Genomic DNA, 144,179 nt, shown 5'->3' with positions numbered 1-144,179 from the left:
AGAGAGAAGATACAAAATTCGAGTGCAACTTTGTTGTTCGATATTTAAGTATGTAACTATAAAATAATGACAAGTTCCACCGCAGTTCTCAATAATTGCGTTCCCGTGCGCCCAGAATACAATGTACTCGTACAATAAAAGAAAAGAAAAAGTTGTACATAAGATTTTATGGCAGCCAATACGCACAAAAAGCATGCAGTTTATAACTGGGAACGTTTTAATTAAATACGTCTGATGTGGAACACAAATGAGCGTTGGAAAAGAAATACTTGTTGCGAAAAGTAGCACATCGAACCAATGTCTGCTACAAAAATCGTGAAAAATTTTATATATTATACATATATAATCTGCTTCTGCTCTAAATTAATGAATTTTTCGCGTAATGATGAGGGAAGGAGCACTTTAATTTCACCATAGGAGTGACATAATTATCCAGGATATTAAAAAAAAACAGGAAGAAAGAAACAAACAACACTGAGAGGAGAGGTCTGAAAATGCAGAGGCGATGAAGTGAGCGCTGCTGCGAAAATCCAAGCCTCGAGTCTTGAGGAGTGAGCAAAGTGTCCAGTGAGCGGCTCAAGACTCATGCTTTTCTGGCGGCGGTGGGACGTGAGAAGCTAAGAGTCTCCTCTCAAGACGGCTTATTCGGAATTTTTGGCCACCAGATGGATTTATGAATATGTTCTTGCAGGGTGCCTGCTTCGAGCGTCGGTATTGGTGGATTTGCATATTTAGGACGTTTTCGTCGAGAGTTATGGTAATTCGATGCTTTAAAAGATCACGGTGGGCTTGTTGGAACCGTATGCGTGGCCGCCGTAGAGGCGCTCGAGCTTCTGTCACGCGAGAAGGCGGTGCAAGAGCAGCTACTTTCCCCCCTCATTATTATGCACCGGAGATTGCGCCACGATATTAGCCGCTACTCCTTACAAAGGTGAAAATTTCCTTCACAAAATCAGCGTGAATACCTAATGGAAATTCACCAAATTACAATTTTTTGCTTCCCATGTTAATCGGGTCTAAGATATTGATCTAAAGACGTCAATTAGGGACAATTGTTTCTCTTTAAATCCACTGATTTTCTGAACATGGGATTTTCTACAATCGATTAAATGTGTGGGTTTATATAGAAAAGGGTTATCATGCAAACGTATTTAGAAAGTTCAGAAGATCATTTCCAGGTCATGTCATTTGTTCAGTTGTAGGTATGATAAGTGAGTATATGAGTAAGAGTATGATGAATGAGAGAATATGATAAGTGAGATTTCAGCATATGTTCGAATTCTAATTATAGATTTGATTGGACGAATGTTTGGGCTATCGTAATATTATCATGAGAGCAGTCGGCTTTTTCGTTTAATACGTCGGCAGCCATTTCGAAAATCCCGCAACAGTAAGAAATTTTGCAATAACTATTATTGCAAAGCATCAAACTACAAAAAGCAAGTTTAACGGCTGAATGGCTGAAATACGTTACATGTAAACCCCTGCCACAGGAAGGAGTTTCAATGTTTCGTTACAGGATTCAGAACACTGGTCCAGTTCTCTAGACGCAAAGCGCCCATCGACGCCTGGAGTCGATGTACAAGTCGAACAAGGAAGAGCCAGAGTCGCCTTCCTCGAGTGAACACGTTCCATGTGTGTCGCTTCACAATTCTAAATAGAAGCAAACCTTGCTTAAGAGCATTGAAGAATCTCATCGTGCAAAACCAACAACTTCTCTGATAAAATAGAAACTCTAAAATTGTTGACGCGAAAAGAAAGGCAAGCAAATATAATACTGGGAAACTCGCAACCACATATACAATACAACAGAGGTTTTCATTGAAAATTTACACCGACGAAATGAAGACGCTGCTTCTATTTATTGGAATCTTATCATTGATTTTTGTTTGGAATTGATAACATTGATCCACAATAGACTTGTATAAAAAGCTTCATTACAAATAGTGCTCTAAAATCATCATTAGCATTTAGACACAAATTTGTATTTTTCTTTCAAAATTATTATAAGAGTTCGAAAGACAAAGAGTTCTAAAGCCACAACACAGTATAAAGTGTGACTCGTCACAGCGCACGAAGTAAACAATAAAATCTTTTAGCGAAATGAATTATGGTTTTGCGTTTCAGCAGTGATAAAATACACAAGTACAACGACTCGACAATGTCTCGCACTTTATTAAGGACATTAGAAAATGTTCACAGTAGATGAGACGATTGCTAAATTCGGAACAAACCCTAAGTTTTGTGTGTACACTTCAAAAGACCGTTACGATAACGTATAGATCATGCAAAGTTCAACTCGCAAGACAAGAGCGCAACCAAATTGATCACCAAATTTTACTAAGCCATTCGGCTGGCAGCACAACCACGCACGTAGGTTCTGTTGTCTCCAATTACATAGGCTGCGGAACATGCGCGCCAATTTGCGACTGACGACTGGCATGTTGCTCTGCGAGACGCTTTCCGTTCATTTCGGTACATACGTAAGAGGGGGATGTCTGTGTTGGGCAAGTGGTGCGTGATAATCACAGTTTTGTTCTGCTCCTCTGCAACAGATGGAAGCTTCCATTGAAAACGCCAATAAGGCAATAAAAGCCACTGAGGACGCAGCACAAGCGCCGGTCTCTGAATTGAAATGCGCAGGGTGCCTTGCGAGCTAATGAACTGGAAAGATGCGTTTCCAGGGCCCTTAACACGTTGAAGGGCATACAACACGAATTATTTGCAGCGTTTTTCAGTTCTTCGCACTTAGTCTTATTGGAATAGGCACGCAGTCCCTTGAATTTAAATTCATTAATCAATTATTGGAGTAATAAATTTGCAATAACTCCCACCGATGACTAATGTTATGGTAAAACTTAAGATGACTAATGTTACGGTAAAACTCAAAACATTACAAACGAAAAATTCTACTTGTGAGCTTTAATAGAAATTAACGTCTGAAGTTTTAGATTTTCCAGTCTTTCGATGGCAACAAAAACTCTAATTCTTATACCCATATATTTAGAAAAAAATTCTCAAGTTCTGGCTTGTTTGAATTTATTTTCTCAATGAATATATTAATTTTTTTACAATGCGCCATTTTATCCAAAAAATTATACTTGGATGATTCGAACTATCAATAAAACAGGCAGTGGGGAGAGTCTGGTTTGTCTGTGTATAATAATTTACTGGGACGAATTAAATCTAGTGTAGTGAGAGGCTGTAAAGCAGTTATGGGTCCACCGTAGGGTGCAGGCAACGAAAACGCAGCTCGTTTTCTTTGTCTCTCACGAGAAATAAAAAATTTTTAAGACGGATAACTCATACAACAATTTATATTACTTCTTATCACTTTATATTACTCATAATACAATTTTTTTCGTTATTCTTTGACCCCTTATTTTGAAAAAGATTACGTTAGTCAATTGAAGATATACGTTTCGCGATTATCTCTAAGAATTTCAAAAATCATTCCGGAGAAATTATTGTCCATTTATGGTTGAATTACACTATGATGGGTTTAAGTAAAAAAAAAATCTTTTATCTGAATTCGAAGTTTCATCTCCAACATGGTAGAGGGTCTCAATTATTGAAAATTCCTCAAGTAAATAATTTAATAATAGTTCATGCCACTGATACGAAACTCATATGCAAAGCTATCGATGGAAAATAGACATGAAAAAATCGAACGGTGAATGATTGAGCGTTATGAATATAGAATATAATGAAAAGGCCATGGGCCTATTTCTTCAATGCCGACACTTCTATTCTATAATGTAAAATATCATCCAAAAGGTTTAAACCTTCATAATAAAGTGTATAAGTGTTGGTCGTGCTATTTTGCAGCCCAATCTTCGGAAACCACACGGCGATCATCGATGGGGCTATAGTTAGCACTACCATCAATCCAGCTTGATAAATTTGTTTCAAAAGACACGCAACGCTGACGCTTGACTCGTTAATGAAAAACTTGTTTCGATACTGTACATAGAACCATGATGACGAATATTTCTAAAAATTAATATTTAGAAGAATTATGAAGTCGTTTGCAGAGGCAGCATCTAAATCACTCAAGAGCCACGAGAGCAGAAGTCGAGGTGGAAGACATACCCGGCGCGTGCATGTTCCTGGAAGCTTGAGTAACCGGTTTGAGTTGTGCGGCGGGACTGCTCCTTGGCTTGCCGAAAAAAACATAGGCCTGCGTGCCGCTTGGTTGTCTGTAGTCGCTGCTGAGGCAGACTCGGATGTAGGACAAGTTTTAGGAGAGCCAAGCATGATGCCGTCAAGGTGATGAACATTGCACAGATTTGCGAGCATATGGGAATCGAAACACGCACTCTAGGTGATAGGGTACTCATGTTCCAAAGATCGTCTTGTATTTTAAGCTAGTTTGAGACAATTACTTATGCCAAAATTACTTTATTTCTCCCAAGAAATGCGAGCACATACTACCTTTTTGAAAGTTTGACTAGCATTGGCTCTTGCTGGTACTAGCGGACATGAATTGCAGGAAAAGAGGAAAGTTTGGAAAATATTCGTACATTTAGAGAACAAATGTCTTTCATTTCAAATTAAATCGCGCGGAGAGATAAACAAATGAAAATTATGGCACAATAACAATTAATTGAGAAATATATATGAAAGAATAAAATTTCCACAATGGAACCATTCTTGAGGAACATCCAATATAAATTTTCAATCATCAATAAATATCAAAATTTTTTATATTTCACTTGATTTTTTTTTATATTTCACTTGATCCAACCAAGTTTTTTTTTACATTTCAAGAAAAGCACTTATTTTCAATTCCGTTTGAGCTACAAGCCATATCTCACGGTCGCCATAATAGTGGCGTGACGTCAACTTCTTTTGTTCAGATTCTTTGGCATTCGAGGTCGTGTTTACAACAGGTTGAAGACGGTCAAAATAATAGGCTGTAAAAGCTGTAGTCCGCGGGACTGTATATAATGACACGCCCTGACTAAGTGGCTGCGCGTGAACTATAGGCCGCGCGCTGCTCATAATAAATCCAAGGAAATTATACTTCCTCATAACAAGGCCGTCCTGAATGAAGCTGAATGACCGTGGGAGCGACTTTAACGAGCGTCTGTGCACAGACATGCTTCAGGGGGACACGTTTTTCACGGACAATTTGACCAACTTATTTCCATGCCCAGTGATCCCAGGGAATAAATTACTCGTTGCAGGCGAAGCTCATTTAACACTGATGCGCACCTGTCACTGAATGACATATCTCGGTCTTGTCCCGATTCCAGCATCTTAATTTGTCCGGCATCTGGTCGACGTTGTCACCGAGCCGAGCACTCAAGACTCAATTAAGGATTTAGATTGCACGTCCTGCGTAGCAAGGCGTGTATAAGAAGTGGTCAACTGCGCCGGGTAAATCCTATCGCTCCTGCGAATCTACTTTCCTTCGTCTTGCAACTGACGCAACTGCGCGTTGTTAGTAATTTGTGCCTCCTCCTGCGGCTCATCCTGAAGTAAGAGCAATTTCGTTAGTTTTTATGCGTACCGCACGGGCCTGTATTGTATTGTCTCGTTTGAGGGGCTTTTTGCCGCGGCTCTCAGGTGACGTAATCGACTTGCCTCCCACCCAAGTCTGAAGATCTGTCCCAGCAACGTTAGCCTGCATCAATGTATCGTTTGTGTTACCAGTTTCGCATTAGGTAATCTGTATTTAATATGTGCGCATTCGCATGTGTAAAAAATTTGTGTTTCAATAATGTAGAAATACAAGTAGAATCTATGTGCTACGTATCTAGGGAGCCTGAAAGTTTATATCAACTTGTACGTTTCTAAAGTCTCGTGAAATATTAAGATGAACTTATGATACTAACTGGAATGAACTTTAATTTCAATTGTTTCTTTTCAAGGTTGACCTGGCAACGACAAAAAATCTATGGGATCGAATATGTGTCGAAAATATACAATTAAAACCATGAGTAAAATATTTGATGTGTTCTACATGGCCCTGAAATAGGCCCTGAAAATGCAACAATGATGCAGAAATGAGCAGAGCAGCCATGAAGCGGCCACATCACGAGCATGTGGCGGCCGCGCCATCGTCGTCCAGCTGCCGCGGCTCACTTTTTGCCGGAGTCTTGCCTGGCCGGGCACTTCTAAAGCCGATATTGATTCTAGAAACCAGATTTTTAGGATTGTCTTATCTCTAGGAAGTACGTATACAGCGAGTTAGAAAGTTAATCGAGTTATATGCGATTTTTTTTAACTTTCAAATATCTAAAAAATGGTAGCTAATGTTAACGAAGCCTCTTTGATGTAAATGAAAAACTACTCAATAAAATGTTTTCAACAATAAGGAGCACAAATTATTTTTTGAAGATGAAGTAGTGGATATTGGATACCATTTTTGAAATACTTGTTCCACCATATAGTACATTCCAATTCAATGACCATCAGAAAATTTTTAAAATGCATACTCAATACAATTTTCGAGTCAAAATACTCAACAGCATAACTACATGAACACTAGTATTTATTAATCTCTATCAAACCAATTGTCTAAAAAATGCACAACATAAGATTGGATTCTACTTGGTTTTGATATGACGAAAGTCGAAAAATATTAATCGGGGAACGGACAGTAAAAAATCCGGTGAGTCGTGCTCAAGTACAAATAATTTCCTTTATCCAGCAAGAATATGTGAAATTGTTGAAAAATTACATGCAGCCTTATAAATAAATGAATAAATTCCTAAAACTCATCCATGTTTTAATCTTTCACATATAACGGTACTAAAAGCGCATTTGCATAAGCTCGTTGAACGGCTCTTGGAAGTTCAAGATAAGACAACATAAAAGAGCTCACCTCAGATCTAAAACAAGTGCCAGCGTCGGGATGAAGAACAACGCCCTAAATCATGACTATTGAGGTCTTAATGTACCATTTTGATTGTCTCAAACTTTTTATGCAAAACTGTGTTTGAGGAATAAGCACGCAAGCTGGTAAAAAACAGCGAAATTTACGAGGCAGAGGCAAGAAAACGACCCGAGCAGCTTGCACCGGTCCAGTTTACTGCTGCTTCCTCAGGCTGTGTTGGTCAGTATTCTTTCCCTGACTCCTAAGGACTTGTCTCTTATGGGCCGATCTCTCAGATATCACCTCAGAATTTATGCGCCCAAATTGCACGGTTATACCGTCGATGTGTCAGCGATGATTAGTATAGCAATGGGCTGTGCCTTTACCAGCTCATGCTAAGCTTTGTTTCTTCTTTTGTTGAACTGGTTTCTAATGTTGGAGTAGTTGACGTTATGGTTTGCCGACTGCAAGACATTCACCGAGTGTGCATGTTGATCGAGACCGTGTTAGGAGCTGCCTTTCTGGTTTTATGACGGCAGTCAATTATATGCATGGTGTATAATTTCTACGTTCATCGGGTTATGCCTCTGCCGCTCTCTATAATTTTCATCCTCAAATTTGCCTACTCATGCTTATTGTTGTTTTTCGTAATACTTATGTTGTTGCTTACTCGCTTATGAAAAGCGGCGAATTCCTGACCAGTTTAATACTCCATTGAACTAAAACAATAATTTGTTGAAATATACTGTCAGAATTAATTTTGAATTAAGGCAGTCATTGAATTAGATTTACTCCCATGAAACTCGATTACAGAAGTAAAAACTACCATGAGTAATGTGAAGTTCAAGTTTAGAATCTTTTTATACAACCGATCGTGCCATGCGAGACGGCTCATCAAAATCATAGCGAAAAATGCGTGCTTCCCAGGTTTCAAAGGCGCAAGCATTAAGGCTTATCAACCTTCCTGCTCACGAGGACATTACAGGAATTAGTAATCAAGCCCCTGTGTAAGATCTATCACCGGGGTATAATTCTACAAGGCAAGTCGTCATTAGAGCCAGAAAAGGACACTGTGAGCATCCATCAAGATCTTCCTGGACCCGATGTCGGCCGGATAGAAACTCCGACCTAGCGCATCAAAAAAGTCTTGTGTCCTGGCGCGGAGGATGAGATTCACCTATTGACTGATTGCTCTATTGCGAGTGCACCTCCAGAGATGTATTAATTAAACGGTATAAGGAAGTCGTATTAATCTCTGTACTGAAGATTGACTGGAGTGGAACGATCTTACGGGCCATCTAGTCATAAAAAGACGAGTTAGCGCCCTCAAAGTTCCAATTTGGCATTCATGGGTCGAGCTATTTATTACTTCTTGTCTTAGGCTGCAGGAAAAAAATATAAGAGTAAGAAAAGTTGGAGATGAGCAATCTTCTATGCCATATTTTACAGGATGAAACTGCCTTGAAGAAAATCAACAAATAGGATCTCAATTCAACGTTAGAAATATTACTTGCGAGCTTGAGCATAAATGCACAACTTAAACTAATAACGGAAACTGACAGCTACAGACGTCTTGGTGATGATTTAACAAAGCTAAGATTGTACTTAATACTAGATTAAGGTTCTCTGTGTGGTATGGTCGTCAATTGCTATAAGCTTTGAGAAGGCACTTGTTCGTGAGCAGCGCCCATGGTTTTACGCCAAGTTTGGTCACTCGGCCGCAGTGTAGAGCGGTGGAGCGTGTATACATGAACCTGCGCGGTTTTGCTAGGAAATGTATGACGAGTGAAATACACGAGGCTTGATCTGTCTGGCATTCTTTCTTAGAACATTCACAATTTTCCACCCTTAAGCTACGAACTTTGAAAAGTAAAAAGACGTCCTATCAACTCAAGACTATAGCACTTAAAAGTTATCTTCTCACCTGCTACGGATCAATTCAAGAGTAAAATATTTCATTCGGACACTAAAAATCTTGGAAGTGATTGAGGAGGAAGAAGACGTTGGTAATACGATAAGGTGGATGGCATGCAGAGACCCTGAACTGGTCGTTAGACGAGTAGATGGGGCATTAATAGAGGCTGGAGCGCCACAGGTGGTTGTCGAGCGCCTACGCTCTTCTTCAAACAAAAGACGGGGCTCTCGGTCCCCTTACATGCGAACACTCCATGGATTTATGAGAGGCCATGATGTATTAATGAAGCGTTTAATGAAGAGGACCCGCCCAGTGACTTAGCGTTCTCTGGGTGACGGCAAGATTGCAGTCATGAAATATGCGGGATTATTTTCTAGCCGTCACATGCGGACGTTGCCCGGCACGATCTTCGTCTGCAGGCTGTAGTCTTTGTGTAAAATTGAAATTTTCTGCTTATGCAACTATATTGGAGGAGCGGCATAGCCATACCTACCTTAGAGTCTTCTAGTCAATCCTCATGAGCCGTGCTTACATCAGGATTAGGAGCTGCAACTCTTATGCATCATCTGAATTATCTAGATGGTTTCTGAAGCTAAGTAATAGTTAGCGGAATATAATTAATTTTAGAAATTAATCGTACTATTTAAAGACAAAAGGCTTTATGCCACTAAGGAGACATTTATCGTTCTCAAGCTCAAGATTTTCTGGTTGGCCAGAGCATCGAACCCACTGATTTATTCTTTTATACCCAAAAGAATACTCCCACTGAATACTGCCCATAACATTTTTAAGTATCTTAGTCTTTTCTGCTCACAATTACATTTTAACTCATTTCGCTATTCATTGGTCGAAGAATGTTATTTAGACGAAAATAATTTAGGAATCATATAACTTCTTTATAAACATTATTTAGGTCATATGCTGTTGGCAAAACCCACTTCTTTTCGATACGGAACTCCACTAGAATTTCGAAGATTATGTTCATAAACACATTACGAAACTTACGAAACTTCACACAATTCATCCATCGGAGGAAATCAAATCGATTAAATATCGGGTAAGTAAAATTTGAAGTAAACATGTGAAGTAATTACATTTTTTCTTTAATTCATCCCTTGCAGTTCAAGCAATAGAAAGATCACAAAGCAAATTCGAAGCTCTAATTCTTATTCCGTCTATTTTAACTGACTCAACAACAAACTAAACGCCGACTTAAAAAACGATTTATTTTCTCCTATCAGCAAATAGAAGGAAAAGAACAGCCCGCAATGCATTCGTATCCCTTCTCATTAGACAACGAGTTTTACGCTCCCAAATGATTGCTCGTCGGTTTGATAACATCTCATCGCTTCATTCTTTTCAGTACAGGAATAATTAGCAAACACTTTGAGTCGTCCCTGTGGGATGATCCAAAGTTTCTTCTATTCATTCTGGACCAGAAAGACCGAAGTAAAAAAAAGCCTCGTGTATCTGCGTCGTAAAATGAGTATCAAGAAGCAGACAGCGGTTACGAACGAGGAATACGATTGACGAATTTTCTAGCCAAAAAAAAAATGAGGCAACATTTTATTCGTATCCAGCATAATGACTCTGGAAGGAGTATAATTGAGAGTGATCGATCGATTAACCTCCATCACATCATCAAAGAACATTTTTACGCTTAAATTGCACTTATGTGTAAGCTTGGGAAGCTGGTATCGGAATGATTTCAACCAGCTACGAGCCTGCGTAGGTGTGCCTCGAGTGATTCAATTGTGTGCCTCTTAGATTCAATTCATCTAGTAACTGCACAATGAAAGAAGGCGCTCTATTACAAAGTTATTTCACATTTATGAAATTTCAGATATTGTTCTGGTTAAAGTGAAGTTTTTTCTTGCAAGAAATGGTTAAATTTTACCAAGAACGCATTTTTGACATTTTATATTGCGCTCAAATCATGAAAGAATAAAAAAGCTTGAATGGCCAGCAATTGCTATGCAAAAACCTAATCAACTTCTGAGTCGCGTAAGTTCCTTTTTTTCAATTTACACAAAACAAACAATTTAGTTGATAATATCATTGAATCCAGCCCAATGTGAACGCGGTCCAGCTGGCGGTAGAGCAGGCAAGTGGTCGCTCGGGGAGGCCATTCAATTGCAGGCAGGAAATTATAAGCAGTGGTCCATTAATTGATCTCGCAGCGTGGCATGATAGAAGGAGATCTGCGAGATCTTTTAAGAAAATTGCACGTCTAAGAGTTAATGGGGACCGTAAAGGCGACACCGCTGCCAGCTAACGAAGATCTATTGCCGCTAACGCGCTTCACCCCAAACCTTATCGCCCAGGATAAAACCTAAGCTTATTTCTTAGCAAAGAAAACCGCGTGCCATTTGCATAGAAAATTTCTAGCCAATTCTATACGCTATTCTTCCCGTGTAATTTCGTATGAGATTTGCGCTCACATGATGACTGGAAAATTGAGCATTACTAGTTGTCTTTCAGGAAAATAGCAAAAATAAGAGGTTTAATATTAATGTACAGAAAAACAGAAGTCTAAATTTAAATGATCTAAATCATAATAATACGCTGATGTGTCGTTTCTTCGCCTCTCGTTAAGAACTCTCATAAAGGTGTGTCCGACAAAAAAAAATGAAAAAATTAACATGTTAATTTTCAATAACCAAATTAATCATTATCTTATGCTTTGGAATATTATTGAAATAATTTCCGTGTTTTCGGTAGTAGCAGCAATCCGTCGACTGAATCAAAAGATCGAGAATAACTCGAGTCTGATTTCTTTTACGTGACCCGAAAGTCTTTTGAAGGAGAAAATTTTCTTCCATTCACACCCTGGGATCTGCTGAGAGCAAAGTTGGACCAGTCCGGCTGAGTTTTTGATTGCAAACTTGCGTCAGTTGGTCCAAAACTGGACGCGCGGATAGCGTTCTTCGCAAGTCAACCGCCAAAAGAAACTTCATCTCGAGATGATCTCATTGTCGAGGAGCTAAGACAAGAGGATGGCCACAACATAAGGTCAGGAGTTATGTATAAAATATGGCCTTCACTGTAGACAAATATTACAGGCATAATATGTAGCAGAACGAAGTCATTTTTAATCCGTTTAGTCTCGAGAGAACTTCACTTAGGTATATATTGGATACACTGGATTCTTTGGAAGTGTTGTCTTTGAAAAGTAATTTTTAAACGTATCTCAATACAATGAATCTACTCCGCTATATACGTCTTTACATCAACAGTCCAGTCCAAACTCGAATCGAGTTTGCATTGTATTTATTAACTATTTTTGAAAATGTAAAATAGACGAATACTGGAAATTTGCTGCGTAGTAATATACAGTGACTTGGAATTTGCATTAGAGTAGATCTGGAGCATTTCGCTGCTCTGTTTCAGGCTGAGATTTTCTCGAGCTTATAATGTAGTAACTCAGTTACTACTGCATAGTTTACTGGGAAACTGAACATTTGGCTCTATGATTTGTAGTATTTAATTGCCTTCATGATAAGTGACGGGTTAAACTATGACTTATGCATGAAAGCAGGTCCAGACAAACCATTCTCTCAGCTTGCGGAAAATGTGCCTCCTTCAAGACTATTTTCGATCAACGATAAATAGTACTTTCGCTTTCGTTTTTAAATAACTACACATTTATTGCATGACCGTTGACAATAATTGTACTGTCTGAATTGAAAGTGGAAAGGCAGAACAATTAACCAATTTTACGTATGGCAAAACTTTATTTATTATGAAAATCATGAATTTTATTCCTGGTTCACTCAATCTTATTACATTTCTATAGATATTGCTAGAGGCATGAGAGTGGCCGAATATAAAAGAACTGTCTGCTTAGGAATGCAGCATTTCGAAAAACTATGAAGGGGAATCCGGTGCTGCTTTGAAAGCAACTTGAATAATTGAGAATCAGACACACGTACAGGCCGCGCTACGGTATAGGAGCGATTTAGACTCGTTTCAAAGACGATGCCAAACAATTCGACAGAATATTTGTATATTCAACCTGTCATTGCAGGGGGGATTTTCACGAGGGGGAATCGTTGACGATGGTGAATTGAATCTCCCTCTAAGATGAGGGAATACGGAGCATTAACGATCCGGCTTTTAACTGTTTCGTTGTTTTCCAAAAAAGTATAAATCGTTTGAGAAGCAAGTTATACCTAATTAATATATGTCAACTGGACTGTCGTAAGCAGACAGGTCAAAGGTTCAGCAAAAAAGACTCCTCAGTAATCGAAGGAGAAGCATGAACTTAAATAGTTGCACACAAGTGCAGCATTTAAAGATGTAATCATGAACTTTGCTGCAAGACTTTATTCAGAGAACATTCAGTGCTACAGAGTTCTTCTAAGTCATCACAGTCAGTGATCGTGTCACAGCTTGTAGATGAAGTCAGGCGGCCAGGAGATTCGCCGTTGATGCTGCAGGCATGGATCTCTCGCATATGAGATGGGGTCGAAGTGCACTAAAGTATCGACATTATTCTGATGATGAACATTAGCATGGCACGGTACAGGGACGTCCTGGTTTTATTGGAAGCCGACATCGACACGGGCCTTTATAATGGCCTCGTTGGCATGTACGTTCGATGCATGGTGACCTCTCCGGCCTCTCATTGATCTCGATTGCGCACATGTAGAAAAAAATGAAGTCTTTTCACTGTAACCTAAGTGCTCACAACCTCAAAAGTGTGTCCATTCATGATTAACTTAAAATTTGCGAGAGATATTGAGTTTTGAATAGTAGGAAACGAATATTTCAGGAACTTGTGAAGAAAATTAATTTAGATAAATATTGACCAATATGAATGGATATTCAGGAAGGAAACGCATCTAATCCTTAGTAAATTTGCGAAGCACGAATTCGTTTTACTGCATTAAATGACCATTTTTTAAAACTCGGTGAAATTTTCAAAATTTACTTTAGTTTATTATAGTTTCGAGATAACAGCATCAACGAGATAACAGCATCATTTACTAAGAACAAATCAGTACATTAGCTAGCACTAGTGCGCTCCTTTTTACATACAGTGGAGCCAAACATACTCGTACTTCGGGGATTCATTGCGGTTGTAGAGGGTCACAAGCGATCAAGAAAATGATGGTTACTTTTGCGAAGCCATTGCATGCCATGATATTTGCATAAACAAGTATTGGCAGATGCTGGTCGTGAAGCAGATGAGTACTGGCATCGCATTTCATTTTAGTAAACGTCGTCTCTAAAGTTCAGGCGCTTACCGCTGCTTTTGCTACCACAAGCAGCATATTTTGTCGACAGGTTCGATTTCTGTCAATGCTGGACGTTTCAGGAGAATTTCTACGCTCCGACTCAGAATTTCCTGAGTTCTGTCATGTAAGCGTATAGTCAAAGAGGAGTGCATATAAAGTACGATTTTAGAGTGAAACAAATGTTGTATAAAATAAAATTTAATTTTTAAATAAGACTTAGAACATTGCATTTACACAGGATATTCACTTAACAGCATATACCATCATTGGGCTAGAATGTTTTCAACCGAGTGGCATAAAAAATAGTCATAATTAAGGTGTTCAATTTTATGATTGAAATCATCCAGGCTGTTGTAATTCATACACCTTAAATTCAATTACATAACGCCAAACATATGGATTTTGAATGAAATAAAGCTGGGGATTAACTCGAACGATGTTATCTGGTCGAAAAACGGCTTTGTAGTTACCATTTCAGATTTATGTCAAGTCAGGAACGTTGTATTCTGGTTGCAGTTTCGGTACATATTCATGTTAACTTGTTCCGGTGATGTTTTCAAATAATTGTCCGTGATTCCGGTTTCAACGTTGCAAGTTGAAATTTAAATACCGGTAGAGTTGAAACTCAGTCTTTTTAAGTGAAAATTCGTAGCTATACATGAGCATAGAGACGCTGCAGCTGCAGATATAATGCCACTAAGCGTGTCCAGTTGGGGATTTGGTTTCTGCTAAGCTGCTTACAGGTTCAGCGGATGTGCAGGATCACATTCAAGAGCGACTAAAACGTCCACGAACGAGGGTTTGTCGTATGGCGGCCGCTCAGCAAGTTAGTCGGATATTGAATTTAAATTTGATCGGTCTGCCATTGCTTCAAATTTCCAGTACAGAGTTATCAGCGAGTTGATAACAGAGTAAATGGCTTAATAATATAAAATACTATGCAGACATGATTTTAATTGTGTTATCTATACTTAATCATGAGACAAATTTGTAACTTATCCGTGATTTACATTCATACACCAATTAGTAAATTTACAAAAAGATGGTAAATTGACCAGTATGCACGAGGCTTGAATACTATATATATGATATGAATAGTCATGCCAACGAACAAAGTCTAACTTTTTTCTCCGACCATAATTTGCATTCAATAGTCGCTGAAATAAGTTGATCTCTGTTGTCAGATGTGCAAGTTGGCATTACATAGATTGTCAATTGGCCTTTAAGTCGGCTCGTCTTCCCGTCTTATCTGCAGCGGCCACCGCCGACTGCCCTGCCGCCTCAAGGATTATGAAAAATAGTGCGCAATCCCTCCGGCTCTCCTTATCATGAGCGCCATTGGAAAGAAACGCGGAATATTTCCCCTCATTGCACAGGGAACGATAAGCGGAGTAAGCGGAGGGCTGGTGACTTGTGGCAGAGCCTTGTGCTCAGGTTTTGATATCGAAACGTCGTTAAATTATATCTAGTATCAATCAATGATATAGAATGGTTTGTTAATGATCCGTATAAAACCGTTATAAAGATATAAGGGATGAAGCTATGGGATAGTCCGATTTCCGTGCAGAGTTCTAAATGAATATCGATGTAGCATTAAACTTTGTTTCCCCATGCATCACCGGCGAGAGGACGACGCTCCTGCCACACTGTCTCATGGGACACAATAGATTCCGAGGAAGCCAATAATACGCACGAGTTTCTATTATTAAATGCTACATCCAAATAAGTACAAATAAAATACAATGAGAAATTTATACGTGGTCATTCGGAGGTAAATAGTCTCGATGCAACTTACTATACCGTACGAGGCTTGTAAAACTTTGATTTACAGCATAAGCCGCAATGCTTTCATAACGCACGGCTTGAGACTCAGCCTTCCAAATGTTAAATTTAACAAATTCACTGTGTAAATACAGACGGGACAGCTGGAAGAGACGTCTCTGAGTACAGAAGACGACTGAGCACACTCATCTGCTCCTCATCTTTTTCAAGTCCAAACAGTTGAAGAGCAAAGCAAAGTCAGATCTAAGCGGAAAGTTCGCGACTACTTTTCGTATGATAATATTCCCTATTAAGGGATTGCTATTTGTGCGGCCACCAACCAATACAAACGCAAGTCATGGACTGGTCAAGTCAACAGCGGGGACGGTAGCACGAATACGAGTGACAATGACGACTTTCAAAGCGCTGGCTCCATGTCATTTGTGGTAAACAAATCTCCATCAAAACCGTGTATACTTTTGCCTCTTCTCAACAGGCAAGCTTTAGTAAAATGTTTCATAACATACAAATGGTCCAGATGATTTTTTCATTGAAATTCTTCGGAGAAACACAAGTGTTCGTATGTTATGAATGTATGTAATATCCTCTAAACCGATGAGGTTTTTATGTAATGTCCAATTAATTTATTAAGTCGTTTATGTAAATATTACCTCGAAGGCAAATTAATATAATTGAAATTTTTTCTTGAACTTGTCCGATACGAAATTTATACCATGATTAAAAATCTCTCAAAAATTTAGTTTTTAAATCAGAATATATTTGTCTCTAGGAATGAAGGACGCTAATATATAAATAATTAGTACGAGGTAATGGCACTAGCATTACTAGAAATTCATTTCTGATCATTAATTTTGCTCTGAAATTCGTACGATTATGTATAATTCCAAACAAACAATCTCAACACTTACGCATTATTTTTTAATCACGAGTGTAAAAAATATAAAGCAATTATACTTTTGTCGTAGAAATATCAACATCCGTCAAGAGTTTGTCGAAGATTTTTCAGCCATACACTTACCAACCATTCCAGGTTATGAATGATCAGCAATAAAAGGCAATACATAAAAGAGCAATGCATTCAAAACCCGTTGTCCTATTTGAATTCACGACCAATCTTGAAATTACTGAATCCCAGAGCAGTTGACTTTGAGAGTCAATTTCCAGTTGCGCATTCGACCTCAGTTTATTTTGTTGAAGAGGTGACATGGGCTGACTACACACAGACGCTCGTCACAGGATCACAGGAGAACGACAGTGATCGAAGACTGCGTCTGAAGACCGTAAAATTCTGCCTCAAACAGTAGCACTGACGGCAATGCGATCATTTTGTGACGAGTCTCGGGGAAAAAAGACCGCAACAACAGGGTTGTCTGATGGAAGCGTTTGGAAGCTTCACGCTCGAAATGCGTTTAATTAATCATCCCTTTGTTCGCCGGGAGTAGGAACAATAATTGGTCTCGCACTTTGCTGTAGATGTTTCATCTCGGCGTGGAATTCTTGTCGAGTGATGCTTGGCCTGCTTTATGGGAGTAATTTGAGCAAGAAAGAATCACAAATCTTTTCTGCAGATGCAGTTCCTGTATTTCCCCGAATAATGTGTTTATTGAAGTATGATTCAGAGCTACATGATTGTCAAGTTCGACTTCAACCTGAGTTTAATCTTCAAAATTCAATCCTTTTCCTTCGATAAAATCCAATCCTTTTCCATTTGAGGTTTCACGATCTGAATCTTACAATTAATTTTATTCCACCATGCCTTCCATTACAACCCATCCTCATGACTATAGATATATTCTCTGCATAACTATCGCGATCCACTTGGATGCAAGCGCAGACGGTATTAATTGGGAAAACAAAACTATCCTGTAATCAAAACTATAGAGCACTGTTGACACTGTTTTCAAGCAACTTCTCGTTGAATCTGCGCCTATGCTTCATGCAAAGGAAAGATATCGAAGGGTTGATCCAATTTTGTTTAAGGACGACGTGGAGGCGGTGGTTCAGAGCCAGGGTTCGCAAACTAAGTTGTGCTTACTCATGGCGGTGTGTGTGCCGAGTCTTGTGCTGATGTTGTCCTAAGCCTCCGTACCAATGAGGCAAATACCTGCACCAAAGACCAAGTCTGACCACCTACCGTAGATCGAGGTGATTACATGACTCTGCCTGAGTGCTGCTTGTAGATCTACCTGTTCCTAATAACCGATGAGAAAATAAAAATTGATAGCATAATTGATTATTTTTGTTTTCATTCGGATTTTCTATATTATTAAATTTAATGACTTTCATTGTTGTTGACCATCTGAATGACTTGGAACAGTGAAAGCTGTTCTAAGTTTTTTACACGAATGACGCGCGGAAAATTTTAACATGACAATTAAAAAAATCAAAATCATTGAGAGAATTTTTTTTTGTCATAGCGAGCGCATTTTTGTCGAGATCTTTTGCTCTTTTGCAAACTTATCTTAAAATGTCATACATTAAGATACTGGCCAAATCTATTTAAATTCAGAAATCTAGATATCCATGACATAGAATCAGCTTCCTCGCGCATCTGCTGAGCCATAAATCAAGAAACCGACGCCACGCTGGTCGTCGCCGTGATGCGCTAGTTAATAAGCCGACCAGGGACGTCTCAGGTATTATTGGGTGTCGTGCGGCGGCAGCATTAGTGACACAATCGTTGCCCAATGCGATAAGCGCATCGTAATTTGCACCATTAGTGCCCAACGTTCAACCATTAATTGCCAGCACCAAGACTTCGGATTACATCTGTCCTTATATGTCTTTTGGTGGCCGAGTAAACACATCATTAGGGCTTTCGCGTAAATGCAAGGCTTTCGCGGGCTAACCTATACTATCCCAGATATCGGTTTCGATATTCGCCTCGCACTTGAATATGGTGGAGTTTCAGTCTTGATACATTGTGACGTTTCTTATCTCACACCCTGCAATTCTCAGTTATTTGGCAGCAGGAAAAATACATACAATAATGAATTAGACTTGCAGGTCACGTCAATCAAGTCATTCAAAATTTTTCTATAATAGGGCAGCGAAAATTGTTTCAAGTATGAAGGGTGTTGAATGAATAAATACATTCTTCGCCTACTGACAAGAATTCTAGTTAATATGCCTTTGGATAAGGATAGCATTGACGACCGGTGATGGATCCGCTAATGAGTGTTAGTGATAGGTAATAGGCACAAACATTTTTATTATTCCTCAGAAAAAATCTCACTGTCTATTTTTGCAGGTTTGTCAATGATTAGGACCACAGCATGAACGGCAATTGGATAAGTTTCCCCAAGATGGCTTAATCTTTCCAGTTTCAGCAATTGGTTAAGCTGCGAAATATTTATATAATCAAAATACTTCCCATTCTTATTTATTGCCGTTTTAAATAAAAAAATCCCTTTGAAAACAATTATCAATTTATATTATTTGGAGTGTATTTTTTTCCATTAGTGAATAACTCGAGGTCTCAAATCTCTATGATAAGAGCTAGCGAAGCAATTTGTAAGTTTACCGATGATGGGCGTAAGGGTGAAGTATAGGCGCCGTGCAGCTCATAGCCATGCTCGCCTCTCACGCCGCTGAGAGTTGAGCCATTAGCCAACAGCCGCAAATGACTTCAGTATACAAACCGCCATCGAGCGTTTCCAGGCCCGCTCAGTTTGTTTGATCGACTCAAGCTGACGTTTGCAGACCACGGCTTCGAGGTGCAAAATCTTTTAACATCTCAGTATAAAAAAGCTGTAATCTATGACACGAAATTAAAGAGCTTGCACACCGCAGAATGTGTACGTAAATCAAGAGGTTTCCAAACCGTATACTGGGGAAGTGAATCGGTTTACATTAGAAGTTTATATACTTAAGATACTGGGAATACATTAGCTTTCGAAAATATTTTCAAGTGGACAACACTGTTCCAATTAAGGAAACCGGTAAAAACCAAAGAATTAAATACGTTGAATTAAGTTATTGTTAATTAGTTAGTTATTATTAATAGTTGTAACTTTCCGGGATACATAATCATACATGCACAACATTGCATACTCTGTATTGATTAGATAAAACGATTCCTACAGACGTGATATTGACTCTAGTTACATACAATAAATAGCGAGCTTGTGAAATACAGTTTCCATTTGCCATTAAACATACACCGGTGCTGGGTTTGCTATGTGGGCAGAGAGCATCGCTGCATTACTCGTCCTGGCCACCGACTGCGGAGATGTCGTCGGGTGAGCCTCGCCTGGCGCTGGGAGAAGCAATTGGTCTGGCAGCGGGGGAGAAGGCAGCGCCACTGCGGCTACATCATCACCCCACGGGGCTCCTCAAGTCCGAGTCTCCTGCCCTGACCTCCACCAACTTAAACCGAAATATCCATCTTTGAACAAAATAAGTCGATATTTTAAGGCTTAATTTTACGTCGCTCAATAAACAACGCAAATGATTTGCGTGTCTTGATATGCATAAAGTCATCCACGAACTCTGTACAGTGTATGCAGGTGTAGGCACTATTCCTATCTAAATAGCAGCAAGAAATAATGGAGATCAAAGTACTACTTCCTTGCGCAGTGATTATCAGCCGCTGATGACCGGACTTGTCATCGAGTCGGAGTTAGATTTTTCAGTTGACAATTCCAAAATCCAACAAACATTAATAGAGCGGGAAAAGAGATAGAGAAGCTGATAAAAATAGTTAGTCCACTTTTTATTTTAGCAAATTAGATAAATATTTGACGAGGGAAAATGCAAAGCAAGAAGCTTATACTATCTCCATATTAGATAACTATTACACGAGGGAAAATGCAAAGTAAGAAGCTTAGACTATCTCCATCAAAAGTAGCTATTCAAGACAGCTGAAACTGTAATATTTAGAGTTCACTTTCATTACTTATTAAGAGTATATTCAAATTAGTATTGCTGGTAATATCAAACTAAACATCAATGTAAGGAGAAAAGTAATGATACGCTGGAATCTTCTGCAGCACGCGTGCAGCTAGAATCATTCCTCGTTTTCTAGAAACAGCTGCTAGAAGGTTAGTTCGACGTTACATGTGTTCGATAAGATGAGATCAACCCTTGATAACACCATTACTTTGTATAACGTAAATAATATTAAAATTAATGTATTCTAATTAAAGATTGATTTGATCACAGCCATATTTCACGTTTGCACTGAACATAGACAATTTAGGTTCAAATTTTGCAACCCTCAACTCATTGTTTTTGAATTCCATACCATATACTCCCACGTACCTAATATAGAATTTCCGGTCCAGGTAATATCCCGATTCGAAAAGTAATGTAAATTCGCTTTTGATCGGCTTCTTTATTTTTATAAGTGCCAGGCTACAAACACACAACTTTACCGACTTGATGAAAGGCTCAGAAAGAACTCAGTGCGATCTTATGAGTGTGCCATATAGGTGAACATTTACTTAATATTGAGCCATAGCAAAATCATTCTCTGAACAACCAACAAAACGTATGGGTTCGTCGAGGCCTCTGAAGAGTGTTTCATTCCTCAGCATATAGGGCACTGCCGATGCGTTCATCAGTCAAGCCACGAAACTATATGTTGATGGCAACTTTTAAATCGCCATGTTAACAGTATTGTAGAGTTAATGACACCTGGAATTATTATTTCTCCTTAAATATTATTAGAATGTTACCTATAAATGCTATTATCACATAGCGGGATGGAAGCGACATAGGGAGTTCCTCGGACAATATAGCAATAATATTAAATTGTAAAATGAGGGCATCTATTGGCAAAATTGGTCAGGGTTGTATTATAACACAAGTGATATTTGTTATTTTATGTCCTTCAATCTGTGAATAAGGAGTGGTAAGTATACCAACTATGACTGCGTCAGCTGTTGCTTCAAAAGTGCACCTTCAGCAGCGTCTTCAGTAGCCTTGCTAACGTCAGCAAAATAATCAGCATTGGCCAAAGCTTCGCTTGTCCCAGCGTCAGCAGCTAGAATGTCAGCACCAGGCTCATGTCAGCTACCCACGCTTCCTTTTCTTGTGCTGTGACTCGCTCACAGCAGCCAGACGTCCATTTGACGTCTTAAAAATGTGTTCGCTCGGAACACCAGCTGACGGGTCGGGGTGTTGACTAAATGCCGCCATGTTCTTTCATTAGAAGGTTTGTTTTCATTGCTGGAAGATACGAGTTTGCAGTGTCGGGGCTGTGGCAGCTCGATGTGTGGTCCTTGCGCGTTACGGATCGTAGACAGACTCCACATAATGCAAACCAATGAACACTAATGTATTCATGAGCGTCTTCACTCTTTAAGCTATTATTTCTCTGTTTAGGGCAAGTTTGTTCCATATCATCCTTAGTAACATAAGTAAGTAAACAGAAAATATTAAAAGTAACAATGATTCTATTTTAAAACATTGGCATATCCTTCCCGTTATCAAGAGTATTAGGAACATTAAAAATTTTGCTACTCATTATAGCTTGTGAATCAAAAGGGGTTACGTCTAATAAATTAATGTATAACAAATAATTAAAAATACGACAATATCAATATAAAAATTTATCTATAAGTTGTTAATACAATGCATTCTCCGGTCTTCAAACGAGCTTGTACAATAGAATCTCATGAACATTCCGCTAAATTGAATAGACTACATAATCTCGAACACCAACCGGCTCACTTAATTGGCTCATTTTCTCTACATGGATGAGTCTGGCGAGAACTTTTGACATATAAAGCTTTCGGCTGAACTCAGACTGACATCTACATGGCAGAGTAGAGACTAAAAAGCGTCAAGTCAGTTTTTGAGATTGGAGAAGCCTGCGAGCGGTGTGGATGTTTATCTAGCAGGAGAGAAGAGGGTGCCAGGCAACAGACACCTGGTCCTGGGATCACGTAGCTGTTTGTTTACTTCGAGGCGAGGTTGGCCGACGTCACGCAGCGCCTGCAAGCTTTGACTCGCTCGCATCAAGGATCTGAAGCCGCAGCTTCTATGCGTCCGTAGTTTTTATTTTGCGTTTTTATTTCGCAGTTTTTATTTTTCGCGTTTTTATTTCGTAAAATGAATTGGAAAATGTAGGATTTATTATTTCATTTGCATAGTTTTTTTTTGATTTCATCACCACAGCAAATGAATGATGTGGATGTGTAATTATCATTCATTCTCGAGTGGCCTGTTGTTGAAGATTGAGCATGCACTGCCCTCGCTAACTGACATGCATTAGGAAACGACCATTTGATTATGATACTGATAATATGTTGGAAAATGCCTCACGACTGCAGGTGCGACAAGGTAAATTGTCTCGATGAAATAAAAAACTGTATGAAAATAAGTAGTCAAATTATTTCTGGCCCTGTAAAATTGAGCGGGAGCAAAATATCGCGGTGTGATTTCTTGCGGGAGTACTGATGAATTATTCACAAAAGTTTAAAATCGTGCGAGAGTACTGATGAATTATTCAAAAAAGTTAAAATTTAGAGCCAGATTACTGTAGTATGATTAAAAACGATTAAAAATCGTGCGGTAAAATTTGATACTTGATACATCGCGGTTCAAACCAGAGTGGAAATGTACAGAAGAATAATTTAAAGATAATTTAGAACCGTGGGAAAATTTTCAGGTTTGATCCGATGATAATTTTCATTTTATCTTACCACCATAGAGACAAAAAAATCAGCGTTATTTCTTTGAGCCTGGATGTACTATCACGACAGATGATAAACCGACAACAATGACAGGATTTAAGGCATTGATACATGATTTATCCATCGATACTTCAACTGCAGATACTGCTGAGCATTTGTACAGTATTTTAACGAACAATTGCAATACACCCGACTTATAGGCTACGGATATCTGAGACTTATGTTTGGCTACGTCAACATGCTGGTACTTTCTTAACAATGCCTGGGAAGGTTTATGAGTCGAGACAAGCCAAAGAAAGTTTGCAATCGAGCTGGTCTTGTAGCAACAGTTGGACACAGTGGGGGCTCGCCGTTGGTTCAGGCTGCAATATCTTAGTATTCTCTACGCGCGAGAGCACTGCATGCTGCATTAATATCAGGCAATATCATCTTGATGCTTAGATCAAAACCTGAAAAATATGCCTTGTGCATAAATAATAATTGAGCTTGCAGTGCTTGCACGCTTGCAAAATATGTTCTCATGAATAACATTTTATCACTCTTAATCGCTTTGCTGAATTTCCCGTCCACCATATCGGTACGAGAAAATTTTCCGATCCTGTTAGATAAGCAATCAGCATAAATAATTTTGACACAGTCTCCAAATTGAATTTCGTACTCGGCATAACGGCAGTGAAAAGCTGCATGTTATTATTGCATTTAAAATGTTCAACGTAGTAGAGTAATATAAAGTGTGTACGTTATAGATTTCACTTTCTAACCGTGTGGAGTTGTATCGAGAAAATTCGATTCAAGAGATGAGTATAAAATGAATTTGGATACAAGAATAATTTTCCCGGAAATTGTATTCTCTCACTTAGCTAATTTCACAACGAAAAAAGTAGGTTTAGTTAACATTGTTAAAAGGTAACAACTGTGTAATGCGGTAGACGATTGCAATGATGCTATCCATGTTTTTTATTTCAAAATATAGGTACCGGATATAACTGTAACGACTTATAATAATGTCTTTTTACATCAACAAAATAGTTAACATGGCTAGTTTCAGTGAAAGAAAATACCCTTACATGAAATTATTTTCCTGTATATAAATGAATATACAGATATAATTTCCTACATTGAAGTGCATGTATATAGTTACCCACATGAGCCTATATTGGTTTCAATTTTCCCGATTTAACAGCAGCGGATGAAAATATTTAAATGCTTAGCAATCCTGCTGGAATGCAAACACTCGGGAGGGAAACGCTTGGTTTTCGACTGGCAGCATTCACAATCAGCCGCCCTTCTAAATTGCCGGTATTGCATCTGATAAGCACTTACGTTAATTAGTATGGCTCGCACGTAATTAAAATTTTAGAAAAAACACGCGCGGGCAAGCAAATTACACGTATTAATTATTTATTTGCGCCCCCGCACAATAAGCAGCGCCAACAAAACAACTAATAAACTGATAATTTTTAGGTCAAAAATTCTGATAACTTAGCTTTGACGTGTGATGTTTGCAACCTGATCTCACATTTACACGACAAGCGATCTGCCCCGAAACAATGTTATGTTATGGCAGTAGAATAAAGTAAAACATGAGTTCTGCTATGGTTGTGAACGAAAATAATTTGTCAGTCAAGGTGATTAAGATGAAAGATACATGAATTACGCATACAATTATATTAAGTCGTAGCGGAAGCTTTAACTCCCCGAACTACATGCATGCAGCACGATTCCCTCAGTTCGTTGAAGGGTGACGACTTGTGCTGTAATTCCGTTTGAAACTCTGAAATACAAAAATAATATGCTAATAATTCGTTTACAGAGAGAAACACAAGCCACTTATAATATAGTTTCAAGAAGCCTACTTCTCTAAATCTGACAACATCAAATAAAACACTCGATCGTGCGGGAGAAACGTAGCCGTTTGAGGAGAAAATTCCCCGTAGACTTCTTTTATTATTCGGCTCTCGTATTGTGCAGTCACTGATGTGCTTTGTAAAGGAACATTAACGAGGATATGAGGTCCTGAGTACCACAGAATACACATTTACATTTACACAGCATTTAACCAATGCACAACGAATTCAGTTATGGATGCCTGAAGTAGAATCGTATTGGTTAGGATAACCCTTCTCGTCGATAATGATTAATTTGATTCTGAAACCAACTTAGACTAATAAATCTGGACCTATACATTCAAAAAAAGTTCAGAGATCCTAAGTTCATCAGCCAATCATTGACGGCCTTTCAATCAAAATCCACCAATCATAGACAAGAAAATAGAGCGTAAATACTTACGTTCACTAAGCGAATTTTGAAAGTATGGCCCCTGGCGTATGACGAATTATTCATGTAAAAATTCTCTCAATAATACTCAAGCAGACTAACAAGGAATTGAGTCCACATCTTCAAGAACGTTTATCCCAAGCATTCATGATTAAAATAAAATGAAATTGAAGCAAGTGTGTTGTTATATTAATGATTATGATGAAAAAACACTGTATGCAATAATTCCTATAGGAAGTTATGTACAAGATGAGCTTTGAGCAGTGAAGAACTTTATCGCGATTATGTATTTAGTTTGTATACTTAATTTGAAGTTAACAGGTATGTTCAAACGTTCACAAAGCTATTCAGTTATATTTACCTGTCAAGGCTTACAACTTTAAGAGGAGCAAATACATACGAAGAATGACTTACAAATTGACAGATAAATGGAATAATTGATGGCATGTGTGAAGTCTTTGACCAATTGAACATTGAGGTGAGCACCGTACCCTTCTTATCACAGCTCACATCTGACCGATCGGACAGCAAGAAAAGCAGGCAAGAAATTTAGGACGTTGGTCAATCCTGGGGCCTGAACAAGGGTGGGCTACGCCCTCGTCCTCTAAAGGAGTCGTAGGTCTTTATTTCCTCGTGGATTTCCAGGGCAAGCGTGAATGTTTGAGTGAAATTTGATCCGCCTGCTGTTCTCGTTCATCCCCGAGCAAAACAAAGGCGCGGCAGCCCTCGCTCTCAGACACCTTGCTGGTCCTAACACGACCCACCGCAGCCGACGCTCTTACCTTTGTTAGGCAGCTCACCTGCTAGTACAAGCTTCCCTAGTGCAATACTCGACAAATTTCGCGCGTGTGGAATATGCACACAATTCGATAACATAACTTATCAGCTGATTTGTTTGCTTATCCGAATTTTTTTTTTTCCATTTTTTTTTTTCATTAAGTTATTTTGGTTTGGCGTTTTTTTACCAGGGGTTTTTTTTTCAACTTTTATTTTGCAGTTTAGATGGAACATAATGAGCAGTGATTATTGCCTTATCGTACGATTATTACCTGTAGGTCTCAAGTTATAAGGTGTTTATTTTCCTCATCGGCAAGAATACATTAATTTAACTGGCAACGGAATTTATGGAAAACCTTTTATCAGTGAAGTGACCAAGAGAATTATTGATAAAATAAAATGTCGGCAGCTTTATTATATAGGGCAAACCTGAATAATAAAATTCATGTCAAAATAACTCCAAAAACAGGAACGGTCTGTTCAGAAATGCATTCAGTTTGTATGTCTGAGCGAATTTCAGACAAAGAACGTCTGGAGGAACCTCATGAATTTTAGTCGAAAACGCTACGTGGAAATATTGCTCTCTTCATCTCCAGAGATGGTCTTTAAAAAAATTTGCACGTCGTAAAATGAATAGCAAGAAGCGAATGGGTCAGGACGTAAGGAATTTTGGTTAGGTTCTTAGGATGCAAATACAATCGATCCGTCACTGCCAAAGCCACAATTTTCTCATGAGACGAGACTGAGGAGCTGCAGACTAGCCTCCGTTTCGTCAGAGCCCAGACCCGAGCACCTTCCTGAGCTCCCCTAAAGGGCAGGCTCATTACCATTCTAATGGTCACCGACTGCTTAGTTGAGGCTTTTCGCCGATATTCGAGCGTAAATCATACCTGAGCGTCTCTATATGGTCTTCATGGCCAGCCGACTACCGTGTAAAAATACACCTGGAGTAACTACCGTACCTACGAAGATACACCTGGAGTATAGCTCGGGAGCAACTACTGTACGAAGATACACATGGAGTATGGCTCAGGAGCAACTACCGTACGAAGATACACATGGAGTCTCGGCAGCAACTACAGTACGATAATATAATAATTGCCAAACTGATGGTATATTCATTTTCTAATCAATGTTTTCATTTTTTCAATTAACGAATTAACATGCATGATCGTTTTGCTACAGAACATTAGTTTGCTACAAAGAATTTTGTAAATACATACAAAAATACACGCATTGTGCTACAAAACCTTAGCATATATTTATGCAAATCATTTATGTAAATCTCCAACACATACTTGTGACCATGAAAAAATGAAGAGCAAAATTATTCATGCCTCACTAGAGAAATATCGACACTCTTCGTTAAAATCTTACCTTGATACTTCGTTAAATATCAAACTCGTTTATGATGTGACTCATGAAAATGTAGCGGCGAGATGAGCTTGGTAATCCTGCAACTCGGTGCTATTCAATCATAGATAACCATATCAGGAAGCCGTCCGGACACTCCAAGAGAAAGATGAGACACAATGATTGACGTGGGATTGACGTGAGGCAAATTACGATTGCTTCAATCGAGCGATGTCGTCTCGTTCATAACATATCGCAGTGATTGCAAGCTTTCCGTGCATGCCTGTGAGAGTAATGACTTAGTTTGTGCTGGCAAAGAAGTGATTTTTATGCTGTAATGCACTTCACGTTATGTTTTATGGTTATTACTGGCAGATATACTTAATTTCATTTATTGCGATTGTTGGCAGATTCATATTACTTTTTTAATACAACAAAAAGAGAATATGAAGATCATTCACATCGTCTATATAGCTTTAAATGCTCAAAATAAACCGATAATAATAAATTATGTTGCAGCCAAAAAAGGCTAACGACATATTCAACGCCACACCAATCCACTTGCAATGATTAATTAACGAGATCATATTAGATCAGTACTAATTGACTATTGCTAAAAGTTTAGGGAAATAAAGAATACGAGTCCCAAAATGTTAGCAACTGTCCCATAAATTGCAGGTATAGCATGTGAGCAACGAACATGCGACATTCAAATTCTTATTGATATGAAAAGCTATGTTCATATTATGAGATTGTAGTGAAAATAATTAAGAAATAATTTAATATTACTGACAATTTTTAATGTCATTTTTGTTAGCTCAAAAGACCTCATAGATATCATAAAAGACAAGCTCTTAGTGCCCGAGCATAAATATCGTATTTGCTGCCTTAGCGGCACCCGTGGCTTGAATATATGAACGGCAGCGCGGCGCACTCTTCATGTCTTATCAGATTTAGCTTACTTCCAAGTGCTCGGTTTGGCTCTCTAATTGTTTGATCGCGACGAGACGGCATTAATTGTTCCATTGTGTAGCAAAGGCAACGCCTGAACTGCGGCACTGTGATCTCAGTACAATAGCTTTCCTAAACTCACAATATTGTTCAAGGAAATAAATGTTCTTGGGTGTCATTTCGAGATGACAATTGAGGCGGGGATTTGGTCCTTTACAGAGCTTTGTCACAAGCAGTGTTGTAAGGTGAAATGGTGTTCTCATGGGAAGAGTCAATGTCAGGCTTTGTTATATTGTCATAGCTGTGTTCACTTCAACGATCAAGGAGTTCGTAAATTTGCTTCTGGTGACTTGCCGGTGAAGAAGCGTTGCTTGTCACATCCCTTCTTCAATGGACGGATTTCAGACTTTAAGAAAAACGCTTGACTTACTGGCACTTGCAACTCCTCTCTGAGAATTTTTTAAAACTAGTAGGTTACAAACTGGTTTTCTTGAGGTGTCTTCATTCGTACGAGTTGAGCTTATAGTTTTGTTCAAACTAAAGTTGCAAGCAAATCCGGCAAAATTTATCTCGTTTGCTTCTTGTAATGTATTTTATAATGCAAATATAACATTGGCAGGTAGAAAAAATATATGGAGATGCCACCATGCCAACAATAAAAATCACTTTGATCATAAGCCATATATGTTTTATTTTCATCGATCGAATTAAAGTGATGAACATTAACTTCAACTAACCACTTACGCTACTCTGGTTGATATTGTTTCGTCCACATTAAATAATTTATGGTCCGTTGGGATTGTTGTTGAGAAAGAATTTTACAACAAAACAAAATTACAAAATATAAGTCGTGCCCGGAGGCCGATTGCCTTAATTGTATGTACACAGTTGTCTAGAATGCTCTCTTAACACAACTATAGAAGAGAAAAGATTTCAGGATTAAATTGTTTCATGAAATTGTTGCAGCAATTTCATGAAACAATTTATAAGAATTATAAAAGACGGTTGAAGGTGCTCGTTTATTCATGAGAAATTAGTCCACAATATCGTACGTAAAATGAAATATTGGTTACACACCAAAAATCATACATGGATGCATTTCCAAGCATACATGTGTATAAAAATGGGCACATATCAATTGAATACACAATAACCCAGGATCTCCAAAGTGGCATCATCGTTCTCAGCAAAGAAGACGACCGGACTCAGGATGGTCTCTATTTCGTCAGGCTCCCATCGTTGTAGAAATACCGAGGTATCTTCCCTCCTCTGGTCACACCAGCAGCCTTATTATAACACAAATTCTGACAATCGGAGCAAATCTTCTCGTATGACACGGCGCATGGTTTTCATAAAGCCATTCAAATGAGAATAAAAAATGACAGAAAAAGCAGGCAGCGCCTCGCTCATCAGTCCTCGTATCAGTAGAAAGCAACAGCTCTGTTGTCAGCTGGCAACGGTCGAGGTTCTGCTGTTCAGGCAGTCAAGATCGCCGATAACCTACCGCAGCCTCTCTCTTCGTTTCAATACTTGGCTTTCTATGTAAAGCTCACACATTCCTTTCAGTGAAGTAATTCCTTTTTAAACGTAAACCATTAGGTTAGATGCAGCAGTCCCACGGAAAGCTTCGTAACTACAACGAAATCTGAACTCTACCAAGAATTGATGTTCACAGTGCAGAAAACTTTTTTCTTGCCATTTAATTTCTTCTCTTCTTTTATTATACTCCATATTATAATTAGTTCTGAATAATTTTGTTTTAAATCATGATACTATTGGACCTAAGGCCGCGGTTAATTTTATATTGATGCTCTATTTATTCCGAAAACACATTTGTCAAAAGTGCAGAAAGAAAGTACAACAACAATTAATTATCTTGCTCATCATGATATTAGAAGCGATTAAATATTGTTTGCGAGCTTACGTTCACTTCATATAATGCCATTACAGTAGCTTTTCTCATGAATGATTCTATTTTTCCAACAAAAATACATCTTAAAATTTTACGGGCAATCATTTTAGGTATTTTTAATAAAAATTAACGTGCAATGTGGTTCTTTTTTTTGGGCGTTAAAATAATTGATTTGCCAATCAGTTTGACATATAGTTGGAAAAACATGTTTTTAAAGCTAAAAAATTGTCTAAAGAACTGAAAGACTATCTAAAACGAACTGCTACCATATATTCCATGTCTAAATATCGAGACCACTCGAAACGATGCATAAATATCATGCAACAATTTAAGAATCACTCATGATTCGTAAAGCACGATCTTGATATGCTAATCGGGCATCGTGATGTACTGACAGAGTACCGCAATAAGACGTTGCGCTGACTCGTAGATTACAAAATTATAAGCCCCCGACTAAAAGAAAATGATGTTTATTGCTTAAGAGACAAAATTTTTCATATTGCATCTTAACGTCGAGATGAAGATCAGTTGTACGAATTACGGAGACGTCTAGCTTAATTTAATTCAGTCGAGATGCTATCAGTGACACAGCGAGCGGTTACACATCTCTAAGAATTGCCCTGCAAACGACCATCTTAAAAAGCTTGTTTTGCCGAGCAAAGTTGGCTTGCAGTAGCACTCGCGACCACCTGCTACAGTTTACTTATATACAACGCATCAACGCTGCAACTATACGTTCTTATTGCGTTCTTTATAGTGTCCAGGTGATACATGGCGATTATTGTGAAATTTGTGTTAGCAAATTCTTCCAAAATACAAATACTTTCGTCTCAAGAAACTTGCACTTATTTTTATATTAAGTAGACTGCTGTTAACGCTAGACTGCTTCAAGTCCAGCCGGCCTGTCAAGAGATGCACAACTTCAAGGCGATCATGAGTGGACTGCACGGCGCTCACCGAACAATGCTTGTTTCGCAGTCGCGGATCAAAGTCTCCCTTTGATTCGTATTGTAATGGTGATTACTTGATTGACGGCTCGAGTCAAACCATGATTGTGCTTGCTTGGGTACAACTTATTCCGCATTGCTTCGAAGCACACAATTTCAAAGGCAAGATCAGTATTCTCTGCCCGGATTTCCTCTTCAAATTTTGCCAATGAAAGTTGGAAAACCTGACCGTATATCTCAACGATCGGGCAGGCATCACGACCCTCCTGCTGTGATCGAACCTTCGCGCTGCCGAAGCAATAACATTCCTCGGTAATTACGGTAAATAGCCATCACATTTTTGTCAGATCTAGAAAAAGTCGGTAAAAGTTCGTCTTAAGTTACCTCAAATGCGTCATTCCTTAGACTGAGGCGCTGCCTTCTAATCTTAGACTTGAGCTCTCAATCTTGTTAGGACTCTCGTTGGCGGGCACAACTCCGTATTTCTTAGTGACGAGCGTCTGCCGTCCCTTCAGGATCTTGTGTATAATTTGGAAACTCGCGGCTTCTCTGGCCGTGAAACACTGCAATTATCGTCCGCGATAATTAGGCCTAAAGAACGGATTAGCAGCAAGGGTGAATCGGACTAACGAGCCTTATTGTGAGGATTGGGCGAGCGCCCCGGAGTGCTAGCATTGGGCGGCGGGTGGCGGGCCTGGGGGCGGAAAACTTAGAAGGGGAGGGGAAATTTTCCCTTCACTGACGCTATTGCGCAGGATAATATCAGAGCAGTTTCATTAATCCTTGCATGTCAGGGAATGAGTCATACAGGTCTGTATAGCTTTAGTCTTCCTCAAATCAATTGATGAATAAGTACATAATTTCAATAATTGAACTTAGAAGCAACTGAAGGATTTGATCAGGTCGTGCGATAGAAAGGCAAGTTGGTTAGTATTACTTTAATGGGTCAAATTTTATAATTATGCATTTTTTCTTGAATATAATGAAGCAGAATTGGTTTGATTAAATAAACTGTCCAAAGCAGTAACGTAAATAACATAGAGGCTAGAATTGAAACGGACGAAACGGAGGCTAGAATTGAAACTTAAAGCTGTATTGCATTACCCAGCGCACGAGTCTTGCAAGCCTCGCTTAAATTAAATTAATTGTTCATTACGCTGGTTCATCGAAGAGGGTAAATATTTGCTCAACAATTCTTCAATATCAACTGCATGGCTTTAATAAAAAAATTTAAAATAAAATTCCACGTCAACGGAAAAACAAATCAGGAAAATGCAGCTGACAAAATCAATTAATCACCAGATAAACATTCGTAGGATAGATAAATAAGAGCAGAATTACGGCGTAGCGAAGAAAATGAAGAAAACGGTACAGACCCGTAAAAAAATCATCAGAGCCCGAGGATGACTCGAACCGATGAGGTTACGGAGGAGTTGAAGGAGTATCGCTGGTGGGGTTGTGGGGAGAAAATGACCCTACGCCTGTAAGGTTGACTTTATGCGGGCGTCATGCGTGTTTTTGTGGCCGTTTTACAGTTTAATGGAGCAAAAGTTACTGGTGAAATCTAGCGATGTTTATCTCAGCTTCTCCTGATACACGACCGACGCTCCCATGAATCTTGAGGGAGGAATCCCACAGCTTTTTCGTTCGATAAAACAGAAGAATTTTCAGGCGAAGGCTGGCTAGATTGATGATGGAAAACGTCTATGATTGTAGGTCTGAATATGATTTTGGATTATGATTTGAGAAGAAAATCGAGATTTACTTCCGTCCGAAACCAAAATCCAAATTTTCATGTCTTTCCATCTTTTCAAAGGTTCAGGTGTGATCAGGCCAGCCGTTACTGTAACGTTTGAAGCGCAATGCAAGCTTGAGTCGGAATTTCCCTTGAAAGAACAAACAGCTTTTGCCTTTCACAGGTCATTTCTTAAGTTGTTATCTACGATGAAGCGGCTCTCGGCAGGCTATATCATGTCGGCGCTGACAGTGACGTATGTCTCCTCTAACTTGCCAGCCCAACTTTCTCACTGGCAAATATGAAGCATCTTTTCTCATCAACTTAGCCACTTTATTTCATGACTTCATGGATTCTCTTTTCTTATTGAATTTAGAGTAAGACGGGAGCATAAATGGTGCAAACAGCGCGCAATTACACGAGTGATTCAACTAATGTGGGGAGTTTTTAATGCAGTTGTTTTAATGCAGTTTTGTTAGTTTTTTTGACAGCGATGCCACTGTCTGTATGAAATTGAAAATGGTTAGTGGATCATTTCCAATTATTTTCTTGGCAATTTCATCGTGACTAGAATATTCTATTTAGAAATATAAGAGTCTTACAATTAAGCATAATTCAATTAACCAGCACGGTTATTTGAATTAGGTCAGAATTTATCCGTCGGAAGATGGATTCCGAAGTATCAAAATCTTTTTAGGGCATTGAGCAATTACCAAAAAAAAAAAAACAATCATAAATCGTGTAAAACACGACAAGAACCCTGAAAACAACGTTTGTAGAACACATACCAAACAAAGAAGGCACGATGACGATAACAAAATTGCAAGAGGAATGGTTCGATTTAAACTCGAACACGATGCAGACAATGTGAATACCACGCAAAAGGTCGAACAGCACCTGTAGCAAACAACTTACACACGGCGACGATTCGGAGAAAACATAGGGAGCCTGAGGCAGATGGTTGATGCGAGGTAAGCGCGAGGAGTGCAAAATGCAGAAGAACAAATCGTTTGACACAAGAAGTCAGCCTTGCACCATATCAAAGTTGTACTCGCATTATTACATTAAAATTAGTTTTAGTTTCGGCAGTTAATGCCCTCAATTTCTGTTAATTATCTGCGAGAAAATATACTAGAAGCTTTCATTTGCGATGTCATTAAAACGTTGAGGATCGCGCGCTTCGATCGTAACTCGTGTGTTGGACGCTGTTCGCTGCACCGCTGGGCAATGAGGCGGGGCAGAAGCCTGGATTACGTCTTGAGGTTCCTCTACATACGAGGTATTGATGGGCGAGACGCTGATGGCTGCTGATGGAACTCGTATGCCGCAAGAGCATTCATTCAATAGTATAATACTGGTATGTTAGCTAATATTCTAGTGTTTTTTCGCAGTGTACTTTAAATTATAAAAATAATGTCACGGCATGGAAAAATTATCAGTAGTATAGCGTTGAAAAGATTCTGCAACGCAGAGTACAATAATTCATCAAAATTCTATAAATAGTTTCAGAGATTTTTTATTCTTCAAAAGAAAAATTTCACGAAAAATCCGGAAATTCATATTCATAACTCAAATTGAATAAATCTGTATTAGGAAGTATTTAAAACCTTTACAAAATACAAAAAGGAAATGGATAAGCAAGAAAGCATTACCAATACAAGCACAAGTTTCTAGAACAAAAACAGTGAAGTTTCCGCTGTAGATGTTAATCACCATTTCCGGTTTCGGAAGCAGTAAACTTTTTATTACAATGCGAACCCAACCCGCTTGTTCCGTCGTCTCTATATCCGGCGGGGGAAAAAATGCCCAACTTGAGTAAAATAGGCCCGGCGAAAAATCAAGCCTGATCAGAATATCTATTGCTAAGGAATAGTATACATGGTTCGTTCTTCTCAATTCCCGTAGAGAAGTAATAGATTGTTAACGTAGTGCAGCAAGAAAACTTTGGTCCCTTTGCTCGCGAGCTCGGAGCACTTGGCAAATCTTTGAAGTTGGTTTGTTTTGTCGGCGCGAGAGTAACGCTCGAGCTCACATCCGCTCTGGCACGGCTAATGAAACCAGTCAAAGGCGTGTTTGTTTGGCCTCTCCTGGTAATTCGGAAGTGAAGCGTGGCTGGCACAACCAGAGCCTATGGGGACGAGCGCTCGACACCGGCAAATTTGGGACGCTTTCAAGACCAGACCTCTTGAGACGGATGCAATAATAACTTCTACTGATCCCACAATTTGCACAACTGGACAATTTTCGGGAGGCAGTAACAATTAGAATTTACTTATTGAATTGATTTTTAATTATGCAGAACTTAGAAGGTGTAACTAATTATCGTGCCAACTAAATCCCGATCAACACTTCAGCATATTCTTAGATATAATGTATTTCACGCCAGCATTTCCACAATATACGGACAAGTATGAATATGGCTCTCTCAAGGCATTACCAATTAAATTCTTTCAGATTAGTTTGCAAACTTCTCAAGAATTCGATTACGATAATAGTACTTCACTAACCTTGTCTAGCACCCGCTTTCTCGCACTCGCAGTAGCATTACCCAGCACTTCTAAATAAGGTGTCGCTAAACTTTCAAGAGTTTCCTTTAAAGTCTCATCGCTTAGGATCCTCTCCAAGCGCATTCTGCCATTCAAACAAAATCTGGGGATGAGCGCAGCGGAGTTATAGAATTTCTCCGTGGTTTAGTCGTAAAGCTGTCAGCTTAGGGGTGTAATGTCATCCGAAGAGAGCACAGCGCCGGTAGCTTGTAATGCCTTGACCGATTGGAAGCAAAGAACGCTCAAGGAGGCCTATAAAAGGAACGTGACGCCAGATCGCTCCTCAGGCTAACTTGCCATCCCACTGAGGGCTTTTGTGACACGTTGCTCGTAAATCTGACGCGCCGTAAGGCTTCTCAAGCAGGGTGGTACGTACACCGTCTTCAAAGAATTGCTATAGCAGTAACGTGAGAGAATGGCTTTCGACTCACAGCACCATGGCTAGATGATGACCTTGTAAGTATATCGAATGTAAAATTGGTGTAGTTCGGCAGAAATAAACCGAATGTAAAATATGGATGTTTCTATATATGATGGATTCCATCAAAATTTGTGATGGAACAATTTCCATGCGAACGAATATTTTTCCACAGAATTCAAGTTGCTACTATTTCCTCGCTGCCTTTCATACAAGCTCCCAAAGCGGCCGTAAGAACCTTTTGTACGGAAGCGCATTACTCACGCATTACTGCGGGGTGCCTAATACACTATTCACCATCATCTAGGATGCGCTAGACGAACAGCCCATCTTCTTCTTTTGCCAAGCACATTTCTGGAGATTTTACCGGCTGCGAGCGGATTCCGTGTAGAACCTGGAGCATGGAAGAGAGCGAAGTAGACTTTCTTGTCCAGTTCCGTACTCCAAAGCTGACATTTGAAAAGCTTTTCCATAGAGTTGCCTGCTGTAGGTATATATTTTTGGAGCAAAGATTCGTCCGAGTAGCCGATTTTTTTTCAAGCTCGGAGCCAATTTTGTCAATTTATAGCTTATAAAGGCTGACAACTTTGCTAGAGCTGGTGCGTAATTCTGTAGAAAGAAGTTACAGACCTTGCATGTGATCTAACTTTCAACCGTAAACATAAACAAATAAAAATATTTCGTTTAATTCATTTAATACCCATTTAATTGTAATCATTTTTTCTTAGAAAAACCACACAGTACGTGAAAAAATTGTCCGGTAGCCCGGGGTCTCGCGAAGTAAGACTGATGATCGAAGGAAGGGAAACTTTGAGAAGTCGTTGGCTCGTAATCTTGTGGCGTCGAAGTCAGGACCAGAGTGTAGTTGGAGCAAGAAACCTAACAAATGATTGTGAATAAAGCTAAAGAGCTGCAGCGGTGGTGGTGGTGGCGTCCGTAAAGGTTGGCGGTAATCATTTCGTGAGGTCCCCTAGACATCATCCGTCATCGGCACCTCACGCGAGGGAAGCTCGTGCGACTCGATCGTCGACACGAACCCAGGCGGGGATTTGAGACCAGCCATGGCGGGGCGTGGGGTTTGATCCAGTATCCCACGGACTCGTACTTCATAGTGTTCATAATAAATTCCTAGCACTTAACTGCAGATTTGTGCACTAATATTCTTTTTGGAAATGAATATTTAATTATCGAGTACATTTCATTTGGAGAACTATTTTAACATCATGGTTTCCCAACCGATGAAGTTCTCTGGTCCGAACAAGAAACCAGCAAACATCACACCAAGGCTTCAATAATAAATAGTGTATCATATGCCATAACAGTCGCACCAGACCGAGGATCTGAGGGAATGCTAGGGTCTCAGCAGCTGCTGTGAGCGTAAACGCTTAGAAAAACATATACAAGCTTGCGTGTTGCTTTGAACGGCAGGACAAACAACGGTGGGAATTTCCTGGAATTAATTCTCAGTCACGGAAAAGCATTTCATGAAACTGCTCGCAAATTATATGCTGGCTAATAATTTGATATTGAAATGCAATGTAATGCAATGTAATATACCATTTGTATAACCAGCACATGCACATTGCACAATAAACATGATAAATATTAATAATGATTTGCTTCATAAATAATGTCAGGAAAAAGGGAGAGAAAATAAATATACCATAAATATTAATTCTATTTATCCCAGCAGCACGCCAAATTATTTTTAATTTAAAATGAATGTAGAAAAACTACTGTGATAGACATCAGGACAGGACATATGTATATAAGAATGTTTCTATACTGAATTAGGAATGAGGCGGTCATGCAAGAGTGTAGCAGTGGAATGATTACAACGCTAACTAAAAATAGCGCGATATTCATAAATAATTTTTTGACGAGGAAATCACACCAAAAATGTCAACTGACAACTGCATGAAATGAATAAATTTTTTCCGAACGAGACGCAACTGTCAAGTAATTCTACTACTGCCATCAGATATGTTCTGCCTTGATAATGAAGGGGGAAAGATATAATAAATATTAATATCTTGGATCATAAGGGGGAATTTTAACTATCGTTGCAAAGAACAAAATCATTTGCTAACTTTTCACGGAGACATTCGTAAAATGGCCATACGACCAGATAATGAGATCTGTTGGAGTTGTTGGTGCGATAGCAAATAAGTAAGTTGTAATAAAGCAGCACCTGCCCCTGCCACGCACCACCTGGCTGGTCTCGAGCGTCTGGCATAATCGGCGAGCCATCGCTCAAAAGCGACTCTAACCTCCCGTGACGGCAGAGAGACCGACTACGATAAGACGAACGGCCGCGCTGTTTGCTCAAGATAACGCTTTAGAGATTTGTTACGAGCCTTCGCGTAGCTCCCTCTCGCGCTATTGCTACGTCACTCACACTCTCTGCTCCCTCTATTGCTATTGCTCCCTCACTACCACTCTCTGCTCCCTCTATTGCTATTGCTCCCTCACTACCACTCTCTGCTCCCTCTAGTGCTATTGCTCCCTCACTCACACTCTCTACTCATTCTCGCGCTATTGCTACGTCACTCACACTCTATGCTCCCTCTATTGCTATTGCTCCCTCACTACCACTCTCTGCTCCCTCTATTGCTATTGCTCCCTCACTCACACTCTCTGCTCCCTCTATTGCTCCCTCACTCACACTCTCTGCTCCCTCTATTGCTCCCTCACTCGCACTCTCTGCTCCCTCTATTGCTATTGCTCCCTCACTCCCACTCTCTGCTCCCTCTATTGCTATTGCTCCCTCACTCACACTCTCTGCTCCCTCTATTGCTCCTTCATTCCCACTCTCTGCTCCCTCTATTGTTATTGCTCCCTCACTCCCACTCTCTGCTCGCTCCAATCATTTTGCTCACTTTATCTTCGACTGTCTTCGTCTTTTCGCCGATTCAGTTGTGTTCTCGCTCGATTCAGCGTTAATTCAATCAAAATAAGAATCGAATTAACTATCGCTTAACCGTATTGAATCCTATTTTCAATGAAATTGGATGCATTTCAAAATTTAAATTTACTCATTTCACTCGCTCTATTTGTTTAGAATAACTGGTCAATCGCAAAGGCTCAGTTCTATCGTAGACTGCCCACGTTAAAAGTGTCTCTCACATCGTTGATCATTTCTACACGATTTTAGTGTCGATTTAACCCCGACGCTTATTATTTCCAATTAAACAAAAAACCGCCATACTTGATAAAAGCCACTAATATCCTATAACGACAAACATCGGCTTGAGCCGTCGAACAAATAATCGATATGATAGACCGGCAGTGGTGATCTATGCGTGGTTGTTGACATGGGAGCAGCTCAGGGCGAGCAGTCATTTCCTAATCTTGTTGACTCGTCGCTCGCCAATAAAAGCCGCGACGCTTCATGTTTTACAGAGCAGGCTTGAGAACAAACAAGAGCTCCTCTATATTTCAGGTCAGGTCGCTGTAACATAACGGCAATGTTGGACGAGCTCTGCTACGGTATGTCACGCCTCACTGCCGCTAAATCAAGTTACACTTCTAGTACAATAAATAAGTGCTTTAGTTTGTATTCAATTTCTGAGTATCAAAATATTTTGAAACTAAATTACACAGGAGTTTTATTTCAAGGATTTTTACTGCCACATTACCGGCTTGATGTGATAAAATAATCATCTAAAAATGTTAAATAATTGAGAGTCGGAAATATGTCACATAACAACGTCCATACACTGGAACCCTAGGGCTGAATATAAATAATATTATATAATATATAATATTTATATAATATAATATTTTGAATACAAATAATATATATAATAACAAGCCTGGGGCTGAATAATATATATGAATAAACAGTATTCGGATTTGGATGCATTTGGGAGTGAAAAATACGTTGTTGATCGACCATTTTATAGGAATTGATCGTACTTATCAGCCAAAATGATTAATTCATGTTACACAACTAAATAATGCAAAAATCATGTCGCAGGGAGTTTTTCTTTGGTTTTCTGCATAAAAAATGCATTCATTGAAGTACCTGAAATTTTAATGCCGAAAAATTTGGACTCTGAATTAACTAATTAGCCCGTCGTAAAATAGCCAAGTGAAAAATTCGCATGACCACTTCAGCGTGGTGAAATTCCCTTCAGATATAATCTGGTGTGGACAGTTAACGACCGACTTGCGGTCATACACTGGCCACCTATAAACCTCTCATGGACTTCAGTTAAGCATCCACAAGGCGAAACTATAAGTAGCGTAATTCGAAAGTTCTCCCCAACACAAAATAGACTGAAGGAAGGAATTCAATTTTGAACTTTGACTGAGTTATTGAAGACAAATTCAATTGTTTGTCAGGAACTTCAGCGCACATTCATTTACCTGCCACTTTATGCATCCTTCACGAGCCCATCATGACTCCTGTCACGAGGATGACAGCCGTAGATCCTATCGCAGACCCTCGAGAAGACGGAGGTTGTGAACGCAGAGATCGAGCGATGGCCACCGGCTGCTCGACGCAAAATTAAACTCCCATCGTCTTGCTGAAACTTAAATCATATAATAGAGCCGTGGTAATTATTTACCACGTAACTATAATTACGTCCAGCAGTTACCTTTAAATTCCTTTGATATATACTTGTATGCAGCAAATCAAATTTTAATGAACCATGAACTTATGAAGTGACGCGGTCATGCGTCACCTCAACCATGACTGTAATCTTATGAACTCATTTTGATTGCCAAAACGAGAGTCGCACGTCTTCGCGGCAAAGAAAAATGTTGCGTGTTCGGCGATGCATTTGTACAGACAAAAGGGCGCGAGATGGCGCCCTGGATCACAGTCAGGGTCGAGGCTGTCAGGATATCTGATGGAAGGTTTTTGTACATGGCGCTGACAGAGATGGAGGTGGGTTGAACCATTTGGTGATCGATACGCTCGCATGCGTGACGATCGCTCGCTTGCATGAACTGCTCGTCTACACAACCCTCACTCTCAACCAGAGAATCAAGAACAAATTTTTCACCAAGGAGAATTTCACGTACATTAGATTCCTTAATTTTGTTTTGCTGTCAGTGCGCAGTAATCAGTTGAGCCTGGCAGTAATCAGTCGAGCCTGACTCAGAACATGGACCTTTGGTAAATGTTATTGCAGTGTGTATAACCCACGCTGCTCCGAATGCTATAGGATAGAACTTAAAACTTCAGAAAGCCGTGTAATCGACTTATTACCATCATAATGATGAACCCGATGTCACCGCAGCCCATCTTATCAGCCTCGCTTCAATCACTCAGTGACTTCTGACCCTGCACAGTCGTAGTTTTCTTGTCTTAGTTATCCATGAGGGAACTGAAGACCACAGAAAAGATGCTACATTTAGCTGAAAAAAAACACACGTAGAGCCGTTTATTGACGCAAGGCTTTCTTATCACTTGCATAAATAACCCATAATGAATGGCAAATACCAAAGAAATCTCTCGAAGTTGTCGAGGTCTCAGGAAATGATTGAGCTGTCGATAACTTATCAGCGCAGTAAATCCACTTCTTATAGTGTGCACGTCAAAAGGATTTTTTAGCAGCACGCACTCATTTCTGCTCCACCTTTTATAAAACTAAAGGACTATGTCTCGTAAATTACAGAGTTTAGCTCTGTAAGGTTTAAATATGGGATCTAATTCGCACCGCTGCTCACTGCGCCGAGACACAATTATAGTTGAAACGTAATGCAAATTAACTGCGCGCTTAACTCCCGATTTAATGAATCATTCAATGGTTCATGTAGGAATAACATTAGTAGGAAGGAGACGAAACAATCGCTTAGTAAAACTTCTTGTTTTCAACAATGGACTGTGTATTCATGAATACAGAGAAATCAATGCTTCTATATGCTTTTTGAGGTTTCTTGGCACGGGTATTACGTACAGTATTAATCTGTTATCATTAAAAATTTAGGGCAAGTGAAAATTATTAAAATGTTTTGATATAAATATTTCACTATTACATTATTACCATGGTTCTTAGAAAAGGGAAAATACCGTTTAAAAGTGTGTCGTAGGTTTAGTTCTAGGAATTTGCTCAACCTCGATAAAAAAAAGAACATTACAAGCAAAAACATTGGCGGAGAAACACATTTAAAATGCTTCACTGGAAGAATGCCGAATGCTGGAGAAAACAAGAGTGACAACAAAAAGTTTTCTAATATTCAAGCCCAGAACTTCCAAACAAAAAAAAAATCTTTCAGCGATTTCAGCGTTTCAAAATATTTTGATACTTTGCCAACAAGAAATTCTCAAGCAATAATACATGCTAAACAACTTTGAAAACTAAATTGTAATTTTCGCTTAGGTTCCAGCAGACTCCAGTTAGATGTCACGAGTGTTCCCGTCGCTTGTTTAAATACTCAATATCCATCACGCGAAGAGAATCCTTCGAATCCTACGTCATTGCTTGCGAAATCCCAACCGCAATGCACCTTCCCTAGTGCCAGCGGGAGAAATCCCTTTTCTCAACTTTATCCCAAACCAAATCTCGAGTACTCGAGCACTCGACGCAAAACCCACGAAAGCAGATCAGCAGGAGCCGGAAAGTCTCTCAAATCAATAGGATAGGAGCGAGGCAGGCGGGCGGCCGAGGCTGTAGGAGTATCAGGATGCGTCATGCGTAGGGCCATCAGCGGCCTTCATGGCATGTAAAGACGACCTGGGCAGATGGGAACGCTGAGGCTGCTTTGCTGCTGCTGCTGTTTGCCCGTACTGGGCTCACGCTCGCTCTCAGCAACGAACTCATTGCCACAGGTGGACAGGACTCTAAAAGAACTGTAACCATAAACTTTTTAAGATAAACTTTTCAATTATCAGAATGATGAAAGTTTCAGGTCACCTCATGACACTACGATTTTTGTCCATATAGCCTATGAGCTTCAATAATCTAATAATAAGAAAATTAATGTGACGAACTTATCTTAGTCACAATAAATTGACGATTATTTTCCTTTTTGAAAGCCGTAATAATTTAGTCGATTGAAATGGAATAATAACGGAACAAAAGGAGATAAATTCGCGTAGAGCATGAATCATAAATCAACGTTGGTCTCTTATTTTAATTCAGTTAGATCTTCCCTTTACACGTCATTCAAGTGCTTCACGCCACCAATAGTAATAGCTGTTACATCTTTTCCTAAATTTGAAAATTCTGTGTATTATGTCCAGTGAAGTCCTTGAAAAATAAATTGACAATTTACATGGGCTAAACATGAAAATATGTTTACGCATTAAACGCGTGCCACAGATGCAATGCATCCGCGACCTCTTTACGACGGATGATTTGTGGCGAGTGATGGTCGCCTCGCGCGTCTATAGCCGCCGCATTCATCACGACGCGAACTCGGCTGTCGAAAGGGAACTGATCTCGCCTCTCTCGATCACGCTTGCTACCCGATCCGGGTGGTCTGCTTCATGTCCGCATTTACATGCGTGCATTCGTTACACTGAAACTGTAAACCTGCGTCAATACGAAGCAGCTATCGATCTTTGGCAGCGAAGCGAGGCATGGTATCTTGCTCGTTGAGCTCACCTCGATTTTGGTATATAGTTTTTAGAACGTGCGTTTTGGCATAGAGGTGTTCTAAAAATTTTCCCTTTAAAGTTTTTAATTTACCGGATTTGTTATTTACCCTATGTACATTGAATTATTATAAAGTGACTGGTGATTATCTCCGACATGTGCGAAATTTTATCTTAAAAGTCATACTCAACCACCATTATCAAAAGAATATCAGGAATGCAACTGAGCTCTAGTGTCAAAATTATTCTGAATTATCCATAACAAAAGTAAACTAAGTTTTTAGTTTCAAAGTTTAGTTTTCAGAGCGCGTGCTCATTAAGCTTTCTCTTTGGACAGACGGAATCTAAAGCAAGCTAATACGACATTACTTATGCAATTGTTCTTTTGGCGACTTCAAATAGATTATATTGGAGAAGTAAGCAGGAAATGAACAAAGGCTAATTATTTTTACTGATGAATTTTCCGTTCGTCAAAAATAGGACGATCATTAAGTTCTTTAAAAAAATATCAAAGAGTTACAGAATTGCTGTTGATTTTTAAATCGTACAGACACGTCGTTGTAATACGTCGTTGAACAAAATGATACGGCAGGAAAAGAAAGATAAGAAATTCTGTCATCTTTATGACACAAAATTTTTCACTAAAATATGCGGACGCAAATTCTAGAGAAAAAATTAGAATTTTTCAGCCCTCTACGGAGTCTAAAAATTCAATAAAAAAGTACGACGTACGTTTAATCTATGTTTACAACAACTGCCACTAGAGACAAGCTCACAACCTGACCAAGTCTCAAAGTATTACAAACAAGCAACTTCATCTCAAGACTATCGATGAACTCAACAGGCTTATAAGGACACTCTTTACAACAACGTCAAGCTCCGAACTAAATGCGATAATGGCCCATGCAAAAAAGCAGCGTATAGTTTTTCGATAAAGTAGGTTTTGGACTTCTCATGGTTTGGACTATGTTGGAATAATTGGAGTAACAACCAGGACATCGAGCCTCTGTCTCATTAGCTACTTTCATTCTGGAGGGCAAGTGAGCCATCTACCGGAGTTTCTGAACTTTGACATCCGGAACTTTGAGATTTTCTGAGAGTGATTTTCTCGTTAAAAGTTTTCATGATACATCCTATTTACGCGTACTACGTACTTGTTTCCACTAAACTTTACTTATTCAATGCTTCCTATAGCTTGATGATGAATGTTGCTGCATAGGAAACTTCGTTAATAAATAAAATTGCATCCTGCAACGTGCCGATCTACCACGTCATCAGAAGAATCGTTCGACTCCCTTAAAATTTAAATAATCGCATTCTGTGTCGTTAATCATACTTGTATAAAGAAGCTATTTCTGTCATCCTGCCTTGTAATACTGAATAATGAGAAATAAATAACGCTGGAAAACCACATAAGACTTCATTCCTGAAATTACTGCTGACACGAGTTCTCGCATTTACCGAAAAACTTCGTTTCGATTCGAGGAATATTTTAAAGAAAATTCCCGATGCGACAACATAAATTCGTTCGGGCGCTTCTTTTCGGTCCCTGAAATGCAAACAGAAACCGCAAGGCGTGAAAATAAACACAGCCTTCAAAGCTGCTCGGAAAGTGCAGAAATCCGAGGGCATCTGGGATAAATCTTTTCGCCGTGTGCCCTCAGAGTGAGGGCTGTTTACGTGTTCATGCGCCTCCTGTAAACTCCAATAGCGTCATACACACATGCAAACGGTGGTATTGTATTGAACTGTAATCTTTGTACTGCATAATAATTTCAGAACTAACATACAATTACAGAGATTATCGAAAAAATATCGTTGTTCTCGAGCACGCGGAATAATGACAATTATTTTAACAATGAAATATATAATTTAATGGTAGAGTGCAATCGTGCCAGTGGGTAAACAGAAACTTTTAGGCAACAGAATGTGCCGTAAACGAAGTTTAAAATAACATTGTACTTATTTATAAGTAATATCTGGTATCTCAAGAAGTTGACGAATGGCAGGCGGCGGTGGAGAGTGAGACCAGGGCTGGTCGAGCCCTGCTGGTCTCCTCATAATGCTACGAGGAAATGCGAGGCAAGGTTCACGTCCGCCATTATATACAGCCACGTCATGAGGGTGTCCCGCGTCCTTATCAACGTTATCACGAATCTTTTTTTTTCATGCCGTGTTCTAATATTAACTCGCAAGAGTGCCTTAGTCGGGAATAAACTGTTAAATAGCAAATATTCAAATTTGCAATGTTTTGCGTTTCTTTGAGTCTGTATAATTCTAAGCTGTATCGCTGAGAAAATTTAATTATACAACAAAATGTAATTTTAAGTAAAGGAAAATGCCCACTATAAAACGCGCTGCGAATGTATATATATTCAACTCTGACTAAACCTATGCAGAAGGTTTCTATTGAAACACGAATTGTATAACATATCTCACAAATTGATTTTGTTACCAGGTTCTTTACTATAATTTTTTACCGTAAACGGACTTACAGAAGCATCGAGGTTCAAAAATATACATAATTTACGTATAAATTATGGTCATATTTGTAAAGGATTTTCTCGATGGCTAGTCCTTTGGGAACGGTTACTAAGCCATTCCGAGGAGCAGCGAGTACATAACCAAGTATTCTATATGACGTACGGTTTCTAGAATAAAAATGACACGAAAATAAATGAGAAAAGTATTCAAGAAATATTAATGATATACGGTATACATGAAATGTCGACAATGTTTGAACCACGACAAATCAATAACAATGAAATGGGATAATCACTAATTTATGTAATCAAAGAAATCTAATGAACCGGTACCTCAGGTTCAGCTTGGTTCCTCAGGTACTGCAGGCATCTATAGAGTCAAACAGTGAATCGTGTAGTGCATTTGAAATTAACTAGACGTCTAGTTAGCTTATTATATTGCTGCAAATTCCAGTGAACATGTAAAATGGCGGCTGCAATATTACTGCGAATATATAAAAACTTGCTCATACTCGCAACCATCTAATCATTCTCCAAATAATAACGGTAATGTTCTGAATAATAGTAACAAATTCATTCGTCAAGTTATGTCTGCATCAACAAGCGACCGAGTGTCAGAGAACAAGTCTTCCTCCCCCCATACGCTTTCCTCAATCGTCGTTCGTCTCTCCATCAACAAAGAAAATGTGCAATTCACAGCGAATATGAGCGAAGCGACTGAAAAACTGCCAATAAAACACTCGCTTAACAGCGATCAGATCGTGACTTGATCTAAAATAAATTATCGTTCGACTGCAAATGCCTGCGTGAAAAACGCCTCACCGGCGTCAAGAAACGTGCATCAGTTTTTTCAGTTACGCGCTGGCATGGATACAAACCTCGTAATATATTAACGGCAAATCTGAACGAATAAAACTCTGGAGATCACGATCGATCGCGACGTGCTCTTGAAGGGTCAGATGACGAACCTCTAATATCATGCTGGCATCGATCAACGTACTAAGCTGTGCTTGTAAGCACATCATGTGGTTATGATCGTGTGTCCGTATTTGTTTTTGTAGAGGTTCCTGGTTAAGTAGGGGTTTCATAATTAAATAACTTGTTTTTGTAGGGGTTTCATAATTTTAATGTCAACTTTTCATTTACATCGTTGATAATCGCATCGGCATGAGAATCCTAGCCAGCTCATCACTTGAAAATAAAATTTCAAGCTTCTCGTCCAAGCTCCACATACAACAACATGATATCACTGAACGTTGCTGCTCCAAATGTTTACTCATGCTCCTTACGCTCCTGTATTTACATTTACTCCATGCATCTCAATATCTTATGCTCCAAAGGTAATTTTAGAGTCCATGCTTGTGTACACACTAGTTCATATTTTACCGCATATCTATTCCATAGAACTGTATCCAATACTTCATTTTTATTGGCAATTATAAAAATCAATTTTACTCGTGTCATTATTCACTCCCGAGATAGGTTGTGCCAACATAAAGACAAAGTTACATTAAAAACGGAATGGGTGCAGGTATACGTTAAATATAACACTATAAACCAACCAATAATTCAGACAAACTATAATAAAGAAAGATTGAATGAGATCAAAAGCTTCAAAGAAGTTGGAAAAATCTACAACTTAGCGGCTCATAGGAAACTTGCTTGCGTTTTATTTCCGAGGAAAAATATATACCTCAAATGAACTAGAGGGTAAAAAATTATAAAATTACCTCTGTGCAGCTTGAGAAGCGATGAAAGCTATTACATTTTTCCCAATAATCGAATAACAATTAAGGAATAGAACTGAAAAATGTTGAAAATTATTTTCTATGATATCTGAAGTTGTTCAAAAAACGAGGCAGAAAGGCCTTAATAGAAACTAATACGCATAAAATTTTGAGGGATATCGTAAATTCGAAATCGATGTTCAGGAGAATAATATATTTGAGACTAAGGTTGAGCGATCTAATATCAAAAGAAATTCGACCATAGATTTTTTGATCATGCAACATTAAATATGTGTATAGTGAAAAAATATTTGAAGTGTACAAAGTATATGTAGAAAGAACCGGTTTTTTTTTGGACACGGGTCGTTTCTCGCAGGTGCCGTTGCAGCAACTCCATGCACGCGCAGTCGTCAGGGTCGCTCCACGCCCGCAACTCCTGGGAAATCTACGGCGATCGCTCGCCTCACTTCGCTCGACCCTCCGCGCTGTTGACTCTCAAATTTCAGATGCTCGCGAAAAAAATGCTTGACGTCTCCTCTTTTATTACCTGCGTGACAGTGAGCAGTTCTGCCTGAGGCTCTCTTTCTGTACACGAGTCTCGGATCACGTCACTACATTTTTTCACAACCGTGAATGAATGTACGTTTTTTGACACTAGATTACTTATTGCAGGTATATAAGTAGAGCAGTCCCAATAGATTAGTGCAAAAGTAACAAAGAAAGTTTATTGTCTTATGTCTGTTCGTGACCACAGAAACAAAGTTGATTGCATAAGAGCCTACTTCTCTTTTTTCGCACATAAAGATCCTAACAAATATATTCTACCGTAATCGCACAGGAACACAACTACCACCTGCTAAAGAGGTGGGTTCTATACGTCGCCTGGCCATACTCGGCGAGTACGGCAGCTCTCAAGAGCAGTGGATCTGCTCTGGTCATTCCACGCACTCGTAGCTGGAACTTCTCAGTGAAAGATACATATGCAAATGAAGGCCCATTAAAGTATTACTAAACACCCGACTGCATGTTTACTGTCGGTTAGCCAGCAAGCAAGTGCAAGCATTACCATATAAATCTTGCCGTCAACATGCAAACGCACTCATGGACGACCCATTCAAGTGGCGTGGAAGAAGAATGTTTCACGTCCAGGCAAAGACTGGACAAGTTAGCCAGGCTGACGTGCAATTAGTTAACACGGAGTCAATGGCTGCCTCAGGGTCGGCATTGCTCTTTGTACCAACATCAGTTTCAAAATATATATATGCACCAATCTCACTTTCAAAATTGACGCACCAACATTACTTTCAAAAATATATGCACCAAGCTAACTTTCAATATTGACGCACCAAAATCACATTAAAAATTTATTCACATACATCACTTTCAGAATTGACGCACCCTCACTTTCAAAACCGACCTGATAACGAGACTTAAAATTGCCCCATGAACATCATATCCGAAATTGACTTCAAATATCTCTTGACAGATTCAAGCACCTAAACGTTACTTTCAAAATTGTGTCGTGTTTTAACATGACTGTCAAAATTAAAGCACTTGATTTTGCTTTGACCCCTAGACCCTAATGTCAAGACTGAAATGACTTATCGACATAACTTTGAAAAGTGACTTTTCCCTCATCACATCCAAAATTGACAAAACACCAGCACTGTCAAAATCGACATACGAATTGACGTACCATGCAACATCGCGACAGGTTTTTAATATATGTTTCTCATATTTTTAGGCATCTGAAAATTATGTTTAAAATATGTAATCCCGTTAATAAATGACAGCTTCAAGTAAAATTTCCTAAACGTAGATCAGGTTCTTTAGTGATGTCGAAAGATGAAGTAACGTCTCAAGTAGCAAAGATTTGCAACGTACTGGTCCTTATATGCTTACTAAACAGCTACACAATGAAAGAGAAACAGTAAACAACATGATAAATATGCAATAATGATCAAACTATTTCTCAGTCAAACACTCAAGACAGAAAATTGTGGTGCCACACCCGGCCCGTCAGCAGAGTGGCAAAACTTTTCAAAATGACGACACTATCAGTCAACTTCACTATCAGCCTGTGTGACATATAGGACACAAATTATTTTCCAATTTAAAGGAAGTAAACTGGGCATATGTTACGAAAGCAAACCTAAAGAACAAGTTTTTAAAGTCTGAAATTGCATATAATTGTGCCTCGTGTACCGGTAAAGTTTTTTTTCAGTCGTAATCTTTTTATTTCTAGCCCTGGTGCTTTTTGAAGTAGCAGAAGCCTTTTTGAACTTCTCATCAAAGGTTTGCAGTCTCTTATAAAAGAGCAGCAACGGAATATATCCAGCAGAGCGCGAGCTTTTGAGTGCAGCGAGTGCTGTGCAATTTGGCTGGTTCTTAAATGCACTCAGAGTCGAACTATTGCAGAACTTTTGTAGTGAAGTACTTTAATGCAGTACCAACTAGTAATATTTGAGAAGCCATGAATGACCTTAAAAGGCATGAGGAAAAACGCATTATTGATGTATTGAAGATTTCAAATTTGTGCGGCCTATATATTGTATTTTTGAGATTTGCCGAATAACTTGTATACAAAAAATGTGGCGTAATGACCAATAAACGGCATGAGAAAAATATATTGATGCATTGGATTGTACATTGAATGAACATACGGTACTTTTTTAAGTCAACGGAAAAATCATGCAAATGAAATCGATCGTAATTAAGGCCAGTCACAGTGCGGGAGCTGCGTACAGCAGAAAACTCGCATGTAACTCGTTCAAGATGAGTAACAAGTAGTGTTATGATCATTTTTTAATATATGTTAAACACTGGGCAGTTAAAGTTAGAGAGCGCTTAATTGTAGCTATTAGATGAAAGTAGAGACCCGTCTGAAAATCAGAGATATGCGTCTGAAGCCAGAGCTTTTGCGAGTGCGAGCAGAGATGTAGCGTACAGAGATAGAGCATATGAGAACAGAGATGTAGCATGCAGAGATAGAGAATATGAGAGCAGAGATGTAGCATAACGAGATAGAAAAAATGAGAGCAGAGATATAGCATGCAGGGATATAGAGCATATGAGAGCAGAGATGTAGCATACAGAGATAGAGAATATGAGAACAGAGATGTAGCATGTGCAGAGTTAGAGCATATGAGAGAAAAGATGTACATGCAGATAGACATAGCATGCAGAGATAGAGCATATGATCGAGAGCAAAGATATAGCCAGGTACCGAATAGTGTTTATATAGCCAAGAACTACACTACTTGATTAGCGCATATAGATATTGTACCAGAAAGTTATTTTACGCGTTTAGCATAAAAGATAAGGGAGGGAACAGCATGAGTGAAAAGACGTCATCGAGCGCGAAGGAAAATAATTTCGTTCCCTAGTTGGAATTTGTGTTAAATATGCAAAGGCCGGAGCTCACTGAAGTGATTGGTTTATCTACAGTATTGGGCTCATGCATCGAAGACAACGCATTAGTCTCCTAAATTTTATAAATACTATGGCAAGCATTGAATGGATGTCAGTCTCGTATTGATGTTGTGTTTCTTGAACATAGCTTTCCTTGTACTTCAACGTGAAATAACTGGACTAAATTCTTTGTATTTCGAACAGTAGCAGATAGCGCATCATAAATAAACGATGCGAGAGCGTTACATGCTGGAGAATAAATTAATGTGGAGGGCATTCGATTAATTGATACAGTGGATTTGACACGCGAGTACTCATTCATATTTTCGCCGGTAATGTGTATGAATTTCATTCATACTGTACTGAATGGATGAGCCTTTGTGTTGTAGTAACTCCTGGGCTTCATTCAATTCAATTTTTGATTTGATAGAAATTAGTCCTGGGAAATTAATAAACCGGACGCCTACGCTGTAGCAAAATACATAAGCGTATAGTAGTAAAGTAAATAGTAAATGTAAATGCCATCCTACGAAGAATGGCTTGGCATTTGGTGACACAACATAGAATTAATTTGACTGATATTTTCAAAATATGTTTTTTTAACTCAACTGATAGCTATAAACGGCAATGGGCTTCTGGTGCCATGCATGGCTTTCAGATTGTCTTTTTCGATTGGTAAGCCAGAAAAGTTCCTTAAAGCACAAAGTGCTTATTACAATTTCACACATCATGAATTCACTTTTTTTTTTAATATTGTTACAACATTTCAGTTTCCTTATCAACCTCTCACTTTGAGAATCAATCACCGAGAAGAAAACTAGTTCAGTCCGCATGTGCTAGCGAAGTAACTAGAGAATTATGATAAGAATGTCAGAACGTCTCTGAGCTTGTGTTGTGTGCACAAGCATGAAAATCAGTCTCCCTCATAAACTGATACATGATATTCCATGATCTTATGTTATTTAAAATGCTGAAAATAGTGAAGTGTCAATATCTTCTGTTCGGGAATGCAACTTCAACTGCGAAGGTGCATTAGAGGAGGGAAACGCCAATTTATTATAATAATTAACACAAAATTAATAATTTATAATAAATCATGGCGCCTTTTCTCAGTCATCGCCACCGGATTGCGGTGACTAGCTGTGTTTGGCATGAATGTTGTTCATATTGTATTTACTGAACGCTGATTCAAGTTCTGCAACTGGAGTTAGTTTTAATTAGTAATTAATGGATTAATATAATGAATCATGATAGTGGCTTCTATCGGAAAAATTTAACGTCAGTGATTAACGAGAACATTTTTTGAATCCCAGAGATTCGCAGTCGCAATACATGTATTTTAGAATTTTTATACCGGTCAGCGATCAGTCACTGATCACAGTCGTACATCGTACATGTAATAATTGAATTGGCTTTCTGAGGCAGAAGCTGTATATAATAGTTTTTATAAACATTTCACATCACATATGATCTCCTCTATTATTTTATTCACGAGTGCACAAAAACGATAAATTATTAAGAACGCAAAATCAATTAGAAAAACAACATGAATAATAAAATATTTTTTCAGCGTATATCACCAGCTACAGTATATCAAAACACAGTTATTTTTCTAAAAGCCAGCGCGCAGTATATAGGAGAAAGAAAAGCTCGTAAGCTTCACAAGAGATACAGCGTCTAGCAGGTTTGTCACTCAGACTCAGGCAGCTTAGCTTCTTATTTATTAACCTGTTTACTAAGCGATTTATTGCATAGCTCTTCCAAGAATACAAAATAGTAATATTTTTGACGAGGATTGCTTATCAGACTGATCAATAAAAGACTCGCTCTTATGCGCAGATTGAAGACTGGCTCAAGCGATTAATATCAGGTTTCAAAAAAAGTCTCTCGAATACTGCAAATGAAATCCTAGTATCTATCTCGTACCTAGAAATCTCCTACCTAGAACTTAAGCAAAATATATGAGCACCAAAAAAAATAAAATAAATTGAGTTGTGTTTGACTAAGTTATAAGATATTAATAAGTTATAAAACAACAATTGTCGAGGCTACATGCAGCCTAACTAATTTCAAACCAAATCGCAATACTTCCGGCAGTAGTACTCCGTTATCTCATGTTCGAAATATTCCGAAACATGTTTCTTCTTTGAATTCGTTGGCAAATCTTGTGTGACCTGCGAATCATTTTCAAAATTGTTCAGCAAAAGCCAGCACATCTTTATAATTACCTGTCCTGCACAACTAAGTTCTATTAGAGAAGCATGAATCTCTTACTTGGAATTTCACTTGTGTTATCTTTTATATTTTGACAAGCAGTACGTGTGGCAATATCTTTAAATTCCTGGTAGTAATTACTTTCTACGGCCGAAATCGATCAAATCCTTTACCGTGCTTCCAATGAATGGATAACTGAACATTCTATAAGTATGGTTAACAATTGTGCCGTAGACAAATTATCGGAAATATGCGATGCATGAATCCAAAAGCATTTCTTCTCTATTTGCGCTCTGAAAATTGTAATCATGATAACATCACGACAGAATGTCGCAACCAAGTTTCTCTTTTGACGGATAAGTCCATTATGAGCGGTATTCTATTCAATTACAACAGTTATTGAATCAACAGTTATTTACCTTGTATAGCGTAAATACGAATAAGATGGCTCAGCCGTGCAAACGACTCAAGAGTATAGACGAAAATCAGGGTGAGTTGTACACCTTACAGCTGCTTCATGTCAGAGCGTGCAGGCTGAGACCGCACCACTCGGACACGCTCTAACATCACCCGCACTAATTGGCCAGCAAACACAGAAAGGCGGGCCTTAATAAATACAGATATGCGAGCGGCAATCGCATGCTGTAATCGTTGATTTGGGCTTACGGTTTTCCGCCTGTTAAGCCGTAGCTGTCACTTGAGTTGAAGGCGCTGTATTTTGATAAAGCGGTGCCATTCCTTCATTTAAGCGTGTCCCTTTTTCCTGCTCTCGGTGACGGAATGAGACAAACAGAGCAGGCCAGTCTTTGACGAGCATCTGTTTGGTATCTAGCATTTTATTTGTCGGTCACGAAGCAAGCTAGAAATGTCGGCGTGAAGCCTGCGTCTTGTTCTAATTGAAACGTTGGGCTGCAGAATAGCAAAGCATAAATTCTCATGGCGCAATTCAAACGTTGGCTCTGAAGGAAAATAAATTTGAACTTGTGCATCACTCGTCGAGGAAGAAGTCTGCTGCTCCTTTATAGCTAGTGTACAGAGGCTGATCATTGGAGCAATTCAGATAATGAAATAAACAGAAAATTTTAAAATAGTGGATTTGAATTAAACTTTTGGAGTGAACTGAAACAAATTATACGATGTCAAATATTGAACTTAAAGAGTGCTGCGAACGGAAACAAAACTGTATATTTTCATTCACATTTTAGAAACATCGTGTAAAGTACAATGCGGTAATGTAACCAATCAAAAACTGTGCGTGATCCCAAGGATGAACATCGTCCGTAAATTGATACCGACCAAGGCACGGACAAAGTCAGGTACGGAGTATTTAGTCGGGGGATCACGGCACGGAACAACGGTGCTGAAGGCTTGTTCTTCTAAGCGACAGTATAATCCGTGCAAGCAATTTGCATGGACAACAGGCTAAACTGTAGCACAACATAACAACTTCTTATAGGCGCTGTAATAATCCTCATGAAAGACTGAATTATTTATTCCATATTTTAAAATAAATATCACATTGAAGTGCAATAACTGGCTAATTATAATTCTATTAGTTTACAATTTGACAGTGAATGCAGAAAGTAAAATGATCAAGTCAGCAATATTCCTAAATCATTCAGGAAAAAGTCGAGTCCTATTGCGCAATACATCTTCTTTAGGCATGCAATCGTCCATCAAGTTCTAGAGATTACCCTTCCTCGCATTCCATGATTACCAAGTTGAAAAAATAAAAGCCCAGCCTTTCCTTCATTTCTCCGCTCGCGCGGCTTGAAAAACTCTCGAGAAAAGTTTGCAGCTGAGCCCCGCGGCTGCCGGAGCAAGAGTCCGGCCAAATGTTAACCGATGACGGCGAGCTGCTTTGGTGATCAGAAGCTGACGCTGTTTGGGGAGATAAACAACACAAGATCGACGGGAGAGAAGAGTTTCAACAAATAATTAGGGAAAAGGATTACGGACCCTAAGAGAAATGACCATCCACGTAGCGGAGGCTGGGGAAACGGATCTGCGGGACTAAAAGATTTGCGCCTCGAGATAGGATATTCTGGAGTCAGCGAACGTCAGTCTTTTGGACCACCATTAAAGGCTGGATTCTTGGTCAGAGTCTGAATTATTAACTTGTTGCCAGCGATTGTGATTCGTAATAATAATGAATAAATAATGAAGGGTAAGCAATTTAATCAATTGTGATTCCAAAAGCCTCTTCTACTCCAATATTTTGCGGTATATGCGCTAGCTACACACAGGTCAAGTCTTACACACAAATTGAGTAAAATGTTAATTTATTATATTCGATACCAGTTAGTTTCTAATTCTAATCAAGAACCACCAAGGAAATGAAAATGAATTAAGCTCAGCAGTTGACATTTCAATAATATCCTAGAAGCTGTCACGTTACTAAAATTTCCTACCTCGTGGTCTGTTCTTACTGTAACTGCATAAGCGTGGAGCAGAATCCGCTACGTAAAAGGGAAGATAATCTCGCCTGGAAATTCCACTTAGTGGCGATGCAAAGAAACACTTTGGAGCCCTGGCTCATCATAACCAGTCGCGGTCCCTGAAATCGGAGTTGATGAGCCAGCATCAAGCACTGGGACGGCCGATCGCGCCGAGACTTGCGAGTGCGTCTGGGAACTGTTCTTCCTTGCAGCATTTCACTCCGTAGGTGCTGTGTGCAGTGTTTCTGCGTGCAGTGTTGCTGTGTGCAGTGTTGCTGTGTGTGTGCAGTGTTGGCGTTGTGCAGTGTTGCTGCGTACAGTGTTGCTGTGTACAGTGTTGCTGTATGCAGTGTTGCTGTATGACGATCTCTTCTTTAGTAACAACGAAAGAATAGTGGTCGACGTTAGGGTTAAAGAAACCTCTCTTTCTCTCTATCACCCCCGGCTGGTGATGGTAGATACAATTGAAATTAAAAATCAGCCCAGGAAAATATCCCAAAAGGGACTAGTATGAGTCAATTTCCTCCATGGAAGAACGGATTTGAGGCAATTAGAAACGATTTCGCAGAAAATGATTGAAGTCGTTCATTTTTGAAAAGAATTCGTAGTTTTTTAGAAGGAATACCCCGAGGAGAACGGACATAAAGTTCAAAGCATTCCAAAAGACCGAAGAATCCTGGTGAAAAGCCGCACGCGATTAAATAAACAAATAGCTGAATCCACTAACGATCTGAGGAAACTGAGACTAGTGGATCTCCTCATGGAAACGGAACGCAGGTTGTAGGACTCGCACAGGATGGAAGAACAAGCTGCTGAGGAGCGAGTGGTTGAGGTCATCAGTGAGAACCCCAAGTGTTTCTTAAAATTCAACCAGTCCAAGGCTAAAATAAAGGCGCCAGTGGGCCGCTAAATGGTAACGATGTCCTAAGAGAAAACCAGACAATGAGTGAGTTGCTATATAGGAGCACAGTTTAAATCAGTGTTCAGTAACCCCCTCTACTCTGGATAGGATAATGAAATTGAAGTCCTCCAGGCCCTACTGGAAGAGGGGACCGGCGTTGACGAAGTATACCAAGACTTTGCTAAAGCCTTTGACAAAGTTGACCATGAGGTTCTCTTCAGAAAGCTGAGGCTGTTGAGAGTAGGAGGGAACCTGTTAGGGTTGATCTTCCTGAGAGAAAGGCATAAGCTGTTGCATTTGAAAACTTGAAATCTCGAGAGGTGCGAGAGTGACCAGTAGAACGCCACAGGGCTCAGTGCTTGGCCCTCTTTTCCATCCCAACCGCCGATATCGACTCAGAACCAATGCATCCACATCTTCATCTGCGGGCGATACACGAGTGCTGATGAGGATTACAAGCGACCTGACCTGCAAGAGCTCACAAGATGACTTGTCGACAATCTACTATTGTGCTCTAGAAAATAATATATGTAATTCATTGGTACCTTGCAAGTTCGAGGTACGAGATTCAGAGTCGGCGCAGAGGCCGGGATGCTGCAACGCTAAATAGCATCGGACGGCACAGAAATTGGCGAGAGGGAAGTTTTTCGCGATCTCTGAGTGTTGATGAATATCGATGCCACCCACGTTTGCTAACCACATCGAGGAAATAGGTGCTCGAGGCAGAGATGGATCTAGCGGACATTCCGATCGAGAGAAGCAGTAGAGGTGCGAGAGTGACCAGTAGAACGCCACAGGGCTCAGTGCTTGGCCCTCTTTTCCATCCCAACCGCCGATATCGACTCAGAACCAATGCATCTACATCTTCATCTGCGGGCGATACACGAGTGCTGATGAGGATTACAAGCGGCCTGACCTGCAAGAGCTTACAAGATGACTTGTCGACAATCTACTATTGCGCTCTAGAAAACAATATATGTAATTCAACGGAACCAAGTTCGAAGTACGAGATTCAGAGTAGGCGCAGAGGTCGGGATGCTGCATCGCTACATAGCATCGGACGGCACAGAAATTGACGAGAGGGAAGTTTTTCGCGATCTCGGAGTGTTGATGAATATCGATGCCACCCACGTTTGCTAACCACATCGAGGAAATAGGTGCTCGAGGCAGAGATGGATCTAGCGGACATTCCGATCGAGAGAAGCAGCACCAATGATTAAACTTTCCAGAGCCCTGGTGCTCCCCAATCTTGAGTACTGTTGCCAACTTTGGGCGCCACTCAAGGCGTGCGCGGTGCGGTAACTGGAGAGGTCGCCTGCCGAAGACCACCACTGCCCAGGATGTAATGGGCAGTCATGATTCCTGCCTTCCGGAACGTAGCCTTCAACACTTCTGGACAATCATATCTAGGCAGTGCGTTGAACCAGCCCTCGATCGAACGGCCACTCGTCGAAGGACGATAAATTTTGGAACAGAATTATGCTATCTGAAACCTAACCTCAGACGCAGTGAACGTAAAATTACGTAATTTAACGATGCCCGGAAATCATATTCGATCCGCGGCCTGGTGGAGCACGGCAGGTTTTATGCAAGGTCGGATTAGGACAAGGCCGATTGGTTCACGGCTGATTGGTGGATGTCCGGAGAGACCCAAGGCGTTCGATTCAGGGCTTATTGGTGCACAAAATTGGTGGTGCATGGCTGCGCTCTCAACTGGAGTCAGTCCAGCGGACCTTCATGTCCAGGATCACCGGTATGAAGGACCTGGAACTGAACTACTGGGCAGGTTGAAACACTTGGGACTGTACTCACTGGAGAGGAGAAGAGAAAGTAGGGATATCATCTTGGGCACTAAAAAATGATAACCGGACTGGCGTTCAACATTGAAAGCGAGACCTCGAGAATAGTGGCATGTTACAACGAAAGGAGGGAAAGACTGTGCAGGATTCCCCCATTTAGTAACCGAGCTGCAGCCAGAGAAGAGACTCTTCGTGAGGGGTTACTGTCCGTGGCACGCCCGAGGCTGTTTAATGCCAGTTCGAAGTAGCAGAGTGGAGGGAAGTTCACCCTTGCGACCTCCAAGAAACGACTGGACGTGTTATTTTAGCAAGATTCCAGACCGTCCAGTTATGAGAAACTACCCTCAGCAAGTGACAAGCAATCGCATCTTGCATCAGCTGGCCAAAAGGAGGGCAGATAGAAGGAATACGTTCAGCGTTACCTCAGTGCCCATGGGTATGACGACCTACCTATCGACGACTTGGACACGTATGACAACGAAGGCAGCACATCAGCGTGACTGTGGACTGAGAAGTCCTAAACTCTTCATTAAGCCATAAGGTGTTGCTGCGAGCGGTGTGCAGTTTTGCTGTGAGCGTTGTGAGGCTTGCAACAACACTGCAAGAGAGAGTCAACGATGCGAGCAGCAACTATACATTTTTGTGTGCCTGAGGCGAGCAGCAACTGTAGCATTTATTCCTGAATGCAGTGATCTGCCACTACCAGCGTGTAACTGAGACTACAAAGTACCAGCGTGTACCTGAGACTATCAAGTACCAGCGTGTAACTGAGACTACCAAGTACCAGCTTGTAACTGAGACTACAAAGTACCAGCGTGTAACTGAGACTACCAATATCAGCGTGCGTGTGACTGAGACTACCAAGTACCAGCGTGTAACTGAGACTACAAAGTACCAGCGTGTAACTGAGACTACCAGTTACCAACGTGTTACTGAGATTACCAAGTACCAGCGTGTGACTGAAACTAGGAACCAATGTGCCAGACGTGTGACTGAGACTAGGAACAAATAAAGTACCAGCGTGTGACTGAGACCAGGGACAACCATCAAGCGCAGTACCAGCGTGTGACTGAGACCAGGGACAACCATCAAGCGCAGTACCAGTGTGTGACTGCGGTGAGCGGCAAGGCAAGAAGAGCATCAGATAAAGCTTCTCAATGCCCAGGCAAGGTGTATTGCGCCAGGCAACATGTTCATCTCAGACATATGTTCAGAGAGCTGTCTCATATGTTGCTCGCTCTCACTGTTGTCAGGCTTGCGCTACAATAGACGTAACGATTGTGAAATCTCCCTTCGCGATGGCTTGAAAAGATACGAGCGTGAGGTATAAGCGGCTGGAAATCGGATGAGTTTTCTCACCGAGGGAGTTTTATCAAAGCCGAATATGGCTGGTGGCGTTGTGGCGGGGCTGTCACCCACCCATATGACACTCGGGTGATATCATTGACAGCCTTATTAGTGAACCGCAGCCTTAAATGGTGGCGCCGGCAAATCATGCGCGACCTCCTCGTGATTGTAGCCGTACAAGGAGGAGTGAAGAATTACTGGGTCAAGATTTATCACAGCCAGGAACAGGGGCTTACGCCATGTGTGCCTTGGCGTTATTGTGCTGTGAGGTTGACTCCAGTAAATTTAGGTGAAACTTCTAATATGCAGTGTAAGCCGAGGGCTTGTTGTCATTATGGATTGTTAGGAAACGAGTAAGGTAAATCGTTCTATAACAATTGGTGTTTTGAATTTCATTTTTACGAGTACTTTCTCATCATTATTCTTTGAAAATAAGGGAAAAAACGAACATTAACACAACTGACCATGAGATAACTTGGAAAGTTTATCAGCAGCCAAAATGTTGAACAAGGAACAATTGCTCAGCACGACAGGAGATTCTACGGTTATATTATCAAAAGTTTAGAAAAATCTTTTCAGAATTTTAAAGAGGTACTATTTGCTTCAAATTATATATTTTTCGCTGCATTTTTCCGCTTCTGAGGAGTGAAGTTGATAAAAATCTTAGCAATTATTCATGTGGTCATCGGTGTTTTGGTAGCTCGCAGGCGCCATCACTCACATTCACTCAGATTCATGAGCGCGCGCACGCAAGGCGGAGCGCCGAGGCTGCGGTCGCCCGCTAACAAGGCACCTCATCCGTCTCGCCCGTCCGCCTCATCTCGACCGTGGACAAAGAAATTAATTACCACTGCATTCGTCTCAAAGTCAAGCGTCCAAGTCATTGCCGATTCAAAAATGTACTTGTAAATTTATGTAACATAATCAAGTGAATTTTTAGGCTTCACTTTACCGATTATTATACGTTTATACTTTACTTCTCCGACTACGAATTTCGGATGAATTGCTACCACATGAATAACTACTGCAAAAAAGAGTGCATTCCCTTAGCGTCCGGAGCTAGGTAATTAGATGGATTTTCTGAGGCCAACATTTAAAAATATTCATAACGCTACGTGTGGCGCACTAAATAAAATGACACCGTCATGTGTGCATTCACTTATTATGATAATTACTGTGAATAATAATCATTCAGGGAAAAAGAGAATGATTTAAGCGCGACACCTCGTCATAGATTTTTAAATTCGGTCGAAGTATCATCCTTCATTCAAATTTAATCAATAATCGCTTCTATATTTTAGTTTGAATGCAGCTGTTGTGAAATTCTTGAGGAGTCTCACTCATCATACGAGACCAAAACAGCTTCTTTAACCAGGTTTGTTCCTCCATTAAATCTACTGTCACAAACACGATTTATTAACATAATTGATTCGCTTTATTAATCAGAATTCTTTAGCTTTGAAAGTTGCATGCCACTCAATGACAGTTACTGCTCACCTCTAACGTGAGCCTTTGACTATCCATATTGCTAGCCATCATCCTTTGAGCTTCAGAAAATTTGTTCGCTGCAATGCGGTCAACTTCCTTTTTTTTTGTAATATACCGTTCATGCCGATTCCATTCCAACACTGATCAGATGGTACACTCGAAAAAAAGTTGCAATATGAGTTTTTTACGTTGCATCTTCACTGAAAAATCAATGGAATACACTCACCAAGAAATTTGTTCGGCCCCTTATAATACACCGATATCATATATTCTAATACCAACATTCATATAATCACATTGCAATGATCTAAATAAGTGCAACCTGTTGTGCCCATGACATAGCAGGCCTATACTCGACGTCTATACTGAACCCGGATCCGAAGAGCTGCTAAATATGATGGAGTCGGTGACCCCAGCGATCCCGACCCTTCTACGTCACCTCCCAAATTACGACCTTGGTTTCAATTTGCATTTTGATTCTCTTCTTGTCTGTAATCTGAAGATCTCTCAGTGGACCACGACAGTCTTCTGAGATGTGGTACAGAGAGACCGATGGCTCAGCCCTCAATGTTTCAATCAGAAATCAAAAGATGGGCTCTTCATTTCTCGCCGCCTTGGTGCCAATAATCTCCGCTTGTAATATACTGGTTAGATAAAAGTTACCTAATTGACAAGTTTATACCAATCGAATTAGAAAACATTCGGATCCCCATTGTTTATTTCATGGCATACTACTACATTCACAGTATATAAAGCGATGGTAATCTTAATATATTTTAAATTTCGCACCCATATACGTTGGATAACGTACCTACCTACTCCACGAAGAAAAAGACGCTCCATGGACCCCATTCCATTCTCCTTATCAACAGGTTCCCAGCTCTCCTTGAGCTACGAGAAATTCCCTCATAGCTTCTTGATCGTTCCAGAACTTAACTGATTATTGTGGGTCATCCATCATTCCTGAGAGCATATCTCGTCGTCTTACTTTTTTGTCTGACTATCTGGTGGAGGCATCGCTGCTTCAGAGCTCGAGCGCAGCTCCAGGCGAACTATGGGCGGCAGCTACACATTTGTGCTACATTATCAAAGAAATATTTGCTAAATTTATTGGTCGATTATTTCTGGACTTCTAGCAATTACCCCAGTAAGTTTATACCATATTACCGCAATAAATGTAATACAAACGGCACGAACGGCACGCTACAACTGCACCTTTCTTATAAATAAATGGAAAAAAATTAATTCAATTGAAAAGCAGACTGTTGGCGGAGTGCATGGTTCCGCAGGTCCGCCTACGCTGGCCAGTCTGGAGCCTCCAGACGCTCGGTGAGATGCAGATGTGTGCTGGTATTGTTCTTTAATGGAAATAATGAGCAATAATAAACTTGGAAAAGTATCAAGTTCCATATAATACTGACAGATGCTACCTATCACAGCCATAAAGTTGCGAAATATATTCGAATGAGACTTAGAAAAGTCGAAGTAATTTCGTACGACATTTTGAAAATTAAATTTAAATAACATTCTATAGTTAATAATTTAACCCAGGTACTTTAGTCACAGGATTACGAAGTTAAAAATATAGAGTTATAATACTATATTGTAATTACATAAGATACTGTCATAAGCAACATGCAAAATTTAGTCGGACGGTCCGTTTCTGACCTGGCGGTCGAGCTACAACACGACTAGAGCGCATGTCGTAAGCGCGACCCTTCACTTTACGTTACTTGTCGACGAAATGCAACATCTTGCATGCAACGCGCTCCACGCCCTGATATTAAGATAGGGGTTTAAAAAGTCTTACTTTATGCTTATTAACCTACTGAACGCTTCGCACTTTCATGAAAAATTACGTAATCGTTTCCTCAAATCCCAACCAACACATGGCAGCTTGGCTTCAAGTAAACACGTGTTCTCATACTCTACTTTTATCGTTAATTGTTTTGAATATTGAATTGCTCGTTCAACGCCACTTGCCGTGATTGCGTGAGAGAGTAAAATGTTTCAAGTAAAAAAGTACGGGTAAAGTATTTCAATTTACGCATTGTACAAAAAAAAATATAAGAAAAAAATCAAGCATTATTTTTCGTGGTGATGTATATTTTTTTACTTTACAATACTATAATATTTTACACAGATTTACTTTGTCGGCTACTTTCCTAATAACCTTTGACCACAAATAGGTGAGAATACTTGACGTATTGTCATGTAATTAAATTTGACATTTTTCGAAACGAAGGTCGAAAATTTGTCGATTAAAAGGGCCTGAAGTCCGCCGATATCTGACCACATCCGCACCCCGGTGCAAGAGGCCATGTTTTTAAGAGAAATTCTACGTATTTTAGGTGTTGTTTACGTGTTCCGGATCCGCTAAGGCTCTTTTACAGCTCTGTGTTATTGCGAGCACGGATGGGATTATCGAACTACCTGCACCGCATGAGGGAAAACAGGGCTTGTGAGCCGTGGTATAGTGAGAGTAACCCGTCCTTTGCTCACTCCATTCTCCGCTTTTATGTTTGAAGAAACAAGCGCCAGATGAGCTTTGGTGATCATGAACACAAGGTTGCCTCCTTTTCGCGATCGGCTTGCACGGCGCCTCACAAACAATACAAACCTCATGGCGCGGCAACCAATAGCCTACTCTCGTTATCGCGCTTGCCTAAGACTTCGCGCGCCGATACTTAATTTACACGAGATCTGCTCAATTCTGTTGGACGAAACCTGTGCGCCGATAATGTGATAGACTTAGATGCCATTCTGGTCATGAGATGAAAATTTAAATATTCTCATAGTTTGCATTTCTTTATCTATCAATTTCTTCCATCAACTACTGAAAAAATTCACATGTTCATAGAAAATTATAACCTGTGTTTTTATATAGAGTTATAATGATTTTGCTAATGAATTATTCCTCACTGATTGACTATTCTTAGTGTTATATCAATTATTTCAAACGTGTTATAAATAACTTACCGAAAACCAACCTTTCACACTAAATGAGACCAGCATACCAGCCCTGATCAAGTTCATTGTAGTTAAAGCAAACTTGGAGTCTATGGACGGTGTCGGATTACTTGCTAGACTTACGATCTCGCGTTCCGTAGCGCGTCGGCACGCACACAGGCAGAATTCATGATAATACGAGCATCTCATATGTGAGGGTGGGCGATGCAAGTGCTTATTATTCTTTCAAGAGTCCGTTGGCATCGAGATAAGGCATCAGATAATGGAAGCCTTGTCCGCCATGTGCCGTCAGCTGACACCCAAAGCTGGAAAACTTCCACGGACATCGCGCGGTCGAGCCAGGTCGCTTCACGTCCCACCAGGCAACGGACAACTGACGTAGGTCGCTTTGACGCAGGTCGCTTCACGTCCCACCAGGCAACAGACAACTGACGCAGGTCGCTTAACGTCCCACCAGGCAACAGACAACTGACGCAGGTCGCTTAACGTCCCACCAGGCAGCAGACAACTGACGCAGGTCGCTTAACGTCCCACCAGGCAGCAGACAACTGACGCAGGTCGCTTCACGCCCCACCAGGCAGCAGACAACTGACGCAGGTCGCTTCACGTCCCACCAGGCAACAGACAACTGACATTGAAATGATGTTGATTTAAAGTTTTTAAATTGATTAAACTTTGTTACGTTGAATAAACCTTGTTACGTTAATTAAACTCTGTTGCGTTTATTATACCTTGTTACGTTGATTAAACACTAATTAACTGCCATGTCAGTTAGTCAGACAAATTTTGCTAAATCTGCAATTAACTCAATTTAACTGGTAACTGTCTATGGCCCTATTAGCAATAAGGGGCTAATTTGTTATTCTTCAACCCATGCTTTCGAAATGATTCGTATCGTAATCGAAAAACTTGTTTTGTCTTAAATAATTAAGACAAATCTCGTCTCGTCTCGTTATTTCTAGTTACGTTGATTAAACCTTTTTACGTTGATAAAACCTGGTTATATTGATTAAACATTGTTACCTTAATTAAACCTTGTTACGTTTATTTAACCTGGTTACGTTGATTAAAATTTGTTACGTTAATTAAAAGTTCTCAATTTGGTTAAGCCTTTTTGCGTTGATTGACCGTCTTTAATGCGCTATTCAAAAACAATGGTTTTATACATCACTGAAAATTCAAATAAAGTCACTCGCAATTTTTAACTCATCATTTGTGTTTGGTGCATTAAACTAAACAGATATTGAAACTGAATTACAGAGAACCAAATTTATATCAGAACTCCCATCACCAATCCTTGTCTAGTAAACTGGATCCGGAGATGGCTTTTATATCATGTTTTTCGTCCAAGGGAAGCCGAGAACTGATAACTTTGGGAAAGCACCTAATTTTTATTTAGATTTCCCCGGGTGAATTTCAATATCGGCTTATTCAATCGTAAGTTATAAAAACAAATTTTCAAGCAATCGTCAACTTGAGATAATTCGCCAGTTAGAGTTCTGCCTTCTATTTGCCAACAAGCGAGAAAGGAATAAATAACACAATTACAGAACATAATTAATGCAGAGGCTTAACAATAAGTAACACGGTCATCACTTTGTCTCGGTGTACTTTTCGAACAAAAAATTAAGCATGTGTACATCCAATTGTTTTCTATTCTCCCTAAATTCACAAATCATATCAGTGATGAACCAATGATAAGCGCTACACGGAGCTTGCCGGCAGAAGTCGAGCGTAGCATCACACCTAAAGCTTGTTAAATTAGAGTCGAGTTATACGAGATCTCTCTATTTGATCAGACGCAGAAATTGCCTCCACCGTTGCATAGTCCAAATAAGGCCCATTTGGCGCGCCCAAAAAGATGACGCCGGGAATTGCGCGAGCTGGGTTGAGATCAGCATGCGATTGTCATGCTTGATTGAGAGATTACCAGCCCGGTCTGAAACGCTCAACTGAGCTCGCCAAACAAAGTTCGTGCAATTGCAGCGGACATGGATTACCTCGGCTAGGAATTAATCAACGTGTAGTCATCCCGTGGTTTTAATACATACATTACAATAAATGTGTAATCTATTTATGAATGTAATCTGATACTGAGAATGAAGGTTTAGATTAATTGCTATTCAACGAGTGATATATTCGAACACTCCTCACTGTACGCAGGCAGCAAGAAAAATATATTAGTCCACGACACAAAGGTCAAATATGTGATAGAAGATTTACGTTATTGAAGCATATTCGGCCTGAGAGAGACGTGGTTTAAAATACAAAGGTTTTAAATAATTTAAATTAAAGTTGGTTAGTAGAAGAATATCATACTCTATGTGCATGGCATCTAAAAAGTTTTGCGGTGAAATTATAGCATAAAATCATTCAACATTGCAATAATCAGTGCCCGCAATATTGACTGATTCTCAGAAATGATCTTATGCGTCACGCGATGTTAATCAATCGATGACGAAGGCATCTTATACTCCCTGCTCAGACGTGAAAAAAATTCACAAATTTTCTCACTAAATTTCTCGTATTAATGCTAAGAAATCTGGATAAGAAGCATGCGGGAAGTGACGGGAGTTACGTACTTCAGGGGGCGATATTTATCGTGGCTTGCTTACCTAACGTCTGAGGTAAGACTTCCGAAGCACGCATGCGCCCTCACGACACACGTCTCGCTTATGTATAATAAATACCGGTGTGTGTGTGAAGGGTTATATACATGTAATGTTGAAAGCTCCCTCGCTTACCATACAGTGATAGAGGAAACGTTGCCGGGGCAGTAATGAGGGGAGAGTCTGAGTGATGGGTAATTTTCGTGCACTCAGCCGTCCTTTTCGCTTCATGCTCTCCACATGGCAGGTTGAATATTTTATTATATGCATAAATAATAAATAAATATTGTATATAATAACATAATATTTTATTATACGAAATGACAATAGTAGGGTGGAAATATTTCAATGAGCGGAAAATACACTAGATAAAAAAAGTACATTTTTTCGCTGGTTTAAAGTACATTTTTGAGCTGTGTACGTCATTTAGTCAATTAAAGAAAACATTACTGATTACTCATAACGATGTCATGTGAAACTTATTAAAATCGAATAAAAAATATTTGAAGGTGACAACGGAAGAATACTTGCCTCTAAATTGTTGCTATTAACACAATCTATTATGAATTTTGGGCATAAAATTTAAGGGCTTGAATCGTCTAGAAGAATTTAGCTCTTAACATTCCATTTGCTCTAGAATGTCACGTTAATTACCCATGATTGCCATGGGACGAAAAACATAGTAGAGGTAACGAACAATTTTGTTGAGGCGATGAACTCCGAATCTAAAGGCTCCAGTTGCCTCAACCTTCTGTGTAAGATCGCAGCAGCCGTACTTATCTATTTATACAAGAGTGCCTTTTAATTACATTGTTTATAGAATTTAGGGAGCAAAGAACAATTAAAGTAACTTAAGGCTGGATGGCATTCAGGAGAGGCTTGAATATTGAATACATGTAAACTTAATCTGAAAACTTGTACGATTATCATTTCCAATACTGACAGCCTTGGTTCGGCCATTTAGTATTCATTCCCAAATTTCCCGAGTAACTCGAAACATTTATTTACCGAGCACATGTTTGGCTTCTTAGCCAGCATTTCAGGGGATGGCTTTGCAAGGCTGGCCATTATTTCTTACTTTATGCATGCCGTCAAGCCAGAGAAGAGGAAGGCCAAATGTAGAGCGGAGAGTTTCTATCAGGTATTCAGGGGCGATAAGATCATGCACACTCATGCATGGGCTCAAGGCTTGCAAATCGCCGGTCATGGATGAACGCCCAATTCATTTCGCGTCTCCCCAGAACTGAACAAACACTGAGGCCTTCAGAGCTCTTGCTACAAGATTGCGGCCGCGATAAGCTAATCGTAGTCGTGCGATCGTCTCCCTGGACACCGTTTGCCAGAACTTTGCGACGTTCAGAAGGCGCTTGCAGTTAAAAGCCATTTTATGCATGCGAAGAGCAGGATTCGTACGAGCAGGATTCAGCGAATAAATGCTGATAGCCATGCACTTTATAGACAGTCATCACAAATAGATTAATAAAAAATATAAAGCATTAATAAAAAAAAACTTCATAGAAGCATTAACAAAAAATAACCTTAATAAAAGCATTAATAAAAAAAAACCTCCTTCATAGAAGTATTAATAAAAAAAAACTTAATAAAGGCATTAATAAAAAAAACTCATTCATAGAAGCATTATTCAACTCAAATGAAAGGCCAAAATTTCCTTGTTTCATGTTTAGTTTCATCTAAAATTTTAATGCCACTGACCACGAAAATAGTTTCTGGCCCCAATAAAAATATTTCACTTAGTTTCTTCAGTTAAATAGTAACGAGATCTTTGACGCCGGTATTTATGTAAGAAAAATTCATTTACACATAAATTCTTGATGTTTATAGTAAACACAATTCACCATACATATATACCCGAACTAGCGTTGACAACATCCGACTCTATAGCACTGTAAGCGCTACGGTGACGTCCGAACGCTCTTACTTCAGCGCTAGTCAGACAACCAAACTTTAACCGTGCTAAATGCTAGTAAAAATCGAAAGACAAAAAATTTGATACAGAAATGAGTAAAAATTCAACACCAAAAATATAAGAAACAACTGTTGAATGATCGTAAAAAATGACAAGAAAAATCGTGGTACAAAAATTAGAGACGCATGAGACGCGGCTACTGCATTGCTAGTACCATCAGTATCGTCCTTTAATGTTAGGTACCTTTAAATTTTAGGTCTCTAAATACTCAAGTTTTAAAAATATGTACAGTTTGCGTGCAAAAAAATTCAATCAATTAAATTTCTTCTAATTAGAACCTATAACGAATAAAAAATTTAACGAACGCTAAAAAAGTTTCTATAAAATGAATTAAATATTTAAAATTAGTGACAGGGTGACGAAAATTGATGTTGTGAAAAGCAGAGCACGAAAATATCCCATTTCCTTCTTAATTCTAAGTTGAATGGGTAAATTAACACCAAGAAATAGTTAAAATGAATAGTTCACGTTACAACTATCCGAACATGCTAAATAAACTTTATTAGTCCGGTTCATAACCTTTAAAACGTTGCGCATCAGATTTCATTCACAAGCAAGCAACGCAGCGCAGCTTGGCGAAGCGAAGGTGCGACGAGTCACAGGACGTACAGTCAACATCAGCGTACAGTGCGCATAACTTCAGCGCGGATGCCCAGCCTATGCTCATGTTGAACGGATGAAATTGTTATTTCAATCGTAATACCATAAATAATTTGAATTTTACTAACAATTTCCACTCAACTAATGAATGTTCTACGTTTCTCGTATTCTTACCAGGGCTTTAATAATTGATCGTATCCCAACCCAAATATGGATGATATACATATTACATATTATAGAGTGAATATAAAATTATGATCAATGTTATATAATTATAATCAATTAAGTCTGATCGTAATTAAAAGATTGCACAGATTCGTGCGGTAATATTCAATTAACAAAATGTTCACAGCTCTCCTCGCACCGCCTGCACTGGTCTCTATATTGCAGCTCATGCATCTCTCCGAATGTTCCATTAGCACCTTAGCATATACCTGATGTTCGCGAATAATTCAGCGTCTTTAGCAATAAGATCTTCTATGCAAACGGCCTGTCCAAAGCCACTAAGACAAATTAAATCTAGCATGTCTAACGAAGGATGACTATTCGTCAGCCACGCGAGCAAGAACCAGCACTGACATGCGAGTGGATGGCATCGAATCGTTTTCGTGTTGTGCATTTGTGGTCCAACAAGCCGTGGCATCAGGAAAAAGTGATAGGATTTACGACGTGGATATTCAGTCGCCTGAGCACTATTCAAATACGACGCTGAATCCTTCGAAGAGCAGTGGAGTAATCCTTAGTATTAAGATCGAGATGAAAAACTTAGAGCAAACACCGATTGATTCACAAGTCACAACTCGGCTTCGTTTGTAGAAGCTCCGCATTGAATTAATTAATCCATTTATATGCTAAAAAAATTAATTCATATGTAGTAATTCTAATGAAAGTTTGGGGCAGAGAAAATATCATGAACAATACGTGAGGTAAACCTATAGGACCTTGATGCGGGATGCTGCACGGGTGATTGTTCCCTATTTATCACTGACATTTATATATTGCAAACAATATTAGAGTGGAATTATAGACATTCGCATGAGCATAGTTTTTATTTTCGGTATAACGCAAATTCAATTTTTTGACACGCATGAAGAGCATTAACTTATAAATATTACTTCTTTGAGCCGTGCGATTATTGCCGTGCGATTATTGCCTTGCAGCACAATTCACCATCGTACAACCTGCATGAACATCTGTTTAACTTCGTCCTTTTAATTTCATCAATCTTAACAATGCTCGTCATTCAATATTAAGTTAGCTGGTTATCTTTAGAAATAGATTACAGGTCATGGTCTTTACAACTCAAATTCAAAACTCAGGTACTCGAGTAAGTTACCATTCTTGACGCACAGCTCAGCAGCTGGAGTAGCAAGAAAGCTCGCAACAGCTCTTGAATTCATTATGAAGATTAGCCCAGCCGACGAAACCGTGCGCTGCACCTGCAAGCGAAGAGACAATTTGCACCGGCGTCGTTGCAATGACAATTTGCATGTGTTCACTTTAATGGAAGGCAATTGGTAGGAGCTCGATATTGAGCCAAAGTGCGGCGCGCTCGACTTCTGCCTTTGCCGTACGTTGAGGGTCGTCTGTAAATGGTGTCCCATGAATATTGATGAGCCTAAGCTTTGTTTGCCAAAACGAATGCGCATTTTTTTATCCTAAAATAGTTGCACAGAGAGGCTGTATGTCACCTCTCGACGCTGTGTATTTGCTTGTGTTGTCAATGAATAATGTGGCATGACTTGTTGCTGCCTAAAAAGCTTGCATACATTGAATCAGAAGTGGTCCAGCATCCGACGTACACGTAGCCGACAGGACAAAATGAAAAAAAATCATTGCTCAAGAGGAAGATACTTTCCGGGCTTCCAGGCAATACTTTTGATATTACTGCTGAGATATACTTTTATTGCTCCTGGGAATATTTAATATAAAAGTCCTGAGAAATACAGAAATACCATCATTGCTCGATTAGTCTGGTGAACACGTTTGTGAAATATTAACTTGTATCCGCGAGGTCTTGCCGAGCGTCGTTCTAATTTTCCGTTTGCCGGTTGTAAAGTGAAGACTAGGTTATGAACGAGGACACCCATTGCTGAGCTTTTTTCCTAAGCAAATATTCGTTTGTTTTATTTATTGACCCCTTTTGATATTATTAGAATCTAAATATTATTATACATGCACATTGAAGACTCACCATTAACAAATCAATATAAATTCATTGATACAAACTGGTACCTTATTTCAATTCACTGACAACGTACACGTGTGAAATTCTAGTCAAGCTTGTTAATCAGTGCTTAATCAAGTTACATTTTTGGAAGTGATGCAACTTATACAAGCTAACTCATCAACCCGTTGATATGACAAGGTAATGTACATACTGCGATGTATGGGGGCACTGTTATGTCGGTAGATGAAAATTTCATGCAGCTCCTGTCCAGACGTCGGGGCTGACTGAACGAAACTTAGCAGATCCTTTAACTTGTGCCCTCTCCAATAGTTCTGTGTTTGTTACGTGCGGAATAAATCGCTAGACTTTCTAGTCATAAGAGCCATCATATTTCACAGTAAGCCTTGCTAGAGCCTCTAGCGATAATGCCCCCACGTAGGATAATACGTCGGATGAGTAACGAGGCGATCAACTTAGGTTCCTCATTTGGCTTTCACAAGCTTGTCAAACATCCTCAACAGGGACCACCTTCGACAGCAACAAATTTTGTCTTTCGCAGCTCTCCATCACAATGAAAGATGCAGGAAAAAATGAAACAAAGGCTTCTTATTTGGCAGGTGATAATAAGGTGTTAGGGCGCTACGGGGAGCCGGCCATAACGCTCTATCCTGCGCTCATCTTACATCGGCAGCACACCACAGCATTCATCAGACTTTGGGTGGAGCGACAGCCTCCATGCTCCCTAGCTTGCTCCATGCTTCATATTTTGCTCCGTGCTCCCTAGCTTGCTGTATGGCATGTATCAGTTTAATTATTCTTTTATATTTGAGAGCGACTTGACGTTCGACAATTTTCCAAATGCTATGTCGGATTGAAACTTTTCTAGAATGATATGCATGGATAATGGGCATAGTATTTGGTCAAGTCCAAGTTACAAAAAATCTATCTTAATTGCAGTGAGCAAAAAAAGTTATTTTTTGAAATGCCAAATTTCTTCAAAAACCCGTTTAAATTTTGAATAGACTTTTTTCACGGAAATTTATTTTCCCCGCGTGAATGATATATTCATTTGAAAAGGAACCAATTATAGATATCTGCACTGGATGGATCAATCCGCAACAATCATAAAAAACTATCAAAGTCAGCGCCCTGAGATGACCTTAATTATTATGGGGTATATTGGGCCTGCTTCTGAGAATCGACTGACTTGGTCGTGTATTGACTTATTTGCATCCCACAATGTCATGTTACGAATATGATCCCATTTATCTACAATGAACCCATTTATTTACAATGAACCCATTGATCTGCTATGAACCCATTTACTTACTATGAAAAAAGCACAGCGATGATATGCCAATGTCAGCACAACGTAAGAAATATTAAGTGCATATCCCTCTAACGATACGGTGGGCGAATTGAGTTTAAATTCAGAAATATTTCTATAAAAATACAACACTTTTACTAGCATTCAGTAGAAGTAATTTCCTGTAATTGTCGACAAAATTACTTTTAAATTCATAAAAATCCGTGATTATTTGGGGATTTAACTATGCACACAAACCGCAGCCAACGTTTCAAGCATAAAATGTTAAAGAAGTTACCTCAGATTTACGAACGCATCTCTATACGTTACAATGACTTCAGCCAATCCGCCATGTTGCTTAACTGCTGCCTCCACACAGTAAAGGGTTAAACACAAGCGAACTAAACAGCGTTTTAAATGATTAAGTGCAACTGAACAATTTGTAAGGCCAGGGAAAATAATAGACAGTGAGGGCATAGAAATTGGACTCCGCATCTCGGCTTTGAGATGCGGGCTGAAGCGTCACGAGGGCGGCTCGTTCTATTCGGACACAATTAAAGACAGTCTAAGGGACAATGGCTCCTGTTGGTATCTCGCCCGATACGGGATCGTTCAGAAAAGACATGAAACTCGAGTGGACTTGGATAGGGCAGCTGCGCATCGTTGCTTCAATCTTAACTTGAGTATTGCTCAGTTCATGCAGGCATTATCATGCTGTGCACAATAGGGTATGCTGGCTAATTCAGCATAGGACGCTAACCTACGAGGAGTAACTCATACGAATCGTTTTGAACTTGATTTTTCATTGTAAAATAATTTATTGAGAAATAAATAAGCATTAAACAGATCATCTGTGATATATATGGTGAGACAAGGCTGTCAACGAATATAGTCATCGACCAACTAGTTACCATCCAAAAATGGATAAAAATAAATTCAAAATAAAGAATATCGCTCGTCTTTTTGATTGTTCGTTTTGCCTTGTGACCAGATATGGGTGTAAGCAGGTGGTTTGAACGACTCACTTCGTGCGCGGCTCTTAGAGCAAAGCCTTCATACTTATTTCAATCTCTTTTATTCATTCATCATTTATGTTTTTATAACACTTTTCTTATAAATTTGTTTTACACCACTTGTCCTTACTCAGGTTTATTTTTGAGTAAGTCAGGATAGAATGGATTTATGAAATCAAGTTAGAGTTTTGTAGGCCACTAACTAAACCAGAAATTTTCTTATATAACACCAGCTCGTGCCTTATTTCGGCCAAGGTGTGTCATGGGAATTAGAAAAAGTGCAACTTATTCTTTCGAAACATTGCTCAAGCTGAGAACGTTGCTCTAGACATAAATGCAACTTCTTCCGCGCTGTTGAAGATCAGCGAGAAAAAAAGGGAAAGATAAAGGCAACATACGAGAGATAAAAAGAGCTAGGCAAACCAAGATGAGACGAAATAAGGCAAGGCGAGACTAGGCGAGACAGGACAAGGTAAGACAAAGCAAAGCTAGGCGAGACAAGGCGAGACCGAACAAGGTAAGGAGAAGCAAAGCTAGCGAGACAAAGCAAAGCAGGGCTTGGCGAGAGAAGACATGACAAAGCAAGGCAAGGCAAAGCGTGACAAGACAAGTAAGGCAAAGCAAAGCTAGGCGAGACAAGGCGAGACAGGACAAGGTAAGGCAAAGCAAAGCTAGGCTAGACAAGGCAAAGCAAAGTATGGCTTGGCGAGAGAAGACATGACAATGCAAGGCAAGACAAAGCGAGACAAGACAAGGTAAGGCAAAGCAAGGCAAAGCGAGACGAGACAAGGTAAGGCAAAGCAAAGCTAGGAGAGACAAGACAAGACAAAGCAAGGCAAGACAAAGCGAGACAAGACAGGGTAAGGCAAATCNGAGAGAAAAAGAGCTAGGCAAACCAAGATGAGACGAAATAAGGCAAGGCGAGACAAGACAAAGCAAGGCAAGACAAAGCGAGACAAGACAGAAGATGCTGAAGAACGACTCACGCTCACGGCGCGACCGCTCAACTCGTCCTCTGGCGCGGACGCTTGGGAACAATGGCCCGGGCTCCTTCATTATCATATAATGGCGTCTGCTCGCTGCAGATGCATGCCCCAATCAAGACTTGTTCCTGCCTCCTTGGGTACAAAAGATTAATATCATAAGGTGCAGCGGTGATCATTAATAATGTATTATAGTGACGTGGTCAGAGCGATGGACCAGCCAAGGAGCGCCGTGGTCGCCGAACTCGTCGTGATGCCAGACGCCGTGCCTCTTGAATGCGATACACAAGAGGTCAGATGTCAACGGGGCCTGAACATGTCGTCAACCAGACCACTACAGACTAGTTTCTTGCCACTAGCAAGTTGAATAATGCATATTAATCTTCTTCAGGCACTTGTCATTGCAATGAAAGAGCACAATTGAAATTTATCTACCCACAAGATTATTTTCTGGAGCAATTTATCGTTTTGTCTATGTGCTATTTCAGTAGGAGACAATTATACTATTCAGATTGGTCACAAATTTTAACTGTATGCATTTGAATTTCACGTGAATTACGTAGGAATTGTAAAGAAAATGCACCCAAAATTAGGAGGCATACGACTTTTTTTATGACAACAGAACACATTTTTCATGATCAACAGTTTGCATAAACCAAATCAAGTCGTCGTTGAAACAACCGAAACCAATAAATTCTTTTGGAAATTCCTTGGTAACTGCAACATGAAGTACGGACTTGTTAGTTGCCATAATCTCCATCACAGCCGCAAGCACACGTTCACTGAGGAAACGGTCAAGAATTTCCATTACTGAACGAACTCTTATGAACTGGACACCCAAATCGGCACAGACATGAACGAGTGACTAGATTGGAGTTCAGGGAGAAGCGCGATGTTCCTAAAAGGGAATCTCAACTGTGATGGCAGATTGGCCTCATGCGGGGACCCTGGCCATTGGAGTCATGCAAAAATAATGAAACTATTGCCGAATTAGGAAGTGGTCGTATTAACAATGCTGGTCTCCATCAATCACGTCCGCTTGATCACAGCGGAATAAGTTTCTTGACAGGAACACCAGGAGAACGTAATAGATCGAGAAATATTTTGAACTGAACCTGAAGATAATCTGGCGCCAGAGAAGCAGCGCTCGCCAAGCCGTCATGTTTCAAGCAACAATGCTAAGTTTGATTTACTTGGATGTTAAAATATTAGGAAACTGGCGCCTGGGATGCAATCGTTTTGTTAGAATGAATGAAAGACTTGATCATTCTTACTATTCATGAATTATGCAAAGAAAGACAACAAGCAATGCCCTACCATTACAGATTGATTAATTGCAAGCAGTGAGGAAAGTAAATGAACAGAACTCCTTTGTAGGTATATTTGATGGGATTTATTTTTATACTGCGAGGTTACTAATTATTTTTGCAGCATCGCAGCTCTCGTAACCTTGTCAGGAGGCTCCTCAAGACTGCTCCATGTAGGTCACTTTGCCGGCAGGATGTGATATTGCATTCACGAGTATAATTAATTGGGTAGTGAGGGTTGCCGGACTGCCTTGACTTGATTAAATCCAGGCTGCGACTGCCGCTGCACTTAAATATCAACTGCAGGATGTGCCTGTGCCGAGCGAGATATTCTCATCGTAGAAATTTACAATATCGAACTGCAGAGGCATTGATCCTTGAATTTGGTGAGTGAACAATTAGGAATTTATTGGCTACAGAGATCAATCTTACACATACTTCCTAATGCTGACACTTATTGTTGTGAAACTTCCTTACTGGGAGCCCCCCACCAAAAATGAAAAATAGAAAAAAATTACCAGATTTTTTTTATATAATAACTTGAAACACACACGTCAATTTAGCAAACATTCAGTCTGTCAATATAATTTAAAAGACTAAGTACGTATCGTGCTAATTTATTTTTAGTACGAACCTAAACAAGCAAAAACCATGAGTGTTTGCGTCTCTTTATAGACTGATATTTAGCGCAAGTCACAATATAATAATGTAACTCGCATTCTTGAAAATCTAACGTGGCCTTCCACAGAATTTCTTCCAGAAATATTCAAATTTCCATTCGTTCTCGCTGTAATAATTCTAAAAATGATGGCAATACATCATTTTTTTATTTAGGCCTTCGGAGATCGACATTAGACACGACTTCCTAATGAGTAGTATTACATTACTTGCCTGGTCGACGCGCCGTATATACACGCGTGCTTCATGACACTTTTCTCTCATAGCAGCTCTATAAAGATTACTTGGTGAAGGGAGAGCCGCTCGAGCTTTGATTGATCAGTTCATTAACATGGATAGCAGAGTCATTAGTGCGGCAATGTTCGGGCGAATCCCATGCAAGGTCAGCCAGGTCTAGAAAATTTAAATTTTATTATTGTTTTCTCATATAATTTAACTATCATTTAAATGCTAATTAAAATGAAATGAGCAAGATATCCAAAGTTTATACCCAAAAGGCAAAACAGTTATTGAAGTTGAAAGCAACACAAGTTTAAAATTCGAAAATTAGAACCATAAACCTAAAAGGAAAGCAGGAATTTGCAATTTTATGACCATCTAAGTTGACCGATATGCGTTTTGTATGTGGCTATATAGACACAGTTGATAGCATAGTGATAAACGGATGAATATGAAGTACAACTTATGATAACACGTCAGTCCATTCATTGACTAGCATAATAAGCATTGTTATGCTCACGTATTATTATATCCTGCAGCATGATTCCTGACACGAACTTCGTACGAAGAGCACGTCAGAAACGCTCGCACCAGCCTCGGGCGCTGCATGGAACTCTTACCATGCTTGTCTGCACAAACACCTTGAAGGACACGACGCAATTTAGGCAATGCACTACTCCGTCTTTCGTAGAACTCGAGCGCGAACTCTCATCAAAGAACTGCGGCCCGAAACTGAAATGGCGAGCCATAGGTCCCGGTAATGAAGGACCGCCAGACATCATCCTTGCACCCACAAGAAGTTAATTAACTCCCCTAACAGGCGATATCGAATGTCTAGCACAAGCACGGCTCTCAGATAATCCTGAGATGCCGAGCTCGGGGCTCGGGATTTGTCTTGGGTCGTCAAGACGATGTCGGACAAGCTCGTGTCGACCTGCTCTGCATGGTCGGAGCACTCCCGACCGGCGCTCATTTAATGAGGTTAGTTCAGGCAAACGGGGTTCATCGCAGGATTAAATTAACTATGCATCTCTCATACCGGCTCAAGTCTTAGGTATTCGAAAAATATGGCTTTTTTCAAATAACCCTAAATTGAAATGAAGTAAGAAAAGTTTCCCAAAATAGTGGAGGTTTAATTAAAAAAATTATGGTTAACAAAACACAAAATATCATGGAAATATTAAAAATTAAGTCGCAAAGAAAAGTTTTCCTAAGAAAGGTAGTAATGTATGATCTTTGTTATGGATTCTGTTCAAAAATAATTGCGTCAGCATTTTTTAATGTCAAAATGGAGACTGTCAACATTTTAGGAAACAAAAACCATGGATTCCGCTTTTTGTTGCAAATTTATGAACACTGCTTAAAGCCGCGCATAGAATATCGAACATTCATGGACGGTGAATCAAGTTTCATTCATGCATGATGATGTACTGTATGGACACGTGTATTTCGTATGCCCAGTTACGTGACAGCGTCAATCACGTGCATGAACGTTCTTAACCGTTTATAATGTGTCTTCTGAGTATTTATTTCAATTTAGCATGGATTTTGTTAATTTATATAATTACTTTAGGCTCTGAAGTTATATAGAAAACTGACAAGAGTTAGTTTAGCAAATATATCTTCACTGAAGGTTAATTGAGAGTATCTAATTGTCCGACAATAGATTAAGAAGTTTACATCAAGAATATAAAATGCAAGTGAACTACGATGATAAATTATTCTGACCAATATTCCTCCGTCAGCAGAAAATCATAAATGCAGAGAAAAGTTCCATGCACCGATGACGGAAATTCCATAATTTCCATGCGTGCACTATTCAAGGAGCCATGAGTCCGTAACTTTATTAATTCATATGTTGACTAGCTTGGAATTGCATGGCCTGAAGCTAGGAGCTGCACACAACGCAGTGTCCAGCCAGTATCAAGTCACTCAGCTCTCCTTCAGCAACTTGATCCCTACATCACAGCAGCAATAGGGATAAATAGCTCAATGAACTCGTCTAATGCATCTATAGAGTTAGAGTGTAAACCGACCCATCGCAGTCGCATGTCGGGACGCACAAAGCCTTTCTATATCGATACCATCATAGAGACTCTTTGCAAGAGCAAGAGCTTCTTTGAATCAGGGTAGCTAATGGGGTTAGGTGAATGTTATTAGGCATTTTTCAGCGTCAGTTTCAGAAGGCTCATTTGGAACCGGTTGTGTGGCAGGCCGTCAGCTTTAGCTTCAATTATGGGCATGAAGTCCATCTTAATAAAGTCCTCGTCCATTAAACTAATTGACCCAATCCTCCTGGCTGCTCTCGTTGCAATCTACGCTACATTAAAACTGGCACCACCATTACTGATTAGGTGGACCACTTATCCTCGCTGCCATGAAAACAATCCTCAGAGTCAAGGAAATTATTCACTTTTGTGGCTCTATTCAAATTAATGCTGACGTTTACTTGCAGGGCCACGATAATAGAAGGATCGATGGCATCCTGAGTGACAGGTTACGCTACGTTCATACAACTATTCTTAGGTTGTACCGCCAGCAAGATAATTGGACTGCAAACCCTAACTGAATTGTGTGTGTAAAACCTGGAATTCGTTCGTTCTCTCTCTCTCTCAGACACACAGAATGCATCCAAGAAGTTTTTAATGATCGCACACTCAACACTTTGTATATTATAACTATTTGTTTTCTCCTCATTATGAGATGTAGGACATTAATATTTAAAAGCATTCAAATCCGAGGAAATGTGAGCGGCGTGTCCGTGCGGTAGTGAGCGGCTCCTGAGCGCCAGCTTAGCGCCGTCGTTATAGCTCGCGCGATCAGGCCTTGGCAGCGTCGAGTGTTTGCAAACACAACAAAAGCTCCGCCTGATTTGTTTACATCACTGTAGGGGCCACCTGCCCCCTTCTTCACTTGTAACTAAACATATTATCGACGCCAGACGCATCTGCCGGTAGCCTGAGAAAGACCCTTAAACAAAACGACGAAAAAATAAACGAAAGAAGGCTATGACACAGGATTACAGTAAAACCTTTGCTCCTCGCTATTTTTCACTGTGAATAATTTCACGTGGAAGTGGTACTTAGAAATTAGACAAAAAAAATTTTCGCGATTTTTTTCAGTTCTGTCTGCTCTTAAACTGGTAGAACGAAGATCAAATTCCGTGCAGTTTATCTATTAGGTACAACACTTGCCGCACAAGTTATCAGGACCTATGAAACGCAAACGATTATATAGTCTTCAAACTAGCGCCATATTGTGATTAACAAAAAATATATTACATTGCAGACTGGCATGAAGATAATATTCAAATACTTAGAAGTAACGCGCTATAATCTTACGCAAGTTGATGCAGCATAACATGAGCTTGAGATTATTAATGCTGCATCAAGCGAACCATAGAATAGATAACTATGACCACTTCTCAACACTAGCGAGTATGAGCGGGTTATAGTTATAGAGCGATTTATAGTAATAGAGTTAGCTAAAGTTACAGAGCGAGTTAATAGTTATAGAGCGATTTATAGTAATAGAGTTAGCTAAAGTTACAGAGCGAGTTAATAGTTATAGAGCGAGTTATAGTTATAGAGCGAGTTATAGTTATAGAGCGAGTTATAGTTATAGAGCGAGTTATAGTTATAGAGCGNCATTCTGTTCCTGCGATTACGAGTCTTTACGTCATCATTCTGTTCCTGTCTCTTATACACATCTAGATGTGTATAAGAGACAGGAGCAGCAGCGACCGTTTTACACCTCGCCGCACCGCAGTAAATCTCATGTAAGAAATGCGGGCAAAAATTACGAACACTTTCGATGCAACTGACGCGATTTCTTCTTCGTATTTGCGAGTAAACAAAATGCCAACTGAAGAAGTGGTTTGAGTGTCGATTTATCCATTTTACCTTGTACCACTTTAATTTTATAATTTTCTTCTTTATAAGCTTGGGATTTTAGGGTTAAGTAAATTTCAAAGTTGAGAAAGATTTTAAATACATGAAATTATAAATAGTTCCAGCATAAACATATTTAAATTTTTAATAACTAAATAACTATTTTCTGGGCTTTAACAAAAATATCAACTTATCAGATTATCAGAAAAAAAATTACAGAAGCGCGCACCATCTGAACGGCCTTGAGTGGTTAAGGTAAACAGGCTACGAAGATCGGTAGTAAATGCAGAAAATATTATCACACGTTTTATTCGAAGCTCGAACCGTCACATCCATCTCAGCTCTCTTTGCTTATTCTATCTAATTTATGCCATCGGAAACGCAGCCATTTGAGCCGCTCCCTCGGGTACCTTCATGTTTGCCATGAAAATATATTCCTAGTATTTGGCTGCTAGGAATAAGCGACTGAAGCCAGGGTCGTCTCAGACGAGGGCAACGGGTCGCGTTTATTGCTGGCAGGGACAGTATTGGCACAGGCAAATGTATGATGACAAATGACGATGAAGTTACCTGTGTAAGTGCGACTTATACAAGCCATTTGCGGCCGCAGACCAGGCGTTGACAAAATCTATCTTCATCCTTCCATAGAATGTTTTCACTCGAGAACAAGAACTTCAGCATAAAAGATGTATTAGCTCACCGTTGAAGTATGCGATGAAAGACTCACAGCAAAAAATATTGCTCTAGTTTGCATAAAGATAGAGATTCGGTCATCAATTATGCACGGCTTGGCATATGTCACTGTTCGCCTGAGCCCAATATGAAGCAGCTGTTCGACACATAGGCTCGTGTCACACTTCAGGCATTGAGCCACGATTGCTATGTATTCTCGGAGCTCGAGGAAATTCTTTGGAACTTCAAATGATTTAACTTACCCTTATTGCTTGAATAGTTCCATAGTATTGCTATATTCTAATTTTGTAAGGTTTTTAGAGAAATAGCAACATATTCTCTAGGTCAACATTCAAAATAATGCCACTCAATTCATGCTCAAAAAATCGTTTACAACGATTTTTGGTACATCTGGCAATCTAAGCAAGATACAAGCAAGGTATATCTGGCAATCTAACAAATAGAATTAAGAAACCATGTTGTACAAGTGATTGAGTTAATGACTCAATTCAATCACATTTGCGTATCAATATTAAGAATTAATAATTAGACGAAAAAATACTGTTAACAGATGCAAACTCTAGAGTGTAGGTTATTGCACTCTAAACTAAAACAGTTCCTCCTGAAGAGCAACTACCAAACGATCTTTGACGCACTATAAACACTGCAGAACTTCGCACAAAGTGAACTTCTCAACGATAGTTGAGTCACTAGTACATAACTATATCAGTATATTTAACTGGCATTCTCTCGACGATATTCAGATTCACAGCAATGGCTTGTTCTCGACGATATTTGACGTACTCGACCTAACAATACTCTTTATCCATATGAACTCATACCAGAGACCATATGTAGAAGCATAACACTCTCAGTGGGTCTCGCGAGACTTCATTTACGTCTGTCTAATGACAAGTGAGTCTCGCTTATGAGACCCAGAATATCACTGATGAACGCACCGTTATGCCAACCACAGCAAGACAGCCTTAATTTAGTCGGGACATCGGTGGCCGGCGGTCTGCCTGACATTGTTCGTTGACAAGCGTGTCAATAATTTTAGTTAAGAATAAATGTTCGTGTGACTTGCATAGCACTTGCACGCGTCACGTACGAGCAGTCTACACACGTGCGACGGCTTGCTGCCTCGGAGCTCGCTGGCTACGCAGGAATTACGCGGGTCTGAGTTTCATCTGTCACTGCTTCGCTCGAGAAAAGTCAATTGCAGAGCAAATATACACATTTTTACACGAGATATTTCACTCATTGAATATGCTAGAGTGAGTTATTGGATCAAGATTGGTAACATATCTAGTGTACCTAACCATACACTAGAGTAAATGCTACCGTACTTCAACTATGCTTGTAATAGTGTACGAACAAGCTTATTGAGATTTACTGCACGTTGCTATAAGAATTCATACGTTATGTAAATTTATGTATTGATATCAAGCTGTCGCTATAATATTGTTATTTGATTAATAGTTATACTTGACGTAGTTATAATTTATGTTTTTGAATAAAATTGCGCTGTAAAACAGAGAATTTGCTCGTATCCGTCGATAAAATAATAATGATTTCATCTTTTGGTCGAGCAGCGATATTTTGATTTACGTTCATAATATCCAAACTTCCAAGGGGATTAGAAACTCTCCGATACACGAGGAGCCTATAATATAATTTTTTGCCACTCTTTATGGTATATAATTTTGAGCGTAGCTCGAGTATCGCACTGACCAACTGGAAAGGGTCTAATTTGAACGCATTCACGCCTGACATTCCCTTGCATAAAATGTCGAGCTTCACTTGTATCAGTAAAGGAGCGTGAAATGTTTTAGGTCGCTACGAGTCACAATAAAACACTAAAAGTTACGACCAGACTCTATAATCAAGTAGACATTACTCTTAGTAAAACACCAGGCCGTTAATGGATCTAACACTAGAGATTTAGCCGCATAATTATACACAAATTGACTAATGATCGCCTAATTGTGGTGGCGTGCATGTGCGAGTGACGCTTACGGGGCCGGCGAGTGGGCGCTATCCGGTACCGCCGCGCCGCAGCTCGTGCGATGCAAGCCTGCAAATTAGAATAAAATACGACCTACGAACTTGAGCGATAGCTACACTTTCAATGCAGTATTTCTACACTGCGATAATCCCTGCAGTATGATTGACTGAATAATGAGCCTTCAATAATAGTGAACACCGCATCGCAATTGATGCAGTAGTTTTATAATGCGATAATCTCAGAGTTATTATCATTTAATTATTGAAGTTTCCACAAATCAATCACCCGTTGAACAATTTTCAATAATGAACGATACTTTAACGGTATTTCCTATAGATTCAATGACATATTTTTTCAGAGCTTTGCAGCTTAACAAGCTTCAGAAGATTGAAGCTCTGAATAAACTTGACATTGCGATTCGTTTAGAATGTTATAACTACTTTTAATAAACTTTTAATAAACTTTTACAAATATTTTAACTACTAAATATACGGAAAATTCGGCGAAGAGATTATGTTTGTTTTATGTACGAGCGAAGAGATTTTACCACAAAAAAAATTGAATTGCCTTCTTAATTGGGGAATATCCATAATAATATCAAATAAATTCAATGCAAATAAATAATCACAAGTGAACGTGAGTTATTTAAATGCGAGTATTCGAAATATTCACATATTATGTTATTTTTTCATCAAAATTTGTGCATAAGAAACCGTAATTTCAAGATTAATTCTGCTCTAAAGTTTTAATTCATTCTGAACCTTGAACTTGTTCTTCTCATACGCATGGCCTGCACCACGAACCGAGACTGGTACGCGTGGTTACTTGCATCGGCCCATCACGAATCACTTACGCCAAGTTACGGCTAATGAGTGAGCCGGCAAATGGTTCTCTATCGTGACCGCTAATGAGGTATTAGAGGCTGACGACGGTCACTGTAGCGAGTTCATTTGCACTTGTATGCCTCGCCGACAAGCATATCAATCTTAGGCGGTGCCGGTAGATCCATTCGTGATCAGGTTTTTGTAGACGCAATTATTATTAAATGAGGCAAGGGAAACAATTAAGGCGCTGGTATTTCTGTCGTGTGGGAAACTGTGATGCACAACCGACCTTCATCGGCGTATAATTGATGAAATATTCCCGTACCTTAAATAAATATTCAGCTTTATGGTGGCATTTAACGGAGAGCGACCGTTAAATAATTGCCGTTTCAGAAATTCCAAAGGCACACATAGGACGACACATGAAGAGTTCCTTCACTCAAAAATGAATGGGCCATGTGATCCAAATTTCTAAACGTAGTAGCACTGATACGTCCATTTGCCAGGAAAAGGTGGGTCAGGATGACCCACACAGGAGCAATGAGTGTATCAAAATTTGGTCCATGTCTCATTTCTTTGAGTGTTGATTGGGGGAGCAGCAGTAAGACTAACTCAAAGAGCGCGCGAATCTTGGTTTCAAGACAGGGGCGCTAGTTTCCCGTACTAGTTTCTCCCCTCCTTCCTGCAGCCCCAGCTTGTGGGTGTTAATGGGTTTCACTTCCTCTCGTCTCCCCATGTGCCTCTCATCGCCTACTAATCGGTGAGGGGTTATCTGCTTCCTCATCGCTCCTTCCGTAGCCGTTCCTTCACTGCCCCTTCTATTTGTACGGTTATTCTGAGGCCACTGCTGAAGCGTTGCATCTGCTTTTAGTTACTTGCGAATTAACCGAATACAGGCTATTATTTACGTAAAATCTAAAATAAACCGTACAGAAGTACTTTTGCCTGTAGTATGCAGTACACTAGGAAATAAGACCTCAATATTTCTGTTTCCGACGTCTTCTGAATGCAGCCGACTCTCGACCCAACAGAAGAAACTGTAAACATGAAACTGTATCACACAAATAAATATGAGTCCGTACCTCTGGTACGGATAGCTGAGAATATCATGGAGCAGAGTGTGATTTGAAGGGAAAACAATGTGTGTTTAGGAAGGCGAGCAGCAGTGGAACGTGTTCTGTTAGTTCAGTGAGCAATATGGAGCCATAAATTCATGTGTTTCACTTTCACAGCCTCACTCGGCTCGCTCGACCGCGCTACGAGCTACCATTATTCTCTTTCTTAGTAGAGAGACCGTGAAGCGATGCCTTGTTGCCAGAAACCAGCGCGATTGCCTAGAGGAAAAAATCCCGAACAATGGTTTGATTTCAGGCTCAGTGTTTGCAAAGCATCGGCTAGAGAAAATTCTCAGGGGAATCGGAGCTCAACTTTCTTCCTGTGGAAAATTCGTCGACTCAAAAGCTAATTTCGGCTGGCAAAGTAAATCCGCATGGCTGACAACAAGAGTTTGTGACCATGATAGGTGATCCTTCATTAGTTTGCTGGTAAATAATAAGCTATATATATGGTTTGGCAGTTTTAAAGCAAAATAAACTGGAATTATACCAAAGAGGTCAAGTTCGATAACAAATTTATAACCGGCACAATTAGCTAATTGAAACAGTCAACATGCAGAATAATACGATTCTTTTTAAAATTGCGTGTAATGTGCAGTAACTTGGAAATAAAAATGCTTATGGGTTTTTCTTAAAGTGATTGACAAGAACAAAGTAAGGCAATAGAGCAAAATACTGAAGTACCGTATTGTCCGAATTTCTTAGCTACGTACATATAAACATGTTTATCACACGAGAAAAGTTTTTAACTGCACATAAACAACAACTAATAAAACTTGCATAAAAATTAAATAAACAACAACATGCACTAAAGCAATCGATGTTCACGTTCAGCAAGTCCAAGCGCGAAATTCATATTCACCGAACTTCCGCACCTTCTTAAATGCGCCCATTGAGAGAGAGCACTCCAAGTTTTTCTCTGACGAGAAGTCATTAATTATTCACGTAGCGAAGTTCACAGCCCAATATCAAAGCCGAATTTTCGGTGGCCAATCTTGAGCTAGTGATCATCAGCGCCGTATCGTATCAAGGATACCTCAATGGCTTAATATTCATGATGGTTCTTGACAGCAGCATTCGTAGAGCACAATTACAGTCACGAGTGTAGGCGTCGCCGTGATCAAGTCGTTGTTGTGTGAGGACTGACGCGCGTGCCTCCTAAGTGAGTGATGCCTTGGCCTCCCAAACTTAGGGTCCACTTGAAAGATCGATGTCAGCCATTATCATTAATCGATGCAGCCTGCGCTTATTTTGTGTTCTCATAGTTGTGCAGTTTTTTGCTCTGGCGCTAGGATATTATTAATATTAATGTCAAAAGACTGACAGTTTCATTGAACCGATATTTTATAAATTGACTGCTTCATTGAACTGCTTCAAGATAATTTATAAAAACAAATCTCAGGCAAATACACTAGCTTGAGAAAAAATCCTTAAAACTGGTGATTACAAATTTTTATCTAAAAAAAACTAAAACTTTAAAGTCTTTAAGGCTAACAATTCCTACATTGCAATCAAGCATCTTCCAAAAATTGTTTGTTGCTTCTAAAGGATATATAAATACAACTGAAGTGGTCGATGAGCGAAAGGTGAAACTATTTATTTTCATCGTGCCCCTTCAAATCTTCCATAAAATACGGAATATCTTCAGCAATTTCTTGCCGGGTGTGTCGATGATTTCTATTGTCTATACCAAACTTCAGATATTTTTCGATCAAATAGTTTTTAATTTCGATGAGTTTCCAACACATGAAGGGATCAATACTGACTGATACTAACTGTATTGAACTTTGTTTCTTTGGAAACATATTCGCTTTTACCGACAGTATTGCGTTTCTGTTGGGGCTCAGTTTCACGGGTGAAAATATCTCTGGACTGGAATTGTCGGCGGTTGAGTGTAGGAAGTGACACTTCAGGCCGCCCGTCACTCCATTTCCGCCCTCCATTGAGATCGCCCACACTCCGTGACTTAACATTTTTATTGTAATTAAAGAGAGTTTTGCTTCGTCGTCGTCCATTTGTAGGAATTAAATTAGAAGTGATAGTTGGGCGGGACAGAATTGTATCCCAGATGGCTGTTGCTTTCAGGATCTGACGAAAAACAATTTAAGTTTCTTTATATAATGGAAGCTCATTTATCCATGCATTGTTTCTTTAAAATTACGCAATAAACATTGCCTCTAAACCAACTTTTTTTCTCTCACTCAGAAACAATATGCTACGCAAATAACAAAATAAACATTTGCGGCGGTTTCGCGCTACACATAAATATGTTGCATAGAAATAGGTGAAGTAGAAAGTTAAAACACAAATGTGAGCAATTTATTGACTGCACATGATTGTGCCCTAACAATAAATGGGATGAATTATTATGCAAACTGTGAACTATGAGCATTTTGTTGTAGCACTATTCATAATTGTGATACTCGCAGCCGATGGTCGGTGCTCCACACTCTATCACACTCAGCATGCCCTGGCTTTTTGCGCTCATGAAGGAGTTTTTCTTGCCTCAGCGATCCTGAAGAAACATTTAGGAGCCCAAAGGGGCTCAATTATTTGAGCCACACTCAGCGCGACTGCTCATTTGTAACGGTTTATGAACGCCGCCATTCGTTAACGACAAAGATGTCACGGTGGCGCTCCACTACAGGAGCTTACGCGTTATTTTATAGCCCGCGCGTTATTGATGACCCAAGCCTTAATCACTTCAAACTAAGTGCTTCAGCGCCTGCCTTCAGCGTCTCCATGTGCCGCATCTTGTGGGATCCAATATAGGAAATTTAAAGTTTATTATTTACACTGAGATCATAGCATATTATAATATAATAATGTGAATATCATAATGCTCAAAAACACAGGGAGAAATAGACATACGAGTGCAGGTTTCGAGCTACGCCGTACTATGAAGCAAACAACTGGCTCAAGTATTTTAAAAATTCAAGATCTCAACAATGACCTGAAAACAATGTAGTAACAAATATATCAACGTTTCTCCCGCACAATTAAATGTTAAGTGCAACATAAATCCATCTATACTTGAGATTGACGTTAGCGAAATTAAGCTCAGCACATGCATGCACGATTGCACGAAGCTCGCAATGTATATATAATTAAGCGAGCTGGCCGCAGCACTGTTTCTTCCCTCGTCGATGGCCTGCGTTGCTACGCGCCGGAGCTACTCATAAATTTTCGTGCAAGGTCCCAAAGCCGGCCTAATTGCTCCGACAAAACAATAACGCCGCCCAAGAAAACACAAGAAGGAAAAGATGGCTGGCTGCCCGTGCAAGGAAAAAGACCGCCATGATGGATGGAGCGGCCGCGCAGGGAATTGTGTTGCGGTTACGGAAGACTGCGCCCCAGATTAAGAGAGTCTATGGCCATGCCATGAACTATTGGGAGATCCCGACGCGCGGCGATATGGAAGTTTGTATGGCGCATCCCTCTTGTTATATGACGCTGAAATAACGTTGAATAAACGTTATTTTGTACTTGTAATCACCGTTATTTGCCTAGAGGGTTCATTCGGTGTGTGTTCTGTTACCTAAACTGCGACGCCAAGTGTGCAGTTGAAGAATAAGTGCATATCTGTTTGGCTGATGTCTGAGGTTTTTGAATATTTGACTAGAGGGTTGTTTGAATGCTAGAAAGCATTGAATATCTAACTACTGAACTGTTGAGAGACGTCTATGAAATTTAATTGATTTTTTTTTGCGCATGGATGCTTAGCAGCAACCTTACACCAATATGTCGATACATTTTTACTACATTACCGTTGACAAAACAAACATCTTCACCTTCTTTGACTTAGAGTAATCGAAAGGAAAATGAAAGTGCGCTTCTTTCAATTCTGAACAAATTTAAATAAATACATGAAGTGCATGCATTAATCAAAGTAGAAATGCAGTGATCTAAAATTAAAGCAAGCATTTAAAATTAATACAAATCAAATCCAGGAACTGTTGAATGACTGGGCATCGCACAGCAAAACAAGTCTTGCCAAGCGTTCAACGCTGCTCGGTGAACGCGCTCACTGGCCGCAGACGAGACATCTGTGCGAGAGCTCGCCCATGCCCAAATTTATGACTGCTCACACAATAGGAAATAATGCATCGTCCAGTCAAGCGCGGCTGACAAGTCTTCGTCAGGACCGCACGCGATTGAGGGCGACGACAGAGTGTGTCACTGAGACGCACGTCTTGCTTGAGGATCACAAGACCAGACCGGTCACTGAGACGCACGTCTTGCTTGAGGATCACAGGACCAGACCGGTCACTGAGACGCACGTCTTGCTTGAGGATCACAGGACCAGACCGGTCACTGAGACGCACGTCTTGTTGAGGATCACAGGACCTGACCAGTCACTGAGACGCACGTCTTGCTTGATCGAGGACCATGCACAGGAGCAGGCCGGTCATGCGTGGTCATGGTCGAAGCTTGACGAAGGAACGAGATGGACAGACAAGATTGTGGACGAAAACCAAGAGGAAGAATAGATGTACGGCGTGAAATGAAGGACTTAATTGTGCTTAAATTTTAATGCATAACTAAACAAAATTATATTGTACGTATAGTAATAATCGAGCAGGTCATTTACTTCATGAGGAAATACTTTTTCAAATAAATCAATGCAAGGCTTATTGGACGCAGTGAGTGAATATATGAGATGCTGCATTGGGTTTCGTCTTGTCTTCGCTCCTGTTAAGAACTTTTTCAAGGAGCGGTTTTCAGTTACGCGGCCTGCTGCTTCCTGAGCCTCCTGCCCTCATCTGTCAACAGCTGCGCCTTCTTGTGGCTCTGAAAGTCTGCTTTTTTCTTTCCCCTTTGGAGGCTGAATTTTAAATAAAACCTTTGTTGTTCAGAAAAGAAGCTTTCTTTCTAAATTTAATTATTATTTCACAACTGTCAATTAACTCGATATGCGGTGTGGAACATGTGAATTATATAATTCAGTTTGGACACAGCGTGCAAAGAATCCTGCTGAATAATTTCACTAACTGTACTTGAAATATCACATCAGTAAACAAATATTATTCGACTAACAGTAGATAAGATTTCACTTCTTCTATCTGTTGTTCATGAAAATTTCTCGAAACTGAAACAAGTCTATTTTCAGAAGATGAACACTTGCTTTCACTTAATGCGAATTTATAGCTAGCGATTACAAAGAGTTTACGTTGAGCGTGAGTACGTGAGGGTCATTCATTCTCTCGCTTCACTTTTCTCCCTCAGCGGCACATTCCTGAAAGGCAGGACAGGATGCAGCTAATTCTGCCCGGCGCTCAGCTAGGGACCGCAGTCGCGGGGCGTACAGTAGACATGTGCGTCAGCACACAACACTCAGAAGAACGACTGGGTCAACTGACGAACGCGTGGCACTTTCTGCACGTAGCACTGATTGGTTCTTTTGGCCGGGCTAAACTTAATCAGAAAAAGCCACGCAAGCCCAGAAAGTGCATAGATATTTGGACAAAGTCTTATTCATTTCTCCGAATGAACAGCCGGACAAGCGTGCTGACCACAACTGTACAGCTGAGTGTGATCACACGCACGCTATACATGATTACGTGCAAAATGGAGGCAATTCTCCAAAATTATTTCGCATTAATTCTGTCCACGATGATGAAAAACATCCGTAATGACTGAGCCTCTGCTGCACCTGATTCTAAGTTACTTGGCCAGCAATAAAAAAAATAACTGCCGCTAAACTTCTGAATTGCCCAACCTAATCTTTTTAGCCATAAACATGCACATATTAAATGAATATAGCTGTCTCAGAAATTCTTCTTCGTAACCTTTGAGATGAAACATTTCTACTACACGAATTACATGGAGTACCAAGTACATGGTGTCACATATATATAATCATGCCATATTTTCCTCACACGATAAAAAATTTAGCAACACGTCCCTCAAAAACAAACGAAATGACTAACAATCGATCCAATATGGCAGCAAGAAGCGTCATGGCGACATGAAAACACGCAGCTCCAGCCACAATAATCTGATCTCTAGCGAAAACATTTCTACTGCGGTGCCTTATAAGCCTGCAAGCGCGAGAGCTTCTCGGTATCAATCTTTCTGCAACACAGCCATCCCCATCGCAGCACACACAAAAAATATCGATGCCTTTACAAGACCGGATCTTGACAAACAAATTTGACAAATTAGCTTCCACCCTCGATGCGGAAGAATTTATGATGCTGCAAAATTAAGAGATACACTCGGGGGTAAGATTTATTTTCCATAGCATTTTTCAAACCAAGGCATGATCGGGATGATCGCTAAACGCGACGCACTGCCGTGGACGTTTTTGAATGCGGACGTTCAAAATTTTACGCTAGGAATTAGGTCTTCATAAACCTGGCTCTAGTAATCGATAACAGTTTGCGAAATCACACCTCGTTTTTGGCGTAATAAGGGTTAGATCTTGGCAATTGCCGCTCTGAAAGTTCCACCACAGAGGAATGTGATGGAACTTCAACGTATCTGCGTCGAGGGAACACCGAGTACGTATTTTACTCCAAGGAGTAAAATAATTGCAGCCCCTGTGTATGAATTAACGGACTCACAATAGCAGATAACACGATGCATGATAACAATTAAGCCAGACATTTAAGGCAAGGTGATATGAAACTGATACTAACACCCACAGTATAAATGTCATGGGTATCACCAGCGAAAAACAACCTCAACCTTAATAATTATTGAGAATAACGAGGTTTATCAACTCGTTGATTTTCAGTCGAAAATATTTCCGCTAGTCGAAATATTTCGAAAATATTTCCGCTATCAACTTGATAGATTTAACTGTAAAATGTTAGTCCAGATCCATAGTTTTAAACGAAAGTGAACAAAACATTTTGCAGAGAATACTGAAAGGCAATTGAGCGTCTTGGACGCATGAACTGCAATCAATATTTAGAAGGATGCAGCTGCACTATTTTGCATTCGCCATATATATCATTTCCAATAATAAACTCACCAGCATCGAGTTTATTTTACAACTTTCCATACACGTAGCAACTTTTACTAGACGTAAAAGTTACTTTCCATCTATGGTGTCTAGACGTAGAAGTTACTTTCTGTGGTGTCTAGACGTATAGATGTTACTTTCCATCTGTGGTGTCTAGACGTAAGTTACTTTCCATCTATGGTGTCTAGACGTAGAAGTTACTTTCTGTGGTGTCTAGACGTATAGATGTTACTTTCCATCTGTGGTGTCTAGACGTAGAAGTTACTTTCCATCTGTCTTATCTAGACGTAAAAGTTATTTTCCATGTTCCTGTCATCAGTACCTCTTTATCCTCCCTCAAGCGTGGCAGTTCTGTTCGTGATCCACTCGCATCCCGCGCCTCACTTTTTAGCATCAGTTCTAAAATCCTCTCCGGGAGTCGGCTCAGCCAAGTCACTTTCCGATCCTCTTTTTTAGGGGCTGACGAGCATTTGCATACTAAACGGTTCGGTAAGATGAGATGAGCGATAAACCTCGACCAGAATACTTCCATTTTTCACTTGAATATGAGTCATCCCTCACACCTGTCCGGCCTAAAAAGTGCTTGCTAGTAGGAATTTATTGACTTTTTCCAACATCAAATTGAGTTCGAAATGACGACCACTCAGTTTCAGGCCTGATGAATTATGCTTGCTAAATCCAGAGCCTGCTGGAATGCAAGCCTAAACTGCATCCTAAATAACAGAACTCGCACTAAATTTCCCGTTTTTAAAAGGAACTCGGGAGAAAAAAAAAGATCATTTATTTACAAGCTCTGAAATCATGATACTATCTCATAGACGAAGATGACAGTAGTCCACAAGAATTTGTTTGAACAATTTCACCTAAAAATAATAGTGAAACGAACAAATAATGAAACTTCAGTCAATAATTCAGCACTAATATGATAGAATAGGTTTAGTCACTCGTAAATTCGGATATTACCAATGCTTACATTGAAACAACTTACAAAAAAATAAATCTTCATAAACATATTATCGTCATTGCCATGCAAGATGTCCTGTCGACACCTCATGTGCATTGAGTGTGCCAAGATGCGCTATGTAACCCATGCAGTGCATTATATATAGGGCTTTAACATGTGCCTGTAAACCTAGCTATACATAGACTAGGTGAGAATAATTCGAAGATTGAACTTTTTATTAAATTTAAAACAAAATAAACGAGATTTATTGCTCGACACCAGTTCGTATAGATTTTCAATTTTTGAACGATTGACTAGCCTGCCCAGTCAAGTTACAAGTCGCCTTGAGACTGAATGACAATAGCCTGACTAGTCGAATTACAAGTCGTTTTGAGACCGATTAACTAATCTTCTCTAAACCGAGTGACTATTCGCTTTGAGACCAAGTGACTAGTCTGATTAGTCGCTGAAGAGAGCCAAATTTCTCCTCCCTGGGCACAAGCCTCCTCAAAGTCCTGCGATCAGACACTTCTGCGCCGTAGCCGCCGGATTACGGGACGCCGTTGCTGGAACTCAGCGACATCGTCGCTCGAGCGCCATCTACATCTTCCGTCCCAAAGATTTCCTTCCCTTGCATTCAATGATAATTTTTGGCGTATATAACCTAAGGCAGATGCATTGAGAATGCATACATAACCTAGTGCAGATGCATGCATGGAGTCCAAATGTTAACATTCATTTTGGTAAGTCAAAATGGGCCAATACTAAATGCAAAATAATGGAAAAACAAAATACCTATGCATTATTCGATGCCAATGGAATTAGAACAATGCTGTTTAGTTTATCAGTTGTCGGCGTGGCACGGGAGAATTTAAATTTTAGTTCCAGCGTTGACCGGACTAGAAGATTGACTGGACAGTGAAGACCGGGCAAGAGTAAAAAGGATAAGCAACGATTACTGCAAGATTGCCAAAAATGTCGAAGAGGACATTTTAGAGTTCAAGAACTCCTGCTTCCAATATGGAGACATGATTATTTTACGCAGTTTTAAGTTACATGAAAAACGGTTTAATTTGTACGGTACTCACCCACGGCGAGGCTCATGGCAAGATTGCGGGCACGCAGAACTATATGACCGGACAACGTTGTTGTGGAAGTCTGAGGATCTCAGAATACTTCCTTCAACAATAGGAAATTGCCGGATGATTTCCCCCTAGTTCGATTGCCGCGTGACACCCGAGTATCATTTGCGACGAATACTTGCTGAGTATATAATAAATCCGCAGGATCATTTAAAATAAATTTTGTACACTAATAACACAGTCACAAAATTATTTTCACATGTTCCATATTTGGCTTTCAGGATAGCCTCAGTTGGCATATATTTACATTCTAGGGAATTTCACATGTCCAATATTCACGGCGTTTGCAAATTTTTTAATGAATTTAATTTAATTTTATTTGAGGCCGTCAACCCTGCGGAGCATCTTAGCTCTGCTTACCACACACCTAATTTATATCCAACCAAAACGAGATCCCATTAGTTAAATTTTGAAGTATTGGGTTCTGCCAAGAGACTTCTAAAACTAGCTCACCACTACTAAAAAAGATATTTCTTGGCTTTAAAACTTTGCATGCTCCAAACTAATATAAATGAATGAACATCTAATTGTCAGCAAGTAAACAAGGAAGTCAGTAAGGGTGGAAGATTAGACAAATGACCAACCGCCAATTGTTTTCAGAAACAGTCTACCACTGGGCAATCGATGCACAGACTAATCAGCCAATGAGAGCACGCGTAACATAGAGCTTAGACTTGGCACACTTGATAGGTTCTGCTGAGCATTTGTGTTCAAATTTCAATCAATACTATTTGATTCAATTTATTTCGACGTTTATTAAAGAAATAATAACGGAAGCAGACTGCAAATAATCAGAAAAATGCAACATATACATTAAGAAATATTAAAAATATGAAGTCTAATGATATTCGTTGTTAAGAATTGAGACTTCTATTGTAAATCCGTTCATAGTGGTGATTGGAACGAGAAAGAAACGAAAACGTGCAAAAATCTCAGTCTTGCGAAAAAACTTAAAACTGGAATACGTTCCTATAATATTCCCATTAAAAAATGGTCCTACCACTTTACTGTTTATTGAATAATACAGGGGCTATTGCGTTCACGGAATTCTATAAGTAGTGTGCGAACTAGGCTAAGCAAAATTTTCTTGATGAAACATTTGAGACGTGATCAACATAAAGTTTAATGCCATTTTCAATCGCTGATTAACACATTAAACATATGCTATTCAATATCAGTACTTCAGCTGTATTCACCACGAGCACTTCAAACATATTCAATACGAGCACATTACTAATTTTCACCACTAGCAAATAAACACACATTTTCACATTAAATTACACACATTTTCATTAAGCACATTTTCACATTACACAAATTCACTACGAGCCCATTATATATATTCACCACGAGCACATTCCTCATCTTTACCACGAGCACATTATATATATTCCCTATGAGCACATTATACATATTCACTAGAGCACATTACACAAATTCACTATAAGCATATTACACATATCCACTCATATCTTTAGGTTCAGTCTTCACTCTTCAGACATTGAACAAATAAGGCAATTAAGTGACACCATACGATTTCCCGCGCACGGCCCCGACGTGACCGCAGCCGCTGTTACACCGGAACTTTATCGCAGGAAAATGGCGGATTGCAATCGGGTAACATTTTCGGATGATTTATTATTTTTCTCGGATTGAAAGGCCGAAATGCATAAAATAAATTTAATCGGTTTCGTTTAGCTAAAATAAAATTTATTAATATTTATTTACCTAATACATGGGTGTACTTGTGTTACTAACATTGAATAATAAAGAAATAAATGGCACGAGGACATTTGTACGGTACGTTCTTCGTACAGCATATGCCTATTTTCCAATTAATAATTGTTAAAAAATTTCCTCCCAATGATAAATGTCTGGCTTAAATCATGTAAACAATTACAATTAATAATTCTGCCGTAACTAAATCGTGTCGTAGTCTTCTTTTATATACTGATAAATATAATGTATCGATGATCTGAAATTCTAGAACATTTCAGAAAACCAATCAGTTTCAGTGTATATTTGCATTTCACAAGAGGCATTTTCTTCATTTTGCCAAGCGAATTTCGAGTGTCATTGTGTGCACTCCGATTATAGATTGGCATCCCAAATATAGATTACAAATGAAAGTAATTGTTAGCCACAGGACACATGCTAACTGTACTTGGGTTTTATTTCCAGTTTAGACACAACAATAATTTTTATTGTACTTTGATCCTTTATTATCTAGTGATTTTATTACTTATTTAAATTACTCCAGTTAACTAATATATTTAATTAACCTATGATAATATAATATTGGATTAGCTACGGTCTCATTATTGCATTTCCTTATTTAACACTGCGCTGCATGCCGGCAATATTGCCACGAGGTAACATCCCTCGCCTCACGCGATATAACGCCTCATATGCATGCACGCGCCCTATCGGCAGGCTTTTCCTAACTATATTGTCGCTAGGGTCTACAACTACTGGACAGTCGCTCACCACTAATTCAAGTGGCGTTTTCAAACCATGACATTTCAAATGGGAGACATTGCTGTAGACATTAAGCGAAAGAAAGGCGAGCGCACTGACTTTTGGACGGAAATTTGGTTATCTGCATGATTGCACATTTCCTTCATCTAAAGAAAGAAGTGCGTGAAAGCGAAGTGACGCAGGAATATTATGCACAACATTCCATATAGAAAAACCTTAGAAAATATTGAACGCATAAAAATATCACACCTCTGTTCAAAATTACTTTGTGCAATTTTTTTATTTCAGTGTATGACAACTATTTATGCATTTTGGTATGTTACCGACATCGCGCTTATTTTGCAGGTTTCAAGTCACATCTTCCACCATGTGTCAACGTTTGGAACTTGAAACCAAATTGATTATAAAAAAATTAGAGCGAGCGCTCTAAAGCTTGAAATAACTAAGTCCTTGAGTTTCTTCACTAAGAAAATAAGATTAAAATATAATCACATTAGAAAATTCAATTAATATCCGAGTCGTTTACAAATCTATCCTTACGCCCCCAGTATTACCCGTTTCGCTTCCAATGCTGTTAAGCTACAGTTGAATATTATTACTAAAAAAGATAAAATGATTCCCATTAAAGTTAATTATTTTTTACTGAACACGCATGGCCAAACACGGCAGAAAATTGTCGCGCTGCATCCGTGGGTATAGAATAAGCAAACGCTTGGCAGCTCGGAAATATTCTAAGGTTGGGCTGGCGAGCTGCAGGCTTACCGCTTAACTCTAAATAATTCCTCAAAAATGTGTCAAAAACAACATCAAATACTTCAAAGGCGCACCGAATAATTAGCCAGACAGGCTTTATGCGGCGACCAAGCCTCAGGCCGACACCGATTTACGAACTCCTCATATACAAACTCAGCCTCCCTTGTGGGTTCCGGGAAGCTTTGCAATATTTTGAACTCGATAAAATTAAACGACGATGTTCGCTCCATAAATGAGCAGAATATTCATAAATAAAAAACAGGATCACGAGTTCCTTAAATTATTTTGATACTTTGAAATGAATAAATGAACAACAATTTATTTATGCGTGATTATCACGAATATAATGTAACTATGGTGCTTTGCTCATCCAATCATACTGCGTTCAGTCATGTTTAAGTGGACGGATTATTTTTCCGTCGCTTTGATAACAAATATGTATTATAAATGAAAGACATATTACTGTACTTGAGTGATTTAGGAATTTGTGGATTTATGCGAAGATCAAAACGATAATATATAGGCTGTAGGAGTGACATTGTCTTATTACATTTTTGAATTGTCATCATTCTTGATATCTTCAGGCGAACAGGAACACCTAATTCTCATTACTAATGTCATGACTCCTGCAGCTATCTGTCCTGGGCAACGTATTTTATTGCACGCATCGTTGATTAAAACAAGCAAGCGGACAAGCTGTCCAAACCGCCCCGTCAAACTCGCGCAGCCAACAAATTCCGGAAAAAGACGAGCGTGCGGACTGCACTTGAAGCGCCGGCGGTCACTCGTCCTGAGCTCTTGGTGGCATAGAGAACGAGAATAAAAAGCGAGCACGCCTGTAAATTCTCGAATTAAGAAATTTAAAATTCTAAATCTGAATGTAAATTTGAAATATCCGACACATATAGGCCTTCAAAATTGAGGGAAAATAATAAGTTGCAACATAATTAATGAACAAATTAAGTTCAAAACTATCTGCAGGTGCTCGTTGAAAATCATTTGACAAATCACTGCGGAAAATCTTTCACAATTTTCCCCGATTAACAAGGTAATCATCATCGGATCCATTGACAATTTTGTTGGAACTTTAGTCGTACCGCTGGAGAGTTTTGCAAATATTTTAAAACACAGTAGATTTCAACAAGATCGATTCTAAATGAACTAAAAATACATCAATTACTGAGCGCATATTCTGTCCATTATAGTTATATAATAGGTAGTTCATATAAAAAATAGTTTAGCGTTTTTTGAGTGACCATTACTCCTGGACCATTTTACTCCTAGACCATTTGAATGGCCATTACTCGATCCGATAGATCATTTTAAAGTGTTTCGCTCATCCGGTAAAAAAGCTCACGTACATTCGATGGAAACATTTATTGAACGGAAACTCTGAAATTTCAATGAATTCAATCAGTGCTTTGCAATTAAAACGTACGATTTAATTCTTCCTTGTCAATTACTTGCAATTGCCTAATGATTTTACATTATAATGCTATAATTTTTCTCGTCAAATTACTTGTCAACTTCTGAATTAATGTTAGGAATATGAAAAGTCCATTAACATGTATCGTAAATAAATAGTCTTGTATCATGCCCACATAGCCAGTGAAGAATCAACTACCGCCAATCATAAAATTCTCGTGCAAAATTTTATGTCTAACATTAGAGTGCCTGGTTAGAAAGTTGGAATAAGGTGCGAGCAAATCTGGTAGTTAATGACGATAGTAAAGTTAGCATGTAGCTTCTAGAGGTGTGTAATACCCTGTAAATATGATAAAGGGTCAGTCACGCCATTGAGTAGTGAAGCTATATGATGGTGGTGGCCATTATCCTCTTACTACAGTAATGGCTTACATCGTTACGCCAAAAGATGAACACCATTATCAGTGACAGGGTTCTGTGCGAGAGCCTCCACTTCTCGGCTGGCTGCATCTCGAGGCAATATTTCGTTACACAATCATTCTTCATAAGAATTCTGTGACGAGTGCTCCATGATAGATCATTTTTGGGAACTTTGCACGTCTTTTTAGAACATTCGTTTCGGACTTTGTAAGAATTTGTTATGTATTGAATCCCAAAACCTTCATGTAAATGTAAACTTCTTAGCAAATGAATTATTTGGCATCATTTTCTCGACCTTACCAACAGCGAAAATTTCTTAGCTTCTGCTGAAAATTTCATAATTGAATCGTACATCACAACGATTTTTAATAATATTATGTATTTTTCGTGATCTGTTTCCGTAATTATAATACGACGAGCTGCGAGTTGTTCGATGACATGCTAATTTTAACAGGCTTCCTAGTGCGAGTTCAAGTGAACAACGTACAACCAAAACAATGCATTGGACAGACGCAATAGATTTCAATTTTTTTAAATGAAAAGTGAAGCTTGTAGCAGATTTCATGTAGAGAATTAACCTATTATAAGCCTTGATCAAGTGGGTTATCCCCCTATCGCAAATCTAATCTCAAGTGTTAACTCCTTGCATGAAATGTTGTAAGGGTGAATAACGAGAAAACAATGTTTTATAGTTGAAAGTTTTTTTCGCCAGTCGCTATTTCATGTTGGAAATCGCTTTTTGCATTGCGTTCTGCAGAGCGCAGGCCTCTGAGCAGTCAAATCGAAATCGATAGCAGCAGCCGATATCCGATAGCGTTCAGCCTGTCTGCAGAGCTGCCTGCAGAGTCCGCGCAGAGCTGCCTGCAGAGCTACTGTAATAGGTGCAGGCAGAGATGTCTGCTGCCTGCAGAGCTACTGTAATAGGTGCAGGCAGAGATGTCTGCTACCTGCAGAGCTGTCTGCATGGTCCACGCAGAGCTGCCTGCCTGCAGAGCTACTGTAATAGGTGCAGGCAGAGTGGTCTGCTACCGTCAGAGTTGCCAGCAGAGCAGGCGTAACGATGCACTGAAAAAGATCAGTGCATCACAAGCGTGCTGGAAGTCTTAGCTTTGACTTTTTCAATTTTTATCTGTGTAATATAATTTATATAAAATCTATAATTTAATATTTTCGACGATCGGTTAATAACCGGAGAGAATTGGTAACATTACCGGACAAGAGATAGGAATACGGATAAATTGCGTCCAGTTATGTCCTCTGTAACTAATTTGTACTTAAAAACCGGACTCAAAAATAAATGAACTACATTTCAGGACATTAAAAAAACGCCAAAGGGTATAGGTGTGTATGAAACTTTTTTACGTTTCTAGACGCCTTTCTACAGGTGTTAAGTCTAGCCAGATCAATTTTTTGCAATTTTACAAAGACCATTGGGAATAAATAGTCATAGTCTGGATAAGTGGAAATATATATTTATAACATAGAATAAATATATATAATATAATTTAATAATCACTATTTACAAAAAGTTATTTTTTGTATAATTTGTACAATATATACGTCATAAGTTTAAATCTCATTCGATTGCTGATGACATTGAATACAACAAAAAATCTTATTTTTTTGTAAATGTAAAATGCTTCAAAAAATGTGTAATCGCTCGTGCGGATAATAATTTACTTGATTGAATTGTGATTGCTTAATGATTCACAATATCATTATCCGCGATATCTTATGAATGTCAGGTAATGAATGATGAAAACTAGAATCCGAATATATGAACAACAATAAGCCTGTGGAAACATCCATCAAATAATAGAAGAAAAGTTGTACCGATCGGCATCACGGGTGTGGAATTAGCCTTCAAATCTTTTCCCTCCACGCGATACAATGAAATTTGCATATCAATGTTCTTGATAACTATGATTCTATATAACTATAATTCTTCATAATTCATGAACAACGATCATCTAGCTTACGGTTCATTACATTGCATTATAACGTCATAAAATATACGGTAACATCATAAAACTCATGAAAATATCACAAAATGCACAAAAACATCATAAAATCCATGAAAAAAAAATCATAAAATTAATAATAGCATCATAAAATCCACGATAAAATCATAAAATTTATAATAGCATCATGAAATCCATGAAAAAATCATAAAATTGATAATAGCATCATAAAATCCATGAAAAAAAATCATAAAATTTATAATAGCGTCATAAAATCCATGATAAAATCATAAAAAACTCCACTCTAGTATTTTCTGGCGCAAGTCTCTCAATAACGGCAATATTTCCTCGAGACGGCAAAGTTCTTTTCGATTTGCCGAGCCGAAAATTTTACAAAACTACGTACGTACGACCCAAAACGGGGGCTGGCATGAACATGATATTGCTTACCTCAGCCTGTGCTCTCTTGTGTGTATGATATCGCTAACTTAAGCGAACACACAACAGCAAACACGAGATTGTTTTTTTAAGGGAATTTAAATTTTTCTTATTCAAGTTTCATCTAAGGCTTCTAAGCCAATAATTGTAATTGGTTCAAAAGAATATGCATACATTTCCGTGTCTGATCATTAAACTTACATACTTACATGATCAAAATCGTATTAAAACAAATATATTTTATTAATTTAAATTACAGAGAGTTCGTTTATCAAAAATCTAATAATTATAAACAAGGTTCAGTTCAGAATAATAAATTATTGTTTACTGAACGAATCGCCTCAGCCTCCTCCCCTGTTAGACCCGCGCTCCGTCGTGATTCGACTTGGGCGTCTCTTGGAAATCTTTTCCAAGTTCGCTAAATTTGAACGATTCATCCCATGTCGCATCGGCCTATAAATCTCAGTGAACAGCGCAAGATCCTTAGGTATGGAGCACGGGATCAGTGCCAGGAAATAAAGACCACATAAACACGAATATATAAAAAGCGAGCAGTTCACATTAGAAACGTACAAGAGGCGGATCAAGATTCGCCCTCGCACTCGCCGACCAAGTTGCAGGCGCTCGTAAAGCCTCGCCCTTTATGGTAGAGAACTGCTAGAACTCCGCGCTAATTGGTCGTATCTTCCGATGATTCAACTGATGACTCGCAACGCTTCGCAGTGGTCGCTATTTATGCGTTTCCATTGCACTATATTGTATATAAGATAACATCTTAATAAAGATATTATTTTATCATTGTCGTTACGTATATTCCGAGAATAAAAGTTGTGAAATTATACTAGCTTGATTGCTATATTTTTCTCTTCTGGCGCGGGTATATATTTTCTCTGGCGCGCGTATCTATAATGCCGGCTAGCTGTTGCTTTTGATGTCACACCTTCAGGATTCTGTCGTATTAGACAGCATCTTCACAGCATCATATCGAGTATCTAAACTATGCATATACATTTGGTACAATAGTTGAGTCAAATTCAGAAATTTTTAAAGTGGTAAAATTAAAAAAAAATTTGCCTAATTTCTTCAGATAGTAGAGTTAACGAGAACCAAACAGTGTCGCCGATCGAGAACTTACTTCATCGGCTTATGCTGTAACAGTGAACGCAATAACTGACTGGAAGCACTTGCAATAAAGGCAATCTAACTGCTTCAAATTGCCAAATAATTGACGACGGTTCGAGTTATACTCGAGAGAACACAAAGTTATGGGACGGCCAGCATCAGTTGAACTGGTTTTCTCGGTACCATTAAACTTGACTCAGGTCAATACATCATCCATGCATATTCAAGTGTTTATCGTACGGTATTTTTAATTGTTTAAGTGCACTTTCGGCATTCAACTGGAACAATTGAGTTGAAAATCTTTAAAAGTCCGAAGCTAGAAATATCAGCGCGGTATCGAATTTTGAAATACTATGATACAAATATCATCCAGGTACAAGTGATGCCGGAAATTTCCTATAGATGACAGAATAAACACATTTCATTCATTATTTCAATAGAAGCTTTCAGTTAATAAAAGTAAATGTCGAGTTTCAAAGATGCGTTTCAAGTGAACGTTTTTCGATAAAAATAGCCATAACTCCTTCTACTCTTGGGGCCTCGGCACACGAATCTAGATTATTTGAGTTCGATATCTTCAATACAAACAGAACATCTTCAAGGCAGCCGAGCAGTTTGATGAATTCCGACAAGCTCCATTGATCAATATTCCATCTTTGTCTTGCCCAGCCGTCGTACGGCGTTATTGATTAAAATTACACAACGAATGTCAATGGACACAACGTTTTGATCGGATCTCCTGACTTTTATTGAATAACTGTCTATAACCGCAGCAGAAACGCCGTCAAAATATCGAGACCAGTTCCGACAGACGTCGGAACCAAAGTCGATATTCCTTCTCACGGGGTAAGATTATAGCCAATACAACCCAGTTCTTTTTCTTGGAGGAATTGAAAAGATGATTTTCGAACTGACGGAACTGGTTGACGATAAGGTTTTAAAAATTTTAGGTTATTCCAGTAAAGAATTGAAAGTAGAAATTTAGAAGACATTTTTGGAGGTTGAATTGTACTGAATAATTACAAATATTTTAGGTGATTATTTCCATTAGTTCAGTTTAAATAATTATAATCGATTGGCTGGAAATGTATAGATGCTAAATTTTCCGAATGTCATATCAATATATGTCATATATAAATATTACCGAATGTCATACCATATATATTCTTGTATCTAAGCACATACGAGATTCAGTTTTTTAGCTCACACGAACGACATGCTCATCAAAAATCACACAAGTCTCAAAATGAAACGGTATTAAAATTAGCTGCGCTACCTCTAAATTGACAATCGTCCTCGAATTTATCAGTTCTTCTCATCAGAATAAAAATCGCTTCATTAAACACGAGTGACCGAAAGTCGTATTGGAGCTCGAATATGCAGAATAGTGCCATTAATATTCTCGCTCCGAGTTTATCGACGCAATGCAGAGACAAAAAGCCCGGCAGCCAGAATGCCGCAATGGAGATCCATCCATCATCCCAATTGTCATTTGGGCTCAGTTTTAATTCGATGAAGCCCGCTGAATTTTGAATGAAAACTCGATCGAGCGGATCCAATATGGAGTTTTTAGTTAGTCGAGGGAATTGGTTAGAGGGCAGCCGCGGTATATATCGGCAGGTCAGCAAGAATGCCGCTCATTCGTGGAATGTTAATTGCACTTTATGACGCTATGTTCTAATAGCAGTTCTAGGAGCGGCCGACCACTTGATTCATCCCCCAGACGAACCTTATGAGCGCAGAGTGATGCGCCATCTAAGAGATATTAGATCAACAGCCGCTTGACTGAAAACAGAATCTCTTCAGAAAAACTTCCCTGCGCATTTTTTTACGCATGTTAAAAACATTTGGCCGGGAGAATTTTCATTGAAATTCTTTAGATCATATATGAAATATATATAACTCAAATAATTTATTTGAAGTGCCATAAGAATGCTTTCTTTTGACATCATTTCGAAGGTTTACCGATATCTAAGCCTCCACGTGATTGAAGGTGGTAAAATACCTAGCAACTGACTAACTGGAATTAATAATTACAACACAAGTAATTTCATTAAATATGCAATTATAATACAAGTAGCGATGATACAAATAGCTATAAGACATACAAGCAATTACAATACATGAAATTATAATACAAGTAATTACAATACATGCAATTATAGGTTGCACTCGTCTCAAAGTTCAACGAGAAATAATTGCCATAGAAGGGAACATTCGTTTGATGATTTCTTTCAAGTGTGTAATCCCCATTGAATATTATTTGTATCACTTATATATTATTATAAGACACCATCTACCTAACGGAGACGAAATGAATTCCGTATCAAACCTGATAATCCATACATTTCAACCCACCAATTTATTCATAAGCAACTGGTCCATCATTATACATCATTATATATTAATGAATTGATCTTTTTCTCTGCATTGGGTCTGTTTAGATGTTGCGTGATTTGCAGGGCCGGTCGCTTGGTTGACATATTGTCAACAAAGGTCAACTTGCGTCGTCATATCCAATGAATTACACGCCGGTCGTTACGTCGCAGGCTTTTTCTCGATAATTTTTGCACATAAAATTACGTTTGGGGCCAGAGTTTATTAAGTTCTTTCAACAAAGGTCAACTTGCGTCGTCATATCCAATGAATTACACGCCGGTCGTTACGTCGCAGGCTTTTTCTCGATAATTTTTGCACATAAAATTATGTTTGTGGGCAGAATTTATTAAGTTCTACGTATTTTTCATTTATCTATAATATATACTCAAATAGAAATTTTTATGCAAATGAAGCAACGACTTTCTCTCGAATCTCTTTCTCCATTATTTTTTTGCGCTAAGCAATGATGCTCTACATTATTATTTCCATAGGAGCAACTCGCAGAGCAATGCTTTACTTATATATCACTTCTGCTCTATTCGTATCACCTCTGATTGGTTAAAATGCACTGTAGCACTTCGGCGCGTCGAAGTGTGTCTCGCCTAAAAAAATTGCCAGTAAATGTGTCCTGATTGTTTTCACTTATAATGCCAGGCAGAGGGAGTTGCTGCACCTGCTTGGTGATTGAAAAGTTTCTTACTGCGTGAACTTTCCAGCCAATGCGCAATTAAGCGAGGATATTGTGGTCATAATATTGGAAGATAGAAGAACAACCAAAATTATGTAAAATTTAATTCCACTGCCCCAACGAGAATTATATATGATTTTCTGGAATAGTAAGCTCGAGAACCATGCTATTATTCTGGAACTTGATTTAGCTGATGCCGTGTAAATTCAGCTACAATTTGTTGACGCAACGAAAATTCTTCTTCTAAGATTCGGCAAGATATCGGAACTCTGCTGCCTCATTATATTAGTTCCTCTTTAAATCTCATTACGCGTACTGATCACAACCAAAGAATAATGATGCGAGAGTAAAAGGCGATCAAATTTATTAATATAATTCTATATATTAACGGTCCACGATACAGTGAAAAACTTAAGACATTGAATTTGATCTTGCTCAGTGGCAATTTTTCGTTGATACTGTGTACTCTCACTATTATTTCATCAAACTCATATGATGATCTTAAATTGATCGGTTTTCAAACTACAAATTCACTGCAATTTGGGGACTAAATCTACTGAATTTGAAAGCGGCAACATTACACAAGGAGTATAATTATGAAGACATTAAGAGCCATTGAGTGCTAAAATTGAATGTCTTTTAACGAATATCACAGAGAATTTAAGAATCTCATAAATGAAGTAAATGCGAGAATAAACTCCAGTGCCCATTGCACTCAATAATGCCGTACGTATAAATCAGAAAGCTATTAAATCCCAGTGGAAGATTTATCGCCGCTCGGGACAAGATAGATGTTCCTCAGTAATTGTCTCGATGAGCAGAACTCAATGACAAATATATCTCTTCAATAACTAATGGCTCGGTGTGAGGGCCTTATAGTGTGTGGTTCTCGCTTCGAATTTTAATAAATCTGAATAAAATAATGTATCATAATATTATAAATGTATACCTCGAGTGCAACTTACTATCGACTTCAAACCTATAGTCATATGTACAGATACACATGGTATGGCTCTTCGCATTTGTCTATTTTGAACAGTGATTGAGATTGTTGGTGCACGAACGCGTCTTGAATTGTAACATCAATGAAAAGTCATTTAGTACTAAAAAATTATTTAGTCCGAAAGAAACCTTTTAATGCAAAGAAATCATTCGGTTTTAAAAAAATCACTCAAGTCCCAATAAATATTTCAATTCCAAAGGCATTATTTAGTTTTAGAGAAATTAAATTTTTCAAAATAAATAATTTCTAGTGACTATTTCCATGTCCACGCTTGTAGTAATTTGCCTAACTCATTTTTATGAGGTAGAAGCATAGAAAAGTCTCACTAATTTTTCCACCGATACGATACGATTCTCCAAAGACCCGCTTGTCAATATGACAAACGTGCTTTAATTCACACCGAAGCAAAAATGCGAAAATGTTCCTCCCGAAACTCAACTTTAGAATGAATAATTGATTGAACTTTTTCATGAATAATTAAACCAGCGCATTTCCAATTGATATTCAGATGAAGCGAAATCGTTCAGCATCAATTGATTGAATGCCTGATGACTTCTTATCATGTAATTGAGTAGGGAATAGATTCCCTCCGCTGTCACTGCCTGATTAGGTCGACCCTCGCTAGGTCGCCGTCAGCTGATTTCTACTTTACGTGGAATTGTAAAATGACCAAAACGATCATGACCGAACTATTTATTACAACATTTAATTGATCAGTTAACCAATTAACGTAACTTCAATGGGAGAGAGTGGAATATTATCCGGCACGTTTGCAGTCGTTTACCGTGAATTTTTACACAATAAATGTCCCTGCTTTTTACTTATATTCATTTGAAAATAATCTATTGGTATTCCTATCAGCCTTTTTCAACAGCCGTTGAGATTTTAAAAAGCAGATCTTCCAAATGAGGTCTCCAGAAGCGCTTGTGGCGGCAGATTGTTGAGTAATGAAACTGAATTTGGCCCTAACAGGAGTTGGTTTGCAATTCCTTGCTAGATGCCAGCTACTGAAGAATTAATGCGAGCTATTGAGAGTCGTCTGCTATATGTATATAGCGAATGAATCTTCCTACCGTTTCAGTTAAATTATTTATCGAGTCAGTGAGCCGAAGCGGACATAGAGAAGCTGATTTACGTGATCCCCGAGTCCAAGGCGGCCCTATAATGCAGGCTCGCCCGCGCCTCTAAATTTTGTTAGGGAAGAGTGTAAGGCAGGTAGTATTAAGTATCAGGTTAGTGCAGTAAAACCATCAAGAATGTAAGGCAGATAGTATTAAGTATCAGGTTAGTGCAGTAAAACCATCAGGAATGTAAGGCAGGAATAAGAGGCAAGCGGCACTGCGGGGCGCCACGTAATCGAGTGAGCCATTACCACCGCCCCAACTATTGAGGCTTCGAAATGAATTAGGCGGCCCTACAGCAGGCTCGCCCACGCCTCTAAATTTTGCTAGGGAAGAGTGTAAGGCAGGTAGTATTAAGTATCAGGTTAGTGCAGTAAAACCATTAAGAGTGTAAAGCAGGTAGTATTAAGTATCAGGTTAGTGCAGTAAAACCATCAAGAATGTAGAGCAGGTTGTATTAAGTATCAGGTGAGGGCAGTAAAACCATCAAGAGTGTAAGGCAGGTAGTATTTAAGTATCGGGTTAGTGCAGTAAAACCCTCAAGAGTGTAAGACAGATAGTATAAAGTATCAGGTTAGTGCAGTAAAACCATCGGGAATGTAAGGCAGGTAGTATTAAGTATAAGGTTAGTGCAGTAAAATCATCAAGAGTGTAAGGCAGGAATAAGAGGCAAGCGGCACTGCGGGGCGCCACGTAATCGAGTGAGCCATTACCCCCGCCCCAACTATTGAGGCTTCGAAATGAACGCCGTGTGTCTCTTTCGCTGAGCTATGCAGCGCAGCGTTCCTCAGTTGATCGTTACAATCAATGCGACCTTTGATGCTGCAACCGGTGGCCATTCCCCTCACGAGAAGGTTCTTCTCACAAAAAGATTTCCCTCACGAGAAGATTCTCCTCACAAGAAGTACATGCGATCTTTGAGGTCGTGCGCTGCAAAACAATAATGCCTCGCCATGCAGTTCAATGGAAGTTGTCGCGGACGCAACAAGTACTACATTTTTGGATTTAGAACTGGGGAAGAAAGAATATGCGCTTGTTGTTCTTGAAGCGAGTGCGGTAGTTTAGATTCATGAGACGGAAAAAATAAAGTTCTCGTTTTTTATTTAGAAATACAAAATTCGACAGGGCTGCAGCTTAATAACAATTTTCTTTACGTTTAATCTATAAATCCAAGTTTTGAATTTTTATTTCACCTCCAACATTTCTGACCAGCAGATGAGTAGTTGAATGCAAATGAAATCTTATTCTTTTCATGCAATAAACTATTCAATTCCGTAACTATTTAATTTTTGCTTAGGTTCTCTCGAAAAATCTTTTTCAAAGTCTTATTGGAACATAAGCAAGAAAAATCTCTCGCTTGTTTTAGGAACATATTTTTTAAGCTGGGTATGAAAATGTTATCGGAACATAAGCAAAGAAAAGTCTACCCCGCGTCTGGTATAATAATCAACCAAATGATGTAGCTTGAGCTCACGTAAAGAGTATCTTGCGCAGGTGGCCGCGACTCCCTCCAAACGACCATCATTCGCAGGCACGATCTTCTGATTATGAACAGCGTGCTCGAGGCTACCGACCGAACCAATTAACCACAAGCACAAACCCAACTTGCCTGAAACAAACACTTTTAGTTGAAATAATGGTAAGGCCTTAACACTACTGTTTACACTTTTATTCACGTCTAATATCGTTAATACAGATGGTATCGTTATCGTTAAGTGCAAAACTCGAGTCCCAAGTATTGCCATTTCAATATTAATTTAAAGAAGTGCTTGATATTTCTTGATTACGTACCTTCTGTCACGAATCTCATGAGTGTTTCTTGCACTAGAAAATACATTATGCTAAGCGTGCCGTTCATGTTAAAAAATATAAAGCTATTGCGGACGAGACGTCCGCAATAGCTGATGCGAAGGCGGCGCATCAGCGTGACCGTGGACTACGACGTCCTAAAACTCATCATAAGGTCATAAGGAGACGAGGCATTGAAGAGTGTAAACCTTATATAATACAAAAATTCAAGAAATTTTAGCTCATGGATTTACAGAACTCAGGGCAAATATCTGATCACCATCTTGCGTAAATTTAACCAGCACCATCACCATCTCCACGTAAATTTAATGTCGAATCTTCATCATTGCACTTCATTCTTTAATTTGTTGGCGGGGGAAAAATATTATTTTATTATACGGATACAAACTAACTTACGTTAAATGAATGACTTATTTAAGTCACCAATATTATGTATTTTTTGCGCTAGCATAGTATCTTTCATTTATGCTGCTAATCGTATACCTTATATGCGCCAATAACATTACCGATCACTCACAATATCTAATGCGAACAGCTTCTGTGAGAGTACAGCTTGCTATGAGTAATATATAGGAAGCAAATAGCATTCAATCAATGAATAGTTTATACTTTTACGGTACGCTCAAAGTTTCTGCAATGTTGTGCATAATGAATAACAAGACAGACTGAGTGCCGCGCAAGGCAGCATTTCGAACTCGTAAAAAGTTGGTGAATACGCGTCTATTGAGGGCATAAAAACCGATCATTATCGAGAGAAATTTTCCATCGTCTGGAACGTAAAGCGCTTGCCTCCGTCGTTTCATAAAAGCTAACTTATTTAAATTTTAATACGCTGAATGAAATATGCACGAAGAAGCGACAAACCATGCTTAGTTCATTCAAATAGAACGTATCTAGCGTATTGCTGGATCGAACGCGCGTAAATGGCCGAGTTTTTTTACACGTACAAAGATGATATAGTTTCGAATATTTAAATTTGAGAATTCATGCAATAGCCATTAATGATACATCGACCATTCGTTAATAAGACAACGTGTCCACAATATAGGTTTTCATTCTTCAGCATCGCATTGGCTGAAGTGCACAATCGCTCATGCCAGATCAGAGAAAACGGTTGAGCTCACATATGAAATCGTGGTGACATTAAAATCTAAATAATAGAAACCACGGGCCTCTAAAATAAATCAATCATTAAGTATCAGCCACGACTAATTTCAAATTGCCCGAAGAAATTTTGCAGAAATTGGAATAAAGTGCAAAGCTCATACACGGCGCTCATTTCACGGAACGCATTCAATCCTTCTCCTCAAATCAGGTGTTATATTCGCTGCTCGGCGCTCAGTCCTGCTCGAAGAACTCAAGCTTTGATTTCTTGTGATTACTTCCCCAGCCGCATCAACTAAAAGACTTCCAAGGACCACTTCTATAAGGCGACTAAATTGCTGGGCGGAATGAGTAGTGTCGGTCCAATCTAAAAACTCGGTGTAGACTGTGATTTATTTGAAAAGCTGGTCAATAATTAAATGAGAACTCTTGAGGTGGAACTTGGCACATTAGTTCGAAATTAAATATTTAAGAAGTTTGAATTATGATATCAGCGTATTTTTCGTTTTTATTGTGTTCGAATAACGTGGCAAATAACATAACATCTGTTCATTAATAACATCAAGATACATTACATGTATATGAATGTAATCGATGAATTTCTCAAAGTGAGATTTCACCAAGTTTTTGAGGTCGATTTGTCTTACAATCAATAGGAGGCTAAAAAATTTAATTCATGGATCAGAGATGGTTAATAGAAAGTTACACTTGATAAGTAGATAAAAACACATTGTACACAGTTAAATAATATCCAAATGAAAAATGTTAGTACAGATTCATGTAAAATTCTGCTTGATTACTTCAAAATTGCTTTAAATTGTTGTTTTCTATAATTAATAACTTGCTAAATCAATCAATATAAGGCAAACAGGAGTCATTACTATAATGAAAAGTGAACAGGAATAACGCAACCACGTCATGACTGGAGGCTGTAAAACAACGCAACCACGTCAGGATGCTTCTGGTCAGTCTGCATTTACCGGACTGATGCCCCTGATCTGCGGATACTGGACTAATGACCCTGGTCTGCAGTTACCGGACTGATGGACTAGGTCTATAGTTACCGGACTGATGGTCTAGGTCTATAGTTACCGGACTGATGTACGGGTCATCGTCCAAATAATGACTCACTCTCTTTCCCGCTGCACGAGAAGAAAGCGACCTACACACGTACGGGTCGCAGTGCATCGATATTCAGACAATGTAAAGAATTTTACTGAACATACTTCTCGCGTGTACATAAGGTTGGGACCTTACGTAGGACCAGAGTTGATGAGCTCGGACAAAATTCATTTGAACCAAACTTGCCCGAGATTGTTTAGCAATTTGGTAGGTTATCATTTACTTATGTTATGATCCTTTTATTGCTTGTTACCTTGTTTTTTTTCTATATTGTTTATAATCTCGAATATAACCTAAATTTTGTATTCAGATTGTTCATTCTTTGTTTTCAGAAACCGTCACAATCCACAACGAGTTTTCACTCTGAACAATCCCCTGAACAAAGAGCCATATTCTTTACAGACAAAGTCTCGCTCATTTCTTTGAGTGAACGCTACAGAAACAGAATGAAGTCAATTGCGTGCAAGCAAACACAAGTCTTTTCAGCGCACTTTTCTGCAAGTGCGAATCCTAGGAATGACTGCAGAACATGAATGGGTTTTCAGTTCATGTTTGTGCAGCTCTCGAACTGAAGCCGTGAACTCTAGCGATCAAATACCTCGGTTACCGTTTTCAAATGAAAAAATTTATTTTAAAGCAAGGAAAATGGTACCTTAGCTTGAATTTCAAAGTCCGATCTATCATCTGCTAGAAAATTTCCATAATAAGTATGTACAAAGTAGATATTTACACCTTGATAGATGGACAAATCACATGGAAACGGGAAAAAAGCATAATCAATGTGTTAACAACTTCAAGTGGAAGAGAAGTAAAGGTGGCGTTTGAACTAGGATTCAGTAAATATATTTCGTAAATTTTGAATGTGCTAATTGATTGTAAATGTGTTCCGGCATTTTTCAACTGACAATATAGCAAAAATTTGGAACTTTTTTGTTAAGACCAAATCAATTGTTGTGAAATTTCCAGGAGATTCGGAGAGTAACGTGATCTAAGTACAAAGAAAAAATCAATTCTAAATATACTAAAGTAGAAAAACAAATTCCTTATTACCATGAAATAGGCAGTTCGAAAATTTCAGGACTTCCCATGTTCTCAAGAAATATTCCATTCAACATATACAATTCATAACAGAGCCAGGGAAGATTCAATTTTTTGTTCAAAAATGTTTTTCGGGAAGCAATTGATGGCAAGGAAGGCTACAAAATTGCTTCATCCATGGTCCCTTGGTTGCCAATACCAGCGTTGATCAGCGGGCGACGAGCATAGACTCGCAATGACCAGGCTGTGCTTCGGCAACATTTACGAGTGTCGCTTTTTTCGCGGTGCAAAATGGGCAGTATTTAGTTTATGATGTAAAGATGTGATGCATCAGCATTTACCTTTTATTTTGCTTCTGAAATAGACTGAATAGCTCGTTTGATATTTATCATATCAAATTTATGAGTGAAATAAATTTAAGTAGAAGTTAAAGATACTGGAATTTTTTCGAAGCATGGCTCTGTATACTTCTTATTTCGTTAGAATTAATATTATTTCAGTCTAGGTTTGCATTCACGATACAAAATGTTTGTAAAGCGTTAATCAGATAATTATCGTCGTTTACTTATAAAGTATGGCTCCTCAGTTTGTTAAAAAAACTATAATTTTGGTACTGATGTTCATGAATGATTCTTGGAATCAGCTAAAGTTTTCAAATTCTGTCATTAAAGATACGCTTCGTCTGTGAACTTTTGTAATCAAAGTGGAGTCATTTAGCCTTTAGCTTATACACAGTCCACTGCGTTTGGTCATAACGGCAAATATACGGTCTTCAGATTAGATTACATTAGAAAATTAAAGTCCATGCAGTCAATCAAATAAGAGAAGACCTAGAAATGAAATTCGGCAAGAACTTTCTCTGCTGCATTTCCTACCATTTGTTGGAGAATTTCTGAAATGTGTCACTACAACTTGCAATTTTCATTTATTTGGATTAAAAAGTAACAAAATTTTTCAAAGTTTTTCGGACCCGAGGCCGAGATTCTGAACCAACAGATATTATCACCGCTGGAAAAGTTCCCCGATATAAGCCGAATAATTGATCAACCCAGTGATTCAGGTCTCGAGATAAAAATTTAGAAGATTCAGTTTTCATTTTGTTCCAAGGAAGTTCAAAATAAAGTTTCATAATCATGGTTTTTCTGTTACATTTCGTCGCTAGGTTTAACTTTTATGAAGGAACTTATATTTTAGTTGGACTATAGAGTCTTCCTCATGTGAGTTATATTATTTTTATGATATTTTCGCATTTTTGCTTCTATGGAGGAAGTGAGCAATTCGTACCATAAATAAATTTATTACCAATAAAGTGTATGATTAAAAAAGCAAATTTGTTGAAGTGATTTTATGTATTAGTCCCCACTATATAAAATATTCTAATCAACAGTTGTTAAATTAAATAGAAATTTTTGTGAATTACCAATTACAAATAATAATTAATTTAACTTCCGACATCATGTGCACTACAATGTTCTTGACCACTTAAGAGCCAAGAGCAACGATGCAATGTATTTGTTCAGCTCGTGGAGTATTTAAAATGTCGTGCTCATTGTAAACAAAATAATTTAATCACTTCTTAGCTAGAAGCAGCCGACTTCTTTCTAAATTTATACATACAAGCCGTTTACCTCGCCTCCCTCGTGCAATGGATGAGGAAAATGCGGAGCATTTCCTCACCTCAGCCAAATATCGAAACTATATGTATAATTAATTAACCTTGTTTCCAGTTTTTACTTTTGAAAGTTTTTAATTGGTTAAAGAAGCTGTTCTTAATTTGGTTTAAAACCAAAGAACGAAATTATTGTTTTCATTAAACGCGATATTTTACCAAATGACTGCATCATTGCGCCTCTGGCAAATGAAAGCTAATCCCGAATTTTTATTTTTATCATTAAAATTTAGTCTGAAACAATAAAAAAATATTGTACGATGTAAATATAAACTGGAAAAGCGGTGCTTTGCCACCATTTTAATTAGGCTCCAAATCATTATTCGGTGCTGAAAGTTGGGCCAAAGTTAGCAGCACCTCAGCACAGCATCATTCCTCATTTTAGCTCTTCTCATTACGGCCTTTCTTTCCTTCTCATTATACGGCCCTTCTTTACTTCTCATTACGGCCCTTCTTTCCATGTTCCAGAGATTCCGACGAAGGGGGCGCACTTTGCAAGCCTTGCCTTCCTTGCCCCCCGGGACTCCACCATCTTTCAATTAAAGTTACGCTAACTTTCAGGAGCAGCTTTTCTAGACTGATTTCCGTAGGGAGCGTCCTTAAGCTACTCAGAATTAATTTGAACAATTAGAATTCGCACTACGGTTCACTGGAGTCAGGTTTGCTCTGTTGAAAGCCGATTTCCTAGAGGTATTGATGGAGCTCTAGCTTTCATGAGGTCCTAACTACTCATTTATTTATTTTGCTAAATTTTCCTTATTTCTGCCAAGCTACATATTGAACGGTTTTTAACTACAATTAAAATATTTTGTTTGAAAGCCATGTAATGTATGCAATTGCGATACATGTTGAATGTTGACTTCACAAAGGCTTAATAAGGCTCTGCCAAAGCTTTGCGTTGACTGCGTGTTTTAGCTCCAAATAGTAGCCGTCAATATTTGCTCACACAGTTCAGCTCAGCGGAGACTGCGTTTTTAAGTTTTATTCTCTTTAAATGCGTAATGCTAGAGTGTCGATTTGAATAGAAATTTATAAATTTGTTTTAAATAGGAATCATGATATATAATATGAGTGACTTTATCAAGTATTTTTCAACCAATTGCTATTGCTATGAAAATAATTGTTAAGAAAAAAATTTTTCTCCTAATATAAATTCAACCTTTGGAACAATCTTAAATTCCACCGGACTTCATTCGGAAACAAAAAGAGGGCGCGTGTCACTCCATTTCCCTTAAAGTTGAAATTAAACGAACTGGATGCATGACCATCGTCCCTTACATCGCACTTCTTACTGAAAATTTCTCGTAAGAATGACATAAGATGGGCGACCTTTCTAAGTCCTACTGCAGAGCGCCAAAATTCTATTAAATTTTCGGCTGAGAAACAACATTCCAAGCGAGGGTGATAAGGGGAGCTTCTTCGCCTAAAATGGTTTTTCTTATAACAAGTTTCCTGATGTTTAATGGTTTAAGAAAAGTTAGAATATGGTTACCGTCAGAGATGCGGTCAGTTTATAGACTCCGAATGAGGAAGGTTATATATATGAGCTCGCTTGAATTTGCCTGGTTTGTAACTTGTGCAATATTAAATTTTCGAAGTAGTAGATCATGCATAAAGAAGAAATATTTATGCTCATTAACTCGAAATTGAAGGAAGATTGGTAAAATTTTTAGTATTGAAAAAAATAGATAGATGAAGATTGTTGAACGATCAAGGAGGATTTTAGAGCTAGAAAACTTTCATACCATGGTCGACTCATTTCTGGCAAATGAACAAGCTAATTTTGTGATATTTGTCCATTTGCAGGATTTTTTCAAACCCTCCCTCGTATACGTCTACTCTTTTACACATCTGTATATTATATAAATTTTGCAACTCTACCATAAATTCCTTTTGCAGTTCTACAATTCCAAGGAAACGCAAGAAAGTCACTCGATTCAGTTTGTATTTTCTTAATTTCAGTCATCGCTAATTAAACTAGTGGTGGAATCCTTACCTCATTTCTGATCTTGACGTGGCTGCAATTGCATCTCTATTTTAATTTCCACAAATTTGACCTTTGATTCTCGTAAAAGCTTTCCTTTTCCCGTTCATTTCGTTTCTATTTCTCTAATTTGGAGCTCCATGGAAGTCTGGCAATCCTCGAAGTGCCGTCTCGGCCGTAACTGTGGAGCGCTAAAAGTTAGTTGGCGCGAGACAGAGCCTCACGGCCGTAGTCGGGCCCCGAATGCCTGATCTAATTTGCCACCGATGAGACGTGTCTGATTTCCAGAAATCGAAATCAAGAAGAGAACTTTGGACTCTTCTTCGTCGCGGTGTTATCTGCAATGGGCTGTTTCAAGGGGGTGGTTTTCAACTTCAAACAAATTTCTTCTGTGATATCAGATGCTAGTGTCTTCGAAATACAGCTTTATTGTATAAATATCAAATATGGTTATAAAAAATGATAAATTAGAAACAGAAGTCTAGCTATTTTCACTTTATTCAAACCTGCTTCTGTTTATTTTTGCATTCTGATCACTAAAGCACTTGAAATCACGTGAATATTGAACCTGCCCCGCAAAGAGTACGTGAAGCTCACACTCCCCGAAGACATTCCTCAGAAGCTATAACTCAGGCGCGACCAGAATGATCGAAATTTAATCTCCAATTAACAAGGAATCTGACGTAGGGAAGCAAATGGATGACCAGTGGCGGGGCGCTGGAGATCAGGTGCGTTGCAGGATGGAGTGAGCCCGTTGGGATTAGCGGTGATACCGCCACGTTGTACAGCGGGGCTTGAGAGGAGTGCGTCCGGTGGTGTTCTTGCACGCTGTTGACGAGCGCTCGGAGGTGATCTGGACGAACTGGTCAACAGGAGGATGAAGTCCAATGAAGAAGGAGGCTAAATTATTGCTCGAAAACCTAATAGGTGCTGAAAATTTAAACAAGATCTTGGTAGAAGGATAAGTGATTGATGATGTGTTGGATAATAAAAATGTTCTCTGCATAGACTCACTGTTGGTATTAAGGGCATATATCGAGGTATGTTACGAGTTAAAAGTGACACCCATGCATAGAATTATTGAAGGAAAGGGCAGAGGTTCGTTTAAAGGCGGCCATGAATAGATATTAGGCGTTTAGTGATGTCATGGTCACTAAAAAATTTAAAATTTCTCATAATAGGTTACATCGATCGCTCATTTGCTATTGTCCGAGATTGAGTTTCACGAATTTAATCGTTATTACTCAGAAGTCGTTCATTGGTAAAGCTTAAAGTGCATGAAAATTTTTTTAATATATTATATTGCCCGAAAACCTTATACGTGCTGAAAATTTAAATAAATTTATAATTATTCTCTTCTGTTAACATTCAAAATGGTCATATCAAGAGATTTAATAAAAATTAAAAGCGGCATACACCCTAAACCTTCCCTCGACCAAACTGATCCCAAGCCAAGCAGCCCTTATAGGTTCTGCAGTAACATCAAAGAACTTCATTATTAGAATTTCATCAAAAGAATCACTTCCTTAATTTTTCAGCTCATATAATTTCTAAGTTAATAAAGAGAAGCTCTGTCAATAACCTGTTAAATCGAGCATAGAAGCCGCGCTCTACGATGACTCTTGAAGAGTCATATTCAATAAATGGAACATTAGATCACCCAATTTGTTCGAGCTCATCAAACAGTCTTGTTTAAATACGAGTATCGTATTCTATTTAAAAGAAGCGCTGGCCAGGACTTTCAAAAATTCATTGGTCGATCACACGGTTTCGGATCAGTCGTTTCATTTGCAAAAGAGATTATTTCTCAGTGAGGAAACTGACCAACAAGCTTGGGCGCCATGTTGGATTCGTAAATTATAAGAATTATAATTGCTGAAAACGAAGCATATCTTATAAAGAAGCTCGGTTCAGATATATTAGATGTTTAAACGTTTTACTATTATAGCATTCATTCTGTGATGTATAACATGCATGTTTAATCATAATATTCAAAACTTTTCGAACTCTGGCTGGCTTGAAATTCACCTTGGATTGAAATTCCTCCTCGGGGCAGAACTTTCTGTTCTTTGTTACCACTGCCTTATGTAGTGCGAAAGAATTTTCAACAAACATATATTTTAAATGTATTGTCAATATATCATATCAAACACGAATTTCGATTAATATAATTGGGTTTGAATCTGATCGTGAAGATTTATATGGCAATTACATATAAATAAAAAAACTCAAAGTTGAACGTGCATCAGTTCATTGGTATAGACGTGGTTTGCATTGCGCAGAATGTTATTTACTATTTTTCACGTCCCATACATCGACATATATTATATATTATATATAATATATTGATATTTTCCACGTCCCATATATCGACAGAAGGTGCAAGAGAAGCTCTAGCGGTGGTCGCTTCAGTGTCAGTTTAAATGACCGCACTAATTTGGCGAGACCGAAGTAGACAGCTCTTAATGAACCGATGGCCCAGGGAGCATGTCATGTTGCTTTCCAGGGCCAAGTCGTAAACTTATTTTTTCCATCGAATGAAAACTTGATGCTTTTTCGAAAGAGTGTCAGGTGAATTATCACGACATAAGGCTGTCTCTAAATATATAGGTTTTATATGTGCGAATGATTTTCAATACGCACTGTAAAAAGTTTTACCTTTCAATAAATTAGCCATTAATGGCTGAAAATTAAAACAATATAGGCTTGTAGATTACATTGCATCGTCATTGGTCAGCTGGTATTTTTAGCTTCTTTAACTTCTCCAAAAAGCAGCATTAATTATTCATCCCTGCGATTGTTTTCTTCAAACGTTTTCTTCGTTAGCATCTCCAACATCATTCATGTCACTTGCAACCTCTTAGGAGAGTGTGGGGCACTCCAGATCTCCCATGTGGCCAAACAGTGAAATTCATTCCTGATACGTTGCCAATTAGGAGAACCTTGCCAGCAGCACTCGAAAACTTGGCTCGCTTTTATCCATTCACTTCGAAAATTTTGCTCCCGCCTGAATAGCGAAAGATTTACTGTTGGGATTCCTTTATCCTTCTTCTTCACTTTTCCCGAAGGAATCGCAACTTTCAGGTTGGTAAGGAAACTGCAAAGCCCTTTATTCCCAAATGAGCCGTTTCGGGAAACTGCTACCACTGCACCGCGGCCGCTCGGAGTACAAGCGAACTGCCGGTGCTGGAATCTCCATTAAAAATTATGCTTCTGGAAAGCAGGAGAAATGTCCGTTGGTTAAATTTTATTTAATTTTGATGAGTTACTAGCTCTAATAATTTTACTGCGAAACGGCAACTATTGTGTGCAGCTAACATTATTTTTCTCGGAGATGATTTTGATGGGCTATTAGATTGCGGTTTCTTTTAAACTATAATTTAACGCTTTAGAAACCTGACAAATTGACTTTAAAATCACTCCCTGCTATTATTATTTATTGCTCGATGAATGGGCTAAGTTAAATAAAATTTCGGATATATTATATTTAGAAATGTACCAGAGTTTGTAGAGACTGAAAATATTCACGAGTGCTATTAGCAGCAATACGATATTTATTTCATATATTTTTTCTAAAATATTAAATCAGTTATATTCGACCCAAAGATTTTCCATAATTTAATCCTTTTCTTCGCTTCTTCTCTAGTTTAGCATTAGCTAGCTCTCTTCAGCTTTACTTCAGCTTTATCTACCGATGCTTAGGGCAAGTTACAATTTGCTTGTACTAAGATATCCACCTTGACATGCATGCGTTATTTGCTTATGTGCTGTAAACGATCTAATTGTCATTTGAAACTAATTTTCATTAATATAATATTCTATAGATAAAGTCTCATCGCACTGATGCAATTTCCGTACCAATACAAAAATATGTTCCAAACTTTTTGGGTTTCGGTTGATTCCTTTTACTAGTCATGCATGCGCTTCTATAGCATTCCTTTTGTTAGTTATTATCAACGTACCTATTTTGGCATTTCTAGAAGTATATTTAGAATAAATAATCAATACCTAAGGTGAAATAATCTCTGCTTACAGAGCATGCAGGTTGGGAAATGATCCCGTGCTATGAAGGAATTATTGTTACCCTTAAACGGAACGACGACGCCAGAAATGAAAACGAAAGCAAAATGGGATCGTTATTTACAAAGTTCAATCTTTTACCTAATAGCAGGCGTAATAATTATGATATGTTTCATTTGTTTCGAAAACTCATAAAATTGGAGTTTCACTGAAGTTTTAATCTTGGTTTCGGTCAACACTAAAACCGAGCTTATATATTGATAAAATTTAAACTTCTATTGTCCACAATGAATTTCTCACATCATCAAGAAAGTAAAATTTTGGACATTAGAATGTCGATTAATTTTATTTCTAATAAATTAGACAATTAAGAAACACTAACATAAGCATTAGCTCATGAATTCCGTTCCAAGAAACCTAATGCCTCTGATGATTTTCTGTCTCAAATTTTAATTTGAGTGCCTTAGCCAAACATAAACAAATTAAATTTAATTAAATATTAATCAATTAAATAAAATAAGGAATAAACAATAAATAATAATTTAGTTAAACAATATGATTAAACATGGGAACTTTTTGCTATTTTCCCGATTATCATTTAGAAACATTTTTTATGAGCAAAATAAAATTAGATAATTATATAATAGTTATGCCAAATAGGATTAAATCGTATTAGTTGGGATAAATCTTGAAACAGTTTTATGAACCGCTGGGTCGTTGGCCATAAAGAATCGAGGGCAGTATCGCAGTCATCCCAGGCGTTTCTGGTCCGTAGGTTTTCTGTGACTGGCGGCCGCCTTTATTGATTAACTATCAGCGGTATACTTCTACAGAATACGTCAATCTTCCGAGGCCAGACTGCTCTAAATCATGCAAGTTGTCATAGTTTAAGTAAAAATCTCTTCAAAACATTTAATGCGAAAAATGCTTTTCCTGATATTGCCTCAGGGTTGCATTTAAGAGAGTGCATAAATTCAAAAAATCGATTACATTAAACTTTATCCCAATGTTTAAAGAATACAAAAAAGAACGAATTTCAATGTTGTTGTAAGATAGGTCCAGGCACCCAAAGGATTCTGAAACGTTTACATTTCGAATGTTGGTAAAATGCCTCCTTTAAATAAAGTTTTTCTGCAGGTATATGAAAAAAATGTTTTTCTGATGAAAGGCTGGCAATTTCAAATATCTGAGCTTACTCAGAAGCCCTCAGAGCACTCTATGTCTCCCGCCACCCAGAGAAGCTCTTTGGTATCCACTCAGCGTCACTGCTGAAGGCATGTCAACAGTAGCTATGCCCTCTCGAAGACCTCCAGCGCTCCTTTGAAGCATTTTTACTTTGATTAACCTGATCAGATCTGACTGAAGAACTTCCTTGCATCGCAGTCATTCGACCTGAACTCCTCATTTCGACTAGTTGAATTGAGTATAAAATTACATGATACCAAATAATAGATTGCATAAAAGTACTTTCTTTAATTCTACCCGCGGTAATTTTTCATACAAGAAAATATGAAATGAACTATTATATTTTTTCATAGTATTTGTATCTCTGAGCGATATTCAAATAATAATATTTTATAGTGAGAGGATTTAAAGTACATATTCACTCTAGATATTACAAAATGGAGCTATGCTGGAAATTGTATTCATATAATTATAGGTGGAATTTGTACCAGGCACTTTGTATTTGTATAAGTTAAGAACGAAGCCCTAAATCGATAATTTGTGAAATAGAAATTTACGGTATCCTGGCATATATTTAAAAGTTCTTTTGCGAAAATTCCAAGGAAAACTATTATTTTTTATTGAGAATATTCTTTTAATGATCAAAAATAAATAATACCATTTTCGTTTGCAAGATCAGCCTGTTTTTTCCTCTTATAAACTTTCCGAACAGGTCTGAGGAAACATTTTTTTAGAGTCGTCTGAGGCCATCATCTGTCGAGTCGTCTGAAGGGTATCCAGCTGCCTTTCATTTTAATTTGATCTGAAATACGGTGATATATAAATAATTTTATATATTATTTTATATATTACAATTACATTACAATTACAATATTATATTATAATATAATTACATATAATATATATAATTATATTGTAGATTTACCAAATTATGGATTCTCCACAATTACCCGAACAATCTTGGGCTCCGACTTAGTAAACGATGTAAGATGAGAGGGTTTAATTGTAAAATACGGAGTCATCAGATTGAATTTTACCTTTCCATAACTAAACCGTTCATTCCACAAGTTCCTACCTTAATTTCAAATTATGTTGTAGAGAAGGGCCGAAGACTTAAATAGATCTGAGAAGAGAAAATGATTTAAACGATCTATTATCAATAAAAAATGCGGTGAAATTGGTTAGAAATGTCTTGTAGCTGAGAAAAGATCCAAGTTAGCTCGTCCATGGCCCTCTCATCATCATCGCAAGTGTGATCATTAGTCTTCATCATTACAGTCTAAAAGAGCGACTCTCACTGTAAGGCTTCTTTTCTTCTGGTAGAGTTGCGGCAAGTGCTAACAACCACACTTTTGCCTTCATTATTTCCAATGACCAAATAGTGATCCTCTGAGCCAGGAAAGCAACGCTCGTTCAATCACCGAAGCGGCTGAGTCACTCGACAGCTTTTACCAGGCAAGCGTTCGGACAAATGTAAACTCGAGATAAAAGTAAATTCTATATAAAGGTAAACTCGAGATTTAAGTGAACTCGACGGAAAAGTAAACACAGGATAAAAGTAAACATGGAAATGTAAGCAAAGTCGAGGTGAAAGTAACCACAAGAAGAAAGTAAACTTGAGATAAAAATAAGCTCGAGATATAAGTAAGCTCGGGATAAAAGTAAACTGGGGATAAAAGTAAACTGGGGATAAAAGTAAACTGGGGATAAAAGTAAACAAACTCGAGATTAAAGAAACCCGCCGTACCCGCCGTATTAACTTGAATATTTTTCAATGAAATTATCACGGCGCTATTTCTTGGCTGCAAACGGTTTTACCATAGAAACATTCATTAGATTTTAGCACCTCAATCACATCACAGATACATCGTAATTGAAGAAACGATTGAGTCAGCTTCTAGCAGAATGTGACACACCAAATAAGTGAGAGAAAGCAGAAATTGTGTGACAAGTTAGCCATTGTTACAGGACTACCTACACTTTAATGAACACTGAAGGAGACTTGGGATCGTTACAAGACTACCTACACTTACACTAACACTAATGGATAATGGATGTGTTCAGAAGTGCTTGTTGTGAATGCATACTAGATCTACTAACAAATATCAACAATAGGGATATCTGAGAATTTTATTTTATACAGTAGTATTCCTACTCTTTAAAAATACACAGTAACACCATATGGGGAGAACAGAGAAGTGCAGCGTTGTGTTTGACGAGCAAATACTTATTTGAAGCTTCGCAAACAGAAGCATTATCGTGCAAATTGGTTCACTTAACAACACGTGTCGGGCAAAACTCATTTGAGTTTAGTTCCATACAGTCTGGAGCCCTCGGGCAGGGACCAGTCACTTCAGGCAAGAGCCCTAGAGGCGGGAGGGTCTGCATGGTGCTGCGAAAACATGAACACGTACGCGTGTCTCCCATTTTTGCAAACGATTATTTCCTCTGCATGTGTCCATCCTCCCAGCCCGTGAGCACAAATTTTGATGGCAAGCTTGAGTGCAAGTGTTTACAATTGATGGCTAGCAGCCTCAGTATATGTATTTTGCCTGCAGAAAATCATTTAATCCCACCCCACATTTTGCGTTGGAACAATTTATCCATTTGAAAAATACTTCTTCCGAATGCATCAAAAGCCAAGAAAACTTCAATGAACTAAATATTTTGAAATTAAAACGTGCTCCATATTTCGTGATTTTTGGAAAAATGCGCAAGAAATTAACTAAACACATATAAGCAGAATTATACATATAGTCATCGTCATATTGTTATTGGAAATCATATTTTTACGGCAAAGCGAAATTGCGTTGAGCGCATTATCGAAAATTATATATTCAGGGGCTGAATAATGTATCAGAAAAAAACAATTGAGTCCGTCTTTGCGGTGGGCATGTAAGAGGTTAAGTCATTTACATCGCTCGCTTTTCTATTTCTTTTCAGGGTGAGAAGTGGCAAGTGTCGGTCTTTGTCGCGCAGCAATCTCTGGAGTGTTCCAAATGGCCACCTTGGCAAGGTTTTCTCACGCACACTTCGTCACAATCTTCAATCAAAGAACAAAACTTTACGACCAACCCACCGTTGGTGTGGGCTTCTATATTATACGAGTAATCAGAAGTATATCTCAGACTTATATATCTTACACATTGTAAATGTCAGTTATTCACTCATGGAAGATATGGCCTAACTGGGGTCGCGCCTAATTTACTTATAGTTTTACATTATCTATGTAAAATATTTTGATGATATCGGTTCACCATGTCAGTTCATTTAACTTTAATTTTGAAAATGTGGAAAACAAAAGCAGTAAGTGTGATTAATGCTCTGACGTATTCATCATTATCATCTTATAATATTATTGACGATTAATCATATTAAGTATAATTGTGATTTTTCAATAAAAATAATAATATTGAAATGTTCGACGAAGAAAGGTTCTCAATCTAATCTTCATACACATATATGAATTTTCGTAAGCCTGGTTACGTGGCATATGAAAGTCATAAGGGAAGGAACTGCCTGGAATATTCAAAGCAAGCGTATTGAAGTTGCCTGCAAGTTATTTGTGAGTTAATGTATGAATTATTTGAATGACCTTATTGAAGTTTTTTTAATTATCCGGGATCAAAATTGTTAGAATGAACGCAAATATTTTTAATCGTGATTTCTAATTAATATATTTCCTCGCTTTTTAATCATGGAATGGTTTAAGTTCGCAGTGATCGAGGACCGCCAGAGTCGGCGGACTTTCTCATCAAAAATTTCTTCCTAGAGGAGCAAAGTGATGCTCACGTTCCAGATGAATGGCCTCGAAATTGAATGCGAAGACCGATCGTCTTGCGCTAAAAGCCTCAACATTCCTATCGAGAAAATTTTATGGCTTATTTCACCATAAATGACCGGCGACCGCGGGAATTTCCGTGAACAAAAAAATACGATTTTTGGGAGAAGTAGTAACAGGGGGGAAATAATTTCCAATTACAATAGGAATATTTCAATATGGGTATATTATATTTATTGTACCTATTATAATTTGAATTATTTAATTTCGTTATGGAGTTATGATGAAACATGCTCGAAAAACTCAGGTCACGCCCATCAATTGGAGGAATACTTTTCAATGTAAGTGCACGGACACGAAGTTAAATTAAATTTACATTATTGACTGCAACACAATTTGTATTAATTTGTAGCGTTACCCTACTAATCTTACATTCAAAACGTATAATTAATTTTATTCCATGAGTATAATAGTAAATCCGGAGAGAATCATTAATAACGCTTTATTGCAAGTCAGTCGTTATACGAGCCCTGGATCGACAGCTAATCCCGTTATCCAGTGCATATTTTATGACGGCTACGAGCTCATGTATCACCGGATTTTATGGTTGTCCGGATCGACAGACATGCCTCAATGGGCCCTGCAAACACTGTTCCACTCAATAAAAGACCCAATACAAAGAAATCAATATAATGTCGTCCGTGCTGCTCAAAGCCACGCAAAAAAATTGAAGTGGGATTTAGAGAGTTATTGTGACAGCTTCTGGCACCAATGTTCCCTATTGACACTCTAAAAAACTTACCAAACATTCCAGGCTTTAGACAGGGAGAAGGAGCAATGAGGGTGCTATTGATTCACATACCATTGTTCACGCCTCAACCCAAGCCATTGGATGCTTTTCATAGGGCCAATTCCTCAATTCATGTCAGACATCGCTTTTCATCTATCAATGCTTCAAACATTAAATCATTACACCAGTCTTCGAATTACAACCATCGTAAGTCAGGAAGGAATATGAACAAGTTTAATTTGGCTGTCTACACAATTGTGCATCACAATCACGTATTGTTCGAACTACAATTCCATCTGAAAATACAATCTTCTATAAATTAATAATTTTTGTGTAGACTCTAGTGCAAGGCAAAAATTCATTGATTAAATCACTGAACTTGTCATCAAACAGACTTCAATTACAACAGGCAAACTAAATTCAAACAATGAAGCAACGAACGATGTCATCAATAGAGAGATGTTATTAAAAGAATTTAAAAAGCTTGAAGCGAAAAATATTAAAGGTTTTATGATATACTTTTTTAATGGGAAGCCAGAAAATGTTAATGATTTATCTGGAAGTTTCTTAGACTCATTAAAAACAAAATGGTTCCTCCAGGACTATTCATCATGGGACTATGCGTAGAATTAGCAAAAGTATCATATTCACGTTAAAATAATGAATCCTTTCATGATAAGTACTGAAAAAACATCATCTCAACTTGAATGAGAAAAATTTTATAACCTTCAAAAATCTTGATAAATTTTAGACTTTGATTGTCATAGTGCATTGATTCGGTGTTATGAGATTAAAGTAAATAATTATCAAGTATCATAGCAGTAATTAAAATCAAATTCGAGTATAACTCATGTACCAGGTAGTTTTAAGTAAAAAATATCGCAATATCACGTGTCATTTGCGGTTCCGAGCCTTCCTCTAAAGTTAATCACAGGCTTAATGAGTTCACGGCAAAAGTGAGTTCACTGCGCAAGACAGTTCTCAGCCTAAGTGGGTTCACTGCTCAAGTGAGACCACGGCCCAAGTGAGTTCACGGTACAAGTAAGTTCATAGCATAAGTGAGTTCACGGCCTAGGGAGTTCACGGCCCAACTGAGTTCATAGCATAAGAAAATTCACGGCACAAAACACGAGTTTATCTCGCTCGGCTATTTCTGCACCATCATTCTTCTTGGAAGTGCAAAGTGTTTGCTGCCGAGATTCCTGATATACTGGATTAGTGCAGCAGAATCAGCAGCCAACACGTCTTACCTGTACGATATTATATGAACAAATCCTCACTTTGTTAGTTATACCTCGCCGAAAGATTCTATTCGAAATTTTTATTCAACTGTCATTCCCAACATTGCATGCGCAAATGTCGTATTTTTTGTATGCAGCTCACTCAAGTTTTATGTTCATTTACACAACGAAATGAGTCACGTTTTGAGTCTCCATTTTCCAAGAAAAAGCGCGCTTCATCACTGTTGACTGAAAGATTATAAGCTTTAGCAGGAAGATCGGGCGCGGCTGTCACGTAGATGTCGCTGGTCATCACAGGATCAAAGCGATGTTGTAAGGCGTCACACAAACATGAGATTTGAATCAGAAATATACGGAAATAATAATGAAAAGCAAGTTCTCAACCATTGAATTAACAATCAGTTTCTCATCGTTCCCTTATTATATCATCGTGATTTCAAATACTATCGAGATTTAAATACCGAATTTAGGTTTTAGTAATTGACAAAGCATGTTGATAAAATTCGTGTAGTTTAACGCAGGCATCGCTTACGTTCCTCGTATATTTGTGTTAGTGACAGAGTATGTCAACACACTGATCTGGAGGCACACAAAACCCTCCATGTGTTCAGCTGTATCCCTCACAGAATTATTTCGCCACATGATACGCGGCGCATCGGAGCTTCCTCCTCCACTTGGTCCTGTCAGGCGCCTGGACATCGACTCGACGCCAGTTGCTGAACGTCAAAAAATTATGGGTCAAATTGACCAACGTCCGTGCCCATGGCATGAGCAGAACGAGGACATAACATTGATTTGTCCTTGTACCGGGCCAGAGTGGGTCACTGTGATCCACATAAGTACAAAAAGTACATCACTATTTCAACAAAGTCGCGTCATTTCTCTGTGTGTTCAACGGCCGCCGCGGCAGCAGCCACACGCACGCATGGAAAATCATGGGCGCCGTATCGGCGGCCAAAAATGTCGGTGATTGGTAGCCTGTTGAAATGCTGATAATTATATTATGATTTACGCTGTCGTGCGGACTTCCCAGCTTCGCCAATGGAAATAAAAATATAATTTACTTCAAGGAATATTTCCCACATAAAAACACTTTCAAGCAGCATCTCCAGGTTAAAAAAAAATTTTGATTGCTGGCAAGCGGCATGAAAACAAATAACAAACAAATGGCAGCGCGTGTGAGGGATAACTTAAAAAATTTTAATCCCACAATTGAGTTTGAAGGCAAAAAAATTGGTTAATATATGAATACAAGAGCTGGTAAACATAATTAAATGAATCAGGTAGTTATTACAATATAAAGACTGACTATAAAAATGATGTACATTTATTGTAAATACATGCAGATTATTTTGAAAGTTTCAGTCGGACTAAAGCACGGCTAATTAACAAAAAAAAAAACAGGTAAGAAAAGTAGTTTAGATTCACTTTTGACAACTATTGCCTACACATTTATCAAATTATTATCATCGAAACTTGATCAAAAGCTCATTAAAAGCGGCGCTATTTTCGGGAATTTATGCGTTTATAAAAGCCTGCCTGAGAATAACGGGTATCCTCATAATTTCCATAAATTGTTCGGAAGGATCGAGTGCCCGGTGACCGTTATAAAGCTTTCGCTAATACCGTAATCTTGAACGAAGATCTGTTAGCGAACTCTATCCTCCCGCCGCTGTCACTGATCCAGCCTACGCCAGCCTGGTTAGGCGTATGCCCAGGCTATCATGGGTCGATTTAGGGTCCTGGCGGATCTATTTGATAACGATAGTATATACATGGAAAAATAAATACTTCATATATCCTGAATAGTGCCACTCTTTATCACCCACAGCGCAAGCAAAGAACTGACGTAGCACTGATACGCCTTTTTTCCGAGCCGAACTGGGTCAAAATGACCCAGACATGGGCATGAGTGCACCGCTATTCGAAAAAAAAAATTGAATAGCGCCATACTAATTCCTCTGACTGTAATCATGGAAATATAGCCAGCAATTTTTTAAAGATATCTTCCTCGACCCAGTAAACTTAATAGTTGTTTACCACTTCATGAACTATTCTTGAAGAAACTAGGCCAAAGTGTCAACATCATTATTCATCTTATACGCCTCAATCCCCTCAGTCTATATCTATTTTCTCACCTTCTTGTATTACACTAATTGTATCTTATTCATAAAATGCAGCCTGCATCTGGTACTAATCGTACTTCAAATCAGCTGCTGTTAACATTCTCAGAAGCCTTCGTAACTTCTTAAATATTTCCGACCATAAATTTTCAACCTCGGATGCTCATTTCTTCTTGAGCACGAAATTTACACTGGAAACAACATGCAATAAATTGTAAAAAAACTTGCATGCTGAAAAAATTGTACCAGAACTTGCATGCTGCCAGCTCACGTGATCCAAGATTCAAGGCTTCAGTCTTTTGATAAATATTTTTGATTTTAATTAAATTTAGCAGCATTTATGTTTTCTTCTGTACCCGCAAGTTTGATGCATTTTATGAAATTTTTTGGCAGTTTCTTAGCCGAAATCATGCTTTTTTTAGGCTTTGTAACATTTAGCAGCATTAAAATTTTATCAACCTTTTATTCATACCTACAAATTTGATGAATTTTATATAATTATTCCAAAAATCTTGTAGCTCAAATCAGGCATTTTTATGTTATGGTTTGGGAATATATTAACACAGTTAACAACGCCTTTTTATGGAAGGAATTTCTAAGAAGTGACTGCACAACTTAATTAGTCGGCATAATTTCCTTAGTGCGATGATTAGATAAATAATAAAAGAAAGCGCGAAGCAAGAAACGATCCATATTTCAATATTTAGAAGTCTGACTGAAATTCACTGAAAGATTAACAGCACTAAAAAGCAACGTATCGATTTAAAAGCTAGCCTCGGAGATCGTCATAATCTTCATTCAGGCTCAGACTTGGATTTATTAAAAATTAACCGAGATTTGATTATTTATACTATCAGTTAGGCTTAGGAATTAATAAAGAAGAATTTTTGAGGCAAATTACTTTCCGTGCTATATTTGTTATTTGTATTCACTGGCGTCTCACTGACAGATTTGCGAGAATAAATTGTTTCTAGCCGAACACGAGGCCGCGGAACTTTTCAATTTGCGGCAAAATCTGTCGCTGATGCAAAAATTGACATTTTGGTTCCAAAAGCTCAGGCAAATCCAGAATATTTCTTGCCACAAACAATAGAAAGAAGCGTCTCCGCTGTCGGATGAGAGAATCCATCCGTTACTGGCTGTCAATGATAAATGGATCTGAGCGACAGCGATCGATGCTCCAGAGCCCACGGCTAGAATTCGTCATGGTCTCAGCTGCATTTTTGTCTCTTAAGTATGGAGGCAAACAGTTTTAATAGCGACAGAAAACAGCAGTAATGGTGTCACAAAATGGCACACGCTTATCCTCGGGCGATTTGAGGCGATTTGCTCGAGATTACTTGGGTCCTCTCTAATGGTTTTCTTTTAGGTTCGCTTCATGAAATGTAGCGGGATTGCTAGGTTTTACTAGCCGGCATTGATTTTAAAAATTTGGTTTGTTTTTCATGGACTGACTTAGCAAAATTATTTATACGGCGATGAAGGTTTCGAATGGAATTCTCTTTACGGATTTTGGCTCGATGAAAATCTTGAAAGCAAAGAAAAAAAATTGGGTTAAATGAACATACGTATGAACATTGAATGCCTCATATATTTTTAACGATAAAAATATAACTGTAGTCGAGATATTAAAAAAATTAGATCTTGCACATTATTATTCCAGGAACCAAATTTTAGTTACACAGAAAAATATAAACTTTGCTCTATGAAATTGCCACTGGTAGTTCCACGACCATCACAGGCTCGCTGACCCGCCAGAACCATTTGATGATGACCAGCACTGTTGATGTCAGCATGAATGGTGACTGCTGTTAAGGTGTTATAGGCAGAGCTCGGCAGAGTTTGTCACTGTTTATGTCAGCATGAACGGTGACTGCTGTTAAGGTGTTATAGGCAGAGTTCGACAGAGTTTGTCACTGTTGATGTCAACATGAACGGTGACTGCTGTTAAGGTGTTATAGGCTGAATTCGGCAGAGTTTGTCACTGTTGATGTCAGCATGAACGGTGACTGCTGTTCAGGTGTTAAAGGCTGAGTACTGCAGAGTTTATCACGACATCATTTCACGGTTTTCTCCCCGGTAATCTCTTCCGTCATCTCTTGGCGCGGCTCAGGCATGTCACGCCTGCTTTGCATCGTCTGTATTCTTTGCGCCTCCCTGACACTGATGAGTTGCGCATAAAACACAAACTCATGGTACCTTGAAAATTAAAAATTAAACACCAACCACCGGAAGCTTTTAGATATAAAATTAAGCAATAACCCAAATGCACCTTTTCGATATAAAATTAAACATTAACCAGCACGGACTCTTAGATTTCAACTTCAATCTGAAGCAGTAGGATTAATAGCATTTTGAAGCATCCTCCGACTTATCTATAGAATTAGCATGTGACTAATTGAACATTGAAAACACACAAAAATACAAAAATAAAAATAAAAAAATACAAATTAAAAATACAAAAATAATATTTTTCCGGTTATGCATGCTCAATTACAGCGCACGAGGTTTCAATAATAATATACGTTGTCAGAATATAATATCTACAACCAATATCTTCTCTTCATAAGCGTGCACGAAAAACTTAATTTTACGTTCGGCCTCTTGGGTGCGGGACTCGCAGAGCAGTAGCACAGATATCAGGTTATAAATATGCCGGGCAGTTTAGTTGAAGCTTCCACATGATCAAGGGCTGTTCGCTTGTCTCATTTGTTGCTCTTCTATGACATGGCTTGCCAAAAACATCCGGCTCTCAAGTGACGAGGTTCACATGTGATACCCGCTGAATTTTTCTGAATTCAGAGTAAATGATAACATGATTAACTGTTGATTGTGATAAATTAGAAAATGCGCAATGATTAATATGTTTAAACTATAATCCTTGGCCTATCATAAGATATTTGATATTCGGATGAGTAACTTAGTTGAACTTTGCATTTATTTATCAATAGGAAATTATGTGTTTCGCTTCACTATTTTACACAGAGAGCATTTGTGCGTGCATTTGTTTCGTTGGTTGCAAGCCTTCGGTGGTACTCGAATCATGGACATCATTAACTGTCGTACGTTATGTTCTTCGTAAGATGTAGATATCATTTCAATTCATACCTAGTTCCTTAAATGTGCTGCCATGGAGCATTTGAAAACAAAAGTTGAATTGAAAATTTAAATTTCATCCTACTGGATCTAAAAATTTACATAAATTAGACAAGGCAAATTATAAAACTTGGTTAAACAGAGCTTTATCTGAAAGAACGGTTAAAAATTTAGCCTTTGAATAGGTCACATGACTTGACTTCAGAAATTATAATGATAACAAGAAAGATAAATATTTATCTTAATATTTGTGAAAATCAAATAGCCTATGAAACTGTCAGCTCGTTTATTCGGTAATTTCAATCATTGGGTCGAGCATTCATGCCAACGATACCGAAAAGTAAATTAATTCTCTCTAGGCTTTCTCTATTCTCCAATGAATTTTCTCTAGGGCTTGATGCGTGGCACCGCAAATGTATCTAGCTAATTAAATGTACATACGCAATTCCTCGTCGGGACGTTACCTGGATCGAAATTTCATTTCTAGTTGTGGAATCATCAGATGTTGCTTAACAGTAATTCGAAAAAGAAAACAAACATTTTAACTCAGCTACATTGAAACTGAGATTCTGAACACTGAGTAACATTTTTAGGAATTTCAACGCTAGGTTTTGTTGAGTTGTTCTATAAGAAATCAGAAGGAGTGAATGGATTTTTATTTAATTACCACACAGTTTAACAATAATTATTGCTACAAAGCCGATTTAGTAATAGTTTTTTGAATGTCGAGGGTTGGCAATTCCGAAGAATACAAAATCGCTTGATAAGTCTTTCCAAAATTAAGAAAATCGCACATTGTAATAAGCATATATTCAAATTAAATATTAAAATGAAACATGAGTAGAAAAAAAATTATTAAGATCGGGCAAGTGTTTTATGATTTAAGAAAATGAAGCTGATATCAATGTAAGATTGCATACCAACCAACAAACTAAGTACACCCTACAGGCCCTGTACACACGATGAAATATCTTGGCATCCTGAGTAATGCATTTCAAGTCATGGTTATTTCCATGGGGTACGATGACAGAGCTCGCCGTACAAAAGACCTGTGGAGTCAGTGAGGGCCCCGCTCAGCTGTTCTCATATTAGGTTGCAGGCAGGGGAGACTACATCAAAGGCAGGGCGGCTGCCCTCCAATATACGAGTCACAGCCGCCGCCTCACTGGAGCCGCTTCTTGAATGCTATCCTGCATTGTCCGCTCGATGTTGAGACGCGGTAGATTGCACCATAACTTTTGTTTAGATTTTTATTATCTGATAAGGGATGCAAATTCCCGGAGTTCCACCCTTTATTTTCATATTGGTAGTTTGTTTTGGAGTGATTTTCAAATTTTAATAGACAAGATAAGACTTTTAGTCTCGATAAGTTTCACATTGACTTCTTCGTGTATAGTATTTCTGAAATTAAATGAAATTGAAGAAATGAACTGCAAACAGTTAGATGTTTACTATGAGTGGAACAATTAACTCGAAACAATATTCACTAAAGATAGGTAACATTTAATGTGTCAGTGTCTGCAGAAGATCTTATTGGCCACGTGTTGACCAAATAAACTTTATTTGACCAACAATGCGCCAAAGCTTTCAAGCAGCGGATCTAATTGATATGACTGTGATTCAGACATTCCTCAATGACTAAACGGAAAAAGTGACCTTGTTAAAGGTTACCTATGGCATGGGGCATTAAGATATGCACGTAACGATTGTCATGTTTATAGAAGAAGGGCAGTTGAAGAATTAGTTCTAGCAATTCCATATATAAAATGTCGAAGCGAGCTTATATAAAAATATTTTTCACGTTGATTTCTTTTCAAATTTCTTTAGAATTCGTCGTGCATTTGGATATGTAAGGGTTCTCGCGATAAGTCTAATAAATTTGATTGCATGCATGAAATTTGGCTTCAACTAACGAAATACCCATAGAAATTCAGCTGAAAAAAATAAATTAATCAAACCAATCATTTATTTATCATATTAACACCTAAAATTAGAATTAGAAATTATATTCACCAACTAAGTGTCCAATGTCCATCCATTGTCCATTGAAGCAGAGTTGCAACCATCGACCGCTGGCAAGAGAGCGAGAGATATGGAGCTGCGGTTGTACAGACGGTGACGAATTGGAAGCGGGCGGGCGCTACCGGAGACTTTAGTTCCCTCAGCGGAGCGTAATTCTCGCCACTGTGCTCTGATAAAAGGCCCGAGATTGCTCTGATATCGAAATGAAGGACGGCGAGGGGAGAGCTCTTCAAAGGAACGGCATTTGTTCTCGGTAGCGGTGGGAGCGAAGCTCACGTTCCGATACAATGAAACGCAACCTGGAAATATTGAGTACTGCTAATTTATGATAAGAACTATAAAGGTAAAATCTTTTAGCTTTAGCTGCGTTGATTTTCTCCTTCGCTGGTCTACGGTAGTGAATGCGAAGCAATGAGTAAAAGAAAGCGGAGGGGAGTTATGAGTGCAAAGTCTTGCTCGGAAAAATCTACCTTTCTGTGAATGGAGAATATTGTAAACGCAATTACGTTGTTACGTTCAAAACAAATACCTTGATAATTCAACTTGTTCACTGAAGTTTTAAGCTTGTTAGTGAATATTTCTTAAATTTTAAAAGCATTAAAAAGTGTTGCACAAATTTTCTTTATCTACTTTGCAATATTAATTATACTAGCGAAAATAAACATGTTCGATAATTTGTACAGTTTTCATGGTACATGTTAACTCCTCCATTTTAGGAAGAGAAAAGTTCATGTTGAATGTAGCCCATAAGGCATTTAAATAATATGTGATACTAATTTAAGTATTCATAACAATAAATATTTGCGAAATTACGTAACTATTACTATTTTCATCATTATTTTCTTCATTATGTACGAGTATATATTTTCATCATTATTTAACTCTCCCATGAAATGCGAAGTTGTTTCAATGAATAATTCTTCAGAAGTTTCTGTTACTTTGTCACATTTTGTTACACCGTGTCTCTAATATGATGGATTGCATTATTAAACTTACCATAAATTAATGAACTCTCCACATTAATGAATCCTCTAACCTCTAGCCCTCAATTTAATATTCTAAATTTGCTAAAAAAAGTCAGCGGAATAATTCAATGTAAGCCAGCCATGTTTCATATAATTAGGTTTACACAAAAAACTATAGTATTGATTTATGCAGACAAAGAATGCAGGGTGACCGTCCTCGTCTGCCAATTATTTCGCTCCCGTCGCGTGATGGATCGGAACCGAAGACAAGCTTGCGCATACTTCGAGCATTTCAAAATTAAGGTGAGAATGAATGGAATTTCGTGCTCGGATTAGTAGTGAATCGATAATTCAATAAAAACTTATATCAATACTAAATAACTGAATACTCCTCACAATTTTTATCTGGTATCTAAATCTTTAACAAGAAAGTTTGGCCGCTATGACTGATGTGATGCCTCGATTTATTTCTGGTCGTGCGCTACAGGAAGCAAGTTTAGTGCAGGAATATTTATGCATTTATCAGCATGGGAAGGAAGCCTTTTTATCGACTTCCTAGACGTCGCACTCAGCCCTCATGTTAGAGTATTTTATTATCCATGGCTTTTAGATATTTAATTTTCGAGGGCGTTAAACCTTAATTGTGCGGCGGGTTATGAGGCCATAAAATTGATACGAGATGGTGCTTGCAAAGCCTCTTTCAATGACGCCATGAAGCCTCGCACGCTGAGCAACTTCATACGTTCACAGACAAGTGGGAATAAACTTCAAAATATAAATGATAATATGATTTATCTGAAAATATTTAGATTCATGAACCTTTATATGATGATATTTAATCATTATTTAGAACCGTACTAAATAACAGTTGTGTTATATTTGATGTGGAAAGTGCGCATATTTTGTTGACCTTATATCATGGAATATATATACCATAATGCATTTTATTTAAATAAAAGTGAATGTAAAACATAAGCAATATTGTCAAGAATCGATTTCTCAATGGTGGATTGATGGAAAATTAGCATGTAACACATTGGGATATTTGCTAATCCCCTAAGCTATAATATACACGATCATCACAATTGAATTTGATTTTCTACTAGCATCAGTCATATTTCTAAGTTAAATAAAGTTGCTGCCAGCCTCTTACTGAATTTCATAATGTTACGGGGCTTACACAACATATGTAGTACTACTTCATAATATATTGTTATTCTGATGAAAAAAATTGCCGCACAAAATTGTAATATAAGAAAGTAATTAGGTATATGAAATTATAAATCCTACATAGGACATATTTTTGCCCATAATCTTTAAATAAATGAATTTGAATATTATGATTAGATTATCGTTTATGAATATTTGAATCCGTTAACATTGAGTTAACAAACATTGAACAATATACCTGACTTGATTATCTGTATGGGCGAAGAGATTTTTGTTCTTGAAAGGCTACGAGAATCAAAAAGAATTCTACTAATTAATAGAGGCCTAAAATATTCATGAAAACTTTAAATCACCAATGATATTAGGTTACAGTAAAAATTTTATTGAACAAGCTATTATAATGATAGTATTCATTGTACTATATTTCTGAATTAACAGATAACTATCAATGTATTAATCATAAGAGACACCCTCCACAAAGATAAGCATTTAAAAGAGGAAACCCAAAATCGTCGTTAAAAATCAAATCTAAAATGATGCGACTGAAGATTTCAATGGATGCAACGCCAGAGATAGAATTCGAGAAAGAAAGTCAAGTCAGTATGCGAGAGAAATGAGTTCGCTTCTATAGGGGATTTTAAGTTTAAATCTTCGTTGCGTTGTGCTCCTGAGATTCTGCAGAACTGAAGGTGAGCAGCACAGTGCCATTTTTTACGTCTCTTTGTTTGAGTCTCCCAAAGAGTGCTCCCCTCTATTCCTAATCCTTCGTTTACTCGGCCCCAGGATTTGTTGAGGATCTTCTCAAAGTTGAGTGCGAGGATTCTGCTCTAGAAATATTTCAGTCGCTGCGATAATTTCGACGAGATATTTTATTTAGAACTTGAATGTATTTATTTAGAAATTTAACAACGATTACAACAATTTTCTCACAATTCGGCATTATTGTGAATTGAATATATTAAATATAAGAATATATAAAACTAAGATTTTTGAACTCGGGAGTTAATTTTAAGTTTTTCAAATTGTAGGCATTGAATTTAGCATATCTTTAAAGAGCGTTTCCCAGTAAAGATATTAATTTGAGTACTCGACGTAAAATGTATGTTTTTATTCAATTCCCTCATTGAAGATAGAGTGTCATCCATCCCGCCATCGAGAGGTCACACCGCGCGCTCTAATGCGTCGTTACCTCGCACCCTCTTCCCACCGTCCGACTATAAATACTCGTGTAATCCTCTTCGAAACTACCAAGCGGAAAAGGATCTTCAAGAATAAGTGAACTCCCAAAAATCGATAGCGATACGAGCTGGAGCACCTGGTCCGGCTTAACTTTTTCATGAGGAAAGGTTACTTCCACATAGCGAGTCATTGGCAGATTATTAGCGGCCAACCATCGACCATGATTGACCACTAAAAAGCCGCGTATAATTTTTATCAGAGTTTGCAGCTCTATTTGACGGAAAAAGTAAAGCTGCAGGAAGCCACACAGCGTCTGATTGTAAAGATTGCAGCTGCGGTCAATCAAGTCAACGAACAATTATTTAGAATGCGTATTGATTGATTTAGAATGCACATTGATTTTAAATGCGGTACTGAATTTGTCTATCCTGGAGACGAATCGATGCGCTTGAAAATTAATTTAATTAATTAAGTTCTCATTGTGTTCTTACAGTATGAGTTAAACTTTTACTTACAGTAATTTCCGTTCAATGCATCGAGGTTTTACTAATTACATTAATTGAACACAAATTTGAATAATTCTACGCGCTGTGGCTAGCTTCAGAAACTGGAATGCTCTGAATACAAGTCGGGGGAAATCGTTTTCCTTGTTTTTATAAATATTGCCCAGATCAAAAGGCGATGATGACCACAACACAAAGCCGATCGCTCCCTCGGTTACATGCAAGAGTAGCAATCGAAACTTCACAAGGACTTCCAGATTTCAATCAGCGTTTCAAAAGAATCCAATCAGACACCAGTGAATCCAAGGAAGAGTCTTCAAGATCGCCCGTGAAGCGCCCAATTCACATCCAAATGATTCGGTCCATATTAAAACCTCATCTGCCTCACAAGTTCCGAGGACTGGAGACGGCGAGCGCCATTAAATCAAATGAATGGCAGAACTGTCTTGATTAAAGCTAGGCGCTTTCTTCTCTTAATTTCGCTGCACGGCTTCCAAGCAACAAAGAATTTCACAGTATCCGCGTTTATGAGATTAATTAAGAGCTGAAAGTTAGTTAGAACTTCATACCAGGTAATTACGCATTGAATTCTAGCCTATAGTTCTGTTTGTGTTGAATTGTCATATATTTTCTAAAATTATGAGACGAATTGAATTATGCGTTTCTTATTTGAGTTCTAAATTTACTTTGGAGTGTTCAGATCCGCTCCAAAACCAGATGAAGTTTTATCTTTATCTAAATTTATCATTTATTGCAAAAATCATTTTTACTAGAAAGCCATTCCCAGAAATAGGACATTAGGCTTATACGCGTTGTCTTCCTGTGTCGCAACAAACATTGAATTTCCCATAATCAAATATTTTCGACACGAATGCAACCTCTCTTAGACCTAATGGCATTAAGACTGCATGGTCACGTGTGGCAAAAACAATACTCTTCCCAAATTATCGTTCCGTTACACCAAAGCAAGCGGCAAAAAAATCATTCAAAGCTTGGTAAGCCTTTCATCGTACCAAGTTTTACCTCGGTGATGGCACTCCGGAATGGATTTGAGCGTTGGCACGGAAAACAAAAGGCGATCCGAGAGACACAATGCGTAATATTTCTGACCGGGCTTAGGAATTAGAGGAGAAACGATCAACTGATGCGCTCGGTGATATCGCACGACACACGAACCATGAAAGTCCCGAGCGTCCGACTTGCAGTGTGCGTCGTCTGCTGTCAGAACCATGTAATGCTGAGCGGGAGCAACACTTGCAGTCTGCATCGTCTGCTGTCAGAACCATGGAATGCTGAGCGGGAGCAACACTTGCAGTCTGCATCGTCTGCTGTCAGAACCATGGAATGCTGAGCAGGAGCCACACTTGCAGTCTGCATCGTCTGCTGTCAGAACCATGGAATGCTGAGCAGGAGCCACACTTGCAGTCTGCATCGTCTGCTGTCAGAACCATGGAATGCTGAGCAGGAGCCACACTTGCAGTCTGCATCGTCTGCTGTCGGAACCATGGAATGCTGAGCGGGAGCCACACTTGCAGTCTGCATCGTCTGCTGTCAGAACCATGGAATGCTGAGCGGGAGCCACACTTGTAGTCTGCATCGCCTTACACATGCTGTCGGAGGGACATCAATCGTTTACAGTTGAGGTATTAGATGAGTCACGAAATCCCAAGAAAACTGCTCGACGAAAGACTGCATCCTAAAGACATATCAGCAAATAATAATTTTGCTTTAGAATTTATAGATTTCATTTGAGATTGTGAACACCAGCTTTTTGTAAGAAATGTTCTGCTCTATGAATTAAATGTTTTCAGAATCTTTTTCTATACATTTCCTCATTAAAAACAAAAGTATTCCATAAGTATTTCATAAGTATTATATTTAAATAGATGTTTTGCGCTGGCAAAAGATGACATGATTGCTTTGTAGCGAAGCCTTTTCATCGATGCAAAAGGACGAGTATGTTCCTCAACATAAATACAGCCAGAAAAATTATTCATCCCTAGAAGTTGCAGAGAAAGTCCAATGCAGGAGATCTTTTGATGCATCGTAATTTACGTCGGAACTCTTCCCTTCCGCCGCTTTAGATTGGAGTATATAAGTTTTGGAAGCGCGTCTCGGTCGCATCGAGAAGTCCTGAAAAGCTGATCCCAAAGGCAACTCAAGGGACTCATAAAATGCTAAAGAAGAGCCCGAGTACCGGCTACTGACCTTGCGAGAAGCCTCGGTCGAAAAGACGTCCTGCATCACCGAGAAAATCATGTAAATGTCTTCAAAGTGAGTCTTCGGTTGACATTAAGGGCCTTATCGACTCTTCAAACGACCACTGCACAGTTAAGAAATACACTTCGAGTTGAACTTTACCTTGGAACCTGCATTGGGAAAAACAATATTATTATGGTCTTTGCTATTGGGTGCAGACTGTAGTTTTAGTATTCAGACACGTTAATATTTGAAAACGGGCAAATCTTTGCATTCAATGTTAATACATAATTCAATTGGAATTCGTAACACTTTTGAGGCGTGCATAAGGCTCTCAGTTCACGAAATTATTCAGCTAAAATAAGCTTCTGCATTCAAAACTAAGTGAACGAAGTCGGAAAGCTAGAGTGAGCGAGCTAAAAAAGAAAAGTTTTAATGGCTGAGTTTCATTTATCGGAGGAAGTTTTGTGGTAAAATGAAGTTTGCCTACATTCACTTTCTCGGGAAGCCAGATTTTAATAATAAAAAGAGAATTTTATTAACTTTGTTCAGTTTCAATTTCCGAAATATTGACTAGGTTATCCATTCAACTTATTGTTTGATCATTGTTATATTCAAATTATTAGTAAAATTCTAAAAGCACAACTTCCCAAAGCAATGAGATCACGTGAAAAGCTACACAGTGTGTGCTAGTTTGAACTACTTTAATAATAGTTTCGCCCAAACAGTTTCCCAAATGTCCCAAAGCAATGAGATCACGTGAAAAGCTACACAGTGTGTGCTAGTCTTGCATCATTTGAACTACTTTAATAATAGTTTCCCCAAATAGTTTCCCAAATGATGGAAAATTTTCTAACATGCCTGTCACTGAGCAGTGGCCCTAGAAAGATTATAGTTTCCGTCATCGAAATGGCTGACAGTGCCATGCTGCGATCAAGGGGGAGAGAATTCCGCCTCTGCCCGTAGAGACCATGTGAAAGCAAGGGAACCGACGACACCAATCGATCCTTGCCAGTCTAACGAATCACAACTGATCATCTGTACACCACTCCTTCCTCTGCTCACCCCAAAGTAAAACAACAGTCGTCCGCAGGCAAAACAAACATGGAGCCTTGCAAAAATACGCCAGATGGACTGAATCTCATAAGGAAAAAGACAATCATCTATTTGGAGAAACAACTTTGGTCCTGAAGTTCCGTCCGTTGGCCTTTACACAAGAATGGCCACTGGAAGCGTCAGGCTTCTAACTGATGGAACTCGGGTGGGTTTGACTGAAAAATGAAGCTCGAGAGAAGAGAAGTGTACTCTCCATATTGTTGAACGAATCTTTTTTTTTTACAAATAGTCACTGGAAAGTCCTTCCGTTCAATTCAGTCAATTTAGATCTGACATTTACGACCGTTTTTTTTCAATTTTGCTACTGCTTGGGAGAAAGAAAAAAAAATCCATTTTTTTGTCAACACTTTTTTGCGTGAAGATTTTCACAGAAGCACGGATAGAAGTTATGAAGTAGTTAAACTTAAAGTTTTTGAAACTTTCTTTTTCTATTTACACAATTCGGTCATCTTAAATTATCCGAATTTTATTTCATTACAATTTCTTACTCAGTCGCATAGGGCATAGCAAGAGCATATGGGAGGTGTCGCATTGCTGCACATCAAGAAAGCGTCGTATTGCTCTCTCTTCCTCGCTAGCTCATCCATATGCAAAATTATCTCCAATTAAGTTGTCTTCTTCCACGCAGATAGCCAAGTCGCATTCATAAACAATCAACTTTCAATGTAGCAACAAAAACTCACTCCATCTGTACGCAGTTTTCGTTGCGTCGCCTTCGAAAACCAGTTACTAGGCGTAAGAACCGCTTTGCATCTCTTCTTTACACCATAAATAATATAGAAGCTGCAAACACAGATTCTTACCAAAACTGGAAGGAACCAATCCTCAAAAATGTTGTCTGCCTCCAATAGTTCAGTCCAAACAGATTACTGTTTCGAAAAATGCAGCAAAAAATGTCAGTCTCCTCCAAATGTTCATGAAAAATCTGTCGAATTCAATCGATGGACTTTGTCGGTTGTGTTAGGATTGCTGAGCTCTCGATCGAGCCTCGCTTATTGATGTGGTGGAATCGTCTTTTCGAAAATTCAGGTAAAATAAACACTAGAGTTGTACGTTTATCCCGATTTTGAGACGAGGTCCTTCCTATATATGTTTGTAGAATTGAAATTTGAAAGTAGTGAATGTTTGTGTTCACACCAGCCTCTTAGCTGCAATCGAAAGCAGCTTTACATTAATATTCATATTAGCATGTG

This window comes from Hyalella azteca, unplaced genomic scaffold, assembly GCF_000764305.2.
Source record: "Hyalella azteca isolate HAZT.00-mixed unplaced genomic scaffold, Hazt_2.0.2 contig15271, whole genome shotgun sequence".
NCBI lineage: Eukaryota > Metazoa > Arthropoda > Malacostraca > Amphipoda > Hyalellidae > Hyalella > Hyalella azteca.
The sequence above is the reverse complement of the archived record's forward strand: the minus strand, read 5'-3'. Positions refer to the sequence as shown.